The 144,179-nt window shown below is 42.9% G+C and overlaps 1 protein-coding gene across 2 annotated transcripts; it reads left to right on the top strand.

Moving 5' to 3' along the window:
* Positions 1 to 80,001: 80,001 nt before the first annotated feature.
* On the top strand, positions 80,002 to 143,438 carry METTL21C (methyltransferase 21C, AARS1 lysine). 2 transcript variants are annotated; one of them, XM_073614453.1, is made up of 5 exons: positions 80,002 to 80,217; positions 107,979 to 108,157; positions 111,909 to 112,063; positions 138,470 to 138,587; positions 138,738 to 143,438. In XM_073614453.1, the coding sequence occupies exons 2-5, from the start codon at positions 107,989 to 107,991 to the stop codon at positions 139,130 to 139,132; spliced, it is 837 nt and encodes a 278-aa protein (XP_073470554.1). In that variant the 5' UTR covers positions 80,002 to 80,217; positions 107,979 to 107,988; the 3' UTR covers positions 139,133 to 143,438. The 2 variants fall into 2 exon arrangements, with proteins under 2 accessions (XP_073470554.1, XP_073470553.1); XM_073614452.1 differs by lacking the exon at positions 80,002 to 80,217 and having other exon boundaries at positions 107,669 to 108,157; positions 138,738 to 143,437.
* Positions 143,439 to 144,179: the final 741 nt, after the last annotated feature.

Here is a 144,179-nt window from a genome sequence, read left to right as displayed (position 1 = left end):
AACCTTGCTGATCAATATTGTGTGTTTGGCTTCCCTGTGCTCATTGCTGTGTGTCCTACGTCTGATTCTGTTTACCGACCTTGGCTTGTACTTGACTGTGCTCGTCTGCTTCATATCCCAAACTTTGGCGTGTTCTTTGACTATCCCTATCTGCTTGTTGCCCTGACCTTTTGGCTTATCTCCTGACTATCCTTGTTGTCCCTGTCTGCTGCTTTCTTTCTATCCTACAGTTGTCTACAGTGAGCGTGAGCTGGGAGAACCTGGGGCCGTGATCTGGAGCCAGACTGCAGCGAAGTCCATCCCCACCATCAAGGGCCCTGGTAAACACCCGCTATCTCTTAAATTCCGCATCCTGGGAAATCTCATGCTCTAGCTCCCAGTGTGATCCGTGTTGGTGCTCCAGAGTACCTTCTTTCCTGAACCACCCAGAGCTCCATCCACAGCAGTCAGCCGTAGGGTCCACTACCTCAGTGGTGCACTCCTGACCGCAACGGGGTGCATCTGTCACCTGGCCTCAGGTGACCTGACACCAACACGGTGATGTTAGAGATGCCGCTAAGGCCAGTTATAAGTGGGGGCAGTGGCAATTTGTTTGTACTGTTGGAATACCAGTGAGGGGATGCACTGGACATCTTTGCTGCCATTGTGGTATGTGCTGGGTGTCAAGTGTGCCCCTGTGCCTTTAAGGAGGGGTGGGCTCCTTCCAGACTCACCTGCCCTCTGTCTATCCATTATGCATTATGCATGTGCTTCTATTATGGAGGCTCTCAAAGATGTGTTGAGTTAGGACTGGGGATAATAATGGGGTGCCTTGTTGGGGCCTCCACAGCTTACGCACGTATTTGAAAATGTGTGCAAACTAAACCCCTGTTTTTAAAGCAAACTGTTAGGCAGGTTAATCCAATTGGTTGCAGGCTGGCTGACAAATTGAGCTGAGAATTTTCGTTGGTTTTGTTTTACTAATATAAATTGTGACCAGAAGCAAGAAAGGAACCACTAATCACTCGGTCCTTAGAGCTCCGTGAGCAGAGAGCTGGTGACTGACAGTCACCACTGTCTACTCTGTCCCTTCAGCACTCACTAGATCATTGGGCTGTGGAGGGGGTGGGAGCCGCTGGCTCAGACTTTAAGCGGCTTGCTGAGAGTCTGAGCTAGGAGTCTGCCCAGGGTTGTGGGCGGATCCCGACCATATTGTCATGTTTTTGCCCCAGCCTGGACTGGGCCTGTGACATCAGCCAACAGAGGGCTTCAACCCGCTGTCTGCTATAACGGGTCACAGGAGTGTAGAAAGAATTTGATCCACAGGAGAAGTGGAGCCAAATGAGCTTTGGTTGTACTTCTCCTTTAACATTGCAAATACAGTCCCTGGCAGCTATCCATAAACAATCATCTGCAGCAGCAAAGGGGGTAGGGGTTAGTTCATTGCCAAATCAGACAAAATACCTTACATTTGGGAACAAATTGAGCAGACTACTAGTGCACTCTTATTAAAAGTGCACCAAGGATGTTCGTACCTCAAATTGTCAGTGCACAAGGCTCTAAATCTACAAGATGCTCTTCTTTTTGTAATTTAAGAGAGGATCATATGGATCAATATCTTATAGCGGCAAGACTACCTACACTATCACTTGAGGCTCGGAATTCTATGGAAGATCCGATAATGGAGATGGAACGTGAGGGGGTTATCAAAGACATGCCAACAGGAAAAAATCCCCAGGCCAGATGGTCTCACTCTTTACTGGAAAGTTTTATAGTAAAGAGACTGTCAACATAGTTCTTAAAGGCTTACAACTCCATACTGCAAGGTCACCATTTACCTAGAAATATGGTTCGTACACATTTAACTATTATAGCCAAAGAAGACAAGGACCCATCCCTCTGTACCAACTACAGACCAATCTCTCTTTTAAATACTGACTTAAAACTTTTTCGCCAAAATATTACCTACATGCCTTCTTCCTCATTTATCTAGCATGATGCATCATGAGCAAATTGTGTTTTTGCCTGGCAGAGAACCAGGGACACTACCTGCAGGGCATTGAACATAATTAATCTTGCCAATACTAAGTCTCTCCTGCTACTGCTCTTTTCAGTAGACACGGAGAAGGTCTTTGATTGAGTAAACTTTCTGAAAAAGAAAACACTCATTCATATTTGGTTTGCCTAAGAATATGCTCCAATTGATAAGTGAGCAAGAGGAAAACTTAAGTATCTTGGGGTTTATCTTACCTCAAGACTTGAGGATGTCTTCAAGGAAAAAATTCTCCCCGTTAGACACAATTTGTTGTGATCTAAAGAAATGGCGATATCTCGCTCATACATGGTTTGGGGTGAATAGCATTCTGATGATGAATGCATCCACCCAATTACTGTATCTCTCAAATTTCTCTGATCTCAATCCCTTCTAGCTTTTTTAAATCAGTGAAACATGATGTCTCTCAGTTTCTGTGGGCAGACCATAAACCTAAAATTAAAGCAGTTCTTGAGTCTGCCAAAACATAGAGGTGCTATACAAAGACCCACGTTAGTGTTGATGAACAAAGTATGGCAGGAAATGATATAAAAATTATATAAAAATGCAATATATAGACATTTCAGTTTATACCCCTCTATGGCAGAATATAAAGTATAAGGAGATAAATAAACTAGAAGGATTCGGGGTATGGAAAGGATCGTGGATTCAATATATTGACCAATTTTTAGTGTCCCTTTAAAGGATGTGTCAGATTTGCCTTATCAAGTGCTCTGCATCAAATAATTACATATTTATGGAAGCCCCAGTTCACACTATAACCTGCATGTTAATCATACAGGAACCACACTCTATTCCTGTGAAATTCCGTGTGGTGCGATTTGAGCCCATTCATTTTAACCACTTCAGCCCCGGAAGGTTTCACCCCCTTCAAGACCAGGCCATTTTTTTGCGATACGGCACTGCATTGCTTTAACTGACAATTGAGCATTCATGCAACGCTGTACCCAAACAAAATTTATGTCCTTTTTTATCACAAATAGAGATTTCTTTTGGTGGTATTTGATCACCTCTGCGGTTTTTATTTTTTGTGCTATAAACAAAAAAAAGACAGACTTGATGGGCACAAGTGGCTGCATTTGATGGGCAAAAGTGGCTGCATATGATGGGGCACAAGTGGCTGCATATGATGAGCACAAGTGGCTGCATATGATGGGCACAAATGGCTGCATATACTGGGCACAAGTGGCTGCATTTGACGGGCACAAATGGCTGCATATGATGGGCACAAGTGGCTGCATTTGATGGGCACAAGTGGCTGAATATGATGGGGCACAGTGGTTGCATATGATGAGCACAAGTGGCTGCATATGACAGCCACAAGTGGCTGCATATGATGGGCACAAGTAGCTGCATTTAATGGGCACAAGTGGCTGCATATACTGGGCACAAGTGGTTGCATATGATGGGCACAAGTGGCTGCATATGATGGGCACAAGTGGCTGCATTTGATGGGCACAAGTGGCTGCATATAATGGGCACAAGTAACTGCATATGATGGGCATACTTGGCTGCATATGATGGGCACACATGGCTGCATATGATGGGCACAATGGCTGCGTATGATGGGCACAAGTGGCTACATTTGATGGGCACAAGTGGCTGCATATGATGGGCACAAGTGGCTGCATATGATGGGGCACAAGTGGCTGCATTTGATGGGCACAAGTGGCTGCATATACTGGGCACAAGTGGCTGCATATGATGGGCACACATGGCTGCATTTGATGGGCACAAGTGGCTGCATATGATGGGGCACAGTGGCTGCATATGATGGGGCACAAGTGACTGCATTTGCTGGGCACAAGTGGCTGCATATGATGGGGCACAAGTGGCTGCATATGATGGGGCACAAGTGGCTGCATATGATGGGGCACAAGTGGCTGCATTTGATGGGCACAAGTGGCTGCATATACTCTGCACAAGTGGCTGCATATGATGGGAAAACGTGGCTGCATTTGATGGGCACAAGTGGCTGCATATGATGGGGCACAGTGGCTGCATATGATGGGGCACAAGTGACTGCATTTGATGGGCACAAGTGGCTGCATATGATGGGGCACAAGTGGCTGCATATGATGGGGCACAAGTGGCTGCATTTGATGGGCACAAGTGGCTGCATATACTCTGCACAAGTGGCTGCATATGATGGGAAAACGTGGCTGCATTTGATGGGCACAAGTGGCTGCATATGATGGGGCACAGTGGCTGCATATGATGGGGCACAAGTGGCTGCATATGATGGGCACACGTGGCTGCATATGATGGGCACAATGGCTGCATATGATGGACACAGTGGCTATGTTTGATAGGCGCAATAACTGCATTTGTTTGGCACAGTGGCTGCATTTGATGGGCACAATGGCTGCATTTGATGGGCACAGTGAAGCTGCAATTGATGGGGGGGGGGGGATCAGCATTTTTCAGTTTGTTTTTTGCACCCCCCAAAAAATTTTGAGCACCAGCCGCCACTGAGCCGCACGGCAACTGCATTGTCGTTTTGTACCAGGCGATCCGGTGTGGGTAAATCTCACTGCATTTGGGATTCATTTGGGGTGTTGTTAACTTTGTATTGACAGCAGCAGCGGATTGCAAAGACAGTGCGATTGCAATAAGGTACGGGAAATGCATAGGGTTTCCAGCACCGCATATCTGTTAACCTAGGCTAAATGATTATTTTAATGTGTTGCTTTTTAAGACCAAATATTTTAAAAGGAATTCAAATCACAGATTTGAAATAGTCGGTATATGTGGAATGGTACACTGTCAAATATGAGCACATAAACCGTGTCTCAGTAACTCTTGCCAGAATGCTGGATGAATACCAGTGTGTAATTCTGTTCTGGAGCTGGAGGGCTCTAATACCCTGAAAGCAGACGGCTTTAACAGTTTATATACAGCAGTTCCAATTACATCGGCTCAGCAGAAGCTCTCCTGACACATAAAAATCATGATTTATCATTTACAAACACAAAGATCAATGACCCTCACATCGCATTCATGCATTGCTCAAATCCTTCAAACAGCAGATAAGATTATGGGGTGCTAAATAGACATGCATCCTCTATTCTGATTTCTCTGGGAACTGCTGTTGGTCCTGTATCACTGCTCATCATCCTAAAGAAAAAGAAGAAGAAAAAGGCCATTGGGGGTTATTCTGCCATTATTCTGTACCTTTTCTGCAATTTAAAGACTTCTTTTATTCATCATTCACAGAACGTTAAAGAGAACCTCTACTAAGAAAGTATGCATACTGCTATTGCTGACCTCTCTACCGATAATGTTACTTGGCTGTCATGCTGATCCAGTCTACCCAGAATACTTTTTGAGTCACTGACTTGGACAAGTGTGCGTGTCAAGAGTTTTTCTTTAATTCTTTATCTTAGTGTTTGTACAGCATTGCAATGTTGACCTGTTGTACAATAAAACATCCTCTGCTGCTGTCCTACTGTATGTGTTTTTTCTCTGGTATTTCTTGGCAGTAACACCGTGTTTCTGCTCAGCATTCAAGAGAAGAGGTAAGCTGCTCACCATATAAAAACCTCCAATCAGTTTTATTTATACTATCCAAAGTACAGAATAACGCGTAGCTCTAATGCGTTTCACCCATATCATAGGGTCCCTATGAGTAAGCTCTGATAATGTAATGTAATGTTCTACAAGGAGGAAATGTCTGTACTTTGGAGAGTCTAAATAAATTCGATTGGAGGTTTCTATACAGTAAGCCACTCCCCTCTTTTTTAAAAGTTGCAGTTTGAAGTTCTGATGACCCCTGGGAGCCTGCTCCTGGAGTCAAGGTTTCTTACAGAGTATCACCTGCAGTGGAAGGTTGGATTTCAGTTTCAACTGTGTAGCTGTTGCTTCATGAGGCAGGGCTTGTCCCTTGGAGGTTTAATATTTCTAAACAACAATCACTCTTAAACTGTGGACACTATTAGCATAGTTCCCAACTGTCCCTGATTTCGAGGGACTGTCCCTGATTTGGAACAAAGTCCTTCTGTCCCTCTTTCCTTTTCATTTGTCCCTCATTTTGGTCTTTAACTTTTAAAAAGTGTGTTTCCCAATGCTAAACCTTTCATCCAGTTTCTAAATTGTTGCATTTGTACATTTCCAAAGCCAGTATAAAGGAATAGTAGTGGCAAAAAAAGCACTTGTGGGTTTAACTAAGAATTTTTTGGTATCAATTTCCTTTAAGGGGGCGTGGCAGGGGGTATGTCCTATGCCTACATACTTTTGTTAATAAGTGTCCCTCTTTCCCATCTTAAAAAGTTGGGAGGTATGTATTAGGATTCATACACACAAGAAGAAAAACACTGCTCTTATAGGCATTTTTATTAGTTCTATGCTTCTGGATGAAACTTTGTTTTAGCCAATGTGTCCATGCCCATTGTGACATTTAATGCCCATTGTGACATTTATGCCGCGTACACACGACTGGACTTTCCGGCAGAAAAGGTCAGACGGAATCATTCCATCGGATATTCCGATCGTGTATGGGCTTCATCTGACGTATTCTTTCGAAAATTCTGATGGACCTAGAAATAGAACATGTTTTAAATCTTTCCGACGGAATTAATTCCTAGCGGGAAAACCGTTCGTCTGTATGCTATTCCGACGGACCAAAAATTACGCAAGGGCAGCTATTGGCTACTGGCTATTGAACTTCCTTTTTCTAGTCCCATCGTATGTCACCATGGTCTAAACAATCAGACTTTGGTGTGATTGTGTGTAGGCAAGTCCGTTTCAGCGGAACTCCGTCTGAACTGCGTCGGAAAAACCGTCAGAGTTTATTCTGACGGAAAAAAGGGTCATGTGTTTGCGGCATTAGTTTTTTGGAGCAGTGTTCAGAAAGTAAAAAATGATCCAAATCTGTATTTGGAGAGGAGCCTCTTGACATAATAAATGCATATATATATATATATATATATATATATATATATATATATATATATATATATATATATATATATATATTTATTTTTATTTATTTTTTTTTTCTCAAACAAAAGGTTTTTATTGAGCAGAAGAAATAAGAAATACAAAGTGCACAGCAAAATAAGTATATAAGGTGTACAAATAATAACATATATGGATTTAAGTCAATGTTTACTACATGCATTGATCTTCAGCTTACCTATACATTTAAACAATTTCTTAATAAACACAATAAGAGATTGCTGCAAAACCATTACTATGGGACCTCCAAATACATAGTTTGGTAACCTTTCAACTGTTAAAGCATAAGGTCCACAACAAGGCCACTGGGACTAAACCCAGAACATCTAACCAGGAGGACCATAATTTGTCAAATTTGCCCCTTCTATCTCTGCAGTGGCGGCCCGTCCATAGGGGCGCTCGGGCGCCTCCCCCCCATTAAAATAAATAAATGAATAAACGAATAGACAAAAAATTGTCACTTTAAGAGTGACCAGGCGCCGGACATGCGGAGGTCTATGGGAAGCTTCCCAGCCTGCAATCAGCTGATTGCAGGCTGGGAAGCTGGTTTGCCCGTGTTTAGGGTGTGGTCGGGGCACAAGCGATGCTCCCGAACACTCCCCACTCTACTGTCATTTGTCTCTGGCCTCCTTTCCTATCTTTTTATTGGCCGGGACCAGAGGACGGTGGGTGGTGCTTTTTGCAGCACCACTTCCGGTGTCCCGGCTCACTGCTGTGTGCTCTGGGAGTATAGTCAGTACTGGAGACCGGAGTGATGGACGGCCAGGCTCCGGTATAGTGGGTTCCATATTTCCAGTATGAAGGGCACAGGCAGTGGTGCAGAACTGGTGGTATAGTGGAGGACGGTCAGGCTTGGTGCTGTATTGTCGGTGCTCTGCCCCCTTGCCATACTCTGAGGGGTCTGGGGGTGCCATCGGGGGGATGGGTTAGTGGCGGTTCGGGTAGAGAAGATGCTGAGACCCCCCAGCCAGAGCCCCATGTGACCAGGGAGGTGGCTGGCTGGCTGGGGAGGGAGGTGAGGCGGCCTCTGCTGCTCGGATGGCCGCAGTGTGAGCAGAGGATCTGCTGTGAGGCTGCACCAAGGAGGATTGGCGGGGATATGGCTGGGATCCTAAAGGTAAGAGAGCATCGACCATAAAATGCAGCCACTGGCAAGGACTGAGAGCAAGGAACTATGATCCCACCAATGGCATCCCCAAGAGATATAAAAAATTGGGGAGGTCCACCAGAATTGATATATAATCTCATATTGCACAAATGCTAAAATCATTCAAATGCTTCAGTGCTTTCTGGGTGACTGACTGACTCACTGATAAATATGCAGATTTGGAGTCATGTTATTCCTCTGACTTCACTGGCTACATGCTTGTTCTAGGTCAGTGAATCAACCGTATTTAAAAAAGTATTGCCACCAGAGAAGCCTAGGCAGCTAGCATTTGCAGAAGAAGGTCAGCAATATCACTACCATATATTTTATATTTCAATTCTCTACTTAAATGTTCATCGAAATATACATACAGTAGAATAACATTGTGTAGTGAATAAAATAACAATAAAACAATAATAAAATAACCATCAAGTGGTCGACAATCTCCTGGGCAGTGAATGAGTTAGTGGGTGGAGGCAGTGGAGGACGAAGTGGAGAGTTAAAGGTAGAGAAATCTGAACGGGAACTGATGACAGGGTGTTAATGAGAGTGATAAAATAGGTCTGTTGGAAATGTGGAGGCAGGAATTGCATTTTTTGAGGACAGATTTATATATTGGTTGAAGTCTTTCTAAGACTTATGCCGCGTACACACGAGCGGACTTTTCGACCGGACTGGTTTGACGGTCTATCCGACGGACTTTCGACGGACTTCCGACAGACTTTCCAAACAAACAGACTTGCCTACACATGATCACACCAAAGTCCGACGGATTGGTACGTGATGACAATATAAGGAAGTTGATAGCCAGTAGCCAATACCTGCCCTAGCATCGGTTTTTGTCCGTCGGACTAGCATACAGATGAGCGGACTTTTTGACCGAACTCGAGTCCATCAGAAAGATTTGAAACATGTTCCAAATCTAAAGTCCGTCAGATTTTCGACCAAAAAAGTCCGCTGTAGGTCCGATGAAGCCCACACACGGTCGAATTGTCCGCCGGACTTCGTCCGTCGGACCAGTCCGGTGGAAAAGACCGCTCAGGTGTACACGGCATTAGTCTTATGTCACAAAGGCTCAAAAGTGTATGTAAATTTTTGAGACTTCTGGTGTCGTCTCTTTGTCAAAGTTGTAGGAGTTGGGGCCTGATTCTATGTGTAGTGAGTGGGGCAAGTTTTTTCTAGAGAGGATGACAATGAATTGTTGTAGACAGAAGTGGCTAGGTTGGGGCAGGACAGGGGTGAAATTTTGTTATAGAGGTGGTCAATAGCAGAATAGAGAAGAGAACGGTTAAAAAGGGGAAGGCTTATAAGAATAACTGCTAGGGGGCTGGAGGGAGAGGAGGTGGAAGACAGGGAGAGGGAGAAACTAATAGAATAGTGACCAGAGAAAGTAAAGAAATTTTGTAAACGTTGAACGGAGTGCATAGGTAGGAGAAAACAAGGTCAAGGTTGTTGTCATCAGAGTGAGTCAAAGCATGTATCAATTGCTTCAGGTCAAAAGAGGAGGTTAGACTGAGAAGTTTAGAAGTAGCAGGAGTGTTAGTATTAACAGGGATGTCACTGAGAATGATTGTGGGAATTTCAGAAGAGAGAAAGTAGGGTAGCCAGGCAGAGAAGCCATCAAGGAAGCTAAATACCAGTACAGGAGGCCAGTAGATCACAGCAATTCTCAAAGAAACTGGATAAAATAGACAAATACAAAGTGCCTCAAATTGGGAGAAGGGACAGAGAGGGAGGTGAGTAAAGAACTTAACGTGGTTCTTAAGGTAAAAAGTTTTTTACCTTAATGCATGTCAGAAACCATGAACCAGACCGAGACAGATAAAATCACACTTGTTTATTAATAAGAGTCCAGTAACCGGATCGGGTAGTCAGCCAAGCCAGAGTTCAGTAACCAGATCAGGTAATCAGCCAAGCCAGACTTCAGTAACCAGATCGGGTAATCAGCTAGGCCAGAAGTCAGGGATCCATGTAGCGGAACAGCAAGCAGGATAAGGAGCCAGAAGGGATGTCAGCAAAGCCAGTCTTTAAACAGGAACGCAGGAGATGGTTTCTTGTGATGTGACCAAGGCGAAGGCAGGAATGAAGAGAGCTGGAGACCTTTAAGTAGGTGGGACTGACGAGCAGATCCACAACAGCTGGTTAACTGTGGAGAGAGATGAGAGCTGGCAATTAGCCAACAGCTGAGCAGCCAGCTCAGAGAAGGAAGGGCTGAGCCAGCCCTGACAATGTGTTCTCTAAATATTCACCTGAGCATGAACTTGGTCCAGTGATGTACACGTCTGCAACAGCTCTTCTCCCCTCTCCCGTCTCTTACAGGCTTAGCTAAGAGCAGCAGGAGCCGTTGGCTGCTGTCAATCAAAACCTGTGAGCAGAGGGGGGCAGGGCTGAGCCGGACTGTGTGTCTGAATAGACACAATAGAATATAATAGAATAGAAATAACCAGGCTGCTCTGTGTAAAACCATTACAGAGCAGGTAAGTATGACATGTTTGTTGTTTTAAAAAAAAATGTCAAGCTTTACAATCACTTTAAAAGGTGCTTTGTGGGGATAAAGGGATTTCAATTCCATCGCTCTGCTGTCCACTGTGACTGAGAGAGTGAATCCAAAGAAGGACACCATGGGAGAGGGAAGCAGGAAAAGCAGGGTTGGGTTCATGAAGCCAGGTTTCTGTAACAGCAAGTACAGTAGATAAAAGGAGTTAGTGATACAGAGGTCATAAGCAGAGGTGAGTTTGTTACAGACAGAGCAGGTATTCCAAAGGGCAGAAGAGAAAGGAAGGTTGGTTTTGGGAAGAAGAAGAATAGTAACTAAATTGTGCAGATTGCAGCTGCTGCCAGAGAGTGTGGGGCCATGGGTGTATTGGACACAATTAAATGATGGCGGCTCAGGCTTTGATAATACATCTGTAAAAGTCAGGAGAAGCAGAAGAGTGAGGAGGTAATATGGGGGTGTGATTTACATGAAGGGACATGCCCCAGCATTCTGGGTTTTTTTTAGCATATGGGTTTAGAATATGTATCAAGGTGCCCTTAAGGACATTGCATCACTGACATCCATCACTTTGTTGTGGGAAGAGTTTGACGAGGACAGACATTACCTATACCATAGGGGCATGATCTTATAAGTGGTCTCTTGATATTTGCTACAAAGTGGAGGCTAGAGCAAACAACAGATCCTGTCTTTCTGTATGTCTATGAATGTTATCTGTAAGTCTGGTTCCCACTTGAGAAGGCATGTGGGATTATATTGGAGTGTAAGTTAAGAAGAAGCTGATTAGAAAGCGACAAGGTCTGACTGATTGTACCACTACCTTCACACAATTCTTTAAACGGCATTAAGGTCTTTCAAAATAGTGGGTTTGGGCGGTAAATGCATAAATATAGTAGTTACTGCTGTCTCCAAAATAGCCAGCACAGGAATATTGTGGAAAGTGTAACAGGTGAAGGTGACTTTCCAGTTGTTAGAGACCAGGAGTTTTGAGGCTTGCATAAGTTCCTGGTCTAGCCATAGTCAGATGTTTTTTCTGTCAATTCAGGCACAAACTCTGGGTAACTTATGGTAGGTGTTATAGAGATACATATCACTCCCATAATTTAAAAAAAGAAAAGATTTTAAAACAGCTTCTCTGCAGTGAGATATGTGCACACCAGGGAAAGCTACTGATAGTTTCAGGAAGAACTATTATTTCACCACTTAAAGGAGTTGTAAAGGCAGAAAGTTTTTTTTTATCTTAATGCTGTGTCTAGCAGCCCCCCCCAGCACCCCCCCCCCCCAATTACCAACCTGAGTTCCTTCTCTCTCCAGCGATGTCCACGATCCCCTCAGCCATCCAAGAAACTCCTCCTGATTGGATAAGACAGAGCAGCGGCACTATTGGCTCCCACGACTGTTAATCAAAGTCAGTCAACCAATCAGGGGAGAGAGGCGGTGGGGCAAGGTCAGGGCTCTGTGTCTGACTTGGCTTGGGTGATCTCTGTAGCAAACTGCTGGCTGAGGGGCACTCAAAGCAGGGAGGGACTGGGAGCAGCAAAGAGGGACTAGAGAAGAGGAGGATCCAGGCTGCTCTGTGCAAAACCAACTGCACAGAGGCGGAAGGTATAACATGTTTGTTATTAAAAACAAAAACAAAACAAAAACAAGCCTTTACAATCACTTTAAAGTAGAATTACAGCCTGAACCTAGCTAGTCTTAAAAAATGTCCCCTAACCTAAGTTCACTAACCGGTGTAAAAAAGATGTATTCTCAAGTGCGCATGTGCAGAGCTCCATCCCACTCCAGCCTTCCCAGCACCGCCACCACAAGCAGCGCGATCTCCGGATCCTCCCTGGGCTAAACCGATAATGCAGCTGCTGGGGACTGTGTTCAAGTAACCGGGAACGATCAGGAGAGATCCATCCCGCTACAGCCCTCACGGTCCAGCTGCGGCCTACCCACTCCGTCGCAGCACACATCCTGTCCTCTGGTTAACTTTTCTGAGCTCATTCAGCTGCTGTGAAGAAAGGGACTATTCGTGCTTTAATCAATTACATCATCCCTGACATCCCGGATCACCGCCTAGACATAGCTCGCAGAGTGCTTCACTCCCCATGCTCGGATGGCCTACCCAGAGATATAGTGGTTAAACCTAATTTTTTGGGGGTGAAGGAGGAAATTATGCATATCTCTAGAAATACAGACCAGCTCTCCATTCAAGGCCACCCCATCCAAGTCTTTGTGGATCTGTCCCCTTCCACTATTCAATGGAGGAGAGCACTTAAACCTCTTCTGCAAGTTTTATCTCAAAAGTCTGTTAAGTACTGGTGGTCAATTCCTTTTCATCTATCTTTTGCATATAGAAGCAAGACATATGGCTTCTCCACATTACAGGAGGGTTAACGCCTCTTGGTACAGCTAAACCTTATCTCACTGGACCTGTCCTTGACCTCAAGCCACAAGACCACAGGATCCACCAAAAACAGCAATCAAAAAGGTCAAAAGTCTCACATCCGCCATGACCTCTAAGAATCCTTTTTACCTGTTTATCTCATTCATGAGCTTCTTTCTTACAGGATCTCGACATTTAGGGATCCTTAATCCATTTCTGACTGACTGACTGTTCCCCTGGACATCCCCGGCTCCTACCTGGGTCCTGATGCTGTGGGGATGGAGTGTTAAGTTTGTCCTAGGACAAGTTCTGTTTGGTTTCTCATTTCTCCACAGTAAGTTGTTATCATTATTTGTTGCTTGATAACCGGGCTGTCTTCCTCTCCGGGAGAGCTGGGGCTTTGGGCATGGGCAGAAGGCTTTCTTCCCTCCTTTGGAGTCCCCCGGATCCTCCCCAGGACTCTTGGATATCCTTTTGTCTGTGTAAGGAAGTGGCTGGTACCTTAATTTGGGTGCTTCATTCCTTCCAGACACCCCGGGCTAAGGCTACCCTCTGGGAAGGGGAAAGAAAGGGAGAGGGTCTCTAGGGCCCACGTTAACAGCTATTCCATAACACTTGGGGCCTCCCCCTAAAATATGCATTAACAGATGGTTGGTGAGGACGAAGCGGAAGTTATGCTCTTCCCTCTGCCTCTGAGTTCTGACAGTGGGTTCTTTCAGAGGTAGTTGTTGGTCTGATGGAAACTCTTTACCACGTGACCAGCCGTGTCCAATCACGGCTGATCACAGTGTAAACAGGAAGATCCGTTAATCGGCTTTTTCTCACTCGCGTCTGTCAGATGCAAGTAGAGGAGAGCCAATCGGCTGCTCCTCTGACAGGGGGGGTCTGTGCTGATTGATTATCAGCACCGACCCCCCGAGGATGCCCACACTAGACCACCAGGGATGCCACCAGGACCACCAGGGATGACCACCACTAGTCACCACCAGGTGTGCCACCCATGGCCACCAGGGATGCCAATCAGTGCCCACAATGGATGCCAATCAGTGCCAAACAATAATGCCTGCCAATCAGTGATGCCCATCAGTACCATCCATTAGTGTACATCAGTGCCACCTATCAGTGCCCATCCATGCCCATCCATGCCACCTATCAGTGCCCATCCGTGCCCATCTGTGCCACCTATCAGTGCCCATCCGTGCCATCTATCAGTGCCCATCCGTGCCACCTTTCAGTGCCCACCAGTGCCGCATTTCAGTGCCCATCAGTGCTGCCTATCAGTACCGCAAATCATTGCCACCTATCAGTGCCGCCTATCAGTGCCCCATCAGTGCCGCATATTAGTGCTCATCATCAGTGCCCATCAGTGCCACCTCATCAGTGCCACCTCATCAGTGCCCATCAGTGCCACCTTATCAGTGCCCATCAGTGCAGCCCCATAAGTGACCACCAGTTATTTACAAAGTTTTGTAAAAGAAACAAAAAAAAATTTTTTTTCAAAATTTTCGGCCTTTTTTATATTTGTTTAACAGAAAATAAAAATCCCAGAGGTGATCAAATGTAACCAAAAGTAAGCTCTATTTGTGGGAACAAAATAATAAAAACTTAGTTTGGGTACAGTGTAGCATGACCGAGCAATTGTCATTCAAAGTGCGACAGCTCTGAAAGCTGAAAATTGGTCTGGGCAGGAAGGTGTATAAGTGCCTTGTATTGAAGTCGTTAAGAATATCAATTGAAACTCCTGCTAATGGGAGTGTTGTACTTTTTAAATGACACAGAAATGATAAAATTTCCCTGTAGAATCAATAACCAAGTAAATATGACGATTAGACAGAACCTCTGTATTTCGCAAATTCAACCGTTACTATACATCAGGTAAGTAAGTGATTAATAACGTGAAATAAAATTAGACGTTTACTATGTCGATAGGGTGGAAACTATAAAAATTATAATGAAAAATTGAAGCTTAGAGAAAAATCTACAAGGCGGTTATCGACTCGAGAGAAATAGTTATCCAGTTGTATATAATAATAAATCAATAGTTAAGATAACACAAATGAATATAAATTAAAGATCAATACGACATAATTACCCTTTCCAAAATGGCTACTGGTCTGAAATTATGGTTACCAGAGTTTTAAAATGGCTGCCGTGGTTTCCAAGATAGCTTCTGCTTAAAGAGAGATTACGTCTTGGGTTTTCAGGGTTTTAAAGTATAAGGTGTCAAGGAATCTTCATGAATGTGGAGATATGAGTTGATGAATGAAGTGTGTGTGTGTCTGATTGAGTGTCCCTCCATAGAATCTATCTTGATCCTATATACCATTTTGGACAATAGGCTCATAAAAAATATAATAACCTGGCGCACAAGGTCTGACTTAATTTCCATTGCTTGAGGTAGCTATTAATTTACCTTCCAGAAAACCCTTTTGTTTGAATTGTCACTGCTCCTTTTAACCACCAAGGGTCATCATAGAGCAGAAATATTCAACTTTAAATATTTTTATAAGTAATATTTTGTAGAAAGTGTCCATCTTCATAATGTGTATCTAACTATATAGTGTTGTTAATATATATATTTAGGAACCCTGGTAACCAGTACAATGTGAGGGTATAATTTTACTCATCAATATCTTATAAAATTATTAAATATGGATAAATGTGTTACTCTTGTTGATACTATGAGTACTTATTAATTTAGGTAAAAACACATGCTCTATGTATATATTTATGTAGAAATGGTCACCATATATATATATATATATATATATGTCAGTCACAACCATGATTGGTATACTTTAAAATATTTTTGAGTAAGGAAAAATCAGATAGTTTTTTGAGTTGCCTTACATGGACTTTGACCTGTCCGATTGACTAGTTAGCCAGTTTAGCTGGATAAACAACTCTTGGGGTATTCACAATACTGTAGTCTCTGTCCACAGACAGGGGTTTTACCTGGAGAACAATCAGTCAAGTGTTTATCTTGTCGACTCATCTCAGTGGTATCAGGTCTTTTTATCAACCAACCCAAAATGTAAATATCTTTGGTTCTTTGGTTTCTAGCTTTGCAAATAGTTTGCTTATAGTATTTAAGGATAGGTGATTAATTAAAGGTTGGGAAACGGATGAAGTCATTGCGGCCCTTCCTTCACCTTCCTCACCTTCCTATCAAGGGGCTCATGATGTAAAAAAAAAAAAATGAAAAGATATTATTTTTTCTCAAGAGGTCTAACACACTCTAAATTCCCCCATTTCTATTTAGCCATTTAGAGTTGGCTAAGACTAAAGGGGTGGGCATATTTTTCTCCAAAAACACCACCTTCTCTTTCCAGCAGGAAATCAGGGACCCCGACAGCAGATATAGTCTCCTTGTAGGTGCTTTAGATGGGGCAACATTCACATTTATTTCATACTATGCCCCGAACCGCGATCAGGCTTCCTTTTTTCAGTCTATGATGGCCACCCTATTCCCTCATTTTCTGAGCACTTTAATTATTGGGGGGAGACTCCAAAATTGCCCTAGATCACATGCTAGATAAATCAGGGAATGGCCACCCGCGTCAGCTACGTCCCCCCAAGCAAAGTTTAAGGAGCGCCAAGCTTCTCCATTCACATGGGATGGTGGACATCTCCAGGGAATTTAACCCAACGGCAAAGGACTATACACATTACTCTGCCCCCCATTTAACTCTAGCAAGAATAGATCATATCTTTACAGCGGCTTCGATAATTCCTTTTGTCTCCAAGTCATTTATCAGGGACTCCCAATTGTCTGATCACTCGTTGGTTGTTCTGTATATTATGACACCGCACGAATCTGACGGCAAGTTTTGCTGGAGGTTGAACGAATCTCTGCTAAGTAATCCAGTGCACTGCACTATGCTAGATAAAGATATTGGGGACTACATTCAAGTCAATGACAATGTGGAGATCTCTCCTACAATTCTATGAGTGGCCCATAAGGCGGTGATAAGGGGGAAGATTAGCCAACTAATACTACTAAGCTCAAACGAGAACGGCGAGTTGAGGTAGATAATTTAGAAAGTGAATTTCACAAACTCTCAAAAGACCATAAGAGTAACCCAACACCTAAATCGCGAGCCTTGTTGGAATCTAGTAGGGTAGCCCTGAACCTTGCTCTGACCATCCTTGCTGAAAAGCCCCTTAGGTAGACGAACGCCGGTTTCTACCTTCAGAAAGCCGGAATAGGTCCCAAACTGGCTGCCAAGTTGTCCCCTATTAACTATTTAATAGTCCATTTTCCATCACCAAAAACTCTGTGAATCCACCACCAGCTGAAGAAACTGCTTACCAGCTCCTGTAGACCCCTTGTTATAGGGGGTCGGATACCACCTGTGGTTTTATCACCCAGGACAATGTCTTTTGCGATAAATCGCGTAGGGAGGAGCGATGCGCTGAAGTCACCCTGACTCTCGTGTCCCGATGGACAGGTGTTTTGGTTGTGTATGGGCAACACACCAAACAATAGGCGCAATACGATTTTTTTACTTTGTGAGTGCTGTTTTTTAATTTAATAAACCCCAAAAGGATTTTTACACTATGTGGAGCCTTCTTGGTCTTTCTTTGGTGCCAAATTCCATCGCTTGTTTGCCAAGTGATATCGGAAGCGTGGAGAAGCCCCAAGATGAGGAGAAAGGCCCAGGCTGGGTGATAAGCCACAGGCAGTATCTGACCTCCTGTAACAAGGGGTCTACAGGAGCTGGTAAGCAGTTTCTTCAGCTGGTGGTGGATTCACAGCGGTTTTGGTGATGGAAGATGGACTTTCTTATTAAATAAATCGTCCTTATACATCTCCTGTTTATGGACTTCTTGCACATACATCACTATTCATTACTTATTTATGGATTGATTTGGCACTTTATTCAATTATTCATGTATATATGAATTTCTATTTATTAGCGTGATTCTTATTATTATTTATATAATGCAAATTATCCCCCTATGTTCAAAAAAGTGCAGATCTGTCCAGCTGGGGGCAGGGAGACCTCCTTGGCTGGGTAGGATAACTCTTTTAAAATGACCCTCCTCCCAAGAATTATACTTCTTTCGTTCACTCCCTATCCTGGTGCAGAAGTCACACTTTCAGAAGTTTCAGTGGCAGATAATGAAATTTATTTGGGGAAATAAAGGTTTCCGGTTCCCAAAGAGTGTCTTGTATAGCACGCAAAGAGGTTTGGGGTTACCCGATCTCTGGAAGTATTTTCAGGCAGCCCAACTAGCACAGTTCTCTGTCTTCTATGCTCAAGGTAGTAAACCAGATTGGGTTGCACACTTTAGACTATTTAGTATGGGTTCCCCCCAAAAATAGACCTCTAATCCTGGCCCCCATTTTATCTCACTCGATGGCCCTATGTGATTCTCTATATAAATCCCCCTCATTGGTCTCTGGCTTCTGTTCGCTCGCACACTTATTTCATAACCCCCAGTTTCCTCCAGGCCAAGACATTCGGGCCTTCCAGTGGTGGACAGGCAAAGGATTATACAGGATCTGCCACTTCATGTCCTCTATGGGTCCCTTGACAGCGAGTCATTGTATCAGTAAGCTGAAAATGCCCAACTCAGAAAGGTTCCGCCTACATCAGATTCGCCATTTCCTTCTTTCTATTTGGGAAGCGAAACTGGGTCCACCAAGAATCACTGCCTATGAAAAATGGTGTTCAGAGATCCTGGATCAGAGAGGGTGTATATCTTTGATATATGCCTCCCTGACAGAGAAGCCTGACAAACCCACTTATGCAATGAATTGGGAATGGGATATGGAGGTCAGCTGGGAGGCAGAGACCTGGTTCCTTCAATTTAAAAAAATCCTTCAAGGGGATAGTAAATGCGGAGGCTAGTATAAACATTTTCACTTGTTCGTACCTAGTTCCCTCCTGTCTGGCAAACATTTTCCTGATACCTCACCGATGTATTTTAGAGGATGTGGACTTTTGGGTTCTTTCTTTCACACTTGGTGGGAATGCCCCCCGAATTCAGGGATTTTGGAACAGGATTTATTATTTGCTAAAGTGACTGGGCTATCTCTGCAAAAAACACCCTAAATGGCCCTACTGAACAGTCGGATGTTCCAAATCCACCCAGAGACTCATACTTTTCATTCTGTTAGCGGCTAGGATTACGATAGCTTGGGCCTGGAAGCAGCAAAATGTAAGACCTTCTGGATTATGACTCAGGAGAAGTCAGCTAGCATTCTACTAGATACCTCAGATAAATTTGAAGCAGTCTGGGCACCTTGGAAGACCTATATCCAACTACCTCCACTCTGAATAGTCAGGTTTTTTACTCTGGTAGGATCATTGGTGCATTTTCCTTATGCATCTGTATGCTATTTCTGTCTAGCCTTTATCCTCTCTTTCTTATAACTCCCTAATATTGTTTTAGTTTAATCAACATTTTAGGAAGTATTTCTGTATTCAGACATCCCAGCAGTTTGATCCTGGGTCTTATATTTGTTGGGGAGGAAGGGGTTGGACCATTATCCCCTTTGGACAGTAGATCACGATTCAATTAATGTTTTACAGTTCTTTTATTCAACCAAAATTAAATTTTATACCAACTTACCCTCCTTATGTCTATTTTAGTGAATGGTTGACTTAGGGACCCATGGATAGTATCTCCTCTAGCTTAGCCATTTATACTCCCTTGCTTGCATCATCAGGTTTGTTTCTTTTATTTTCATATTTTATCTTTTTTTTTTATACTGTATATATATATTACTTTGGCTCTTATATGGCAAGACTCTTTACTACATCAATTCAATACAAGTACTGGACTAAAAGTATATTACAGGTCGGTTATGTTGCCCTCTTCCCCGTGACGCAGCGTGATCCCATATGGGGTGTTGTGAGGTGGTGGGCGACATCTTAGCCATATCTCTCCCGTTATTACTGTGCCCGGTGTTTAGAAGCATTTTTGATTCATGCTTGGCCTCTGTACGCAAATACGGTCTTTCTTTAGAGGGAATATGTTTTTATGCATTACAGATTGTATCATTGTTTCCTTTTTCTTTCTGAAAAATTCAATAAAAACTATTAAAATAAAAAATTTAAAAAAAGATGTATTCTCAGCCCGCTCTGGTTGAGTTACATGATCCCCTGTGTCAGCCAGAGGCAGCCGCAGGCAGAGGAAAGAGTGCTCGACAATGGCTGGGAATGCCTGGGAGCTGTGACATCACCTATAGGCTCCCTTGTCCCAGCCGTTGTTGGCGCTCCCTCCTCTCCCCTGCAGCTGTCACTGGCTGACACAGGATACTCGAATCATGTGAATGGAACCAAGCAGGCTAAAAATAAGTAAGTATATACATCTTTTTTCACAGGTTAGTCAGCATAAGTGATGGGGGGGATACATTTTTAAGACTAGTTAGGTTTAGGCTGGAATTTTATTTTAAAGCCGAACTTGGAGCACAAATCTCACCAGTATTGTGGCTATTATTCTGTCCTTTTTCAAGCGACAATAATTATATAACTCCCGCTGTTCACTCAAATGTAACTACTGCACCTGAGCACTATGGTTGTGTCTCTGCCCTCCTCTCCTCCATGATTCTTTCTATTATCCTTATTAGCATTATGAATCTTTCTATTTCCCCTGAGTTAACATTACAAATGGCAGATGTGGAGGGAGATTTCTTATTCCTATAAGGAAATAAAGCAGTGTTCCTCCTGACTTGTGGATATATATATATATATTGAAGTACTTTCATATATGAGTTGGTGGACTGTAATTTAACTGCTTGCCGACCAGCCACCCCAGTTTTAGTGCGGCAGAATGGCACGGCTAACGTCCTAACGTTGTTTTGCCTTCTGGCCACTAGGGGCGCGTGCCTACAGCATGTGCCCAGAGCCGATGAGAGTGCCCGGCGGACAGGTCAAGAACCGAATCTGTGTGTGTAAACACACAAATCCCGGTTCTTTCAGAGGAGTAGAGACAGATAGTGTGTTCATACTAAGAACACCGATCTCTCTCTCCTCCTAGATAGTCCCATCCCTCCTACAGTTAGAACACACCTAGGGAACACAGTTAACCCCTTGATTGCCCCCTAGTGTTAACCCCTTTCCCGCCAGTGACATTTATATAGTAATCAGTGCATTTTTATAGCACTGATCGCTGTATAATTGTCAATGGTCCCAATAATGTGTCAAAATTGTCCAATTTGTCTGCCGTAATATCGCAGTCCAGATAAAAATCACAGATCGCCGCCATTTCTAGTAAAAAAAAAATAATGATAATAAAAATGCCATAAATCTATCCCCTATTTTGTAGACACTATAACTTTTGCGCAAACCAATCAATATACACTTATTGCGATTTTTTTTTACCAAAAATATGTAGAAGAATAAATATCGGCCTAAACTTAGGAAAAAAATGTGGGATATTTATTATAGCAAAAAGTAAAAGATATTGTGTTTTTTTTCAAAATTGTCGCTCTTCTTTTGTTTATAGCTCAAAAAATAAAAAATACAGAGGTGATAAAATATCACCAAAAGAAAGCTCTATTTGTGAGAAAAAAAAGGAAGTCAATTTTGTTTGGGTACAGCGTCGCACTACCACACATTTGTCAGTTACAGTGAAGCAGTGCCGTATCATCAAAAATGGCCTGGTCATTGAGCAGCCAAATCTTCGCGGGTGGAAGTGGTTAGGAGTTTTGGACTGATTTCAAGTTTGTTATTACATATATATTCCTTTTGGTTATATTTATGAGATTATATCACTACTGAATTTGTGTGAATTATCTGCACATTATCTTTGATTCACTTATGTATGATATTGTCACACTGATGTATTTATTTTGAAAAAAAATTATTTTTTGTATCAGGTTATAGCGCTGCACTTTTATGGTTTATAAATTTGGATGTTAGTATGAATCAGTTCTGGCTTGCTGATAGTTAGGTAATATATGGTACACAGAAGCTTTATCTATATTCATTTTGTGCTTACACCTTCCCTCCATAAACAAAACAAAGAATGAGGCTGTGTGTTTTGGGAATTGTTAAGAGGAGACAGATGAAGGCATGAATTATTGTTTGGCACAACATCTGTGTATACTTATCAACCCCAGAACTTTCATCAGAAGAAATAGTCCCCTATGTCAGGATATGGTAATTTTACTAAATTCCCTTTTGTCTTGTTGTGTGATCTCTATCTCTAGATAGAAGTGGGCCTCAGTTAGCCTAGCTGTGTTATATGGTGAGTGTCCCTAATCTGTTTTTTTTAAATGCTTATGACCATGCTCCATTAGGCTGTGTTTGAGAAGTAGTAGTTTGGTCCTGATGATGTAGGTTGGGGAGGTGTTAAATATTTGGGACATCACTTCAGAACCCACGCATATCATTTCGCAGTTTTACTAAATTCTGGAAGGGGGGACTTCCGAAGGTACATCTACATTCCTGGGAAAAGTAGAAACATTACCTGGACCAGGCCGTCTCCAATGATGATTTAAGGGAATGTTTTTCCTTAAACTATCCATATCTTCCTATTTTAAGGAAAAGACTTACAATATTTATTCCCTATTGATTTAAGTCATATCTACCCTATGACCCACAGCCAGTGCTGGAGGTGCTTTAACAAACCTTGCACATATCTGTACATTTGGTGGGGTTGTCGACCAGTTTTACACTTTTAAAAAATTGTTTGTTCTGTCTACAAAACAATGTGCATGTCAGAATTGAATGCCTCTTTCAGGTCGCAGTCTTGATGATGATACCAGGGTCTCTCTCAAAAGCTAAGTGCATCCTGAGACACTGATTACTAGCAGCTCTTGGAAATCAGTAATGCCCCCCTATAGTGGAATGTGTACAATTCCAAAATGGTATGAATGTGGAGACAATGGCCAGATCAGCTCCCCCCTATGGACGTTGTACCTGGCCCACTGAGCTCCTTCCCCCCCACAATCATTTGTGCTTGGGGTGAGAGGTTTGTGAAGGAGGGGGATGGGGGGTATTTGTGCTGGGAAGGGTAATGGGGGGGGGTGATTTGTGTTAGGTGGAGGAATGGGTGGGGGACATGTGCCAGGAAGGGTGATTTGAGGGCTTGTGGTAGGAGGAGAGATTGGGGGGAAATTTGTGCTAAGGTGGGGTGCGGGATTTGTCCTGGGGGGGATTTAAGTTGGAAAGGATTTTTACTAGGAGGGGGGATTGGGGAGGGGGTTATAGGAGAAAGTGGAGAATTTTGGGCTAAGAGAGGTAATTCAAGAGGGGATTTGGGAGGGGATTTGTGCTAGCAAAGTTTGGGGGGGATTTGTGGTAGGAGGGGGGATTTGGGAGAGAGGATTTGTGTTGGGAGGGGGATTAGGGGGGATTTGTGCTACAAATGGAAAATATGAGGGGAAAGAATGTGTGCTAGGAAGGTGATTTTGGGAATGGGGAATGGGGGGGGTTTGAACTGGGGTTTTGGACTGGGAGGGGGGGAGTTTTTGCATTTTTGTTTGTGGAGAATTTTGGCTTGCAAGGGATTTCATGCTGATTAGCTCTGTTTTTCTGGGAGAAGGGAGGGCTTTTTGCTGAGAGTGGGGGGGGGCAGTATATTATCTGCACCCTGGGTGCTAGATTGCCCCAGCATTGCCTGCACTGCACACAGGGCATTCAACATATCTCCTCCTCCTCAAACAGTACATAACTGAGTTTGGAATCCTCTACAGACACAGCCTCAAACTGCTTAGTGTGTAGCTGGCTGCTATGCTGCAGTTCTGCCCTGTGAAATTCCCAGATCGGAATGGCAGTACAGCTGCAGTAGCCGGCTACACACTGTGCAGATCAACGCTGTGTCTGTAAGGGAATCCGATCTCATTTATGTGCTGCGTGGGGAGGAGGAGATCTGCTGAGTGCCCAGGCTGAGTTCAGTGCGGAGATGGGAGGAGTAGCTCTGCTGAGTGCCATGCCGGCAGTGACCATTTTCTTCTTTGATGAACACTGTCTTCTGCATTGCTGACTCCTGTATACTGCCCTATTGTTCCCTGTCATCTGTCCTGCTGACCCCCTGTACCCTGCCCTGCTGACCTACTTTCCCCTGCCCTGCTGATCCCTGTCCTCTGCCCTCGTGAACCCTGTTCTCTGCTCTGCTAACCTGTCCTCCACCCTGCTGACCCCTTTCCTCTGCTATGCTGACCCTGTACACTGTGCTGCTGACCCCATGTTCTTTGCCCTATGGACCCCTGTCCTCTGCCATGATAACCTTGTTCTCCACCCTGCTGACCCTTGTTATCTGTCCTACTGATCCCTGTCCTCTGCACTCGTTAACCCTGTTCTCTGCTCTGCTAACCTGTCCTCCACCCTGCTAACCCCTTTCCTCTGCTATTCTGACCCTGTACACTGTGCTGCTGACCCCATGTTCTTTGCCCTATGGACCCCTGTCCTCTGCCATGATAACCTCTGTTCTCCACCCTGATGACCCCTGTTATCTGTCCTACTGCCCCCTGTCCTCTTCATTGCTGATCCCTAGCCTCTGCTCTACTGACCCCCTGTACACTGCCCTACTGACTCTTGTACACTCCCCTGCTGATCCCTATCCTCTGCCCTACTGACCCCCTGTACACTGCTCTTCTGACTCTTGTACACTCCCCTGCTGACCTCCCAATCTATGCCCTACTTACCCCCTGTACACTGCCCTGTTGACCCACTACACACTGCTCTGCTGCTCTTTTGTTTTTGCCCTGCTAACGCTGATAACCCACTGTACACTGCCCTACAAGCTAAAGGCTTCAGTACACTGCTCTACAAACTGCTGACCATGTCCTCTGTCCTGCTGACCCCTATATACTGCCCTACTGACTTCTATACACTGCCCTGCTGACCTTGCATGCTCTGCTACCCTACATAGTTACATAGTAGACGAGGTTGAAAAAAGACAAAAGTCCATGAAGTCTAACCTATGTGTGTGATTATATGTCAGTATTACATTGTATATCCCTGTATGTTGTGGTCATTCAGGTGCTTTTCTAATAGTTTTTTGAAATTATCGATGCTCCCCGCTGAAACCATTGCCTGTGGAAGGGAATTCCACATCCTTACCACTCTTACAGTAAAGAACCCTCTACGCAGTTTAGGGTTAAACCGCTTTTCTTCTAATTTTGGTGAATGGCCACGTGTCTTATTAAATTTCCTTACGCTGAAAGGTTTTATCCCTATTGTGGGGTCACCGGTACGGTATTTGTACATTGAAATCATATCCCCTCTCAAGCGTCTCTTCTCCAGAGGGAACACGTTCAGTGCTCGTAACCTTTCCTCATAACTAATGTCCTCTAGACCCTTTATTAGCTTTGTTGCCCTTCTCTGGACTCTCTCCAGTTCCAGCACATCCTTCCTGAGGACTGGTGCCCAGAACTGGACAGCATACTCCAGGTGCGGCCGGACCAGAGTGTTATAGAGTGGGAGAATTATCGTTTTATCTCTGGAGTTAATCCCCTTTTTAATGCATGCCAATATTCTGTTTGACATGCCATTGCTGAGCCTATCATCTACTAGGACCCCCAGGTCCTTTTCCATCCTTGAATCCCCCTGAGGTTCTACGCCCACTGAGAAGATTGCATTCATATTTTTGCCACCCAAATCCATTATTTTACATTTTTCCACATTAAACCTCATTTGCCATGTAGGTCATTTTGGCTATGGGACAGGAAGAGAGGGGAAATCTTCCCATTGAGACAAAGAGGGGAAGAAAAAAATTATATAAATTTTAACATTCCTATATCTAAAATGAAAAAAAGTTTAGTTCTACTTTAATGGCACGATCACCAGGTATTGTTTTAATGAAGGCTACAGATTTAAAACATATGAAAACAACTTTTAAAACGCTAAAGTTTATTTGAAATTTTGGTGAATGAGATTAGATCTGCTTCAAGTAGACCAATACATACGCAAACCAAGTGCCCATTTATTCTGACTGAGCAATTTACTTAATCCAGCTGATAAAAGATTAATGTTAGTCCAACAGTATCACTTACACAGCAGCTTCACATCATAGTAGCAAGCTTACTGATGATAATCCTTTAATTCTATTCGGTATCATATTATTGTTAAGTATAGAACAAAATGTCAAAACTAAAACAATATCTTTACATCACTAGCACATATATATATTTGGAGAATGGCTTCATAGGGAACAATAAAAGAAGGCAAACCTGATCATATTGTTATAATACAAGATTTCCTTATAAACAGATTGCACCAGAGACTGTCAATATTTTGTGTGGCCAGTGGCCACCATCACTCTTTAGGAAAGTGGGGGAGCAAGTATCTGGTGCAATCTATTGATAAGGAAACCTTGTATTATAACAATTGGATCAGGTTTGCCTTCTTTCATTGTTTCCCTATAATGCCATTTTCCAAATATATATATGTGCAAGTGATGTAAAGATATTGTTTTAGTTTTGACATTTTGTTCTATACTTAACAATAATGTGATACTGACTAGAAATTGAAATAACATAACTCATATTCACCATTAAAATATCATGTGCTTAAAGTTACCAACAGATACAGTACCTGTTCTTAATATGCAATACGCAATTCCTCCCAATATAAACCATACACAATTCACTATAAGTAATCCGATGTTCAGAATTAGTTCCATGTCTTTAAGGACCTTGCTTTGTGCACTGGTGCGCAGTCAAGTTGGAACAGGAAGTGACCATCCCCAAAAAGTAGGGAGCATGAAATTGTCCAAAATGTCTTGGTATGCTGATGCCTTAAGAGTCCCCTTCACTGGAACTAAGGGGCCAGGCCCAACCCCTGACGTGCAACCACACACCATAATCCCTCCTCCACCAAATGATTTTAACCAGTACACAAAGCAAGGTCCATAAAGACATGGATGAGCGAGTTTGGGGTGGAGGAGTTTGACTAGTCCTGACCTCAACCCGATAGAACACCTTTGGGATGAATTAGAGCAGAGACTGTGAGCCAGACCTTCTCGTCCACATCAGTGCCTGACCTCACAAATGCGCTTCTGGAAGAATAGTCAAACATTTCCATAGACCAGTCGTTCTCAACTGCTGTCCTCAGGACCCACCAACAGGCCAAGTTTGCAAGATTACTGAAATACATCACAGGTGATATAATTTGCTGCTCAGTGATTGCAGTATTCTAGTCTGCATCTCCCCAAGATAATACTCAAAAATCTGGCCCATTAGTGGGTCCTGAGGACAGGAGTTGAGAACCACTGCCATAGACATACTCCTAAACATTGTTCACAGCCTTCCCAGAAGAGTTGAAGCTGTTATAGCTGCAAATTTTGGGCCAACTCAATATTGAACCCTACAGACTAGGACTGGGATGCTATTGAAGTTCATGTACGTGTAAAGGCAGGCATCCCAAATATTTTATTATTATTAAAACAGCATGTACAGAAAAAACACCCACATTTTCTTGTGCTGAATCCCAGCATATAGACAACCCACTCTACCGAGCCTGGTATAGTAAGAGACTTTTATGACCTATGGTTCAAGATGTCAACTAATAACTAATTGCCAACAACCATCCGAGGGTGTGTACCAAGTCTGGACAAAAAGGGCCCTGGTATAAAATATTCAGTGAGAATAAGTATGTGTTAATCTAGAGCAGTTCTTTTCAAACCCATTTAACACACAGGAACCAATGAAATAATTTTTCAGGCTCAGGGAACCCTTGCTAAAAATTTACTATATTTACAGCTCATGATACATTAATGTGATGGTCAGTGGGAAGAATTCTTACACTGGTGGACATTGGGAACAATTGCCCCCTTACAGATAGCTAAAAAGATTAAAGATTAAAGTATAACAAAAGGAAAAACTTTTTTTTTAGTTTTGGACAGATTGCAGAGGAATTAGAACCCCTGTCAGTTCTTACTGCTGTCTGTGCCCCCAGTAAGGAGAGTCACCCTCTCTATTTGTGCTGTTTACAATTATCATTGAAAATGGAAGTAAAAGAAAATCACAAATTTTGGGTTGTCCCCAGAAAAGTAATAAAGAGGAAATCTTCCATTAGGTACACTAGTTTTTGTGACTTGAGGGGACCCCAAGGAATTCCCTTAATTTGCAGGGATTTCCTCTTACTTCCTGTTTGGCTATGGGACAGGAAGTGAAGGTATATCTCCCCAATGGGACAAATATAGCGAAAAAAATCTGACAGGGGTTATAACCAATATGAAAAAAAAAGTTTTGCCTATAGTTCTACTTTAATGATGTCAGTGGGAACTTATCTTAGAGGCTCATTGCTCAAGGAACCCCTAGCAATCCTTGGGTCTAGAGAGTCTCCTTTCTTCCCCTGTTCCCATCTCCCTATTACCCTATTTATTTTCCTCATCTCCCTATTTGTAAAAAAATCCAACCCTTGTTTCATGATTTAGTGGTTCTTTATTGGAACTAGGACACCCCAAACAGAGAACATTTTACAGTAGGTGTCATCAAGCAAATAGGACAAACTGAGAGCCAAGTTTATAATAATGTGTAAGTATGCTGTGCATCCCTCCTGACCATCTCCATTTAGTTCTGTTTTAAGGTGCCCCTACATTCAAATGAGCGTCAATCATTTTTTAAGAACACAACGTTGGAACATCACTGATGGAACTAGCAGTGGGCTGGTTAGACCTTCTAAAACAGCCATTTCTTTTCCTTTATAAGCCTACATCAGTAGTGTCTCTTGTCCCTCCTACAGATAATATACTTGAATAGAATGATCAAAAAAGTCCATGTTAAAGAAAGACCATTTAAAAAAGGCCTTCAAATATCATCACATTTTGTAAATTTTTTTTTTTTTTTTTTTTTAACAAGAAAGTTTTGTAAATATTTTATTATATCTTTTCACGTGACAACAGGCTGAAATAAAAGAAAAAAAAAAGTCTAAAAAAACAAAATGAATGCAGCCGTCACATTTAAGGTTTGAAAAGCTGCAATATATTACATCTATGGTTTTGGGGTTAAAAGCACTTTAACCACTTCTCGACCACGCTATAGCTGAATGACGGCTACAGCGCGGTCATCCAGTTCTGTCCTTAGGACACACTGATCACAGATCGGAGTAAAGGGCCAATCACAGCACATGAGCAGCTGTGTCCAGTCACTGACAGCGTGAGGAGAGGAGAGCCGATAACTGGCTTGTGTGTAAGGGACATCTACACTGATAATCAGGGCACTAATTATCAGTGTCCTGATTATCAGTGCAGTCCCAACAGTGCCCACCAGTGCTGCCGATCTATTGAGAAAGCCCAATCATAGAGCGATACGTGTGTAGAGGGGAGTAGCCGAGCCCGTGACGTCACGCGACCACAGTGGTGAGCAAAACAATCTTTTACAATTGTGGTATGCGAATTTCCATTTTTTTTCCTGTGAGTGCAATTTTTATTGGGGATTTGAAATAAATTAGTAAACTGGAGAGCACTATGTTTCCTGTATTTATATTTGCATGATTCCGAATCACATCTTGAGAGGAAATATCTTATCTGGGAAGCTTCCTATGTGAGAAACCTATACTGAGTAACAGGCTGGGGTAGGAGAAGTGATACCAGATTAGAGAGAAAGTAAAGAGATTTCATTTTGAGCATTTAAAGCTCATTGTTGAGGTGAGCAGACATAACTGCTGGTGGAGGCGTGCACAGTTTAACATTATCTACAGAGCACAGTAAAAGCACAGTGGTGGATTATTTATTTATTAGAATTTACAGCAATCGAGAAATCACAGAAGTTGATCAGCATTTAGATGAACTTTATATTTATGAATTGATTTTTGCACTGTGTTGATATTAAATTTACAATTTATTAGTTTCATGCGAGTTGGCAGCGCTGCAGTATTTATACACAATTATAATACTTGATGGTGAGGAGATAAACTATGAGTGATTAGCAGCTGCAGATAATTGATTCATTATTAATTGCATTTTGCACATATTTTTCACAATATTTTATTTATTTAACTATTTATTCATTTAATTTGCACGTAACACTTTGCAGAGTGGCACTGATTGATCTTTATATATAATAAGTGAAGGGGACATCTACACTGATAATCAGGGCACTGATTATCAGTGTCCTGATTATCAGCGCAGTCCCAACCAGTGCTGCCAATCAGTGCTCACCAGTGCTGCCTATCAGTGCCCATCAGTGCCTCCTCATCAGCGTCACCTATTAGTGCTGCCTATCAGTGCCCATCAGTGCCATCCACCAGTGCCCATCAGTGCCACCTATCAGTGCCCATCAGCTATGCCGATCAGTGCCCTTCAGTGCCACCTATCAGTGCCGCCTCATCAGTGCCCATCAGTGTCACCTCATCAGTGCAAGGAGAAAAATTACCTGTTTTCAAAATGTTATAACAAACTATGAAAAAACGTTTTTTGTTTTTGTTTTTTTAACAAGAAATAAAAACAAACAGTGGTGACTAAATACCACCAAAAGAAAGCTCTATTTGTGTGAAAAAAATTATAAAAATGTCATATGCGTATAGTGTAGCATGACCGCGCAATTGTCATTCAAAGTGCGACAGCGAAGAAAGCTGAAGGTTGGCCTGGGCAGCAAGGGGGGTAAAAGTGCCCAGTAGGCAATTTGTTAAGTGTTGCAGTTATGCTTACTTGACCCAGTCTTTTTCCATCTCCAGTTTCTATCTCCATCGCAGCTGCCACCAAAAGACCCAATGTTGACTAAATTGGCCACTAGGCCCAAGTACTGCATCATAGTAGCAGATCTCATGCTTCCCAATACCCAGAAAAAACAGGAATTTTAAATGGCAGCTATGGAAGGAGTAGCAGGGAAGTTCTGGACAGGTGAGTATAAAGTGGCTAATGGGGGTAGGGTTTGTGCAGGTACTGTCACATTGTTGTGAATGGGCAAGATGATATTATCCCTTTAAAGGGTTGTTATCTTTTCAGAAGTAATTAGTTATTTAAATATGAGTATTTGAACCTTAGCTACAGTGCCTTGCAAAAGTATTCAGTATTGACTTTTTACCTATTTTGTTACATTACAGCCTTGAGTTCAATGTTTTTTTAATCTGAATTATATGTGATAGATCAGAACACAATAGTCTAAAATTAGAAAAATATATACATAAAACTATTTTTCAGGAATAAAAAAAACTGATCATTTGCATATGCGTATGTATTCACCCGCTTTGTTATGAAGCCCATAAAAAGCTCTGGTGCAACCAATTACCTTCAGAAGTCACATAATTAGTGAAATGATGTCTACCTGTGTGCAATCTAAGTGTCACATGATCTGTCATTACATATACACACCTTTTTGAAAGGCCCCAGAGGCTGCAACACCTGAGCAAGAGGCACCACTAACCAAACACTGCCATGAAGACCAATGAACTCTCCAAACAAGTAAGGGACAATGTTGTTGAGAAGTACAAGTCAGAGTTAGGTCACAAAAAAAAATCCAAATCTTTGATGATCCCTAGGAGCACCATCAAATCTATCATAACCAAATGGAAAGAACATGGCACAACAGCAAACCTACCAAGATACGGCCGCACACCAAAACTCACAGACCTGGCAAGGAGGGCATTAACCAGAGAGGCAGCACAGAGACCTAAGGTAATCCTGGAGGAGCTGCAGAGTTCCACAGCAGAGACTGGAGTATCTGTACATAGGAAGACAATAAGCCGTACGCTCCATAGAATTGGGCTTTATGGCAGAGTGGCGAGAAGAAAGCCATTACTTTCAGCAAAAAACAAAATGGAACGTTTTGAGTTTGTGAAAAAGCATGTGGGAGACTCCCAAAATGTATGGAGAAAGGTGCTCTGGTCTGATGAGACTAAAATTGAACTTTTTGGCCATGAAAGAAAACGCTATGTCTGGCGCAAACCCAACACATCACATCACCCAAAGAACACCATCCCCACAGTGAAACATGGTGGTGGCAGCATCATGCTGTGGGGATGTTTTTCAGCAGTCGGGACTGGGAAACTGGTCAGAGTTGAGGGAAAGATGGATGGTGCTAAATATAGGGATATTCTTGAGCAAAACCTGTACCACTCTGTGTGTGATTTGAGGCTAAGATGGAGGTTTGCCTTCCAGCAGCACAATGACTCCAAACACACTGCTAAAGCAACACTTGAGTGGTTTAAGGGGAAACATAAATGTGTTGGAATGGTCTAGTCAAAGGCCAGACCTCAATCCAATAGAAAATCTGTGGTCAGACTTAAAGATTGCTGTTCACAAGCGCAAACCAATCAACTTGAAGAAGCTGGAGCAGTTTTGCAAGGAGGAATGGGCAAAAATCCCAGTGGTAAGATGTGGCAAGCTCATAGAGACTTATCCAAAGCGACTTGGAGCTGTGATAGCCGCAAAAGGTGGATCTACAAAGTATTGACTTTAGGGGGGTGAATAGTTATGCACATTGACTTTTTCTGTTATTTTGTCCTATTTGTTGTTTGCTTCACAATAAAAAAAAAAATCTTCAAAGTTGTGGACATGTTCTGTAAATTAAATGATGCAAATCCTCAAACAATCCATGTTACTTCCAGGCAACAAAACATGAAAAATGTCAAGGGGGTGAATACTTTTGCAAGGCACTGTATGTAGAAAACTCAAACTACAATATTTTTCAAAACTATTCCTTTACACTAGAGATGGGCTCGGGCATGTTCGAATTCCCATGTGCCTGATCCTACCAGGAAGCCAACACTGCACAGGGCTAATCACAGGCTGTGAGACATTTCCCAGGACACAGCTGCACAGATCGGGAAATGTCTCACTGCCTGTGATTAGCCCTGTGAAGTGTTGGCTTCCTGGTGGGATCGGGCACATGGAATTTTGCACACGCCCGAGCCCATCTCTACTTTACACGGTGTCTCTTCCAAGACAGTTTTTATTGCCTTCTGAAATATGGATTTTAGATCGCTTGCTAGTCTTCACATTGAGGCAGCCTCAAACTGCATAGCAGATAGACCTCTGAATATCACAGGTAATGTGTAATCTATAGGTTAATAAGAACCTGACTGGTTCCCTATAGACCCTGTTCATGTTTCATATAGCAGTAACATATGCGACCACTTGCGTTTTTTTTTTTTTTTTTCGATTTATAGGCGTTTCTGCTTGTTGGACATAGGGCCACTTTAATGAGCTGCCCTATGGGCGTTTGCTGTGCCAAAGAAGTTCATGTAACACATTTTGACACTGAGCCAGGCATCTTTTTCAATGATAGCTTAAGTTTAGCAAAAATCAGCAGTTTTTGAAATACTCAGACCAGCCCGTCTGGCACCAACAACCATGCCACGTTCAAAGTCACTTAAGCCTGGGTTCAGCTGAACTCGCATGATTTCAAACCGGCATTTCAGTCTGACTTCGGGGGGCGATTTGAGAGACATCTGTGCGGGTTCATGCACAGATGTCTAATGAAATTATCCCCAAAGTCACCAAAAGTAGTGTAGGAACTACATTTGGGAATCGGTGTGGCGCCGCAAAGTCGGCATCGCAGCTATTCAGACAGTGCCGTTGGCAATAGGCTCCAATTTGACATACGATTTGACATGTCAAATCAGCCCAATGTGAACGTAGGCTAAATCCTCTTTCTTCCCCATTCTGATGCTCAGTTTGAACTTCAGCAAGTTGTCTTCACCATGTCTAGATGCCTAAATGAGTTGCTGCCATGTGATTTGGCTTGTGTTACAAGTGGTGTATCTAATAAAGTGGCCGGTGAGTGTATATTGAATGCAATCCACACATTCTATCCAGTACTGGTCATCCACCACTACGCACTGTAGGGAATTACTGCAACTATGTGCTAGAAAATTACTATTTGCAGAACTAAGGTGTCTGTTTATGAAACAGAGAAAAGCCGTGACCTTCAGGACCATGGCTGATCTCTGGTGTATACTGGTTTATGTAGCTGAGATTAGGAGCAGAGAACATGTTCTCAGCTTCTCATCACCAGGGGCGGATCCGGGGGGGGGGCAACATGGCAATTGCTCCCCCGAGAATGCAGGTAAGAGAGAGGGCGGCTTCCCGGGCGGCTCCGCGGATGGCTCCACGGGTGAGAGAGCGGGCGGCTTCCCAGGCGGCTCTGCACGTGAGACAGCGGGCGGCTCCGCAGGCTGTCAGGCGGCTCAGTAGGTGAGAGAGCAGACGAACAGCTGAGCGGCTTGTGGGTGAGCAGACGGCTGGCCAATCAGGGAGCCGGTGGGCGGGGGAGCAGAGAGATGACATCTCTCACTGCCCGGCACCTGCCCTGAATCCCTGCAGTACAGTTCCGCCCTCACTGCACAGGCAGCTGCGGGAAGCAGAGAGATGATATCATCTCTCTGCTGCCTGATAATCTGCTGCCTGACTCTGGGACACAGGAAAGTGACACAGCAAGTGGCAATCTGCAACATGTGTTAGCGGATGTGGCAAGTGACAATTCATAACCGCTGGCAGGTGACATGGCAAGTGACAATCTGCATCTGGTGACAGGCAACTTGGCAAGTGATGATTTGCATCTGGTGACAGGTGACTTGGCAAGTGATGATCTGCATCTGGTGACAGCTGACATGGCAAGTGACAATCCACAAAGTGTTGCAGGTGACGTGGCAAGTGACAATCCGTGATGTGGCAAGTGACAATCCACAACGTGTGGCAGGTGACGTGGCAAGTGACAATCCATGATGTGGCAAGTGACAATCCACAACGTGTGGCAGGTGATGTGGCAAGTGACAATCCATGACGTGGCAAGTGACAATCCACGTGTGGCAGGTGACATGGCAAGTGACAATCCACGTGTAGCAGGTGACGTGGCAAGTGACAATCCGCAACGTGTGGCAGGTAACTTGGCAAGTGACAATCTGCATCTGGTGAGAGGCGACTTGGCAAATGATGATCTGCATCTGGTGACAGGTGATGTGGCAAGTGACAATCCACAACGTGTGGCAGGTGACGTGGCAAGTGACAATCCACAACGTGTGGCAGGTGACGTGGCAAGTGACAATCCATGACGTGGCAAGTGACAATCCACAACGTGTGGCAGGTGACGTGGCAAGTGACAATCCATGACGTGGCAAGTGACAATCCACAATGTGTGGCAGGTGACATGGAAAGTGACAATCCACAACATGTGGCAGGTGACGTGGCAAGTGACAATCCGCAACGTGTGGCAGGTGACCTGGCAAGTCACAATCTGCATCTGGTGACACGCGACGTGGCAAGTGGCAATCCACATCTGGTGACAGGTGACGTGGCAAGTGACAATCTGCATCTGGTGGCAGGCGACGTGGCAAGTGGCAATCCGCATCTGGTGACAGGCAACATGGCAAGTGACAATCCGCATCTGGTGACAGGCAACGTGCCAAGTGACATGGTGACAGGTGACGTGGCAAGTGACAATCTGCATCTGGTGACAGGCGACGTGGCAAGTGACAATCCTCAACGTGTGGCACGTGATTTGGCAAGTGACAATCCGCATCTGGTGACAAGCAACGTGCCAAGTGACATGGTGACAGGTGACGTGGCAAGTGGCAATCCACATCTGGTGACAGGTGACGTGGCAAGTGGCAATCTGCATCTGGTGGCAGGCGACGGTGGCAAGTGACACGCTCAGGGCTCCCACTGATTCTGCATTATGGTGAGCTGAATTATTTTATTTTATTTAACAATGTAATAATAGAAATAATGCTCTTTAATCATCCTGACACCATATCAACCATGGTGCCGGGATGATTGAAGCGCCAACAGCAGCCGTTTCCCCGACAAATTGCCCCCCAAAAAACATATTTTCTGGCAGTGCCCCTCCCAAGACTAGACTCTGGATCCGCCCCTGCTCATCACAGCATACAACAGTTCTGTCCCAAACGGCCAGTGTATAAAAGTGAGATCTGAAGATCTCATTGGCTGCTACTCTGAAATATCTCCTTCACAAATTCACCAGCTCAGAGGTGGAGAATCTGGGAGAGAAGCTGGTGCGATTAGAGGAAGAAGACTTCTTTCTTCCTATCAGCACCTTCCAATAGAAGAAGCCGGCACTCCAAATCCTTGGTAAATGGTTTATTAGGTACACATAAAGGGGAAAAGGGGCTAACGTTTCCGCACAACCGTTCACTAAGGATTTGGAGTGCCGGCTTCTTCTATTGAAAGGTGCTGATTATTTGCTGTCGTGAGGACATCGAAAACTGGGCACCCTCCTGTGGACTGCGACTGATACCTAGGATATTTCCTTGTAGAACACTGCTTTTTTTTATCTATCTATCTATCTATCTATCTATCTATCTATCTATCTATCTATCTATCTATCTATCTATCTATCTATCTATCTATCTATCTATCTATCTATGTACTGTATCTATCTGTCTGTTAGCTACCATATGTCTATACATGAAATTACATGTTATTTTTATCTTTGGTTTCACTTTTTAAACTGGGAGGCTTTTCTCAGTTTAATAAACGTACACCTAAATAAAAATACTTCTTTAGTAATTTAATTCCTTATCTAAACAAACATTTCCACTACAGCTGTATTTCTTGTATTTTCCCAGATGTTTTCACCTAACAGGTATATGTAATACATAGAGCTGTAAACTAGTGGATTAAAATGATCCTGATAACCACATAGCCTTTTGTCTTATTTTTGTTTTTATGTTTTTATGATAGCTAGGGATTAGCCAGTGTCCTGACATTCTACGTTTGAATACCAGGCATCTGGCATTGCATAGTCCATCTAAAGATATATGATATGTTGCACGTGGTGGTCCCACCTTTTTTCTGTTCTGGTTTTCCTCCCTGTTCTCTTATATAGTGATTGGGAGGGGGGGAGACTATGGGCGGGATCCACCACAGCAGCATTCATTTGATCAGCTAGTTTCTTTTTAATTTTATTTGTAAATGTTGCTTTTTAAGGTTCTGCGTAATGGTTTACATTTGGGGTCACTTCTTTGTATTTCTCTTTTTTTTATTTAATGGTGAATAGGAGGTATGTGTATAATTGGCTTTCTTGCTGCAGCTGAGTGCAGCTCAGTGCGCGGATCTAGGCAGCCGCTGTCATAATATATAGGACACAGCAAAAGCAAGCCAGTTGTTAAGACTAAGAGCCTTGTGAGCGCGAAACGTGTTATCCATCTCCTGTCCCCCCACTGCGATGTGTTGTCCATATTGTGGATTTTATCAATAAACCTATAAAGAGTGCTGCCATCCAGATTTGTTTGTGTGTTAGATGCTGGTAAGTTGTATCAGCCACTAGACTCTCATAAGATGACTACAGTAATAAAATCTCCCTGTAGGATCCTTGCTATAATGCTACCTGTTATCATGCTAATGGAAAGCTATCACTGAATATAATTATAGGTTTTAAAATAGTAGCCACCACGTGTGACTGTAAAGTGTCATCTCTTCGCCTCTATTTTGAAAGGTGTTAAATAATGTGACATTTCAATAAAGAACAGAACCTGCATAAAGTAATAATTGTTCATTTCCACAGAAAAACAATACATATTGAATGCAATCCACATATTCTGTCCAGTGCTGGTCATCTACCACTGGGCACTGTGGGGAATTACTGCAACTATGATGTGCAAGCAAATTACTATTTACAATACTACATAAAAATGCTCCTTTAGTAATTTAATTCCCTAACTAACAAAAACATATCCACTACAGTTGTTCTGCATGAATTCACCTTTAACCACTTGCCTACCAGGCACTTACACCCCCTTCCTGCCCAAGCCATTTTTCAACTTTCAGCGCTGTCGCACTTTGAATGACAAATGCGCGGTCGCGCTACACTTTCCCCAGACACATTTTTAATCATTTTCTTCACACAAATAGAGCTTTCTTTTGGTGGTATTTAATCACTGCTGGGTTTTTTATTTTGGTGGGCATTGATGAGGTGGCACTTATGGGCACTGATGAGGCACCACTTATGGGCACTGATGAAGTGGCACTGATGAGGAGGCACTAATATGCTGCACTTATGGGCACTGATAGGTGTCACTGATATGTGGCACTGATGAGCACTGATAGGTGGCACTGATGGGCACTGTTAGGTGGCACTGATGGGCACTAATAGGTGGCACTGATGGGCACTGATAGGCGGCACAGGTGGGCACTGTTGGGCAGCACTGGTGGGCAGGGATAGGTGGCACGGATAGGTGGTACTGATGGGCACTGATGGGCATTGATGGGTGGCACTGATGGGCGACACTGATGGGCATTGATTGACAGCAGTGATGGACATTGATCGACAGCAGTGATAGGCGGCACTGATTGTCAGCACTGACTGGCATCGCTAATGGGCACTGATTGGTGGGCACTGGTGGGCACTGTACGGTGACACTGTTTTACTATACTGTAATTAGGGCACTGATGATCAGTGCCCTGATTACATTCTTACATGCTCCCCTGCATGGAGATGCCGCTAATCGGCTCTCCTCGCCACACACTCTCTCAGTGTGAGGCGAGAAACACAGATTATCTGCACTTCCTTGTTTACATGTGACTGGCTATGATTGGACACAGCCGATCACATGGTTAAAGAGCCGAGGCTCTTTACAGAGATCGGGGTCACGGCGTGTCCTAGCAACACGGCGCACCCACGATCACCGTGCTGCGCGCCCCTGCGGGTATGCGAGACCGGCCGTTTTGGGACACCATCATATGACGTTGTCCCAGAACGAGAGTCGCACCGCCCCGCTGTCATTTGACTTTGGACAGGCGGCAATCAGTTAAATTAATATTGCCAGTTCCCTAGCCCAAACATACCCCGACATAGTTTGTAATTATAGATGAGGTTCTGTAATGAAAATGTTCATTTTACAGTCCTTAACTTTACACAAAGTGCATGTAGAAAATCTATGTAGCACCCTGGTATCTAGGTAGGGTTGCTCCTAAATTTACCTGCCAGGTGTATTGGCCTTGGCGAATTATTAGGGATCAATTGAGTTCACCCTAAGTATGGAGTTGCTGCACTTCTCTCTTCTGTCCCTAGATGGCCGGGTATCTGGTGACATTAGATTAGACAAGGGCATTGCAAGGACAGATTAGGAATAGATAGGGTATTTCAGCCAATGGGCAGAAATCTTCTTGGGTCCCTTGGCCTGCTGGGAGAGCCTATTTATTTGGGTGAGGTCAGGTGATTGGGGTTCTGTGCCACCTGGACGACTGTCTGGGTGGACGTGTGTTGTGCTGCCTGGGCTGCTAGGCCAGAGTATGGGCCTATCCTGGGCACATCTAGCTGCTTGGCTGTCTGAGGGCCTATCCAGAAGCAAGAGAGCAGCGTAGGGTTGGGATTGCGGCTTGCAGTCCAACCAGAAATGACGGTTCTGCTGCCCGGAGAACCTGATGTGATCGGAGGTAGAGGGGAAGTTGTCGCCACTAAGGGACCAACCACCTTGTTATCAGGGACCACAGTGAGTAGCTGAAGCAAGTACCAGAGCAGTATTCTCACCAACCAGGGACAGTGAAGAACCGGGAAACTTCAGGAGGTGCCAGGCCAGGGACCCAGCATGGAAGCGGGGGTGGCGCTTGAAGAAGATACTAAAGTAAGAAGATTAGAAGAGCTCATGGGATTCAGTGGCAGTGAATCAGCAAGTCTAGTGAGAGAGACTGGGAGCTCAGTGGGCTGAGAGTCTACAAGATGTGATATTATAAAACCATATTATTTATTTAGAAAAAATTATTTAAAAAAGCATGATCAATAAAAACATAATGACAATCTGTACATAACCACTGATATATATTTGAAAAATTTTTTATAAATGTGATATTCACATATTTTTCTATACAAATCATTATTATATAAATGCATATTATTTTTTTCTTTGTTGTTGTTGTTTGTTTGTTGTTGTTTAAGTTGTGTAACCAAAGATGTTTCAAGACAAGGAATGGGATAATCTTATGGCAGGGTTCTCCAAAGACTACAGTAAAAAATCATCTTCTCAATCAGAAATTTCCTCTTTGTTCTTTCAATTGGGCAAAATTGTGGAAAAAAAAGTCGCATGCTTCTGGCATGCTGACAGGTTCGATAGATATAGCCAGGAGGATATTAATCCCCTAGGATTATGAATTCAGATTTTTCCTATGCTAGAGGATGTGGATTCCACCTTCAAAACCAAATGGGGGAGGAATCTACAACTCTGAACTAGGACTATGATGACTTTATTAAGTGAAGAATACAGAAAACGCATTGCGGATTTTGACAAGGATATAGATACAATCTATGCTAAGTTACTCCCTTTTAACCACTTAAGGACCGCCTCACGCCGATGTACGTCGGCAAGGCGGCACGGGCAGGCAAAATCACGTACATGTACGTGATTTGCGTCCCGCGGGTGGGCGGTCCAATCGGACCCCCCCCCCGCTGCCCGAGGCGGTCCCGTTTTTATAGTGTCAGGGAACCCGCCGTTTATTACCGAATAAAGGTTTAGCCCCCCGATCGCCCGGCGGTGATATGCGTCGCCCCAGGCAGCGTCAGATTAGCGCCAGTACCGCTAACACCCACGCACGCAGCATGCGCCTCCCTTAGTGGTATAGTATCTGAACGGATCAATATCTGATCCGATCAGATCTATACTAGCGTCCCCAGCAGTTTAGGGTTCCCAAAAACGCAGTGTTAGCGGGATCAGCCCAGATACCTGCTAGCACCTGCGTTTTGCCCCTCCGCCCAGCCCACCCAAGTGCAGTATCGATCGATCACTGTCACTTACAAGGCACTAAACGCATAACTGCAGCGTTCGCAGAGTCAGGCCTGATCCCTGCGATCGCTAACAGTTTTTTTGGTAGCATTTTGGTGAACTGGCAAGCACCAGCCCCAGGCAGCGTCAGGTTAGCGCCAGTACCGCTAACACCCACGCACGCACCGTACACCTCCCTTAGTGGTATAGTATCTGATCGGATCAATATCTGATCCGATCAGATCTATACTAGCGTCCCCAGCAGTTTAGGGTTCCCAAAAACGCAGTGTTAGCGGGATCAGCCCAGATACCTGCTAGCACCTGCATTTTGCCCCTCCGCCCGGCCCAGCCCAGCCCACCCAAGTGCAGTATCGATCGATCACTGTCACTTACAAAACACTAAATGCATAACTGCAGCGTTCGCAGAGTCAGGCCTGATCCCTGCGATCGCTAACAGTTTTTTTGGTAGCGTTTTGGTGAACTAGCAAGCACCAGCCCCAGGCAGCGTCAGGTTAGCGCCAGTACCGCTAACACCCACGCACACACCATACACCTCCCTTAGTGGTATAGTATCTGATCGGATCAATATCTGATCCGATCAGATCTATACTAGCGTCTCCAGCAGTTTAGGGTTCCCAAAAACGCAGTGTTAGCGGGATCAGCCCAGATACCTGCTAGCACCTGCGTTTTGCCCCTCCGCCCAGCCCAGCCCAGCCCACCCAAGTGCAGTATCGATCACTGTCACTTACAAAACACTAAACGCATAACTGCAGCGTTCGCAGAGTCAGGCCTGATCCCTGCGATCGCTAACAGTTTTTTTTGTAGCGTTTTGGTGAACTGGCAAGCACCAGCGGCCTAGTACACCCCGGTCGTAGTCAAACCAGCACTGCAGTAACACTTGGTGACGTGGCGAGTCCCATAAGTGCAGTTCAAGCTGGTGAGGTGGCAAGCACAAGTAGTGTCCCGCTGCCACCAAGAAGACAAACACAGGCCCGTCGTGCCCATAATGCCCTTCCTGCTGCATTCGCCAATCCTAATTGGGAACCCACCGCTTCTGCAGCGCCCGTACTTCCCCCATTCACATCCCCAACCAAATGCAGTCGGCTGCATGAGAGGCATTTTCTTTATGTCCTCCCGAGTACCCCTACCCAACGAACCCCCCCAAAAAAGATGTCGTGTCTGCAGCAAGCGCGGATATAGGCGTGACACCCGCTATCATTGTCCCTCCTGTCCTGACAATCCTGGTCTTTGCATTGGTGAATGTTTTGAACGCTACCATTCACTAGTTGAGTATTAGCGTAGGGTACAGCATTCCACAGACTAGGCACACTTTCACAGGGTCTCCCAAGATGCCATCGCATTTTGAGAGACCCGAACCTGGAACCGGTTACCATTATAAAAGTTAGTTACAAAAAAAGTGTAAAAAAAAATATATATATAAAATAAAAAAAAAATTGTTGTCGTTTTATTGTTCTCTCTCTCTATTCTCTCTCTCTATTGTTCTGCTCTTTTTTACTGTATTCTATTCTGCAATGTTTTATTGTTATTATGTTTTATCATGTTTGTTTTTCAGGTATGTAATTATTTATACTTTACCGTTTACTGTGCTTTATTGTTAACCATTTTTTTGTCTTCAGGTACGCCATTCACGACTTTGAGTGGTTATACCAGAATGATGCCTGCAGGTTTAGGTATCATCTTGGTATCATTCTTTTCAGCCAGCGGTCGGCTTTCATGTAAAAGCAATCCTAGCGGCTAATTAGCCTCTAGACTGCCTTTACAAGCCGTGGGAGGGAATGCCCCCCCCCACCGTCTTCCGTGTTTTTCTCTGGCTCTCCTGTCTCAACAGGGAACCTGAGAATGCAGCCGGTGATTCAGCCAGCTGACCATAGAGCTGATCAGAGACCAGAGTGGCTCCAAACATCTCTATGGCCTAAGAAACCGGAAGCTACGAGCATTTTATGACTTAGATTTCGCCGGATGTAAATAGCGCCATTGGGAAATTGGGGAAGCATTTTATCACACCGATCTTGGTGTGGTCAGATGCTTTGAGGGCAGAGGAGAGATCTAGGGTCTAATAGACCCCAATTTTTTCAAAAAAAGAGTACCTGTCACTACCTATTGCTATCATAGGGGATATTTACATTCCCCGAGATAACAATAAAAATGATAAAAAAAAAAAAAAATAAATAAAAGGAACAGTTTAAAAATAAGATAAAAAAGCAAAAAAATAATAAAGAAAAAAAAAAAAAAAAAAAAGCACCCCTGTCGCCCCCTGCTCTTGCGCTAAGGCGAACGCAAGCGGCGGTCTGTCGTCAAACGTAAACAGCAATTGCACCATGCATGTGAGGTATCACCGCGAAGGTCAGATTGAGGGCAGTAATTTTAGCAGTAGACCTCCTCTGTAAATCTAAAGTGGTAACCTGTAAAGGCTTTTAAAGGCTTTTAAAAATGTATTTATTTTGTTGCCACTGCACGTTTGTGCGCAATTGTAAAGCATGTCATGTTTGGTATCCATGTACTCGGCCTAAGATCATCTTTTTTATTTCATGAAACATTTGGGCAATATAGTGTGTTTTAGTGCATTAAAATTTAAAAAAGTGTGTTTTTTCCCCAAAAAATGCGTTTGAAAAATCGCTGCGCAAATACTGTGCGAAAAAAAAAAATGAAACACCCACCATTTTAATTTGTAGGGCATTTGCTTTAAAAAAATATATAATGTTTGGGGGTTCAAAGTTATTTTCTTGCAAAAAAAAATAACTTTTTCATGTAAACAATAAGTGTCAGAAAGGGCTTTGTCTTCAAGTGGTTAGAAGAGTGGGTGATGTGTGACATACGCTTCTAAATGTTGTGCATAAAATGCCAGGACAGTTCAAAACCCCCCCAAATGACCCCATTTTGGAAAGTAGACACCCCAAGCTATTTGCTGAGAGGCATGTCGAGTCCATGGAATATTTTATATTGCGACACAAGTTGCGGGAAAGAGACAAATTTTTTTTTTTTTTTTTGCACAAAGTTGTCACTAAATGATATATTGCTCAAACATGCCATGGGAATATGTGAAATTACACCCCAAAATACATTCTGCTGCTTCTCCTGAGTACGGGGATACCACATGTGTGAGACTTTTTGGGAGCCTAGCCGCGTACGGGACCCCGAAAACCAAGCACCGCCTTCAGGCTTTCTAAGGGCGTGAATTTTTGATTTCACTCTTCACTGCCTATCACAGTTTCGGAGGCCATGGAAAGCCCAGGTGGCACAAACCCCCCCAAATGACCCCATTTTGGAAAGTAGACACGCAAAGTTATTTGCTGAGAGGTATAGTGAGTATTTTGCAGACCTCACTTTTTGTCACAAAGTTTTGAAATTTGAAAAAAGAAAAAATGTTTTTTCTTGTCTTTCTTCATTTTCAAAAACAAATGAGAGCTGCAAAATACTCACCATGCCTCTCAGCAAATAGCTTGGGGTGTCTACTTTCCAAAATGGGGTCATTTGGGGGGGTTTTGTGCCACCTGGGCATTCCATGGCCTCCGAAACGGTGATAGGCAGTAAGGAGTAAAATCAAAAATTCACACCCTTAGAAATCCTGAAGGCGGTAATTGGTTTTCGGGGCCCCGTACGCGGCTAGGCTCCCAAAAAGTCCCACACATGTGGTATCCCCATACTCAGGAGAAGCAGCTAAATGTATTTTGGGGTGCAATTCCACATATGCCCATGGCCTGTGTGAGCAATATATCATTTAGTGACAACTTTGTGCAAAAAAAAAAAAAAAAGTGTCACATTCCCGCAACTTGTGTCAAAATATAAAATATTCCATGGACTCAATATGCCTCTCAGCAAATAGCTTGGGGTGTCTACTTTCCAAAATGGGGTCATTTGGGGGGGTTTTGTGCCACCTGGGCATTCCATGGCCTCCGAAACGGTGATAGGCAGTAAGGAGTAAAATCAAAAATTCACACCCTTAGAAATCCTGAAGGCGGTGATTGGTTTTCGGGGTCCCGTACGCGCCTAGGCTCCCAAAAAGTCCCACACATGTGGTATCCCCGTACTCAGGAGAAGCAGCTGAATGTATTTTGGGGTGCAATTCCACATAGGCCCATGGCCTGTGTGAGCAATATATCATTTAGTGACAACTTTTTGTAAATATTTTTTTTTTTTTTTGTCATTATTCAATCACTTGGGACAAAAAAAATAAATATTCAATGGGTTCAACATGCCTATCAGCAATTTCCTTGGGGTGTCTACTTTCCAAAATGGGGTCATTTGTGGGGGTTTTGTACTGCCCTGCCATTTTAGCACCTCAAGAAATGACATAGGCAGTCATAAACTAAAAGCTGTGTAAATTCCAGAAAATGTACCCTAGTTTGTAGACGCTATAACTTTTGCGCAAACCAATAAATATACGCTTATTGACATTTTTTTTACCAAAGACATGTGGCCGAATACATTTTGGCCTAAATGTATGACTAAAATTGAGTTTATTGGATTTTTTTTATAACAAAAAGTAGAAAATATCATTTTTTTTCAAAATTTTCGGTCTTTTTCCGTTTGTAGCGCAAAAAATAAAAACTGCAGAGGTGATCAAATACCATCAAAAGAAAGCTCTATTTGTGGGAAGAAAAGGACGCAAATTTCGTTTGGGTACAGCATTGCATGATCGCGCAATTAAAAGTTAAAGCGACGCAGTGCCAAATTGGAAAAAGACCTCTGGTCCTTAGGCAGCATAATGGTCCGGGGCTCAAGTGGTTAAAGACTTGCCCATATTTAAAGAACATGAGGAAAAAAATAAAAAATCAACTTAATCTGAAATCTCAGGAAAAACTAGCAATTAGAGACAATAAATGATAAAAGAGCCTTCCAAGAAGGAAAGGCTTATAAATGGCATCAAACTACTCCAATACAACGTTCCCCAAAAGGTAGGCTAAATAAAAATTCTAGAAATTCTGAATCTAACTCTTCTTTGAATTCTTCTGTCTCATCTTCCTCCCAAAATAGACACAGAAATTGCAAACCACAGAAAAGTAAAAGATTGCCATCGGGTGACGATTCATCATCAAACAAGAAAAGAATCACGGACCCCACTTCTACTCAATCTACACTCACTCTTTCATCTGTGGGTAAAGGTAATTCACGTGGTGGTAATCAACTTTCTTCTACAGGTTTTTCTGGTAGTGGCTCCATTTCACACACTGGTGAATTTTCCCTATCTTCTATTACCACAACCTTGCTATAAACTGACAAGGATTTTTTAGTCCACAGAATGGAGGAGAGTCCTCCAGACATGTAACAACACCACACATTTCTTCACAGAATTCTTAGTTTTCCTCTAATTCTAACATCCAAAACATGGTTAATCTTTCCAATCATTCACTTACTCAAGCTGAAAGGGATTTGTTACACAAAGGTCTCAGTTTCTGTCCAGACGCTGGCATGAATACTTTTGAAGTAATAAAGGATTTACACCTATTTGTGCGTAAACTTTACTACAAAAGCCTCTTTTCCAAGGAGAAAGGAGCAAACACCTCCCAAATGGACACTAGGGGATCAGATGAAGCATTAGATGGTCTCCTGGCACTCCTTGAGGAACAAGATCCAGATAATTTGTTTGATGCAATGGATATTGAAACCCTTTTAGAGGAATATATTACCAAACAACTTTCATCGTTACCAAATGAACAAGGGAAGTTTAAAAAAAAGTCGGATTTCCCTCGTTCGCAAGCAATCCTAATTTAGCAGCTTTCATAGCCTCAACTACATCTGAAATTAACAAAATTAAACCACAGACATCCTGTAGCAACCTTACTAAAGATGAACAACTAGCTCTGGAATCCCTTAAAAAAGAACACTCTTTAACAATTAAGCCTTCTGATAAGGGAGGAAACATCATTATCATGACAAATGAGCAATATAAAGCAATATGCATGAAGGTTGTCACAAACAAATCATGGTACAAACCTATCTCGAAAAGTATTATTGATAAATTTAATGAATCCTTTTATGATTTAGTAGATGAGGCATTTTGCAATGGCGCTATTGATAAGGATGTCTGGGAACACCATACCCACGCATTCCTACCCTATACTGTCTTCCAAAAGTACATAAGAACCAAAAAACACCTCTAGGCCGCCCCATTATTTCTGGAAAAGGATCTATAACTTAGAATCTTGGTAAATTTGTTGACAGTCACCTTAGACCTTTTGTGGCCAAGCTATCCTCTCACACCAAAGACACCATCCATTTATTACAAAATTTAGAAGAACTACATGTCCCACCACTTTCCTTTTTAGTTCCTATTGATGTGGAAGCATTATATAGCTTCATCCCCCACAATTTAGGTCTCTCTGCAATTAAACACACTTTATCACAATCACACAAAGATGATCGCAAATTAAACCTTTTTCTTTTGGATGCGTTGGATTTCATCTTAACGCATAACACCTTTTCTTTTGATGGGTCCCACTACCTCCAGGTGCAGGGGGTTGTGATGAGGACTTGTTGTGCCCCATCGTATGCCAACCTGTACCTGGGGGAGTGGGAGCAATCTTTGTTGTCTGATCTCGGTTTGTCGTCTTATACCACCCATGTGGTGGCATGGTTCAGGTATATAGACAACATACTGATGATATGGGATGTCACGCCAGAAGATCTACAAGCCTTTATGCATGTCATGAATAAAAATGTATTGGGCGGCACAGTGGTGTAGTGGGTAGCACTCTCGCCTAGCAGTAAGAAGGGTCACTGGTTTGAATCCCAACCACGACACTACCTGCTTGGAGTTTGCATGTTCTCCCTGTGCCTGCGTGGGTTTCCTCCGGGTACTCCGGTTTCCTCCCACACTCCAAAGACATGCTGGTAGGTTAATTGGATCCGGTCTAAATTGTTCCTAGTATGTATGAATGTGAGTTAGGGACGTTAGATTGTAAGCTCCTTGAGGGTAGGGACTGATGTGAATGTACAATGTATATGTAAAGTGCTGCGTAAATTGACGGCGCTATATAAGTACCTGAAATAAATAATAAATACCTGAAATAAAATGTATCCAATTTATATTTCACAATGGCGTTTAGTGACACTTCTATCACCTTTCTCGACTTAAACATCATAAAATCTAAAGATGGTTCCTTATCCAGCAGTCTCTATCGCAAAGAGACTGCTGGCAATACCATTTTACATGCATCCAGCTTGTATCCAAGGTCCCTAGTACTATCCATCCCATATGGACAGTATTTAAGACTCAGACGCAATTACTCCACGGATACTGAATTTATTCGTGAAGCCAACTTATTAAGGACAAGATTACTGGACCAAGGTTATTCACCTACATGCCTTAAAAAGGCTTTTAAGCGTGCACGTGGGCATCTGAGACAGAATATATTGTTTTCTTAAAAGACACCTATTGATTCAAAGCCAATTACGAGACTAATAACCACCTACAACAAACAACATAAAAGTATCAGAAACATTCTACAGAAGCACTGGCACTTATTACAAATTGACCCTAATCTAAAATTACATATACCTGCGACACCCACCATTACTTTCAGAGGGGCACGCTCACTAAGAGACCATCTGGTCAAAAGTGAGTACACTGGCATCTTCCGTTCTGATAAATGTAAAAGATTTGGGACCTTCACCTGCGGGGGATGCCACCTTTGCTGATATATGAATACACAGGCAAAATATACATTACCAAATGGTAGAAGATATAGGCCTAGACATTATGCCAACTGTAAAACACCTGGTGTCATCTATCTTTTAACTTGCCAATGCAAATGTTTTTATGTTGGTAAAACAAAATTAGAGTTCCACAAAAGAGCAGCACGACATATTACTAGTATGAGCCAGGCGAACCCGGACCTCCCTCTGGGGCGACATGTGCAAGACCATCATGCAGGCAGTTTTCCCTCTATTTGTTTCACCATCCTCGATTGGGTCTATCCGGACAGCTGAGGGGGTGACTGGAACCAAATTTTGCTCCAGAGGGAGGTCCGTTGGATTGTTGATCTCAAGGCAACTCAATTTCCAGGACTCAATACCCAATTTAGTTTTCGTCCAATCTTGGACTGTTTTGTGTCAGGAGGATGTGAAAAGGAATAAATATTCATTAAAAATTTTACCTATGTTTCACCATATTTCTAATGACACATGCCAATTTTGTTGTTTTAATGTTTTTTTCTGATGTACTTATTTACTTGTAAGGCATTCCTGTCTGCGCATTTCCAAATAATATATAATATACTTGATGCTCTATACCTTGACATAAGTCAAAATTTATTTGTTGATCACTTATCCAGCTCCAATATGGTTATGTCCATACGTCTTTTGACATACACTATTATTGTTATGATATATGTCCAGATTAGTTGTATTTACATCTCTGCTCCCTGTCATCCCGTTCTGTGCCCAGATGATCCCCGCCCAGCACATGGGGGCCCTCTCTCTCCACTTGTATGGGTGGGGGAGCGGGCCTCTTATTTGCTTTGCGTGCTCGGTTGGCCCAGGTTTTCCCTGGGCACCCTGGGCGCTTGCGTTGTTGCTGCGTCGGTGGGCTTCATTTGCATGACGCCCCTCCAGTGTGATTGGCAGTGGATGGGCGCTGTGCAGATCCTGCCCTGGAGGTCTTATTGGGTGTCTGTCCATGGTTCATATTTACAGAGTGTATGCTTACTCTTTTCCTGTTATGAATGGTTACCATGGGGACGTTTGAGGGAGTGTTCTTATTGTATTTGGTCTAGCATACCATTATGTGTGGCCCTTGCTTTCTCCCTCTCCCCCCCTTTTCTTTGCAATGTCACTATCGGCTTCATCATTGCTCCAGTTTCTGGTCGCGGAGTAGTGACGTCATCGCGCTGCGTGCGGTGACGCGACCCATTCGTTTGATACACGCATTGCGGACACTGTGGGATCGTACGTACTGCGCAGGCGCCGAGCGGTCCTTAAAACCCGCTGCGGGCGCTCTGCTAAGTGCAGACCGATGCTTAACTAGAAGAACAATGCCCTGGCCACTCTGATTTATTTCAGTAGTAAGCAATTATACCATTTAGCTGATGTACCTTTTTTTCTTTCCTTTTTTTCTGAACCCTTTGATATTGCATCTAAGGAAAGGGTGAGCAGTTCTCTTTTCATCTCTCCTTGCTTCTGTAAAAACGTTCCCTTCATATTAATCATTATGGGATTGCAAGCTGATATTACTTTTAAAGGTGCCTTATATCTAGAGGAATACAAAATACTGGGACAGGGGAGGTTTGCTCATGTGGGTAATTTCTCCTTCTATATGTAATCCCACTTCGTTCAATCTGTTATAATCCATGATATTTTACTATCTTCCTAGGGTCCCTTGCGGGTACGCCGTGGTGGCCGTCCTTCTGCGTGACCTTTGTGTGGGCTTTTCTGGGCACGAGTGGGGACCATCATCTTTTTGATGGACAGTTGGTAGCAGAGGTCTATTCAAAATCCTTAAGGAAAATATTTTTTGCATATATTTATATACATATCTCTTCACATCAATACTGGTATGTATACTGGACATTCTTGGTAGGCTGTGATGGTCACTTTGAATGAAACGTCTATGTTAAATTTGTTTCTGCCTGTCTTTCAGAATATACCCATTTTTCTCTCCTATAAAAACGTCTCTGAAGAAGGGAAATCTGGATTCAGTTTGGAATTTATAGAAAATTGATTATATGCAAACTGTGATAAATACTATTGTTATGTACTGATTGTCATTATGTTTTTATTGATCATGCTTTTTTTAAATAATTTTTTCTAAATAAATAATATGGTTTTATAATTTCTGACTGTTCGCCTTCAAAGTCCCTGGTACCGGGGGGGTACATGTGTTCCCTCTCTCTCCCCCTTTTTTGAGGGTTCCTTCTATAAATATAATTCGGGATGTTGGCAACAACTTTGAGAATCTAATTTTTTCTCTTTGTGGTTCATCACTTTATTCATACAAGAAGTGATTGTATAAAAGTAAAGGAGTTCGTTACGGTTTGTGTTAGGAACTGTTTTAAAACTGTTGCCATAGGAGACAGCGCTCCTATACATGCAGACGTGGTGTCTTGCTGGATGCCTTTTCCTGCATGAAACAAAAATAGTCTTTGCGCTAAAATTGTCCAGTGCAAAGTGATAACACACTGACAACAGAATCCCTTAATGAGAATGCTTAGTATTAAGCAATCTGGTCAGCACCACACTCCTTGCAGCTCAGTGATCAGCGGGAATTGATAGCTGTGAAAACAAAAGGGAATACAAGCGCACAGGCTCATGGTGCAATAATGTCTTTTTATTGGATATAAATAGATAAAATCGATACACTCACAAGTGAATGTAGCGCTGGTAGATCTATGATCTACCATCTGATAGGTAAATTTAGTGAATTGCTCGTTAGGGGGAGTTAGATTTGCCTCTGTTGCAGCTTGGCTGACTTTGCGTATGGGTGCTCCTCTGTCCTGGAGACAACTCGGTGGAGGTGGTCCTCCGAGTTGCATTCTGGGAGAGGGTATTTATGGGATAGACGCCATGTTTTAGGGTTCGCTTTACAGCCACCTGCTGGCCCTCCTGGCCGACAGGTATGCGCTAGAGTGCTATCTCGTGGTCCTCCGTTCCGGAGGCCCGCGTCGCTGCGGCGCATGGGTGGTCCCAGAAGTCTGTCTGGAGCCTACCACAGCAGCCGAGGAAAGGTCCTGAGCTGTCTAACCAGAGTGAAGAAGCTGGACAACCGAGAAGATCCCTGGGGAGGACCCGTCATGGAAGGATCATGTAGAGTGCTGGTCTGGAGAGGGGCCTGGTGACTCGGTTGGAGGACGTATCCTAAAGTAGATCTACAGCATAGTACGGCCGGGTTGGCTTAGAGGTCCAAGTACTGTGTCTGATGTTCACCGCTAAACCAATACATTCTGTGGCAGAGGATCGTACGGGTTTATTTCAATCAAGTCTGTGGCAGAGACTTTTGTTCGTGCTACGTACTGGCTGCTAGGCAAGTGAGAGAGGCCTATTCAGGCGAGCAAAGATTGTGTCCCTTGTGTCCATTGCATCTGATTACAATATTCAACTTTAAAGGACGTTCTCAAGAATCCTAAAGAAAGGTATTTGAGCTTCCCTGCAGTTTCCCTCCTGCCTCTTTCCTGCTACTTCCTTCGTTACTTGGTTCAATAAAGCATTGAAAACGTACTCAAGTGCTGGTGCTTTTATCGTCCAGAGGTAAACTCAACGGAACCCTAGACCCGGTGCCGGTGAAACAGAGGTGTCGAGAGTGATGGTAACAAGCCCGCTTAAATCAGCAGCTCCACCAAGAGTTAGTGCTACATGAAGTTGAATAAACAGAGTCAAACATATCCTCCAATAGAGAGCCTTGGAAAGGGACACATCTGTGCTTCAGAATAGATGAAAAGACTGCTGGATGGATGGATGGGGTGGCTCCACAGACACAGGCTCATCAAGCAGCTGCTGACAAGCCGCGAGTGAGCCACTCACTGACTGAAGAGATGGCCGGTCAGGAGAGAACTGTGGGATGCCTACAACACTTGTCCCAGGGAGAGCTATGATGGAGCCAACTGACAAAGGACACTGTAGTTGTCAAGACTGATCCTGACAACTACAGTGTGCTCTGTCAGTTGGCTCCATCATAGCTCTCCCTGGGACAATTGTTGGGACAAATGTTGTAGGCACCTCACAGCCCTCTCCTGACCGGCCGTCTCTTCAGTCAGTGAGTGGCTCACTCGTGGCTTGCCAGTAGCTGCTTGATGAGCCTGTGTCTGTGGAGCCACCCCATCCATCCAGCGGTCTTCTCATCTATTCTGAAGCACAGATGTGTCCCTTTCTAAGGCTCTCTATTGGATGAACTATTTGACGCTGTTTATTCAACTTCATTTGTGAGTGTATCAATTTTATCCTTTTATATCCAATAAAAAGACGTTATTGCACCATGAGCCTGTGCGCTCGTATTTCGTTTTGCTTTCCCTGCATGGCTGTCCTCCTGTAGAAGTCTCAGAGTCAGCCAATTAACATTACAACTACCTAAGGGTGTCCTGGCCCTAAACCTCTCTCCCACCGTTCTATTGAAGAGAAAATAAATCTCTTTGCATTCAAGAAATGTATGGTGCCCATGTATCTACTATACATTACACCCACTATGCCTTGCAACCCACTCTATACAGAAGGACGTCAGCTGTCTCTGGCTCTAGAGGTTCTCATTAGACTAAAGGAGGCCTGGGACCTTGCTACATGTTTAAAAAGGCATCTTCCCATTTTGCCGCTCCGTGACACGATCGTGGGCCCCCGGGACCCGCTGCCACGTTCACAGAGTACACGACGGGCACGCACACCCACAGTGCCGCAATTTAAAAGGGACGTACCTGTACGCCCATTTGCCCAGCCATGCCATTGTGCCGACGTATATCGTCATGCGCTGGTCGACATGTGGTTAATGGGGTGGGCAACTACATGGCAAAAGAGATTTAATGTGGAAAAATGTAAAATAATGCATTTGGGTGGCAAAAATATGAATGCAATCTACTCACTGGGGGGAGAACCTCTGGAGGAATCAAGGATGGAAAAGGATCTGGGGGTTCTAGTAGGTGATAGCCTCAGCAATGGCATGCAATGCCAAGCTGCTGCTAACAAAGCAAACAGAATATTGGCATGCATTAAAAAGGGGATTAACTCAAGAGATAAAGCGATAATTCTCCCACTCTACAAGACTCTGGTCCGGCGTCACCTGGAGTATGCTGTCTAGTTCTGGGCACCAGTCCTCAGGAAGGATGTACTGGAAATGGAGCGAGTACAGAGAAGGACAACAAAGCTAATAAAGGATCTGGAGGATATTAGTTATGAAGAAAGGTTACGAGCACTGAACTTATTCTCTCTAGAGAAGAGACGCTTGAGAGGGGATATGATTTTCATTTACAAATACCATACTGGTGACCCCACAATAGGGATAAAACTTTTCCGTGGAAGGGAATTTAATAAGACATGTGGCCACTCATTAAGTTTAGAAGAAAAGAGGTTTAACTGCTTCAGCCCCGGAAGATTTTACCCCCTTCCTGGCCAGAGCACTTTTTGCGATTCGGCACTGCATCGCTTTAACTGACAAATGAGCGGTCGTACAACATTGTACCCAAATAAAATTGACGTCCTTTTTTCCCCACAAATAGAGATTTCTTTTGGTGGTATTTGATCACCTCTGCGGTTTTTATTTTTTGCGCTATAAACAAAAAAGGAGCAACAATTTTGAAAAAGACGCATTATTTTCACATTTTGCTATAATAAATATCCCCCAAAAATATATAGTTTTATGGCATTTTTGTTATAAATTTTTTTTACTAGTAATGGCGGCGATCTGAGATTTTTATTGGGACTGCGACATTATGGCAGGCACATTGGACAATTTTGACACATTTTTGGGACCACTGCCACTGATACAGCGATCATTGCTATAAAAATGGATTGATTGCTGTAAAAATGTCACTGGCAGTGAAGGGGTTAACACTAGGGGGCGAACAAGGGGTTAATGTGTGCCCTAGTGTGTGTTCTAACTGAAGGGGGAGGGGACTGTGCAGGGGAGATGACAGATCGCTGTTCATATTCTGTATGAACAGACGATATGTCTGTTCTCCCCTCAGAGAACCGGAAACTGTGTGTTTACACACACAGATCCCGGTTCTCTGTGTGTCAGCGGCGATCGCAGGAGCCCAGCGGTGATCGTGACCGCCGGGCACTCGCATCAGCTCGGGGGGCAAGCGGGGGGCTCGCGCGCCCCCTAGTGACCACAGGGCGAAGCGACGTTACGTAACGTGGTTTCGCCCAGCTGTGCCATTCTGCCGCAGTGCAACTGCGGTGGCTGGTCAGCAAGTGGTTAACCTTAGACTGCGTAGAGGGTTCTTTACTCTAAGAGTTGCAAGGATGTGGAATTCACTTCCACAGGTGGTGGTTTCAGCGGGGAGCATCGATAGTTTCAAAAAACTATTAGATAAGCACCTGAATGACCACAACATACAGGGATATAGTTACATAGTTACATAGTTAGTCAGGTTGAAAAAAGACACAAGTCCATCCAGTCCAACCATAAAAAAAAAAAAAAAAAAAACGTACAATCCAATATACCCAATACTATACCCACAGTTGATCCAGAGGAAGGCAAAAAACCCCAGCAGAGCATGCTCCAATTTGCTACAGCAGGGGAAAAAATTCCTTCCTGATCCCAGAGAGGCAATCGGATTTTCCCTGGATCAACTTTACCTATAAATGTCAGTACCCAGTTATATTATGTACATTTAGGAAAGTATCCAGGCCTTTCTTAAAGCAATCTACTGAGCTGGCCAGAACCACCTCTGGAGGGAGTCTATTCCACATTTTCACAGCTCTTACTGTGAAGAAACCTTTCCGTATTTGGAGATGAAATCTCTTTTCCTCCAGTCGTAAAGAGTGCCCCCTTGTCCTCTGTGTTGACCGTAAAGTGAATAACTCAACACCAAGTTCACTATATGGACCCCTTATATATTTAAACATGTTGATCATATCCCCCCTTATTCTCCTCTTCTCAAGAGTGAACAAATTCAGTTCCTCTAATCTTTCCTCATAGCTGAGCTCCCCCATGCCTCTTATCAGTTTGGTTGCCCTTCTCTGCACTTTCTCCAGTTCCCCGATATCCTTTTTGAGAACTGGTGTCCAAAACTGAACTGCATATTCCAGATGAGGTCTTACTAATGATTTGAACAGGGGCAAAATGATATCTCTCTCTCTGGAGTCCATACCTCTCTTAATACAAGAAAGAACTTTGCTCGCTTTGGAAACCGCAGCTTGGCATTGCATGCTATTATTGAGCTTATGATCTACCAAAACCCCCAGATCCTTCTCCACTACAGATTCCCCCAGTTGTACTCCCCCTAGCATGTATGATGCATGCATATTCTTAGCCCCCAAGTGCATAACTTTACATTTCTCAACATTAAACCTCATCTGCCACATAGTCGCCCAATTAGACAGAGCATTGAGGTCAGCTTGTAAATTGGAGACATCCTGTAAGGACGTTATTCCACTGCATAGCTTGGTGTCATCTGCAAAGACAGAAATGTTACTTTTGATCCCAGATCCAATATCATTTATAAAGATATTAAAGAGTAAGGGTCCCAGCACTGAACCTTGGGGTACACCACTGATAACCTTAGACCATTCAGAGTAAGAATCATTAACCACTACTCTCTGAATTCTGTCTTTTAGCCAGTTTTCTATCCATTTACAAACTAATATTTCCAAGCCTGTAGACTTTAACTTACACATGAGCCGTGTGTGCGGAACTGTATCAAACGCTTTTGCAAAATCCAAATAAACCACGTCCACAGCCACCCCTCTGTCCAAGGTTTTACTTACCTCTTCATAAAAAGAAATCAGGTTTGTCTGACAACTTCTGTCTTTCATGAACCCATGCTGTCTGTTGCTTAAAATGTTTTTTTCCAGCAAGAACTCGTCTATGTGGTCTTTTATTAAACGCTCCAGTATCTTCCCGACTATAGAAGTTAAACTAACAGGTCTATAGTTACTTGGTAAAGACTTTGATCCCTTTTTAAATATAGGCACCACGTTCGCCCTGCGCCAATCCAGCGGTACTATTCCCGTCATTAATGAGTCCCTAAAAATTAGATACAATGGCTTTGAAATTACAGAGCTCAATTCTTTTAGGATCCGTGGGTGGATGCCATCAGGTCCAGGTGCTTTATCCACCTTTATTCTGTCTAAATATTTCTGGACCATATCCCTTTTGAGCCATTGTGGATCATTGGGGGCTGTGTCAATACCACCCCCCTTATGGACATGAGCTTCCCCATGCTCTTTTGTATATACAGAGCTGAAGAAAGTATTTAATAAATTAGCCTTCTCCTTGTCCCCAGTCACCCACTCTAGATTATTTTGTAAAGGGCCTACATGCTCAGACCTGACCTTTTTACTATTAATATATTTGAAGAATTTTTTGGGGTTTGTCCTACTATTTTTTGCGATCTCTCGTTCATTTTGAATTTTTGCACCCTTGATTTCCTTTTTACATATTCTGTTAAATTCTTTGTAGCATTTAAATGACACTAGTGTTCCTTCATTTTTATATTTTTTAAAAGCTCTTTTCTTATTGTTTATAGCTTTTCTAACTTTGACCGTGAGCCACATAGGTTTTCTTTTTAGCCTTTTAAACTTATTGCCCATGGGAATATACTTTGCAGTGAGGTCCCAAACAGTCTTTTTGAAGAATTCCCATTTCTGTTCTATGTTTATCGCTGCCAATATTCCCTCCCAGTCTAAGTCCTCGAGAGCAGCCCTCATCCTTGGAAAATTTGCTCTCTTGAAGTTAAGTGTTTTTATCTTTCCCTTATGTATTTCTTGTTTACAGCTAACATCAAATGAAATCATGTTATGGTCACTGCTACCCAGGTGTTCCTTTATCTGCACATTAGTAATAAGCTCTGCATGGTTTGAGATTACCAGGTCCAACAGAGCTTCATTCCTAGTTGGGGCCTCAATAAACTGGACCATAAAATTGTCCTGTACTAGGTTTATAAATTTTTGCCCTTTAACTGTCCCAGCAGTGCCATTACTCCAGTCAATTTCTGGGTAGTTAAAATCTCCCATTATTATCACTGTCCCAGCCCTTGCAGCCCTTTCCATCTGTGCAAGGAGCTGAGTCTCCACCTCCTCGTTAACATTGGGTGGTCTATAACAAACTCCAATGATTAACTTTGAACTACGCCCATCTATATGTAGTTCCACCCATAATGCTTCAGACTCATCACACTCTCCATCAATCAGGTCCTCTGACCTCTGACCAGTATTACAATGTAATACTGACATATAATCGCACACATAGATTGAACTTGATGGACTTGTGTCTTTTTTCAACCTCACCAACTATGTAACTATGTGTGCCTGGTTGTGGGTTGAAGAGAGAGATGGTGCAGTTTGGAAGCAAGATAGCGCATTGGAGAAAGTATGCTCTGGGCGTTGGTTTTGGCTGAGTGGAGGGAGTCCAAACCTGTACTGACTGACACTGGAGTGGGAGTGATTTCAAGAGTCCCCCTGCCATCCCCCGAGTCGTATAGGAAGCTGTTTTTCCCTGTCTCTACGAATGCCCCAGGACCCAGCACGACGGTCGCTCCACGAAGCTGAGGTGGGGCCCAGCTGCTCGCTCTAATGTCAGAGCCACTGGGGAAAAGAGTACCAGTGTTGGGTAAGCCTGCAAGGAGTGAGAGCAGTGTGCCTGTAGGGGAGGTGATGTCTGTGGCCATTAAGGGGGACAACACAGTTGTGCCAGTTAAAGCAAGCGCAAAGCCCAACTATATCCGGCTGAAGAGTGCTCCACCATAACAAATTTGGGCGTCCCGTCTGATGGATTATCTGAACTGTTTTCGGACACCTTATCCTATACTGGGAGGTGGAGTGACAGTGACGAGGAGCAAATGTGTTATATAGGAGAGGATGAAGCTCCCTCTACTACTGTCACTAGTGTGAAAATTGAGGTGTTTGCTAATGCAGCTCCACTGATAAATATTACTAGATCTTTTGAGGAGGATCGTTGGGCTTGATGGTTCCCCAAAATTCGCCCTACCAAGTCAATGCCTGTAACAAAGCCTGATTATACAACAGATGTTGTTGCTGGGTGCTCGGTTCAGCGTGCTCCAGACGCATGGGTCCTGCCCGGGTATGGAGACCCTGAGGCTACTTTCACACTGAGGTGCTTTTCAGGCGCTTTAGCGCTAAAAATAGCAGTTGTAAAGCGCCTGAAGAGCACTTCCCATGCATCTCAATGGATGCTTTCACACTGGGGCGTTGCACTGGTGAGGTGTTGAGAAAAGTCCTTCAAGCAGCATTTTTGGAGCATGTTTGGGACGCTGAAAAAAGCGCCAATGCCCCAGTCCATTGAAACTAATGGGAAGCACTTGAAAAGCGCCTTAAAAGTGCCTGAGAACTGCCCTGAAGCTGTGGGAAGTTCACATTACCGCGGTGCAGTGTAGGATGCTGGGATACAGGAAATCCTGTTGAGAGGTGTAGAGGAGAGAGACAAGAGAGCATGGATACTGCAGATAACCAGATGCAAGCCAGTGGAGAACATGTGGCAAGACCATCCAGATCCAATGCAGCAGGAATAGAACCAAAGGAGTTCATTCAATCCATGCGGGACCACCCAGAACTTTGGGACTTAAAAAATCCCTGGTATGCCAACCACAGCAAAAAGTCATTAGGATGGCATGCCGTTGCTCAACATCATATTGAGGACTGGAATGACCTCCCAAGAACACAAAAAGACGCCAAAAATGAGTACTAATCCTGGTCTGATAAGTCACAAACCCCTAACCCTAATCCCACTCCCACTAATCCCAAACCCCATAACTAACCCTAATCCCAGTCAGACTAGTCCCAAAATGCATAATTCTAACCCTAATCCCTGTCAGACTGGTCCCAAAACCCATAATTCTAACCCTAATCCCAGTCAGACTAGTCCCAAAACCCATAACTCTAACCCTAATCCCAGTCAGACTAGTCCCAAAACACATAATTCTAACCCTAATCCCAGTCAGACTAGCCCCAAAACCGCTAATACTAACCCTAATCCCGCTCCTTCTAGTCCCATATCCCTAACCCTAATCCCGCCACCACTAGTCCCAAATTCCTAACCCTAATCCCACTCTTACTAGTCCCAAATCCCTAACTCTAACCCTAATCCCACTCCCATTATTCCCAAATCTCTAGCCCTAACCCTAATCCTACCCCCACTAGTCCCAAATTCCTAACCCTAACCCTAATCCTACCTCCACTAGTCCCAAATTCCTAACACTATTCCCGCTCCCACTAGTCCCAAATCCCAAACTCAAACCCTAATTCCGTTCCCACTAGTCCCATATCCCTAACCCTAATCCCTGTCCTACTACTCCCAAATCCCTGACCCTAACCCTAATCCCACTCCCACTAGTCCCAAATCCCTAACCCTAACCCTGCTCCCACTAGTCCCAAATCCCTAACCCTAATCCCGTTCCCACTTGTCCCAAATCTCTAACTCTAACCCTTATCCCTGTCCTACTAGTCCCAAATCCCTAACCCTAATCCTGCTCTCACCAGTCCCAAATCCCTAACCCTAACCCTAATCCCACTCCCACTAGTCTCAAATCCCTAACCCTAATTCCTGTCCTACTAGTCCCAAATCCCTAACCTTAACCATAATCCCTGTTCCACTAGTCCCAATCCCCTAAACCAAAGTCATTGTAAGTTTATGTATATTATTGTTATTATTGTACTCCTAAAAAAAGAATAAACAACATTAAAGTAAACAGTTTATTATTGTCTTTAATCAATACAGCAACAAACAAATATACAGAATCGATAACAATAGGCAATTATTTTTCAAAGCATATACCTGCAAGCAAGAGAAAATACTCAATGAAACATAGTAATAATAATTTTTATTTGATACGTAGAAGTTTTAAATCATATCTCCTTGCCAATTTACTGCTCCAGCAGCATTCATAAAATAATCTGCCAATTCATCCCTAATTCTGAAATCAACTCTTGGACCACGGACATGAGGGAAATCAGCAGGTTCCAAATTGTGAGCCAATGTGTCCTCAAAACTGACGCCATCTCTATCCCTTACCACATTGTGCAACACACATGCTGCTTTTATTAATATGCATGCATTTTCAACCTTGAGGTTGATAGGTTCAAGGAATATTTGCCATTTGTTGACAAGAATGCCAAAGGAACATTCAATCAGCCTATGTGCCCGACAGAGACGATAATTAAAGATTCTCTTCCGGGTGTCAAGATTCCTCTGTGAGTAGGGCTTCATTAAATGTTCATTGATAGTGAAAGCCTCATCAGCCACGAAAACAAATGGCATATCTGGACTTTCTGTACCAGGTAATGGTCGGGTTTCAGGCAAATTGAGTTGATTAGATTGAAGACGCCTCCCAAATTTCGAATTCTGGAAAACAGTAGAGTCTGCAGAACTCCCAAATGCCCCTACATCAATAAATAGGAATTTATAGTCTGCATCAACCACAGCCATTAGCACAATAGAAAAATACTTTTTGTAATTATAATATCGGTTTTATTAGCCGAATGTGTTTTCCATTAATTGCTTCCAGGCAATTCGGAAAGTTGGTTTTGCTCCAGAACTGCTGAGCAACATCATTCCATTTATTTGGAATAGGCATGAGTGTATTTTTTAAATTCCAGATAGCATCACATTTTCGCTTCACAATTTCTCCAACTGTCGATATTCCTTTTCTGAATTCATAGTCTAGTGATGCATAGGTATTTCCTGTGGCAAAATATCTGTAATAAAAAAAGAACATATTTTTTTCAGTACGACTACTAAAGAAAATGTGGAAGACTATGCGGGATAACCATAAAAGAGAATTAAGATGCAAAGTGGTTCTGGTGGGAAGAGAAAAGGTAGAGTGTATTGTCACTACGAGCAGCTCATGTTCCTGAAGCCCATCATAGAGATGAGAATGTCAGTATAACAACATGTATGAACATTTTCTTATTTTATATATAATTGTCTAATATTACATTTTTATTTTTAGGAGTGCACGATATAACAACACTTTTACCAATTTTTACAAATTGTCTATTTTTCTATTTTCAGTACAGAAAGCAATATGGAGTCTGAAAGTGAAGAGGACCCTGAGGATGCAGAGGTGATCGACGAATTAGATGCTGCAGACAATTCGCAAAATAAAGGAAAATGAAGCTGAAACATTAGAAGCAACATTGCCCACCAACAGAGAAAAACGAAGGAAACAAACAAAACAGCAACTGTCAGAGGACTTCCTAGATGTTGTTTGTCACAGACCTAGCCAGAACAGAGGCTGTTGGAGAGGACTGTATGCAAGCCTGTTGCCTTTTGATTATGGGCCCTGGATTTTCAATGGATTCATTCTGTTGGGACACATCCTGTGAGGAGATGCTGGTGTCATCAACCTGTGTTTATGTTAATTGAATGAGCTAATGACATTGTCCTCTATACAATGAAGGAGACGGGACGACTGCTATAACTGTGTGAAGCTCGGTGACCACAAGTCTGGGCGAAAGGTCAGGTCTCAGTCACCTAGGCTGTATAAAGGATTAGATAATTAGCTCATGTTAATTAGGTTACGTTTGTATTGTTAGAGTAATCTTCTCCTGTGTATATAAGACTGTATTCTGGTTCTGAATAAAGTCAGTTCTTGGTAGCAACAAGCAAGTGTCGCCTTGTTTGTGCTCAGAGAGGTTGGGATATCTGTATACAGACTGGGAGGAAGTGGTATATGACGGAAGCACTCAAGCGGAGTGTGGGACGTTCCGTGACATTGGTGGCAAGCAGCGGGAAAGCTTCCTGCAGTCTGGGACATCCAAACTTCCATCTGGATCCAAGGTCCAGATAGCAGGAGAGGAGAGGTACAGATACCAGCCGCCATGGATGAGGAATTCAGAAGGAGGTTGCGAGAGATGCAGATACAGCACAGAGGACCAGTATCGGAGCAGGTCCTGCTGGGATGGTGTGATTCTATTCACTGCAAACTCTGGAAGGAAGCGCTAGCCCGTGAGCAGCGACACCAGGGAAAAGTTCTCCCCTCCATCGAGGAAAGGTACTGGTCGCAGTACGGACTGCGGGTGCGGTTTTTGGGAGAAAAACCACACAAGAAGCAGACAGCTGAATTAAGCAGGCTGGTCTGGGCAGAGATAAAGCTGAATGAGAGCTACAGAGCCCTCCGGTGGCATGTATCCCAAGCATGTCCCTGGATAGCGGATGACAGCCCAACGGAAGGCTTAAGCTACGGCGGCTTGGGACTGTTGTTTGTGAAGCTGACAGGGGACCCTAACTTTGGGAGTGATTTGGAGCGGCGGGTGGACGAAATCATGGATTTCAGAGAAGGGCTACTGAACATTTCGGAAGTGCACCGGGCACAGGAAGATTTGGAGTTTCTGTCCGTTCAGGAATGGGAGCTAGAGATCGCCTACAGACGGCTGCTAGACATTGCTCAGTGCCAGGGCTGGGCTCCCTTTGCCTGGGACTATCAGGAAATACCAGCTGACAACCCTGAAATCCTGGCTGAAGAGTTGGCAATGTGGCAGAGCAATAGTGTGCTTTGCCAACCTGCCCCCACAGCTATGGAGGCGGAGGTCTTATGGCGGATGCAGCAAGTGCTGACTGACCTTGATGATCCTGTTTCTGCATGGGATGATCTTGGATGGAGGAATGTGCCTGTCCAGCAGCATGCCAGAGAATCTGCAGTGGAAAATCTGGAGATTGCCATCCCCAAAGCTGAAGTGCTGACAACAGGGCAGAGCTCTGCTAACCTCTGCCCAGCACTGATAACATCTTCTAGGTTCCATGGACAGGAGATGGTGAACCTCCATCCCCAGACACCAGTTGCAGAGATGGGGGATTTGATAGACTTTTCTGCTGAGGAAGAACCATCGGGTGAGCCCCCAGCAGAAGAGTTGGGATTAGGGCCAAACTTCATTGCGCTCTGCTCAGCACTGATGGCATCTTCTGAGTTCCACGGACAGGAGATGGTGAACCTCTATCCACAGACACCAGTTATAGAGGTAGGGGATTTAATAGACTTTTCTGCTGAGGAAGAACAACCTGATGAGCCTCCAGCAGAAGAGCTGCTATTGGGGCCAAACTTCACTGTGCTCTGCCTAGCACCAACAGCAGTATCTGTGGAGTTACAGGGAACTTCCCCAGTTGAAGCACCGGCAACCGGGCAGAGTGCTACCAACCTCTGGCCATCACCTGCAACAACTACAGAGTTCCAGGGAGGTGGGGCAGTCGGCCTCCCTCCCCAACAGGTAGCCAGAGCAGATGGTGTGGGGTTTCCAGCAGAAGGGCTGGCAACAGGGCCGAGGACTGCTGGACTCTGCCCTCAACTAACAGAGGATGGATTTCCTGTGAAGGTGGATGGGACTTCAGTCTCCACCTGTATACCCCAGGGATGCTGGGCAGTGGGCCCCGATCCCCAACAGCATGACAGAGTGAGCCCAGACACCCTGTCTTCTCTCCAGCGGCAGAAAGGATTCCAGGGAGAAGAGCCAGTCCAGGCCTCTCCCCAGCGGCAGATATGTTCTCTGAGAGAGGCAGAGGTTGGCTGGGTGAGTAATACTCTGTTTGGAACAATTTGTTTGGGGTACTGTGTGGGTTTATGTTAATTGAATGAGCTAATGACATTGTCCTCTATACAATGTAGGAGACGGGACGACTGCTATAACTGTGTGAAGCTCGGTGACCACAAGTCTGGGCGAAAGGTCAGGTCTCAGTCACCTAGGCTGTATAAAGGATTAGATAATTAGCTCATGTTAATTAGGTTACGTTTGTATTGTTAGAGTAATCTTCTCCTGTGTATATAAGACTGTATTCTGGTTCTGAATAAAGTCAGTTCTTGGTAGCAACAAGCAAGTGTCGCCTTGTTTGTACTCAGAGAGGTTGGGATATCTGTATACAGACTGGGAGGAAGTGGTATATGACAGAAGCACTCAAGCGGAGTGTGGGACGTTCTGTGACATTGTTAAACAATTGTTTAACAAACAACAAGAAGGAAAAGAATCGAAATCCTTTGCCAGAAGCATGGTTCCTCAAATGGCCAAAGTATCTGCTGATTATCAATGTGAGATGCGCTCTGAAGTAATGTGTTTCATTAATTACTACCAGCAACAATCTGCACAAAATAGAGATGCACCATATGAGGTTAACATTACTAATCAGTTTTCTGGGAGGTACGATGGTCCAGTTATACCAGGTACCTCATGCTCACACACATACCCAATCTGCTTCTGGGTCAAGATTTTAAATCATGTCCCAAAGGTTAACCAACCACGTTTTCAGGGAGGAGCTTACGAAATGCAGCAATATTTTCAACATGCCCAACCTCCCCCTCCCACCCCTCTAGAGGAGACACACCATCCTCCTCCCACCTATCATGATCTGTGACAGTTTGTGTAAGATACATTTTTTGAAAAGTTTTACATTGGTTAATAAAATGTTTTCCTAAAAATGCACATGTTGATGTCATATCATAAGACGTTTTGTATTATGCACATGTGCAGTTTTGTTAACCACTTAAGAACCGAGCCTCTTTCTGAGATTTGGTGTTTACAAGTTAAAAACAGTTTTTTTGGCTAGAAAATTACTTATAACCCCCAAACGTTATATATATATTTTTATAAAGACCTTCGTTTCCCCTTCCAATAACAAACAGTTCCTGATTAAACAGTTTATGACATGCAATATGACACATGTAGTGTATGCCCTAACTTGCCCTTGTGGCTTATTATATATTGGAAGAACCAAACGCCTTTTGACAATACGTGTAGCAGAGCACATTCACAATATACGCATTGGTTTTAAAGATCATAATTTATCTTTACATTTTAAAATCTACCATAATCAGAACCCTGCTGGTCTTAAATTTTGGGGTATAGACCATATTAAACCCTCTTGGAGGTGTACCAATTTGGTGAAAGAATTATCCAAAAAAGAAGCGGAGTGGATCTATTTAACAGATAGCCTTGCTCCTAGAGGGTTAAATGTGGATCTCGATTTGAACTGTTTTATCAGCGATTATTAATTTTTTAGATTTTAATTTTTTATTTATTCCTTTTTTCTTGCCACGGGGCTGATTTTGTTTAATGCTTTGGACACTGTAATTTTTATTCCAAGTAAATCCTCTGTTTCAGTTATTCAGAAATAACAAGAGAGGTTTTTATTTTCTATTTTTGATATAAGTTGTACTGTGAATTATCCTAGTGAATATATACTATATTTTAGTCTAGGAATATTAAGAGTAAAGCGTACCACCTATTTTAATGCATTTTAATGAATTTGTTTTATGTGTGTAGAGTGTTGTGTGAGAGAGGTGTTATTAATAATGATGTACATGATTTTTGTAGATTCTGTGATCCTCTGACTTAATGCTGGTTCAAATTAGTAATCTATTTGACCTCCTTGTTTCCTTTGGAACTCTCAGGTTGTAGAGTGCACCTGTTTAACATGGCAACTGAGAGGGATACAAGGAGTTAACACTAATTGCCTTCATACAACACTATTTATTCTGACACGCCATGCCATGAGGTCAAACCCCTTTGATAAAGTTGGAAAGACGAAATCGATCAGGGAACGATCTCATGGCGTATTGAATAGATCTACATATACTGCGCTCTAATGTCCAGCATAGTCTTTGGGAAGGATTTGCACTGAGCGGCTCACTGGCTTACAGTGTCTCCCGCATGGCTTTTTGGCATTTCCGATCCATTTTCGTTCCTTTGGCTGAACACTGTCAGCTTGGAAACCTGACACTAAGTCACTGGATGAGGGGATATTGACGGAAGTTATATGAAACAGCAAGGTTTTTTTTATATACAACTTGGACAACACACATTTTTAATAAATCCTTTGGAAAATAGTACTACTCTATGTGGAGCCTGTCTTTTTTTCCTTATATACGTTGATGATGTGGATTTCCAAGCCGGCCCAGCAGTAAATCAGTGGGAGATCGTGAATGCTTATTATCTGCAACTTTGTGGTGAGTTTGAACCCCAGAGGGGCGTGTGGAGCACAGGTTTGAATACGGTGACTGGTGCACCATCTGACCATCACCACTTCTTTATTCACTTATGAAGCTAGCCACGAACTTTACCTTCACGTTTATCTACTTGTCAGATCTGCGATTTAATGTTTAGCGACTTTATGTGCATTTACCTTATATGCAATTGTGTCAATTTTCAGCGCTTTTCAGATCTGTGATTTAATGTTCAGCGACTTTATGTGCATTTACCCTATATGCAATTGTGTCAATTCTCAGCAATTTGACAGCAGCGCCGCTTTGATATTATGTGTCTTTTCACATTTGTTTGTTTAATGTGACAGACTGTTGTATCTCATATTCATATATATTTTTCTAATACCCTAGAGAATAAAATGGCAGCCGTTACTTTTGTCACACCGTATTTGCGCAGTGGTCTTACAAGCACACTTTTTTTGGAAAAAAATCATTTTTTGAATAAAAAAAATAAGACAACAGTAAAGTTGGCCCAATTTTTTTTATTGTGAAAGATTGATAAGTAAATTTATATCCAACATGTCATGCTTCAAAGTTGTGCCCGCTCGTGGAATGGCGACAAACTTTTAAAAATCTCCATAGTCGACGTTTAAAAAATTCTACAGGTTGCATGTTTTGAGTTACAGAGGAGGTCTAGGGCTAGAATTATTGCTCTCGTAACGATCGCGGCAATACCTTACATGTGTGGTTTGAACACCGTTTTCATATGGGGGCGCTACTCACGTATGCACACGAGCTTGGCGGGATGGGGCACCTTTACAACATTTTTTTTTTCTTATTTATTTTACCTTTTATTTTTGATTTTTACACTGTTCTTTTAAAAAAATGGTGTCACTTTTATTCCTATTACAAGGAATATAAACATCCATTGTAATAGAAAAAAAGCATGACAGGACCTCTTAAATATGAGATCTGGAATCAAAAAGACCTCAGATCTCATATTTACACTAAAAATGCAATTAAAAAAAATGTATGTAATTTAAAAAAAAATGTCCCTTTAAGAGCATTGGGCGGAAGTGACGTTTTGACGTCGCTTCCGCCCTGCAATTATATGGAGACGGGTGGGGGTCATCTTCCCCTCACTCATCTCCATGTCAGGCTAGGGAGAGGGACCGATCGCCTCCGCCTCTACCGACGGCTCTGGTAAGCGGCGGAGGGCACAGGAGAGTGGCAGGAGAGAGCGGCAGGAGGCGGGGGCCCCTCTCCCACCGCCAATAAAAGTGATCTCACCGCAGAGACCACTTTTATCTTGAAGCGGACTGCCCGTTGAAGAAGAGGATACTAGGGTTATGGTAGTTGGCTGCTACCATAACAACAGTATTCCTCTTCAAAGTAGCGACGTAAAACGACGACGGGGAGGGTCCGTAAGTGGTTAATATATATGCAATAATAAATGTATACATTTTGCAAAAAAATGTTATGGCCATTTTATTACATGTTTAAATGTGCACTTATTAATTATTCATATATACTTACCTTAGCGTTATAAGTAAACGTTCACATGGTGGTATTGCCACCCTGCAATTGGTATCTTGTCTTAACAAGTGTCGGGTCTGGGCTCAGCCCTTCCTTCTCTGAGCTGGCCGCTCAGCTGTCAGCTAATTGCCAGCTCCTTTGTCTCTACAGTGACTCAGCTGTTGATGATCTGCTCGTCAGTCCTGCCTACTTAAAGCCGCCCAGCTCACTTCATCTCTGCCTTCGTCTTTGGTCACATCTCAGAGTCTTTCTCCTGCGTTCCTGTTGAAGACTTGCTCGGCTGAGGTCCCTTCTGGCTCCTGATCCTGCTTGCTGTACTACTACGTTGATCTCAGGCTCTCTGACTTTGGCATTGGCTGACTATCCGATCTGGTTACTGAACTCTGGCTATGTCAAATGTGATCAGCTATTATATAGGATTCGGTTGCATAATATTATTTGCATCATTAGTATTCATTTTTATCTTTATCCTTATTTTTATCTTTATTTTGTTTAGTTCTTATTATTGCCAGATTAGTCAATGTGTACTCCTGCTGGGCGTCGTACATTTAAGGGCTGTTGTTTATTTGCCTATTAGCGGTTTCCCCTATTTCGTTTACATAGGTCTATCTGACCTTCTTAATGCTGCCTCCAGCAACATGTCGCTGTCCCGTTTTCTGCCGGTGACGTCAGTCATGAGCGACGTACGTCGCAGAGGAGGTCTTGCCAAGCCCGCCCCTTCCCTTGCTTGGAGCGCAGATACGCCTGGCGTGCGCTCCATGCTTGTACATCGCTTTGACAATTCGTTTGCATTATGGAGAACGGGGCACATGTGGCGGCGCGGCTCCCTGTAATTGACAGATGCTATCAGCAGCCACTGTTGAGAGCAGCATTCATCCCGAATGAATGGAGATCACCTTCACCTACTATATGTACGGTATGTACTGTAGCTGGCAAAGGTCTGGCTATGCCCCCCTAGTGGGCGTTTTTATTATTACCATTATTTATTTCTATTAACATTATCATCATTTTTATTCTGGTTGTTTCTCAGAGTTAATATTACTATTAATACTACTATGTAGCACATATTACTTATCTGTTCATTTATTTGTTTATTTACTTAGTTGCTGGTCCGCCCACCTGGGTGGGGGCGTAGAAAGGGGGGCTCTTAGGATTGAGCCTGATTGATTGAAGGTGCATGTGGATTCAGTTATAATAAAAGAGGGGATTGCTGAAGAAGGATTCACTGCCATGCTCTGAGGAAGAGGGGATGATCCCCTCAAAATGCGTCAGCCAGCAGTGGCTCTTGTGAGCTCCTCCGGCACCCCCGGTGGGCTCCGCTGCTCCTTCACTACATGCTGTGATTGAAGATTGTTTTATACCTTTGGGATCTTTTACTACTGGTTGTAAGTAGTTCCTTTTAATCATTATTATAATAAATTTTACCTTAAGGATAATGCACAAGGCTGGTGCGCCCTTTCTTTCTTTTATCTCATTATGGTTAGGGATCTGGGACTAGTGTGAACGGGATTAGGGTTAGGGATTTGGGACTAGTAGGAGCGGGATTAGGGTTAGGGATTTGGGACTATTAGGAAAGGGATTAGGGTTAGGGTTAGAAATTTGGGACTAGTGGGAATGGAATTAGGGTTAGGGATTTGGGACTAGTAGGAACGGGATTAGGGTTAGGGTTGGTTTGGGATTTGGGAATAGTCTCAAAGGGATGGGAATGCGATATTATCACTTACGTTAGCGATGCTAACCAAAACACAAAACACAATGGGACTAGTAGAAGCGTGGGGTTAGGGATTTGGGACTAGTAGGACAGGGATTAGGGTTAGGGATTTGGGATTAGTGAGGGCAGGATTAGGTTTAGGGTTAGGGATTTGGGACTAGTGGGAGTGGGATTAGGATTACGGTTAGGGATTTGGGACTAGTGGGAATGGGATTAGGGTTAGGGATTTGAAACTAGTGGGAGCGGGATTAGGGTTAGGGATTTGGGACTAGTAGGACAGGGATTAGGGTTAGGGATTTGGGACTAGTGTGAACGGTATTAGGGTTAGGGATTTGGGACTAGTGGGAATGGGATTAGGGATTTGGGACTAGTAGGAGTGGGATTAGGGATTTGGGACTAGTAGGACAGGGATTAGGGTTAGGGATTTGGGACTAGTAGGGCAGGGATTAGGGTTAGGGATTTTGGACTAGTGGGAATGGGATTAGGGTTAGGGATTTGGGACTAGTAGGAGCGGGATTAGGGTTAGGGATTTGGAACTAGTGGAGGCGGAATTAGGGTTAAGGATTTGGGATTAGTAGGACAGGGATTAGGGTTAGGGTTAGGAATTTGGGACTAGTGGGGACAGGATTAGGGTTAGGGATTTCGGAGTAGTAGGAGTGGGATTAGGGTTAGGGATTTGGGACTAGTAGGACAGGGATTCGGGTTAGGAATTTGGGACTAGTGGGAGTAGATTAGGGCTGGGGATTTGGGACTAGTAGGACAGGGATTAGGGTTAGGGATTTGGGACTAGTGGGAATGGGATTAGGGTTAGGGATTTGGTACTAGTAGGACAGGGATTAGGATTAGGAATTTGGGACTAGTGTGAATGGGATTAGGGTTAGGGTTAGGGATTTGGGACTAGTAGGACAGGGATTAGGGTTAGGGATTTGGGACTAGTGTGAATGGGATTAGGGTTAGGGATTTGGGACTAGTAGGAGCAGGATTAGAGTTAGGGATTTGGGACTATTAGGACAGGGATTAGGGTTAGGGTTAGAAATTTGGGACTAGTGGGAATGGGATTAGGGTTAGGGATTTGGGACTAGTAGGAACTGGATTAGGGTTAGGGTTGGTTTGGGAATAGTCTCAATGGGATGGGAATGCGATATTATCACTTACGTTGCCATGCTTATCCGTGGGTAATTTCTAAACTTTACTGGGTGCTCTCTCAAGTCCTGATAGAGCAACACAAATTGTCTTCTTGAGGAGTGCGTTTGTAGGATGGGATGGACCCAATAGCGATGTTCCTGCCTCTATTTCAGGATATGTTCCCAAATCATTAGCACAAAAAGTAACCGCAGCTCAGTAAACTCCATCTTCTCTTTATTCAGTCTCTTCACCCACGAAATACCAGGAAGTGTACAGGATGTGATGTAATCAGGTGGGATTGTAAGCTAATTCTAACGCTTCAAAAGCGCATCAAAAACGCTAGCATTGTGCGCTAATTTTAGCGCTAACGCGATAAAGGCGCATCTAAATGGCAATAGCGACAGGCATTTTATAGGCATTTTTTAAAGTGCCCTAAAACTCTGCCTCGGCTGTCTAAAGTGCAACGGATCATTATAAAGAAACGGGCGGAAGAATATGGGTATCTATATCCCTATATACCGGCTCACTTGGAAGAGGAAGTTTTTGATAAAGAGACCCAATGGGTGGATGAAGCTGCGCGCAGTTTCCTCCGGATCCCTCTCCAGTTAGACTTTCCAAAACTGTCACACAAGGTGGCCGAAAGATACCTCTCTGTGCTACACACCTGGGGCTACCGCCATAAAATTAACCTGGACAGTGTAATCATCCTCTGGCCAGACAAGAAGGACATTAAATGCTTTGTCACTACGGTGAATGCTAAAGGAGAGTTCTTGATCTTGCCCGATCCCGGATACTACTGGTGAAATGTGGAATTGCGCTTTTCATGATACTTTGGATTACAAATGTGTGCACCTTGTGGAGTCATGGACGCTATGCTGTAAGCCATCTTTGCACAAAAATCGTTGCTAGAGGAGAACATTCCTGAGGACTGTACTGCTGAGTTTTTGCTGGACTGAATGCTGCCGACAGCTACAGGGAGTGTCTGCATGAGTCACGTTGGCTAATACTTGAAGTTGTCGGGGTGATTTACGCTGAAAAGTGACCTGTGATATTCAGCAGGTTGTTGTTTTCTCAATTGATGAGGGAAATCTTCTCAGTCCCCTGCTGTCATGTGGACAGATTGAAAAATCATTGCAAGAGGACCTATGTCCCAAAGTGCGGTTATTGCACCATGGCCTGGCTGCTTGTTATCTGATTGCAGCTGTGCCTCCTTGTCCCCGGAGTTATCCCTAAAGAAGAAGGGAAACTGCTGGGAAGTGTTGTTCACCCCAAGTGAAAATTTGATGGACTATGACATGTCAAGGACACTGGGGGGTGTGTAGTTAGTCAGGTAGGATGAGCTGTGGCAAAGGGGCAAATTCTTACTGTCTGTGTGAATAATGGACTAATCCATGCATCAAGACTGTTTACTTGATATAAAACACAAAGGAAAGTTTTGATTAGAGAAAAAAAAGGGGGTGGCATTCTCGGCTGAGAATGGGGCCCACTTTCATTATGTATAGGATGTAATTGTATTATAGGGTGTACTTACACCACTATGCTGTCCTTGGCTAAGAACTTATAATAATTACTTAAACGCTTATGTACATATTGCACTATGTTTAGGATGCATTTGCATTGTTCTTTGTTTCTCTTTCAGCTGTTGCTGCACCAGAGCGTCTCCCTTGAACAAGGAGGGACAGGGGTTTCATATGAGGATCACGTTAACCATTTATGCCCTTTCATTACTGTATAAATACATATTAGATAGGTAGTTAGGATGTTAAGTTTTTTTTATATTTCCTTTAATTATCAAAATGGTATGCTGCATTTGAAATTGAATATAATGTTTGATGTCTAATTACCCTGTGTGGATTACCATTCCTTCATGTATCTTATATCCATGTTTATTTTCATGTGGTATGCCACATGTACTGTTGTCATTGTTATTCTTTCCTTGTTTCCCTGCCCATCCCAGTTTTTGCCAGAACATTTGCTCTCAGGCTTGAGAGCTCAAATTATTATTTTTTCTGCAAACTCTGAGACGTAGTTTTGTAGGCGGGGAGGATGTAGCTCCCTGCTGCACTTCTCTCTTCTGTCACTAGATGGCTGGGTATCTGGTGACATTAGATAAGACAAGGGCATTGCAAGGACAGATTAGGAATATATAGGGTATCTTACCCAATGGGCAGGGATCTTCTTGGGTCTCTTGGCCTGCTGGGAGAGCCTATTTATTTGGGTGAGGTCAGGTGATCGGGGTTCTGTGCCACCTGGACGGCTTTCTGAGTGGACGTGTGTTGTGCTGCCCAGGCTGCTAGGCTGGAGTTTGGGCCTTTGCCGGGCACATCTGGCTGCTAGGCTGTATGAAGGCTTATCCAGAAGCAAAAGAGCAGCGTAGAGTTGGGATTGCGGCTTGCAGTCAAACCAGAAGTGATGGTTCTGCCGGTTGTAGTTGGAGGTAGAGTGGAAGCTGTCACCACCTCATTACCAGGGACCACAGTGAGTAGCTGAAGTAAGTACCGGAGCAGTATTCTCACCAACTGGGGACAGTAAAGAATTCAGGAAACTTCAGCAAGTGCCAAGCCAGGGACCCAGCAGGGAAGCAGGGGTGACTGTTGAGGAAGATACTAAAGTAAGAAGATTAGAAGAGTTCACGAGATTCAGTGGCAGTGAATCAGGAAGTCTTTTGAGAGAGACTAGGAGCTTAGTGGGCTGAGAGTCTACAAGAAGTGATTGTATAAAAGTAAAGGAGTTTGTTACAGTTTGTGTTAGGAACTGTTCTAAGGCTGTTGCCATAGGAGACAGCGCTCCTACACATGCAGATGTGGTATCTTGCTGGATGCCTTTCCCTGCATGGCTGTCCTCCTGTAGAAGTCTCAGAGTCTGCCAATTAACATTAGAACTACCTAAGGGTGTCCTGGCCCTAACCCTCTCTCCCACCGTTCTGTTGAAGAGAAAATAAATCTCTTTGCATTCAAGAAGTGTCTGGCGCCCATGAATCTATTTTACATTACACCCACTGTGCCTTGCAACTCACTCTATACAGAAGGATGTCAGATGTCCCTGGCTCTAGAGGTTCTCATTAGACTAAAGGAGGTCTGGGACCTTGCTACATCTATATAATATCTATTTCTAGCTTCTATAAAAAAATATAATTCAGCCCATGGTCCATGCAATGGATGAGCAGCTCCAAAGCAGACAGGAATTATACAGCACAGTAAGTAGAATGACCTAGAATGAGTACATAGTAACAGGTATAAATATATTTTGCATACATTCAGTTCAAATCACATGACAATGATAATGTTATTATGATAGAAGACCTTTTAGGCCTGGTTCACACCTATGCATTTTTTGTGCTTTTTGCATTTTGCAGATTTGCAATACAGAATGTGTTCCATAGGAATCCATGTCAAATGGACCGCAGTGCAAATCTGCAAAATGCAAAAAGCACTAAAAATGCATAGGCCTTAAGCAGTATTTCTAGGAACTGGTTACTTTTGGATCTTTTTGGTTACCTGGAATTGCTTGCTTCTGGTGTAGAGTCCAGGTGATTCTGGCACTCCAGTGCAGGATGGCCTTATACCCAGGGCCGGACTTTCCATTGGGCTTGACGGGGCTCAAGCCCATGGGCCCCAGCCAATAGGGGGCCCTGCCGACCCCGCCGGCCCCGCCCGTTCCGAAAGCCGCCAAAAGCTGCCGAGAGCGGCCGAGAGTGGCCGAGAGTGGCCGAAAGCCGCCGAGAGCCGCTGAAAGCCGGCTCTGTATCACGACAACGCCATTTTTAAACTGAAAGGCTGCAATGACAAGGTAGCAATGACACTGGAGCAAGGCTAGACTGACAAGTCTGCAAATGACACTGGAGCAAGGCTACACTGACAAGGCTGCAATGACACTGACAAGTCTGCAGATGGACACTGATAAGGCTGCATTGATGGGCATTTAAATGTAAGTTTTTTTCCTTAAACTTCCCTCCTAAAAGTTTTTTTCCTTAAAATTCCCTCCTAAACTTGGGGTGCGTGTTATACGCCGGCCCGTGTTATACGCCAATAAGTACGGTAATTATCATTTTATCCATTTTTATTGCTTTTATTAATTGTGGACCCAGGACGAATACCAGTATAGTACACCCCACTTATATGCTTATATATTATCTACTTTTGTGAGTAGCCATTTGGCTGTTTTGTCTTGTCCAATTAAACAGAAGTTCTTTAATACTGCACTGAGTCTGGCGCACCCTGTCCTTTTCTGTTTTATAGAGCTGTGCATATGTATAGAAGGGTAGGGGGTGAGAGTGACTCAAGCCCAGGGGCCCCCATCACCCTAAATCCTGCCTTGCTTATACCTTTGGTTAGAAGAAAGGACCTTCAACTTTGAATGGGTAAATATAAGGTTAGGAGTTAAGATTATGAACTGGCTGCTTTAAAAAAAAAACACCTGTAAGGCAATTGCATAATGGGCTAGTATGCATCGCATACTAACCCATTATGAATTATTTACCTTGGAACGAAGCCCTCCACTTTCACGCTGTCACTGCTGAGAGGGCTGACAACTTCCCCCGGTCTTTCTTTCGGTTTTGCGCACTCCGGCTATGTGATTGTCTGGAGATGCAATGACATCACTCCCACGTACGCTTGCAGGAGCCTTCAATTCCGGCACGAGGCTCTGAAGGTCTGGCAAAATATGCCAAACCTTAAGAGCACATGCACCAATGACGTAACTAGCTGCATCCAGGGTGAATATCTCCTAAACGGTGCACATTTAGGAGATATTCATTTTACCTACAGGTAAGTCTCATTATAGGCTTATAAGTACCTAAAAAAAGAAAGAACACCACCAAAGTTCACATGCCACAAGTAAGGGTAAGTCTTCTACAGTATCAGAAATCCTCCATCATAGACTGCCACCAAAGAGTAACACCCATGTGGCCAATCAGGTGTCTCCTCACGTGATGCGGTGGACCCCTTAAAATAATCAAGTTGGTCAAAATCGATTTAATCACATAGTCAACAGATCAGAAGCACCCATGTCACATCTACATGTTCCTTGGGTCTTACATAAAAAAGCTCAAAGAGATATTTGCAAAGAAGTTCCAATAGTGTAATATTGCCAGTGACCTTTTAATAAAAGAATGAAAAGTAGTAACACACACAATGCGCAGAGACACATACAACTGTCTATTCACAGCATGCATATACGCAGTGTAGATCTGGCAGCTCAACAAGATGGCACCTGGCCTCTTCCAGTGTGATGTCATCACAAAGGCCCCACCTACTTCACGCGTATTGCCCTTTATCGACTTTGAGAAAAGGATTTTTGTAAAAGGATAAAATATAATAATATGGTCAAATGGTACTTGGCATATCTTGCAATTTTAGAAAATAGGCATAAAAAGGTTTGCTTTACATGTATCTATCCTACACAATACTGTTCATAGATTAGATGCTAATCCTTTATCCAGTCTTAAAATTTCAGAAATCCAGACGAAACTATGATTTCGGCCGCAAAGGTTGATGCAAATCATAATTGTAGGCTGGATGCTACAAAGTACTTAGTACTGTAAGGAGGGGGGATTTGGGTTTTTAGAGCACTGGGCTGGCTTTTCATTGTGGTGCAACCTATATGCTAAAGATGGTTTGCACCTAAATGGAAGGGGGTCTACTGCGCTGGGGTTTATGGGAAGGCTGGAGGAGTATTCAAACTAGGATCGTGGGGGGAGGGTAAATTCGATTTTATTGGGGCAGACAGGTCAGACAGTTTAGACAAGGGCCAGCTCTTATTGGTGGGTGGAATGGGGAAAGATGTGGGGCAGGCTATGGCAGATGATATGAAGGTTCCTATGTTACAATCAACCATTGGAAATGGTACTATTTGTACTAAAATTAAAAATATGCAACATACATTTACAAAATATGACAATGAATCTGTTGTCACAGATTCATTGTTATTTCTGTGTGTCTGGTGTTTGTTCACCAATGCCAGAAGTCTGCCAAGCAAAATAAGTGACTTGGAAGTTCTGGTGCACGAGGGGAACTAAAGGCTAATTGGTATTGCTGAATTTTGGCTTCATTCTTCTCATGAATGGACTATTAATATTCCTGACTATGCTCTCTTTTTCGGAAAGACAGGGTAAAACGGAGGGGTGGTGGTGTCTTTCTCTATGTGAGAAGTGATCTGAAAGCGAGTGTGAAAGAGGACCTAGTTGTCTGAAGCATTATGGGTGGAACTGTGCATGGGTGTGCGTACTACAAAGGTTATCATTGGAGTTTGTTGTAGACCTCCCAGAGTTAGTGAGGAGGTGGACACTCAGCACCTTGCACAGATGGAAAGGGCTGCAAGGGCTGGGACAGTGATAATAATGGGGGATTTTAAATTGACTGGAGTATGGGCATTGCTAGGACAGTTAAAGGGCAAATATTTTTAAAAATATTGTAAGACAATTTTATGATCCAGTTTATTGAGGTCCTGACTAGGAATGACACTCTGCTGGACCTGGTAATCTCAAACCATGCAGAGCTTTATTACCAATATTCATATAAAAGAACATGTGGGTAGCAGTGACCATAACATGATTTAATTTAATGTTAGCTGTAAGCAACAAACGCATACAGGTAAGATAAAAACACATAACTTTAAGAGAGCAAATTTTCCAAGGATGAGGGCCGCTCTCCAGGTCTTAAACTGTGAGGGAATATTAGCATCAATGGACACAGAATAGAAATGGGAATTCTTCAAAGTGACTGTATGTAAATTCACTGCAAAGTATATTCCCATAGGCACTAAGTTTAAAAGGCTAAAAATAAAACCTTTGTGGCTCACGACCAAAGTTAAAATGGCTATAAATAACAAAAAAAGAGCTTTCAAAAAATATAAAAATGAAGGAACGTTATCATCGTTTTAATGTTACAAAGAATATAACATAATATGTAAAAAGGTAATCAAGGATACAAAAATTCAAAACGAACGACAGATTTCAAAAGATAGTAGGACAAACCCCAAAAAATTCTTCAAATATATTAACAGTAAAAAGGTCAGGTCTGAGCATGTGGGCCCTTTACAAAATAATCTAGAGTGGGTGACTGGGGACAAAGAGAAGGCAAATGTATTAAATATTTTATTTAGCTCTGTGTATGCAAAGAAGAATGGGGGAGCTCATGTCCATAATGGGGGTGGTAGTGACACAGCCCAAATGATTGACAATGGCTCAAAAGTGATATGGTCCAGAAATATTTAGACAGAATAAAGGTTATTAGTGGTGTATCCCATTCTGTCTTTGCAGATGACACCAAGCTATGCTGTCCTTACAGGATGTCTCCAACTTACAAGCTGACCTCAATGCATTGTCTAATTGGGCAACTAGGTGGCAAATGAGGTTTAATGTTGATAAATGTAAAGTTAAGCACATGGGATCTAAGCATATGCATGCATCATACATAATAGGGGGAGTACAACTGGGGGAATCAATAATACAGAGGGATCTGGGGGTTTTGGTAGATCATAAGCTTAATAATAGCATGCAATGCCAAGCTGCGGTTTCCAAAGTGAGCAGAGTCCTAAGAGTATTAAGTCCTAACAGTGTTAAGAGAGGTATGGAATCCAGAGAGAGAGAGATATCACTATCCCCCTGTACAAATCATTAGCAAGACCTCATCTGGAATATGCAGTTCAGTTTTGGACACAGGTTCTCAAAAAGGATATCGAGGAACTGGAGAAACTGCAGAGAAGGGCAACCAAACTAATAAGAAGCATGGGGGAGCTCAGCTATGAGGAAAGATTAGAGAAACTGAATCTATTCCCTATTGAGAAGAGGAGATTAAGGGGGGATATGATCAACATGTATAAATACAAAAGTGGTCCATATAATGAACTTGGTGTTGAGTTATTCACTTTAAGGTCATCACAGAGGACAAGGGGGCACTCTTTATGTCTAGAGGAAAAAAGATTTAATCTTCAAATACTGAAAGGATTCTTCACAGTAAGAGATGTGAAAATGTGTAATAGACTCCCTTCAGAGGTGGTTCTGTCCAGCTCAGTAGATTGCTTTAAAAAAGGCCTGGATTCTTTCCTAAATGTACAGAATATAACTGGATACTAACATTTATAGGTAAAGTTGATCCAGGGAAAATCGGATTGCCTCTCAGGGGATCAGGAAGGATTTTTTTCCCCTGCTTTAGCAAATTGGATCATGCTTTGCTGGGGTTTTTTGCCTTCCTCTGGATCAACTGTGGGTATAGGTTAGTGTATATGGGATTGTATTATTATTATTTTTTTTTGGTTGAACTAGATGGATTTGTTCTCTTTTTTCAACCTGACTAACTATGTAACTATAACTATGTAAATTATAATCCTCCACACCACATCAATTTAATTGCACTGAGGTTTTTGTATTGTATTATTTTAAATCAACTTTTCAAATACAAAAAAAAGGTTGTGATGTTTCATTCATATATGACAGCATTTTACTAATCTTATAAGAAAGAAGAAGAAGAAGTAAGAGTTAAAAAAAGGAAGACAAATTTGGTGTAGCAAAAGAGCCTCACATTCTCTAGCAAATTGTATGTAAAGTTATAGAAGCCCTAACTGAAGAAAAAAATATCTAAAGCAAAAAGAGTCAGATTACTAATTTTCTTTCTCCTTCACCTGGAAGTTTTATTTGGCAATGTCCTCAGAGGTATCTGCCAAATATGGAACCGACTGCTGGGAACTGACCCTCTTCACTGATCCTAATCCTACTTACAGCACCGACTGGTGTAGCATAATCATGCACTGAATTAGAAAGTACCTTGTAATTTCATTATCTGTATGACATATTTTTCAATACTTATTTTATCAGGATTTAGCTGTACAAGCTCATAGAGTACAACAAATTAGGGGAATAATACTCCTGCCAAAATCTAGGATTTAAAGTGGTATTAAACCAAAAAATAAAAATGTATTATATTGCAGGTATCCAACTCGCAGATGTGATGGCTGCGTTAGATTTCTTTTTTAAAGCTTTTTTCCGCCCATTTATTTTCACCTGTTGATCCTGTCACTTTGTTTACCGGACCAAGCTGTCCAGCAAAAGTTGAGTGTTGAGACAAACTATATAACCTTGACAGGGGTGCTTACAATGGTTCAGTTTTAATGTACGTCCATCTAAATCTTCTTGCTTGCTTTACTAAAGGTAAATAGACTGTTCACTTTGAAAGGTAATTTTCACTTTGCAAAAGAATTTCGCTCAATAAATGAGGTGAAGCTCATCTGAGTTCCATCATCCAAATATGTGCAAGGAAAAACTACAGTTCTTTTTATTTTTCTTGTATATGACTGGGTGAAATTTCACCGCATTCTCTAAGTAAAAAGTTTCTTGCAACGTGTCAAACAACTGCAAGTGACTGAGATTGCTATTCCAAACTTGTTTTCACAAAATCTAACAAAAAAAAAAAAAAAATCATATTATCAGTACTACTCTTTGTATCTGGCTACGTTTTGTCTTTCCTGACAATGGTGCATTACATCATGAAACATTTTTATCTGAATTATTTTTGAATCATTAGATATGAAATGACTAGTGCTGCCAAATGGCCGAATGTCAGGTAAAAGCAGACAATACTTCTTGGTGTTGGAATGCACATTTCAACAACTCTGATTGAAGCAGATTGTGGTGGTCTCAGTCCAGCCCCATTCATTTTAATGTGTCCTAGGAAAAGAACTGTCACAGCTGTGAGATAGAAGAATTAGAGAGTGTCAGCCTCTAGAGCCAGTGCCATTCCCCAGGATCTCTGTATTGGAACCACTTAGGTATGTAAAATAGTCGTATGATGAATAACTGGCTGATTTCTTCTCAATTAGGAATTTTGACTGCATATAATCAAAACTTAAAAATATAATATATGAAATATTAATTTTGTGCTTATAGACTGCTGCTCTGCACAAAGTTTTTTTCAGACACTGAAACAATTTATTTATTTTTTATTTTTATTTTTTTGTGTGTTAATTCATCTGAATAGCTTTACCAGCATGTTGGGAATATTATTGACAACTTAAACTCCAAGACAGCAAAAAATATATGTGCATTTTTTTTAAACAGTAGACAGCAAGGTTGCTAAAAAATATTTTTTTTTCTGTAAGTTCAACCTGTTGGGGTCCACTAATAATAAATCCACATTCTGTAGCCTCAATGAATTGGTTAATAGATCTACTCTAGATCATCTTTGCTATTTATTGCACATGTGGAAATAAGCGTGAGATTTGTACGTTAATATATGCGCGTAAATAAGTACACCCATGTTCTCTGCATATTGCTGTTGTTTATAAACATAACACCAAAGAGGCTCAGAGCCCAATGGATCACTTCCAGCTGCTTTTTCAAAATATCGGCCTCCCTTTGATACATACTGTCAAGGAGAGATGTTTCGTAGCATTGTAAATTTGTGGCCACGTAATAAAGTAACATAATTGCAGCAAAAATGGAAATCATTAAAATTTTCAGAGTTTTCTGAAAATCTCAAAACTCACAAAAAGCAATAAACTTACCAACCATAGGGGAGTTAAGGCAGTATTAAACCCAAAAGCAAACATTTATTATATTGCAACTTACCAATTCTTGGATGTGTAGGGCTGAATTTGTTTTCTTTTTTAGACTTTCTTTCTTCTATTTTGATCTGGTGATCCTGCCAATAAGTCTGTTGTCTTGCCAAAGCACTCCTGCAGAATGTATCAGTTTCTGTGGATGAGACAAACCATTTATGACAGGGGTGATTAAAATGATCAGCTTTTAGTTATTCGTGTAAACCCTTTATCCTTAAAAGGAAGAAAATGTTTTCTGTGAGTGACTATAAAGCATGGGCTGCAGTTTGGCTTCAATTTGTTAGTGTATTTCAATTTACTAGTACATCTGACACTATACCATCCCCCCCCACAAAAAAAATGACAATGTTGCTGTCCAAAGGTGTCCCCTGTAAAAACACCAAGTAAAAACAGAGGGAAAAACTCCTAAAAACAGAAAACTAATGCAACCACCACATCTAATGATTGGTAAGCTGCAATGTATTACATTTTTGGTTTTGGGTTTACTACTGCTTTAAGATTAAAACTGTTAATAACATCTGAAATGTGTCTGTATGGAATACTTGTAACAATAACTGTTCAAGGTCAGATATCATTACTCCCAGTACTCTAAGTTACTCCCAGTACTCCAAGTTACTCCTGGTACTCCAAGTTACTCCCAGTACTCCAAGTTACTCCCAATACTCCAAGTTACTCCTAGTACTCCAAGTTACTCCCAGTACTCCAAGTTACTCCTGGTACTCCAAGTTACTCCCAGTACTCCAAGTTACTCCCAATACTCCAAGTTACTCCTAGTACTCCAAGTTAGTTCCAGTGCTCCAAGTTACTCCAAATTACTCCTGGTACTCCAAGTTACTCACAGTGCTTCAATAATACTCACTATATTCAATATACACAGTGCCTCAATTTTTCCCCTGATTTAGAACTCACAGCCCTCACAGTACCCCAGCTCTCCCGCTGTCAGTCCTATCAGTGTGTCCAGTACCCTCTAGGCATGCCTGCAGCTCCTCATGCCAACGCGCCCCACAGATCCTCCTGACAGTGTGCCTCACACAAGGACATAGATAAAGGGGGGTCAGAGGGGTTCAACCCCCCCCCCCCAGCATCCTGCCAAAAAAATCTACTGCAACTGTCCTGAGGCAGTACAGCAGTCAGTGGTGGAGTGTAATAATTATATAGCAGCCAGCAGCAGCTGCGTGTGTAATTAAAAGACATTAGGCATATGCCGCACTCACTGCCGAGCTGTCTGAGGTTGACAGGTGATCTACCAGTAAGCAGGCAGCTGAATGCACTAAGCACAGCCAGAGTGGGCGGTGCCTGTTGTCCAGCCCCTCCCCGTTCTCTACAGCCTTTATTCCCATTGGCTTGCAGTGCCACTTCCCACTGCTGGCTTAGGGAGGAGCTTTGCCTAGGACCCGGAGTGAAGAACGCTGAAGACTGCAGTGTAGCTGCCGGCATGCCCACCATGCTGGATGAACTGCTGTCAACAGTTTTCTGGTCATTTCACTGTCAGTGTGCCCGCAGCTCCTCCTCTCAGTGTGTCCCAACTCCCACGCCCTAACTCACAGCTTTTGAGGGCTCAAGGGGCAGCTGCTTTGGGCCCCACAACGATTACTGGGCCTGGGGAACCTTCCCCTGTTGCCCCGCATTAAAGAGGGCCCTGAATATTTCTTGTAAAAAAAAAAAAAAAAAAAACGGTCCATATGTCCTAGTCCATCTTGGGAGCAAGCGGGGGGGGGCAATGTTCTTACACACAATGGAACTAGGGAGAATCAACGTAGCTACCCACCAACAGGAAGTCGAATCACAGCACCAGCAAAAAAAGGAATTTGGAGGTTAGGAAGAGGCTGGGAGCAATAGAAGGTACTTTTTAAAGTTATGAATACATACTTAAATATATATTTTTGTAAAACCAGAGTTTAGTTTAGTCTCTTTAACTAGTGACTGCACAGAAGGTGTTGAGCTGTTAACAGCCTCCACTTTAGAAAGGAATAGAAGGTCAAAGGTCAATTGACCTATCCATCCTAATATCAGCTAGTATTAGAAAAACATTTATTTTTAGCTTTGAAAACAACCAATCTGTTAGCACCAGAACCTGTGCAGCCTGCTTATCAAAAATCTATTTATACGGTGCATTGTTTAGACTGGAGAACAAATCAAAGACAAAAACAAAAGTCCAATTAGTCATGACAAATTCCAGCCCTAACGTCTATAGTTGGATAACGTTTTTCCTTGGCAGGAGTGCCAAGTATTTTTTCTAGCATGCTGGTATCTGTAATGTGTCTACAAATAGAACCCCGTACAGTGGCTCAACTCAGACAGAGATTACCCCAGGTATATAAATCAAGGAACCGGAGGTTAGAATTATGGCATTGTCAGAGTGGTCCTTATACTATCTGGCCAAATAAGAACATGTGTATCCTATAAAGTAAAATACAGTATATACCACTGGCTGCTGTTTTTTTTTTGGGGGGGGGGGGAGTGGCAAACAACCACTGCGCCCCAAGCCCACCTTTTTTTAATCCAATTAGAACCTCAGGCTCTAATCACGTGCTTAAAAAAAATAAACCCATTGAAATCCATGCGTCCAGTACCCTGCATGTACATTAGGGGGCCAGACGCATGGATTGGGGCACCCGTGCACCCCTAATGGATGGGCCGCCACTGCTACTATATCTGAAAAACATTGTAGTTAAGAAATGCATGGTAGGTATGTTGAATTGGCAAGTAATAGGTGCCCATCATATGGAATCCAATTCAAGAACAGGTATCCAGCCATGTCTATATTATTTTCATGACCTCATCACCATTTGCCAGCAGGAAGGAATTGACTACTACATGTTTAATTGGCAGTAAATTTGTCAAAACTGGATTTCTGTCACCATAAGAAAATTACATTGTATTAACAGGCAGAAGCCTAATAAGAGGACCATAATGTCAGCCATACACTTAACAATATGACAATATAATGACAGCTCAGATGAACGATTATGATCTTTCGACAATTAAATGCAATAAAAAGGTGGATTGTTCAATAAACTATCATTTCCACTGCAACAAATCTACATACTGCTATTGCAGCTCATAAGAACTATATATTTAATAGGGAGAAGCTTAGCCAAAGCCTCCTTAAAGCGATTGTATACCCGCACATTTTTTTTTTTTTTTTAAACCTGTAAGGCAAAAGCATAATGAGCTAGTATGCACCGCATACTAGTTCATTATGAAATACTTACCTTAGAACGAGGTGTCGGCATCTGATCCCAGTCACTGCTGAGGGAGCTGACATTTCCCCCTCGGCGTATCTTCCAGGTTCACGGCTCCTGCGCTGTGAGTGGCCGGAGCTGAGATGATGTCACTCTTACGCATGCGCGTGGGAGACTTTTTTCCGGCAAGGTCTGGCAGCGTTCGCCAGACCTTAAAAGCGCATGCGCCACTGATGTCAGCGGCTGCATGCAAAGTGAATATCTCCTAAAACTGTTATTCATTTTACCTAAAAGTAAGACTTATAGGCTTACCTGTAGGTAAAAATTAAAAAAAAGGTATACAACCACTTTAAGCACATAATTAAATCTTCTGATGACACTAGGGAACATTTAGGCTGATATTAAAGCTAAACCCCAGGAAACCAGTCAAATACTCATCTGAACTACACTCACTGACCACTTTATTAGTTACACCTTGCTAGTACAGGGTTGGACTCCCTTTTGCCTACAGAACTGCCTTAAATCTTTGTGGCATATATTCAACAAGGTGTTGGAAACGTTCCTCAGAGATTTTGGTCTATATTGACATGATAGCATCACGCATTTGCTGCAGTTTGTAGGCTGCACAACCATAATGCGAATCTCCCGTCCCACCACATCCCAAAGGTGCTCTATTGGATTGAGATTTGGGGACTGTGGAGACCAATTGGAGTACAGTCAAACCAGTTTGAGATGATTTGAGCTTTGTGACGTGCTGCATTATCATGCTGGAAGTTGCCATCAGAAAATAGGTACACAGAGATGGACATGGTCAGCAACAATACTCAGGTAGGCCGTGGAATTTAAACGATGCTCAATTGGTACTAAGAGGCCCAAAGTGTGCCAAGAAAATGTCCCCCCACACTATTACACCACCACCAGTCTGAACCATTGATACAAGGCTGGATGGATCCATGTTTTCATATTGTTTACGCCAAATTCTGACCCTACCATCTGAATGTCACAGCTGAAATAGAGACTCGTCAGACCAGGCAACGTTTTTCCAATCTTCTATTGTCCAATTTTGGTGAGCCTGTGCGAATTGTAGCCTCAGTTTCCTGTTCTTAGCTGACAGGAGTGGCACCCGGAGTGGTCTTCTGCTGCTTTAGTCCATCTGGTTGAAGGTTCGATGTGTTGTGTGTTCAGAGAAGGTATTCTGCATACCTTGGTTGTAATGAGTGGTTATTTGAGTTACTGTTGCCTTTCTATAATCTCAAACCGGTCTGCCCATTCTCCTCTGAAATCAACAAGGCATTTTCGTGAACTTCCGCTCACTGGATATTTCAGTCCATTTTCTGTAAACCCTAGAGACTGTTGTGTGTGAAAATCCCAGTTTTTGAAATTTTTGAAGTACCCAGACCAGCCTGTCTGGCATCAACAACCATGCCACGTTCAAAGTCACTTAAATGCCATTACTTCCCCATTTCAGTGCTCGGTTTAAACTTTAGGATGCCTAAATGCTGTTGCTGCCATGTGATTATCTGAGTAGCAATTTGTGTTACCAAGCTATTGAAAAGGTAAACCTAATAAAGTGGCCGGTGAGTGTCTACACAAATGATTTTTTACTATTTACTATTTTTACTATTTTGATCCAGGAACTCCTGACAGGTAGTACAGCCAGACTGTCCACTTCCACCCTAGCAGTGCAGCTTGGTCAAAACATAGCCCCAGCTTGCTAACTGATTAACCACTTGACCTCTGGAAGGTTTTATGACCAGGGCATTTTTTGCTATTCAGCACTGCACTATTTTAACTGGCAATTGGGCAGTCATGCGACACTGTATGCAAATTAAATTTATATCATTTTTATCACACAAATAGAGCTTTCTTTTGGTGGTATTTGATCACCACTGGGTTTTTTTATTTTTTATTATATAAACTAAAAACGATTGAAAATCTTGAAAAAAACAAACAATATTTTCAAATTTATGATATAGAACGTATCCAATAAAAAAATCGAATTTCTTCATAATTTTAGGCCAAAATGTATTCTGCTACATATCTTTGGTAACAAAAAATCCCAATAGGGCTTTGCATGAAAGTTATAGCGTCTACATACTATGGTACAATTGTGCTCATAAGTTTACATACCCAGGCAGAATTTATGATTTCTTGGCCATTTTTCAGAGAATATGAATGATAACACAAAAACTTTTCTTTCACTCATGGTTAGTGTTTGGCTGAAGCCATTTATTATCAGTCAACTGTGTTTACTCTTTTTAAATCATAATCACAACAGAAATTATCCAAATGACCATGATCAAAAGTTTACATACCCTGGTGATTTTGGCCTGATAACATGCACACAAGTTGACACAAAGGAGTTTGAATGGCTATAAAGGTAACCATCCTCACCTGTGATCTGTTTGCTTGTAATTAGTGTTTGTGTATAAAAGGTCAATGAGTTTCTGGACTCCTAACAGACCCTTGCATGTTTCATCCAGTGCTGCAGTGACGTTTCTGGATTCTGAGTCATGGGGAAAGCAAACGAATTGTCAAAGGATCTGCGGGAAAAGGTAGCTGAACTGTATAAAACAGGAAAGGGATATAAAAAGATATCCAAGGAACTGAGAATGCCAATCAGCAGTGTTTAAATTCTAATCAAGAAGTGGAAAATGAGGGGTTCTGTTAAAACCAAACCACAGTCAGGTAGACCAACTAAAATTTCAGCCACAACTGCCAGGAAAATTGTTGCACAAGATACACAATAAGGAGGCACTTGAAGAAAGAATGGGCTGCATGGTCGAGTTGCCAGAAGAAAGCCATTACTACGCAAATGCCACAAAGTATCCTGTTTACAATACGCCAAATAGCACAGAGACAAGCCTCTAACCTTCTGGCACAAAGTCTTTTGGAGTGATGAGACCAAAATTGAGTTCTTTGGCCACAACCAAAAATGCTTCATTTGGAGAGAGTCAACAAGGCCTATGATGAAAAGTACACCATTCCTACTGTGAAACACGGAGGTGGATCGCTGATGTTTAGTGGATGTGTGAGCTACAAAGGCACAGGAAATTTTTTCAAAATTGATGGCAAGATGAATGCAGTATGTTATCAAAAAATACTGGAGGAACATTTGCATTTATCAGCCAGGAAGCTGCGCATGGGACGTACATGGACATTCCAACATGACAATGATCCAAAACACAAGGCCAAGTTGACCTGTCATTGGCTACAGCAGAATAAAGTGAAGGTTTTGGAGTGGCCATCTCAGTCTCCTGACCTCAGTATCATTGAGCCACTCTGGGGGGATCTCAAACGTGCAGTTCATGCAAGACAGCCCAAGAATTTACAGGAACTGGAGGCTTTTGCCAACAGGAATGGGCAGCTTTACCATCTGAGAAGATAAAGAGCCTCATCCACAAATACCACAAAAGACTTTGAGCTGTCATTGATGTTAAAGGGGGCAACATACAGTATTAGGAACTGGGGTATGTAAATTTTTGATCAGAGTCATTTCGGTAGTTTCTGTTGCCATTATGATTTAAAAAGAGTAAACACAGTTGATTAATAATAAATGGCTTCAGCCAAACACTAACCATGAGTGAAAGAAACGTTTTTGTGTTATCATTCATATTATCTGCATAAATTCTGCCAGGGTATGTAAACTTATGAGCACAACTGTATATACACTGGAATATACACAGCTATAGGCACTATACTGTAATGGCGGTGATTAGCGACTCATAGTGGGACTGTGATAGGGTGCAACAGACAATATCTGGGAGGCTCACTAACAAACACGAATGTTGCTAGTGACACTAATACAGTGATCAGTGATAATACTGTACACTGACCTATTGACACTGACTAGGAAGGGGTTAACATCTAGGGACAATCACGGGGTAACTGTGTGCCTAATAATGTGTAATGTGTGCTGCTTTTACTTTACTATCTGGCTGTTTTTTTAGAAACAGCCCGATCACTGTTCTCTGTACCCTGTTATTGTAAATACGGAACCCTTTGTGTGCCTGGACACAGCCAATCAGCTGACTTCAGCAAAATCATTTGTTGAAATCAGCTGCCAGACTTGTGCTGTGTCTAATCAATTATACAGTGTATAAAAAATTTTACATATACCTTGACACATACATATATATACTGTGGCAGGGCGAGCCTGTGCCACTGTGTGATGAAGCATGTTAAGCCAGATTTTGCATGAAGCAAACACACTAATGGCACAGGTCTGTGCTGGCTTCATATGAGAGCCAGAGTTAGAGCTCAGAGACCCTCTCTCCCGAGGGTGTCAGTGTGTGAAGGGAGCCCTGAGAGGTGCTGGTGTACACCACGGTGACCAGGTTGGGACAGAGCAAGGTCCGAGTCTGAGAGAGAGTTCATGAGGGACAGAGCAGCTAGGAAGCTGTAGAGAGAGTTCATGAGGGACAGAGCAACTAGGAAGCTGTAGAGAGAGTTCATGAGGGACAGAGCAACTAGGAAGCTGTAGAGAGAGTTCATGAGGGACAGAGCAGCTAGGAAGCTGTAGAGAGGGTCCAGGAGGGACAGAGCAGCTAGGAAGCTGTAGAGAGAGTCTACGAGGGACAAAGCAACTAGGAAGCTGTAGAGAGAGTCCATGGGGGACAAAGCACCTAGGAAGCTGTAGAGAGAGTCCACGGGGGACAAAGCAGCTAGGAAGCTGTAGAGAGAGTCCATGAGGGACAGAGCAGCTAGGAAGCTGTAGAGAGAGTCTACGAGGGACAAAGCACCTAGGCAGCTGTAGAGAGAGTCCACGGGGGACAAAGCACCTAGGAAGCTGTAGAGAGAGTCTACGAGGGACAAAGCACCTAGGAAGCTGTAGAGAGAGTCCACGGGGGACAAAGCACCTAGGAAGCTGTAGAGAGAGTCCAGGAGGGACAAAGCAGCTAGGAAGCTGTAGAGAGAGTCCATGAGGGAAAGAGCAGCTAGGAAGCTGTAAGGAAGACGCAGAGCTGAGGTGCAGCGTCTGTACATAAACATCTGGACGTGTTTCATGGTCTGGAGCAGGGATGAGCCTAACACCCCCCTGTTCGGTTCGCACCAGAACATGCAAACAGGCAAAAAATTTGTTCGAATGTGCGAACGCCGTTAAAGTCTATGGGACTCGAACATGAATAACCAAAAGTGCTAATTTTAAAGGCTTATATGCAAGTTATTGTCATAAAAAGTGTTTGGGGACCTGGGTCCTGCCCCAGGGGACATGTATCAATGCAAAAAAAAGTTTTAAAAACGGGTATTTTTTCGGGAGCAGTGATTTTAATAATGCTTAAAGTGAAACAATAAAAGTGTAATATTCCTTCTAAATTTCATACCGGGGGGTGTCTATAGTATGCCTGTAAAGGGGCGCATTTTTCCCGTGTTTAGAACAGTCTGACAGCAAAATTACATTTCAAAGGAAAAAAAAGTCATTGAATTGTCGGTCCGACGATACACATAAAAGTTCATTCATAAAAACGCCATGGGATTCCCCCACAGTGGAACCCTGAACCAAAATTAAAAAAAAATATGGCGTGGGGGTCCCCCTAAATTCCATACCAGGCCCTTCAGGTCTGGTATGGATATTAAGGGGAACCCTGCCCCAAAATTAAAAAAAAAAAATGGCGTGGGGGTCCCCCTCAAAATCTATACCAGACCCTTATCCGAGAATGCAACCTGGCAGGCTGCAGGAAAAGAGGGGGGGATGAGAGAGCACCCCCCCTCCTGAACCGTACCAGGCCACATGCCCTCAACATTGGGAGGGTGCTTTGGGGTAGCAGCCCCCCAAAGCACCTTGTCCCCATGTTAATGAGGACAAGGGCCTCATCCCCACAACCCTTGGCTGGTGGTTGTGGGGGTCTGCGGGTGGGGGGCTTATCGGAATCTGGAAGCCCCCTTTAACAAGGGGAACCCCAGATCCCACCCCCCCTGTGTGAAATGGTAATGGGGTAAAAAAGTACCCCTACCATTTCACCAAAAAAGTGTCAAAAAGGTAAAAATGACAAGAGACAGTTTTTGACAATTCCTTTATTTAAAGTCTTTTTCTTTCCATCTTCTTCGGGTCTTCTTCCTTCCTTCGGTTTCTTCCTCCATCTTCTTCTTCCTCTGATCCTCTGCTTCTTGCTCCGGTGTTCTCGTCTGGCATCTTCCTCCGTGGTGTCTTCTTCCCCGCTTTGTTCTTGGGATGCTCCGCATCCATGGGAGGCTCCCGCTGTGTGACGCTTCTCTTCTTCTGACACTTCTTAAATAACGGAGGGCATGGCCACCCAGTGACCCCGCCCCCCTCTGACGCACGGGGACCTGACAGGGACTTCCCTGTGGCTTTGCCCGTGACGTCAGAGGGGTCGGGGTCACCCGGTTACATAACGGGTGGCCCCGCCCCCTCTGACGTCACGGGGAATGCCACAGGAAAGTCTCCATCAAGTCCCTGTGCGTCAGAGGGGGCGGGGTCACCGGGTGGCCTCGCCCCCCTCCGTTATTTAAGAAGTGTCAGAAGAAGAGAAGCGTCACACAGCGGGAGCCTCCCATGGATGCGGAGCGGCCCAAGAACAAAGCGTGGAAGAAGACTCCGCAGAGGAAGATGCCGGACGAGAACACCGGAACAAGAAGGAGAGGATCTGTGTACAGAACACCTCCAGGCAACCATATTGCATTGTGTTTTCAGAACATTACAGCAGCTGAAGATTGAAAAGGAAAGGTCATTTTTAATAACATTCAGGCTGGGTTCACATCTAAGCCACATGCAGCTTACAGCAGGGGTCCTGTGTGTCCCCGTTCACCGTTTAAGGTCCGATTTCAGCCCAATTGTTTTTGGCTGAATTTGGACCTGAAACAGACCAAAAGACGCACAGTGACCAGTGCAAATTTGCACCAGAGCCACAGCGGAGATATGTGAACCGGCTCCATAGAGAGCCGGTCACAATCTCCTGCTATTGGGAATTGGATCCAGGGAAACCGCATCCAATTCACACTAGTGTGAACCCAGCCTCAATTACAATATGATTTGTGTCGCAATTGTATACGCTATATTATTTTTTCGTTAGTTGCTATTTTTTTCCCTGTAAAAGTGGAGTTACCCTTTCAGCTTCTTCAATTAAACTTTGGCAAAAAAACTGGAAGCTGATTGGTTTCTATGTAGAGCTGCACCAGATATTTCACTCTCCAATATTAGTAAATGAACCCGGCAGGGGTATATTTACTAACACAAGTGCACTGAAAATCTGGTGCAGCTGTGCATGGTAGCCAATCAGCTTCAGGTTTCTATGCAGAGCCACATCAGATAAACCACACAATGGCTTAGATGGCATATATTGGGAGGCTGGAGAGTATTTTCACTATAAATCTATGCACTTAGTTCTAAGCCAAATAAAATGAGCTGGGAACTACAACAACAATTTTTTTTTTAAATCCATCTAATACATCTTTAATTTAAATCTCACCCTTTGTAATCACTACTGTATTTCCCTAAAAATAAGACCTAACCTGAAAAAAAGCCCTAGCGTGATTTTTCAGGATGCTTGTAATATAAGCCCTACCCCAAAAATAAGCCCCTGTTAAGATTGTCAGCCAGACTAACTCTAGACTTATTGCCAAATGACCAATCGGAGTATAGACACAATGCACTTGACGCGTATAGTAATATTTTGATCCCAGTCAAGATGAGTGCAAAAAGAAAGAGCTATTTGGTGGAGTACAAGAAAGAAATCATGGAGGACTCCTGAGGCAAGAATTTTACAGTTTTCTGCAAAGAGATGAAGTTAGATCTCCGAATGGTCCGAAAATGGCGAGCAGAGTACAATAACCTCAGTCAACAGGTGGACGAGGGAAATGCTAAGAAGCGCAAGTGTGGATCAGGTCGGCAGGCATTATTTTCTGAGCTGGAAGACATCATCTGTGAATGGTTTGCTGACAGGAGACTATGTTAAGACAACGTTCCAGAAGAAGATGACATGACTGTATTTGAATAAATGTAGATTATTGTACATGACTAAATAAGACATCCCCTGAAAATAAGCCCTAACGCGTCTTTTGGAGCCAAAATTAAGACCCAATCTTATTTTTGGGGAAACGCGGTAGTATTTTATTTTATTTACTGTTATGTAAGTTATGTAAATGACTTTTAACATATTGTTTAATTCAAATTTAAACAATTATAATAATTATCATTAAGTAATTCTCAAAGTGTGTCAGATCTTTAATGCTCCAAAGCCCTTTCCTGGGAACACAACAGAAAATATAGCAGACTCTAGAAAAAAGCCATGTGCTGGTTCCCTAGCATAAGGCTTCGTCTTCTATTTATTCAGGACACTGGTTTAAGAGCATATTGCTGTCACTAGATTTGCAAACTGAATAGTTTGTGTTTGTGTTGACCTAGAAAATAAATGGTCTGCACTATTACTATGTTCTCAGAAAAATGACGACCTGTGCTAAGTAGCTGAAAAAATGCCTATGTGAGTTATTTCAAAATGTTTTTTTGTTTTGTTTTATGTTGGAAAAAATAAAACAGCTTTATTAATTTACTATACTGACTACTGCACCAATGAAGGCGGAAAATAACACAAAATACTGAAGAGTAGACAATGTTATAAAACCAGTACATGTGCTTTGGTGAAGTAGAACTCTCTGCAAGTTCTCTTTTGGAGAGAGCTAAAAAGAACTCTCCATTTCATACAGATATTTGGGATTGATTTGGGGAAATTTCTCCTCACTTCCTGTTCTAGTGACCAATGTCACCAAGAAAGGAAAAACATAAATATTTTCAGCCGGGGCAAAATTAGGCAGAGGTTATAACCCTTTCCTTAACCTCTTGACCTCCAGAAGGTTTTAACTCCTTCATGACCAGGCCTTTTTTTTTTGCTATTCAGCACTGTGCTCCTTTAACTGGCAATTGCGTGGTCATGCAACACTGTACACAAATTAAATTTATATCATTTTTTCACACAAATAGAGCTTTCTTTTGGTGGCATTTGATCACAGGTTTTTTTTAATTTTTTTGCTATATAAGTAAAAAAGACTGAAAATTTTGAGAAAAACAATATATTTCACTTTTTGTTATAAAATATATCCAATAAAATCAAATTTCTTCATAATTTGGGCCAAGATGTATTCTGCTACATGTATTTGGTAAAAAAATCACAATAAGTGTATATTACCGTATTTATCGGCGTATAACACGCGCCGGCGTATAACACGCACCCCAAGTTTAGGAGGGAATTTTAAGGAAAAAAACTTTTAGGAGGGAAGTTTAAGGAAAAAAAACTTACATTTAAATGCCCATCAATGCAGCCTCATCAGTGTTCATCTGCAGCCTTTCCCCAGTGTCCAGTGCAGCCTTGTCAGTGCAGCTTTGCCCCAGTGCAGCCTTGTCCCCAGTGCAGCTTTGCCCCAGTGCAGCCTTGTCCCCAGTGCAGCTTTGCCCCAGTGCAGCCTTGTCCCCAGTGCAGCTTTGCCCCAGTGCAGCCTTGTCCCCAGTGCAGCTTTGCCCCAGTGCAGCCTTGTCCCCAGTGCAGCTTTGCCCCAGTGCAGCCTTGTCCCCAGTGCAGCTTTGCCCCAGTTCAGCCTTGTCCCCAGTGCAGCTTTGCCCCAGTTCAGCTTTGCCCCAGTGCAGCCTTGTCCCCAGTGGTCCGTGCAGCCTTGTCGCCACCGACATACAAACGTTTAGTTTGTATTTTTAAACATGGCGCCGCGGAGTTCGGAGGGACTCGGGGGCGCTCGTTCAGCTGAACGAGCGCCGCCGAGGACACAGTGACTGGGCGGAGCCGAGATACACATATCCGAGGGTTCTCGGCTATTCTCGGCGCCGTTCACAGTCACGCCCAGTCCCTATGATGGACATAACAGAGGTCCAATGGCGGGACTGTGAACGGCGCCGAGAAAAGCCGAGAACCCTCGGCTATGTGTATCTCGGCTCCGCCCAGTCACTGTGTCCTCGGCGGCGCTCGTTCAGCTGAACGAGTGCCCCCGAGTCCCTCCGAACTCCGCGGCGCCATGTTTAAAAATACAAGCTATGTGAATGTCTGCGGCGATCGCGGCGATCACTCCGACAGATCACAAAATAGCGGGGATCGGCGTATAACACGCACCCACGATTTTCCCCTTATTTTAAGGGGAAAAAAGTGCGTGTTATACGCCGATAAATACGGTAATTGGTTTGTGTGAAAGTTATAGGGTTTACAAACTATGGTGTATATATATTTGAACATCGATCAATCCTAATATACTGATGGACTTTTTCATTTCGTGGGGCTCTTAAAATGTCAGGACAGTACAAATAACCACCACATGACCCCTTTTTGGAAAGTAGACAGTCTGAGATACTTAGTAAGAGGCATGGCAAGTTTTTTTAAGTTGTAGTTTTTTTTCGTCACAATTTTTTGGAATATGAAGAAATGTAATACATTTTTCCACAACTTATTTTTACATACTGTCACCAGTGCAGTACAGCATCATCATATGACTGGTGTGGCGGTGATCAGGGATACTGACTAGTGACAATATGTAAAAAAATAAAAAATTAAAAAATGAAATCAAAAAATTTTTATTACACTTTCAAACTTTTTTTTAATCTTTTTTCTTTTTTAACATACTTTCATCAGAGTAGTTCAGTGTCACCATAGTGACATTAACAGTATTGGCATGGTGGCATTGAAAAGCTTTCTGTCATTCTTTTGTAGCCCTCTTTTGGGGGGTTATGAAAAGAATGACCCTCCCCAAACAGGATATTGCACTAAACTTGTAGGTAAATGAAAGTGGAAGAGTGGGTTTGATAATAAAGTTGGCAGTGCCTCCACCCGGGACAGGGCCCCTGTGAACAGAGGTGATTCCCTTCCTGGGAAATTAACCAGTAATATAATCAGAGTAATTGGGAGCAGAGGAACTACTGCAATCTGCATATAACATTAACCACAAGTATATAGATGCACACAATAACAGTACATATATCCAATGTACTAGAAAAAACACAAAGTTTCCGCGCTCAAGGGCAGAACCGGTATGCAGCCTCCCCTGGATCACACCTCCTAAAAGGAGGGTGAAGTATGATAACCGTGAAAAGAGGGGTAGGGGTATATGGCTCTCCCTATGACGGGGTATCCTGTAGGGTGTGTGTGCTAAACACCTAAAAAAATATTACTAAAACCATGTGAAACCTACACCTCATAATGAAATATAATGAAGCATAATAAAGCAAACCTAGTGAGCATATATGTGTCTCAATGCCTGTTCAAAAGAGCATAGTATCGCTACCATATAAAGTGACATAAATGTCTAATTGCAGTGAGAGAAAATGTGACCATCAAAAACTTCCCCTGCTAACCCACAATAGATAAACAGGAAAAATATTAGACAATATTAATATCTGAGTGTGTAATAATAAGTGTCCACTCCAGTGAATATAAAACGCAAATAGGAAGTGAAAACATATAAAATGTGAGCAACAGTCCCATAAACAAGTAAAAAATGAATGTAAAAAATGAAAAAAATGTGAAGCTCCAGAATGGCAAAATGTTCATAAAAATTTTGACTCTTGTGCTGAAATTAATATCCGGTGACTTCCGTGATCCCCCTCAAGGGTCCCCACTCACCAGATCCTCATACCCCTGCAGGGGTAATAGGCATGTAGCGGCAAAGAATGAAGGGCTTCCCAGATCCAATGCAAGCGTCCACACGTGTCTCCTATGCGACCCAGCTCCAAGCAGTGGATGGTACACCAACTTCTTGCATCACAGCCTCAGATTAGCAGGTCACCTAGATTTGGAGCCATGGCCTATGTTGGGTAGTACTGTGGTCCTTCTTCAAGCTGGCTGGGAAATGTGCATGTGCAACCATATCTTCATAGGATTTATGGAGAAACCATTTACTTGGGAGCCTGCAGTGCAATTTATTTACCATTAGGGCCTGATGCCGAGTAGGTGTCTTAGGTTAGCCTGGATCCGACCACTTTAAGATGCTCACTGCCCAGACTCTGTGTCCATCTGTTTCTTTCTTTTTACGATATATCCAATGTACAAACAGGTATTATATTATCAGCAAAGGGGCCAATAAGAGCCCATGTGAAATTATGCACATATACCCAGGTATATACTGTACAGTAGAATTATTATTAATGATAGGGGCTGCATATAAATTATATTGCAATTATAATTAAATAATTATAATATTGCAATAAACAGGTTCACCTACTAAGATAACAGAAAGATAACAGAAAGAGACCACTATACATACAGTAACACAGACCTAGCTAACTTGCACTGTGCATGTGAGATAATGTCACAAGGATTTAGATACACACTCAAGAAGCTATAGACAGCTGCAGCTAAATTGATACTAAAGTCTCATTTTTTTTTGCCTAAAAATAACAAACATGTTATACTTACCTGCTCTGTGCAGTGGTTTTGCAAAGAGCAGCCCCAATCCTCCTCTTCTCGAGTCCCTCTTCGGCTCTCCTGGCCCCTCCCCCCTGATGAGTGCCCCCACAGCAAGCAGCTTGCTATGGGGGCACTTGACCCGAGCCGCAGCTCCGTGTGTCCATTCAGCCACGGAGCTCCAAGTAGGTCCCACCCTCTCTCTCTCCTCATTGGCTCACTGACTTTGATTGAAAGCAGCGGGAGCCAATGAGGAAGAGAGTCCTGGGCAGTATTAGGGGGCTGAGAGGAGCTGCTGCACACAGAAGGCTTTTTATCTTAATGCATAGAATGCATTAAGATAAAAAAAACTTCTGCCTTTACAATCGCTTTAAACTATTAGAACATAGGACAAATACTTGCCTAATAGTCTCTGCTTCTGGTCTTGTCAGCAGCACCTTTGTGTATAAGGTCATGTGGCTCATTTCTTTGTGTCTACTTCCTGGAAACTCTCTTTTATATAACATCACAGTCCTCCATTTAGGCTTTCTGACCCAGGAAGTACCTGTCTGCAGGCCTGGATCTAGCCGGTCTGATGTGGGGTGCAGTAAAGAATGTTAGAGGGGCAGAGGATGGGCGGGCAGCAGGGCAGTGTACATGGGGGCAGCCAGGCAGTGGATGGGTAGGCAGCAGAGGAGTGTACATGAGTCAGTAGGGCAGAGGATAGGGGTCAGCAGAGAGATGACAGGGATCATCAGGATGGAGGACAGGGGTCAGTAGGGCAGAGGACAGGCAGTCAGCAGGGGAGTGTACAGGGGTCAGTTTGGCAGTGTACAGGGGGTTATCAGGACAGAGGAAGTATAATAGGTTCCTAAAGGCAAACTTTGCTTTCAAACCGTATAAGCAATATATAAACATTAACAATACTCATTACAAGTGATCTGCTTGAGTTTGCAATTAAAAAGTCAAGACAGCATGACAAAATGTGAGCAAGACTAGGATTATGAAAGACATGGAGCACCCTGGGACAGAACAGAAAAGTTCTGCGGCTGGCCAGTGGGGAGTCGTAGCCTCCCTGACGGTATTCCCGAGTGTGGCTCGGGGTTAAATTTCAGCACCATTAGCGGTAACCCCGAGCTTACATCTCAGGATCCTGGTGCAGGTTACTTACCCTGTCCCCAGGATCCTGCGATGTCCCCCCATGGTGACTGCGGGCTCCGTCCTCCGCCCGCAGTCTCTCTGTGCCATACTCCATTCCCTGCGAGCATTGCAACGCACGGGGCGGAGCCTGGCGGCAAATTCAAAAATTGTAAAAATCATAACACATACAGTACTGTAATCTTACAGATTACAGTACTGTATGAAATCATTTCACTTCCCTTTTGTCCCCAGTGCTTTGGCCCATGCCCTGCAAGCAGTTTTATATTATATATACTGTTCTTTCTGCCTGGAAACTTGAGATTGTCCATAGCAACCAAAAAGTGTCCCTTTACGTCAAAAGTGGATTTAGACCAGCTAGAAAACAGCGATAGTAAATTAGAACACTTGCAGAATTGAGCGATAGTGATTTATGGAGAAATTAATTTTATTATTATTATATTATTATTTTTTTTAATTATTTATATTTATTTATTATATTATAATTTATGTTTTTGTGTTTCAAACTTCATAATACCCGGGATATCTACTAGACTCTTGGTGGACAGATTTAAGTGTGTTATTGCTAAGAATTACAGACCTACAATATAAAACGCCAAATTTCTATGCAAAATAATTGTATCGCTTTGAGACGCAAAAATCTGAAATAATCATACCGCCAGGGAGGTTAAGGGGCAATGAACAGAATATGCTCCTGCTGTATACAATGAACACATATACCACAGTCATTGTACCCACAAAATACTAATTACTTTGCCACACAGCGGCGGCCCGTCCACACAGGGTGCAGGGGCACTGCCCCCCTAATCCATGCAGGGCGCCGGACACATGGATTCTAATGGGAGTTTTTTTTTTTAAGCACATGATTAGAGCCGAAGCCTGTCGCCCGGAAGAAGCCCGTGACCTAGATGGGGTAAGTGCGGGGACCGATCGACCGACCGGGGGGGTGCCACTGGTACCACAGCTGCCAGTCTTACAGACACAATTAAGCCTTAGGACAAATCATTTTTTTTTTAAATTAAATGTTTCCATTGCATATGTTTTTATCCACACAAAACTGATATTTTTGTCTTAGGCGGCCATACATGGATCAAAATTCATGCAGTTCAGCAGGGGCCGGATGTGTTTCGATCCATGTACTGAGTGGGCAGGCTGGTTGTACAGAAGTTGATCTACCAATCGACTTCTGTACAACCAGCCTCCAAGAAAATGTCTGCTCAATTGGTGTCACTGCTGTGGAGCTAATCGATATCTCTCTCCTTTCTTGTCCCATCTATAAGGGGGGGCTGGCTGGGGCCCAGGAGAATGTTAAAGCCTTCACAGGTGCAGCAAGCCCATCTGGATATCTTCTTATAGTTGATGGTTGGCAACCTGGCCAGGTACAATATCCATGGGGGTGGATGTTGCCTGAGGGGAGGTAAACTTGAAATCTGGGGGGTGCGGCCCACCCCAGCACCCTCCTTGATCCAGCCATGCCTGTCTGTAACCAGCTAACTCTGTGCTAATTAATAAGCAAAAGCTATTTACAAATACAGACAGTAGAGGGGAGCAGATCCCTAGTATTTCCTGCCGACACCTGTATTTTTGTTGTTTTTTTTTTAAACTGCTGAACAGCAATTTTACATGGTGGAACCGTGCTGCAACTGCGAGCCAAGTGTGGTACAACCCTTTAGATCTCAATCAGCAGGTTTGACAGGCAGTGTGGCCTGTCAAACTCTGTAGCCCAAGTTAAAAATGCTCTGGCTGCGATAAAATGCACCACGGCCATGGCACGTGTACAGCCCTGTCAGGCTGTAATGTTAGTATTGGGGGGTGCAACTGGGAAATGGGGGGGTAAACCTTCCCTCAGCCGCGCAAAACGCTTTTCTGCAACTTCTCCACTGAAATTTATTAAACCAAAAAAAAAAGCACCGTTTTGCATTTTAAAAAGCCCCTGACCCTTTCCATAAATGCAGAGACACAAAAATGCATTGATGTGAACGTGTTGCATATGAACCCATGCTACCAAAATGTCCTGAATTTCTGCAAAAAGCTTGGAAAAATGCATGTTTGTGAATGGAGCCTTAAGGAGATTTCCCCTCACTGTCATTATAACATCGATTTTACCAGACAGGAAAATCTGCTACGGGGCACAGACAGCAATAAAAAGCTCACAGGGGTTCTACCCTTCCCCTTTTTTACTTGTCTGTCTGTGTTGCTCTTGGAGATTTTCCCTCACTTCTTCTCTGATGAATCTGTTGTCCCTGTGACTGTAAGTCTAGGTTCACACTTCAGCTTCATCAAGCTTTTTTGGGCATTTTTTTAACACGTTTGTGGGTCATTTTGAGGCTTAAGTGCCTTTGTTTTAGCCAATGTAACACAACTTACTAGGTGGAGAGGCAATAAATTGCACAAAAAATTTACATTACACACATTTTCGGGCGTTTTTCAATGCTCCAGTTGAAATCTATAAGGATCAAAAACACATGACTCTGGACTCATGCCATGGGCTTATGAAAATAAGCATTTTTTTAATACCATTGTTCAGCAGATTCCCTGCTCAGTAGTACCCCTCGCTCTGCTGATGCCCCACTCAGTAGTAAACCTGTAGCTCTGCTAATCCCCTGCTCAGTAGTAACCCCTAGCTCTGCTGATCCCCCACTTAGTAGTAACCCCCAGCTCTGTCGAGTCTCTGGTTTGCTGATCCTCCTCTCTCTCTCTGGTCCCCGCTCACCTCCCGCTATATTGCTCCCACACTGCACACCACAGGTGACCAGTGGCGGCTGGTGCTCAAAATTTTTTTGGGTGGAGCACAAACAAACTAAAAAATTCTGAAAAAAAACATCAATTGCAGCCACTGTGCCCATAAAATGCAGCCACTATGCCCCATAAAATGCAGCCACTGTGCCCATCAAATGCAGCCACTGTGCTCATCATATGCAGCCACTGTGCTCATAAAATGCCACCATTGTGCCCATAAAATGCAGCCACTGTGCCCATAAAATTCAGCCTCTGTGCCTATCATATGCAGCCTCTGTGCCCATAATATGCAGCCTCTGTGCCCATCATATGCAGCCTCTTTGCCCAGTTACTGGCACTTACCCCATCCTGGTTGGGGGTCAGGTAGCTGCTGAAAGCAGCAAGCTGTGGGACATGCAGCGGGTCAGGTGACGTTTCCTGCATCCTCCATGCTTCTCTGTCCTCCTGTGCATCTCTTCTTCCGTTCGGTGTCCAATTGGAGCGCCTGTGCCATCAGCCAATCAGGTGATGTGTATTAGACCCGCGCCTCCTAATTGGCTGAGAGGTGGTTCAGTGTTATTAAAGCAAATCTTTTTTTGCTTTTCTAACACACCTGGGTGGGCTCCGAGCGCAATGCTCTGTGTTCCAAGTCCACCTTTTTTGAAGCCTATTGGAGCCTATGGCTTTAATCAGTGCTTCAAAAAAACACCCCCGCCGCTGTAAGGGGGTGGCTACAGCGGCCATGGATAGATTCATGCTATGCATGAATCTATCCATTTTACATAGAGGGGGGTGGCGTGACAGAGGGGGCGGCGCCTGTGCGCCCTTATTGAACGCACCGCCACTGCATGTGACATTGTTAGTTTCTCTTGCTCCGGCCCGTCAGCTCTGCTGATCCTCTGACACTCAGTCCTCTCTGCTCACCTTCTGCTATAGCGGTCCCATGTTGCACACTACATGTACTGTCTGCTAGTTGCTATGCTTCGGTCCAGAACCCGTTCACATTCCTGCTGCTCCGCGCTGCACACCAGACACTTTCAGAATATATACTCAGGAACCAGAAGTGACTGGTGATGATGTCTCTAAAGTTTGCTTGTTGGTTTACCAGTGCATCCTGGGATATTTCATACCTGCAATACCTCCAAAACAAAGCTAAAAAGCCTCTCAAAAGCTGCAAGTGCTGTAAGCGAGCGTTGTCATAGACCTGGAGGCTATGGAGGCTTTGAAGATGTTTTGAAGATGCTTTGAAGCACCAAGAAAGCGACATGGGGTATCATTTTTGAAGTAAAGCAAAGCAAAGCAAACACAATGCGGGTTATTTACTAAAGGCAAATCCACTTTTCACTGCAAGTGCACTTGGAAGTGCAGTCACTGTAGATCCGAAGGGGACATGCAAGGCAAATAAAAAACAGCATTTTAGCTTGCATATGATTGGATGATAAAATCAGCAGAGCTTCTCCTCATTTCTGATCTACCCCTCACATCTACAGCGACTGCACTTATAAGTGCACTTTCAAGTGCACTTGTAGTGCAAAGTGAATTTGCCTTTCTTAAATAACCCCCAATGTGTAAACAGGACTGTAAGCTTGTTATTTTATTTAATGAGAGGTGCTTTGATTGGCATTCAGAATGCTTTAAAAAGTTTGTCCAGTGCCACATTTTGAAGCAAGTGTCAACAAGCCCTCTATGGTCACAGCATACACTCTCACTTTATAAATTTATCAGCATTGTAATACCAATACAAACCACAGTTATTTTTGACAATCCAATATAAGCTTACTTTCCTTTTTTTTCCAAAATTTCCTCTTGTGTTGCAAGTTCTGCATCTCTGTTGCCATCTTGTCAAAGTACTACATATCCCATGGTACCTTGCTGTCAGCAAGCTGTAATTTCTGTACAGACTCCGCCTCCATCCAGAAACTCCTCCTCTCAGCAGCTCTGTAGTTTAGATTGAAGGCAGGCTCTATGAAATGTGTGACACAGCAAGGCCAAGTGAATACCTGTCAATAATGGATATTAGAAATAATGTGGAAATTAAAGTGGTTATAAAAAAATAAACATGGTATACTTACCTGCTCTGAGCAATGGAATTGCACAGATTGGCCCCGAACCTCCTCTTCTGGGGTCACCTCCTGGCGCTCTCGGCTCCTCCTCTTTTGTGCATGCCACCATAGCAAGCCACTTGCTATTGGGGCAGATGTGCGGGCTCGCTCCCAAGCTGGGCTGTGTGTGTCCATAGACATGGCCCTGCCCCCCACTCTCTGCTCAGCTTATAAGATTTTATTGATATTGTCATTTGCTCCTGCTGCTGCCTCTGTGTCCTGTAAATTGGAGGCCAAGAGGAGAGAGTCGCTACAGATGGGCACAGCGCTGGTATTTGGGGGGTCGAAGGGGGCTATACAAATACTGGGACTTTTTTTACCTTAACCACTGCCGCCACCCACAATATACTGCGGACAGGTAGCTGGTGTAGGCAAAGCAACGTACCCTGCATCGCTGCCTACCTCCGGGTTTAGGGCACCGGCACCTGCTGTGATTGTCCAAATCCGGAGCCTGTCAGCAAGCTCTGGCCAATGATTTATGGACTGGATCTGCTAATTGGTAGTGTACAATCACAGCCCAGAGTTCTGTGTTGACAATCAACACAGGGCTCTGTACAGAGGGAAAGATCTCTCTGTTTCTTATCTCTGCAAAGCAGGGATGAGAAACTTAGAGATCTATCAGTAAGAGCAGCACACTTTACATACATTACACATAGTCAAGCACATATTTAACCCCTTGATATTAATGTCACTGGTGAGGTCAGTGGCAGTTAGTCAGTTCCCCCCACCATCAGTTAGTGTCAGATTTTCCGCCGCACTATCACAGTCCCATTATAAGTTGCTAATCACCACCATTAGTAGTATATAAAAAAAATTTCCAGTATATATACTATAGTTTGTAGACGCTATAACTTTCACACAAACCAATCAATATACACTTATTGAGATTTTTTTTATCAAAGACATGTAGCAGAATACATCTTAGCCACAGTTTATGAAGAAATTTGACTTTTTTTAATTGGATATGTTTTATAGCAGAAAGTAAAAAATATTGTTTTGTTTTGTTTTTTTTTTCAAAATGTTTGGCCTTTTCGTTTACATAATAAAAGATTTTTAAAAAACTGGTGATCAAATACCCCCAAAAGAAATCTCTAATTGAGTGAAAAAAATGACATAAATTTTGTGTTACATGACCCCCACAAACACCAGTTAAAATAGTGCAGTGCTGAATAGCAAAAAATGACCTGGTCATAAAGAGGGTAAAATCATCCAGGGCTGAGGTGGTTAAAGCAGTATTCATCCCAAATTGCAGCTTACCAATTCTTAAATGTGAGGGGGGGCTCCACTGGGGACTCCTGATGTGAGGGGGGCTCCGTTGGGGACATCTGATGTAAGGGGGGGCTCCGCTGGGGACATCTGATGCAAGGACGGACTCTGCTGGGGGCGCCTGATGCAAGGACGGACTCTACTGGGACATCTGACTCAAGGACGGGCAGCTGGTGGCAGGCGACGTGGCAGGTGACACACTCAGGGATCTCACTGATTCAGCATTATGGTGAGTTGAATGATTTAATTTTATATTACAATGTAATAATAGAAATAATGCACTTCAATCATCCTGACACCATAACAACCATGGTGCCGGGATGATTGAAATGCTAACACCAGGTGTTTGGAGTATCTTTATCTGCTGATTGTTAAACTTTCTAGAATACACATATTTCCATTGTTGTGTAGGATCTAGGGCTGCTGTCCCTCCATCCCCCCCCCCCCCCCTTTCCCTCTCCATCCCTCATTCATCTCAGACTCTAACCACACCCCCTTTGAGCCACGCCCATTTAAGACACGCCCACTATTTTGCGTAAACCACGCCCATTTTTGCACACCACATTTTTGCTTTTCCCCTTTGTCACGCCTACAAATGCATGCCCCGCCCCCTAATTAAAACAAGATTCCGCCTACAGCCAAAAAAGTGTCCCTAAAATTTTTTTTCAATGTTGGCAACTATGCATTACATTTTTGGTTTTGGGCTTAATACCGGGAATGCATTGAAGTATAACTAAAGACAAAACTTTTTTTTTTCGTTTTGGATAGACTGAAGAGGGATTAGAACAGCTATTAGGTTTTCATTGCTGTCTGTGCCACCGTTAAGGAGATTCACTTTCTCTATTTGTCCTGTGTACCATTATCATTGAAAGTAAAAGGAAAAGAAAATCACAAATTTTGGGTTGCCCCCAGAAAATTAATAGAGAGGAAATAAAAAAAAAAAGTTTTGCCTATAGTTCTACATTAAGGGCTCATTTACACTTGCTTCAAAATTGGACCCACTTTTTTAAAATGCTCTAAAAAGCATTTTAAAACCCCAGTCACTAAATAAAATGGTAAGCTTACAGTCCTGTCCACACGTTGTGTTTGGTTTGCTTCAAAAATTATACCCCATGTCGATTTCATGGTGCTTCAAAGTATCTTCAAAGCCTCCATAGAAGTCTATGACAATGCTCGCTTACAGCACCTGCAGCTTTTGAGAGGCTTTTATTCAGTGTTGGCTTTGCTTTGTTTTGGAGGTATTACAGGTATGAGATATCCCAGGATGCACTGGGAGACCAATTAGCGAAACAGGAAGATGTCATCAGCAGTCACTTCTGGTTCATGTGTATATATTCTGGGAGTATCTGGCGCAGACTTCACATCTGGTGTGCAGTGTGAAGCAGCAGGAAGGAGAGCGGGGTCTGGACTGGAGCAGGGCAACTAGCAGATGGCACACATGGTGTGCAACATGGGAACACTACAGTGGAAGGTAAGCAGGGACCAGGGAGAGAGAGGAGGATCAGCAGAGCTGGAGGTTACTACTGATTGGGGAATCAGCAGAGCTGGGGGTTACTATTGAGTGGGGGATCAGCAGAGCTGGAAGTTATTATCGAGTGGGGGAACAGCAGAGCTGGGGGTTTCTACTGAGTGGGGGATCAGTAGAGCTGGATGTTACTACTGAGTGGGGGATCAACAGAGCTGGAGGTTACTGTTGAGCAGGGGATCAGTAAAGCTGGGAGTTACTACTGAGTGGAGGAACAGTAGAGCTGGAAGTTACTACTGAGTGGGGGAACAGCAGAGCTGGAAGTTACTACTGAGTGGGGGACCAGCAGAGCTGGGGGTTACTACTGAGTGGGGGATCAGAAAAGCTGGAAGTTACTTTCGAGTGGGGGATCAGCAGTACCAGAAGTTACTACTTAGTGGGGGATCAGCAGAGCTGGAAGTTACTACTGAGTATGCGATCAGCAGAGCTGGAAGTTACTACTGAGTGGGGGATCAGCAGAGCTGGAAGTTACTACTGAATAGGGGGTCAGCAGAGCTGGCGTTTACTATTGAGTGGGGGATTGGCAGAGCTGGATGTTACTACTAAGTGGGGGATCAGCAGAGCTAGGGGTTATTACTGAGTGGGGGATCAGCAGTGCTGGAAGTTACTACTCAGTTGGGGGATCAGCAGAGCTGGAAGTGACTGCTGAGTGGGGGACCAGCAGAGCAGGGAGGTTACTACTGAGTGGGGGTCTAGCAGAGCTGGGGGTTACTGCTGAGTGGGGGATCAGCAGAGCTGGAAGTTACTACTGAATGGGAGACCAGCAGAGCTGGGGGTTATTACTGAGTATGGGGTTCAGCAGAGCTGGAAGTTACTACTGAGTGGGGGATCAGCAGTGCTGGAAGTTACTACTCAGTTGGGGGATCAGCAGAGCTGGAAGTGACTGCTGAGTGGGGGACCAGCAGAGCAGGGGGGTTACTACTGAGTGGGGGACCAGCAGAGCTGGGGGTTATTACTGAGTAAGAGTTCAGCAGAGCTGGAAGTTACTACTGAGTGGGGGATCAGCAGTGCTGGAAGTTACTACTCAGTTGGGGGATCAGCAGAGCTGGAAGTGACTGCTGAGTGGGGGACCAGCAGAGCAGGGGGGTTACTACTGAGTGGGGGACTAGCAGAGCTGGGGGTTACTGCTGAGTGGGGGATCAGAAAAGCTGGAAGTTACTTTCGAGTGGGGGATCAGCAGTACCGGAAGTTACTACTTAGTGGGGGATCAGCAGAGCTGGAAGTTACTACTGAGTATGCGATCAGCAGAGCTGGAAGTTACTACTGAGTGGGGGATCAGCAGAGCTGGAAGTTACTACTGAATAGGGGGTCAGCAGAGCTGGCGTTTACTATTGAGTGGGGGATTGGCAGAGCTGGATGTTACTACTAAGTGGGGGATCAGCAGAGCTAGGGGTTATTACTGAGTGGGGGATCAGCAGTGCTGGAAGTTACTACTCAGTTGGGGGATCAGCAGAGCTGGAAGTGACTGCTGAGTGGGGGACCAGCAGAGCAGGGAGGTTACTACTGAGTGGGGGTCTAGCAGAGCTGGGGGTTACTGCTGAGTGGGGGATCAGCAGAGCTGGAAGTTACTACTGAATGGGAGACCAGCAGAGCTGGGGGTTATTACTGAGTAAGGGTTCAGCAGAGCTGGAAGTTACTACTGAGTGGGGGATCAGCAGTGCTGGAAGTTACTACTCAGTTGGGGGATCAGCAGAGCTGGAAGTGACTGCTGAGTGGGGGACCAGCAGAGCAGGGGGGTTACTACTGAGTGGGGGACCAGCAGAGCTGGGGGTTATTACTGAGTAAGAGTTCAGCAGAGCTTGCACTGAGCAGGAGATCTGCTTAAAGAGGGTACTAATAAGCTGTGAATGTGTTGAACGAGTGTACCAATGAGCTGGGGGTCCGCTGAACAGGGGTACTAATGAGCTGGGATCTTCTAAGTTGGGGGTACTACTGAGCTGGGGTTCTACTAGACCCCTTTAAAACTAATTGAAAATCAACACACACAGGGCATTTTCCAAGTGTCAATAACGCTTCAAAAAAGCATCACTGAAGCACCAAAAACACATCAATAAAGCATGTTGAAGCGGTAGGGGTTTTAATGCGTGTTAAAGTCGAAGCAAGTGTAAATGAACCCTAAAGGTAAAATATGTCTTGACTTTAGAACCAATTTAATAACGAATTGTACATGTTGGCCATAGATAGTGATATTAGGGACTTCTACTTCTTTTAGTGGCAGCATCATAGGAAACATAGTGAAATCAGACAATATTGGAGCTGTAGCCTATCTTCTACCTGTTTAGGTATTGTGGGAATGGTGGTCAGTTTGTTATTTGCCATCACTCCTTAGAACATGGAAAGGTTGAAGCTGTCACAAAGTGGTATATAAGTTGCATCATTCCCCAGTGATCAGATCCTACTGGTTGTAGGGTTATGCCTGCAGCCTAGGTGGACTATTAGGTTACTCACAGCACTACACATGCCAGGAGAAGGCTTTGTGTCTCCTTCCTAGAGGTGGATCAGATACATAATCAGAGCGCAGACTGCAATCCCAGGCACAGCACCATCCTTCTGCAATCTTCTCCAGATCCCAGCCAGCCCCTAGGCTCTCAGGAGACCCCCTCCTTACATACACACCATAAGAGGAGAGCTAGAGGATGAGCTCCACTGACTGATCACTGCTACTCTGTGTCTTCTCCCCTGTGCTCAGGGCACCTGCTATGGATGCTGAGCGTTTGGAGTGTATGTCCTGTGTGCAGCCTGTGCTCTCCCCTGCAGAGGAGGAAGACAGCTGGGAGGGATCTGATGAAACTGTGGATGATCAGGAGGGAAGAGAGCAGCAGGAAGTGTCAGATCCCCAATTTCTACAGACCCCTCAACTGGGGAAAGGTAGGTACACCATGTGTGTGTGTGATCAGACATTGCATGCTAAGCTGGATCCAGTCTCCCTGATCATGTCATCCTGTTATTCAATACTGATGACTTGGAGATCAGGCTACAGAAGTGCATGCATACCAGCTCTTTAGTATGCCTTTGTTTACATACATGTTGAAATCTCCCAAGCATTTTGAAATAAACAGGATGATGTGAAGCTTTTCAAACATTGCTTTATATATTATTAGTGGGCAGAAAGATTTCTGTGTGACTACCTGTAGATGCAATCCTTAGGACAGCACACCATCCTATAATGTGCCTGGGTGGTGATCAACAGCATGAAGACTGCTCTAGGGTTCTAATGAGGCAAGGAGACTGAAGATTGCAGGGTTTTATCTCTGTATTCAGATAAATACACTATTGACAATATTTAGTGTTATTTCTTTCTCCAGAGACATATACAAAAGCCTTGTTTATGTCAATAATATACATAGATTTACTATTATAGCCAAATCTTTTATCTCAACACATAGATGGCCATATTTACTAAATGCTGCTATTAATGTAGTGTATGGCAAGTCAGTTTATAGGTTTATTGTACAGGGATAGCTACTGTGATATGATTAGTGAAATATATACACTAGGAAAAGACTTTTTTATTTATTATTTTTATTGCAGGTTTTGAAGTTAACAGTACCCAGGCTCAATCACAAAGCAAAAATAAACAAACAGAAACAAATGCACAATAAAAAAAAAGACAATAAAAACCACCTAGCTAAAATCAAGGCACTCTAAAGTATCGAAAAGTTGGTATGCTCTAACTGTTCACGCAGGCTAAAATATTAGGATTCTTATTGGCCACTCTCCCTCTCAAACATCCTACTCGGAAATGTATGAAAATACGCACTCTCCCATATCTTATGTGTCAGGAAAGACTCCCTCTAGTGAAGCATAATTGTAGAATTGTACAACAATATTTACCGATAATTACCTACCCAAGTGTTAACTAATCATCCACAGAATCCGCATTAGAAGAAAAGGCTTTTAAAGTGTATATGTGGAGCGATCACGGGTGGCCAGCAGACATCAGGTCCGCCGGACCCACGGATTGGCTCTCGCGCACCCGCCCACAGTATCTCGCGCAATAGAGCCGTATATATGCGGTGGCCAGTCTTTAAGTGGATAAATGATCTATTTCTGTTGAGAGGGGAGGCCACACACTGAAATGTAAATGGTCTCTGCTGGATCAGTGTATGGTCAGCTTAACATGTTACTGGCCAGATCCAGAGTTCCAGTCGTTTTTGTGTTTATTAAAAGTCAGCAGCTACAAAAAGTGTAGCTGCTGACTTTTAATAAACACACACTCACCTGCCCCACGATTCAGCAATGCAGCCACCCAAACGCTCGCTTCTCTCCCTTGCTTCTCCCCGGCGCTTGCATTACAAGTGTGGGCACCCGGCTGTGGCACCCCGCAGCTTCACAGCCGGGTGTGCACTGCGCATGCATGAGTCGCACTCAATGGCCAGGCAATCTTCTGGGACCTGTGACGTGTCCCAGAAGATTGCAGGGAGGGGGAGAGGAGAACTTCTGCACAAGTCGCCTAGGCGACGAGAGTGAAAGTGGGAGCAGGTACCTGTCAAGACTAGGTACCCACTAGCCCCCCCCCCCCCAAAAAAAAATGACATGCCAAATGTGGCATGTAAGGGGGCGAGGGGTCCCTAAAGCGGAACTTCTACTTTTGAGTGGAACTCCGCTTTAAAGTTTTTGCTGCATTAAATATCCAAAAGGCGAAGGACTTATTGCTGTGATAGATAGAGATAAGAGAGCAACCACTTCATTTGTGGTTGTTTTTAGACAAACAAACAAAACATGACAACACATCATACACATTGAATCTGAAATATTTTAGTAGAATAACACGATCCCATCACATTGCATAGCAAAAAAGGAAAAAAAGAAACAAAGATTATAGTAATTACCAAAGAAAATATTTTATATTTTTTTTAGGCCATCCCATGTATCCATTCAAATGTCAAGCCTCACCCCATATACTATGGGAACAGGAGGAAGAAAACCTTGGTCCCCTCTATCACCAATAGCCCCAGGTATCCCCTATAGCAGTGATGGCGAACCTTGGCACCCCAGATGTTTTGGAACTACGTTTCCCATAATGCTCATGCACTCTGTAATGTAGTTGAGCATCATGGGAAATTTAGTTCCAAAACATCTGGGGTGCCAAGGTTCACCATCACTGCCATATAGGGAACACCCATACTATGAATCATTACCCCCATCTATATTAGATGCTGTGTACGATTTGTCCAACCACTCTGCCCAGACTTTATCATACTTATTAGGGCAACCCCTATTCCTATAGGTGTCTCTATACAATTGAAGATGATTATTTATCAATTGTTTCCAATATAAAAGCATAGGAAGACAGGGTTTGTTCCAGTATAATGCAATGGCTTTTCTTGCATAGAATAATGTTGTATTAATAAATATTCGCTCAGTCATTACAGGGGTAATAGCTTCTACCAAACCCAGCAAACAGACATTGAAACCGGTAAAGGAACAGAGGTGATAGAGTTTAATAAATTCACCACCTCCACCCAAAAATTAGCTATACATGGGCAAGTCCAAAAGATGTGTGTGAAATCCCCCCGAGATGCTCCACACCTCCAGCACTTAGAAGAGCAACCAGGATTTACATTTTGAAGTCTATACGGTGTGATATATGCTCTGTGTACTTAGATGACTATTTTTACATCTTTACATGAATGAAGAATCAGGACTCTTCTGCTGTGCGCTCCGCGGCTGTCCCGGAGATGTGTGAACCGTGTACATTGAGAGCTGGTCACACTCTCCCGTAATGCAAATTGGATGCGGGGAAACACACATCCAATTCTCAATAGTGTGAACCCAGCCAAGGCTTCAGTGAGATAGAAAGTACCATATGTTCAAGTTCTTAACAAATCATTAAAGGGTAACGTCACTTTTGTGGGAAAAAATATTGCAAATAAAATAATATAGCGTATGCAATTTGCGACACAAGCCGATATTGTAATATAAAGTTATTAAAAAATTATTTTCCTTTTCAATGTGCAGTGCTGTCATTTTCTGTAAAGTGCAAAGTGGCAACTTAGAGGCATTCTATACACAGATGATGTACAGAACGCCCCCCAGAAATGTCATGGCTTCAGTTTTTCAATCATGGCGTCTGTTGAGTGCGCTTGTCCTCCAGTCAGTGTCAGTTCAAAGTGCACTACACAGGTGCCAGTAATATCTGTAGCATAGCATGGAAGACATACGAAGGTCCACCAACACAGTTTAAAATCCACATTTTCTTTATTAGTATTCCATCAAGACATAAAAGGGGTTTCAGTATACAAACAGGTTGACGCGTTTCAGTCCTCACAGGGGCCTCAGTTGTAACCAAGGACCCTGTGAGGACTGAAACATGTCAACTCGTTTGTATATTGAACCCCCTTTATGTCTTGATGGAATACTAATAAAGAAGATTGGATTTTATACTATGTTGCTAGACTTTCAAATGTCTTCTCTGCTATGCTACAGATTGTGCAGCTGTCATCCGGGGATCGGTAATTATTTTTCTAGCAATCTCATTATTTTATTCTGATAGCGGCACCAGACTTGTTTATTATATTTGCCAGTAAAATGTGCCTGCAGTGGACTGCACAGAAGTCCGATTTTGGCCAAGCAATAGGATTTCCTTAATGTAGCTTTTTGTGTGTTCTTGTTTTAGATGTCACCTGTGACCTCAAACCATGTATCCAGCCCTTCAAGGCATGGGCTCCTACTGTCTACTCCTGCTTTGGGAAAGAGAACCTCTGGTTTGCAGGGTACGAAATTATTATCCAGGAGTCCTTTGAAGGTTACGCAGGAGTGATCTGGCCTGCAGTGAGTAGCGCTTTCTATTACGTGATTACCACCAGTGTGCACTTTACCCCATGTATGTTCATGTATTTATTTGGTACAAGTCCCAACTTGTCTAAAAACCAGATAGAGAGCTAAGACAAGATTTCCAACACAACCCTTGTAAAAGTTAGAAGATAGAACTTCAGATGACAGCTATATCGTACATGATATGTGGTTGGAAAATGGAGCTCTTACCTATAACAGCCATTAAAGTGGAAGAAAACGCTAACTATGTCTAATCTTAACCACCGAATGATGGCCACAGCGCGGACCTGAATTCCCGGGAGGCCATCATATGACGGCCTCCGCAGTGCACGCGGGGCGCGTGCCGAGCGAGCTGTGATCGCCGAGTCACTGAGACTCAGGTGCTCACCGATCCAAGTAAGGGGCCGGTCCCAGCCCCTTACCATGTGATCAGCTGTCAGCCAATGACAGCTGATCACATGATGTAAACAAAAGATCGGTAATCGGCTTTTTTTTCTACTCACGCCGGCTCGGATGCGAGGGACATCGGTCCCGAAGTGGAAGAGGCACATCTGCCTCATCTGTGCCCATATAACAGCGCCCACAGTGCCACCTAACAATGCCCACAGTGCCACCCATCAGTGCTCACAGTGCCACCTATCAGTGCCCACAAGTGCCACTTATCAGTGCCCACAAGTGCCAGCTATCAATGCCCACCAGTAGTGCCAATCAGTGCCACCTAGCAGTGCTGCCTATCAGTTTAACTGATAGTGCCCATTATTGCCACCCATCATTGCCCATCACTGCCACCCATCAGTGCCTATCACGGCCGCCTATCGGTGCCCATCAGTGCCGCCTCATCAGCGTACATCAATGAAGGAGAAAAATTACCTGTTTTAATTTTTTTATAACAAAATATAAAAAAATAATTTTTTTTTTTAATTCAGGCTTTTTACATTTTTTTAACAAAAATACAAACCGCAGAGGTGATCAAATACCACCAAAAGAGAGCTCTATTTGTGGGGAAAAAATGATAAAAATTTCATTTGGGTACAGTGTAGCATGACCGCGCAATTGTCATTCAAAGTGCGTCAGCACTGAAAGCTGAAAATTGGTCTGGATAGGAGGGGGGTTTAAGTGCCCAGTAAGCAAGTGGTTAAAAATGTTCCCTTCCCCTCCTCCTACCTATCTCGCCTAACCTGTATAAAAAAAAATGTGTATACTTACCTAGTTTTAATCTGCTTCAGTCAGGTCACATGATCCTGCAGCTCTGTGTTAGGGAGTGCTTATCAACAGCTCTGAATTGTGGGAGTCGTGACGTCACCCTGATGCTCCCGTGGCCCAGCCGTTGTCAATGCTCCCTCTTTTCCCCTGCAGTAGTTGCTCACTGCCACAGGGGAGCCAGGACTGTGGGATCACCTGACCAAACCATCTAAAAATTGGTAAGCTGCAATATAACAAATGTTTGCTTATGGGTTTGACCACTTCGAAGATTTATCTTCCTTCATGACTAGGCCATTTTTTGTGATACGGTACTGCGTTACTTTAACTGACACTTACATGGTCATGCAACACTATACACAAGCATCTACAAACTATGGGATATATACCAGAATTTTTATTTATTTATTTTTTTTACTAGCAATGGCGGGAATCAAAGACTTATAGCTGGACTGCGATATTGCGGCGGCCAATCAGGCATTAACTGACACTTTTGACATTTTGTGGGAATCAGTGCTAAAAATATGCACTGTTACTGTACTGATGACACTGGCTGGGATGGGGTTAAACATCTGGGGCGATCAAAGGGTTAAATATGTGCCTAACCAGTATTTGTGTACAGTATGTTTGCTGTTTTTACTAAGGGATCTGATGGATAATATTCCATCAGATCCCTGCCGACAGGACAGAGCTCTGCCTTGTTTACATAGGCAGAGCTCTGTTCTGTGTCTCTCCTTGCTGATCGGCAGGTGCCAGCAGACATCCATTGGCCGGCACCCACTGATCGGCTTATACTGTGTCTAATCATAGTACAGCCTCGGCGCACTTGCGTGCCCCCTACCCAGAAGTGCACGTGATCCAGCACAAGAGTACCACCTTGCCACTGTAAATCTAAGTAATGGGGTTGGCAAGCAGTTAATACTGCTTTAAAAATTGACATAGGATTTTCTTTTGCTTTAAAGATGATCTTCAGCTGACTTTTAATAAAAGGACGCCCACCTGTCCAAAGCCAAGAACCCCCCCCCCAAAAAAAAAGTTCAAAAGTGTTGAAAGGAGGGGAGGAGGGGGACATAATGCCAAACTTCCCTTTTTAGGATGAATTTCTGCTTTAAGGTGTCTTTACTTGTTACCTTGGAAAGATGGCAGTCTAATGCCCCGTACACACGGTCGGATTTTCCGACGGAAAATGTGTGAAAGGACCTTGTTGTCGTAAATTACGACCGTGTGTAGGCTCCATCACACATTTTCCATCGGATTTTCCGACACACAAAGTTTGAGAGCAGGATGTAAAATTTTGTCGGAAATTCCGATCGTGTGTACACAAATCCGACGCACAAAGTGCCACGCATGCTCAGAATAAATTAAGAGATGAAAGCTATTGGCCACTGCCCCATTTATAGTCCCAACGTACGTGTTTTACGTCACCGTGTTCAGAATGATCGGATTTTCCGACAACTTTGTGTGACCGTGTGTATGCAAGACAAGTTTGAGCCAACATCCGTCGGAAAAAATCCTAGGATTTTGTTGTCGGAATGTCCGAACAAAGTCCGACCGTGTGTACGGGGCATTACAGTGGTTCTGAACTCTACAGGTTTTTACCTCAATGCATTCTCTGCATTAAATAATATGTAAACCCAAAATTTCAATGATATCTGCCTGCTGTACCATATACTTGTAGGAAAATGTATCCTATTTTTCCTTTGTATAAAATTTCTGGTGTTCCTGCCAGTCCCTCTGCTTTTCTATTAAAAACTTACTACACTATGCATGAGAGCACAGTGTGGTCAGTTTTCTAGTTGTCTGCACTCCTCTAATGATCACACTTGAGCTGACACGCTCCCCTCTCCCCTTTGTACAGCCACTCACTGGAAGACCAGTGTACTGCTGTTTCTTCTCCTTCAGCTCTCCATGCAGCTGGGAACAGAGGGAATGCGATCAGTTATAAAAATGGGAAAAAAGGGAATTTATGTTTTTTTATATCTATACACAAATGTTTGCCTTTCAATTCTATTTTAAACTAAATGGGGTGTTTTACAAGGTGAGAATTTACATATACTTTAACCCCTTGCCGACCAGCGCACAGCGATATACGTCGGCACAATGGCATGGCTGGGCAAATGGGCATACAGGTACGCAAACCAATCAATATACGCTTATTGCGATTTTTTTTTTAACAAAAATTTGTAGAAGAATACATATCGGCCTAAACTGAGAAAGAAATGTGTTTTTCTATATATTTTTTGGGAATATTTATTATAGTAAAAAGTAAAAAATATTGCTTTTTTTCAAAATTGTCGCTCTTTTTTGTTTATAGCGCAAAAAATAAAAACCGCAGAGATGATCAAATACCACCAAAAGAAAGCTCTATTTGTGGGAAAAAAAGGAGGTCAATTTTGTTTGGGTGCAACGTCGCATGACCGCGCAATTGTCTACTGCTCCCTGTCATCGGGAGCAGTGATCTCTGTCATGTTCTAATGAGACAATCCGCCCACAGTTAGAACACCTCCCTGGGACACACTTAACCCCTTGATTGCCCCCTAGTGTTTAACCCCTTCCCTGCCAGTGTCATTTACACAGTAATCAGTGCATTTTTATAGCACTGATCGCTGTATAAATGACAATGGTCTCAAAATAGTGTCAAAAGTGTCCGATGTGTCCGCCATAATTTCCCAGTCACAATAAAAATCACAGATCGCCGCCATTACTAAAAAAAAAAAAATAATAATAATAAAAATGCCATAAAACTATCCCTTATTTTGTAGCCGCTATAACTTTTGCGCAAACCAATCAATATACGCTTATTGCGATTTTTTTTTTTTTTACCAAAAATATGTAGAAGAATACATATCGGCCTTAACTGAGAAAGAAATTTGTTTTTTTATATATTTTTTTGGGAATATTTATTATAGCAAAAAGCAAAAAATATTTTTTTCAAAATTGTCGCTCTTTTTTTGTTTATAGCACAAAAAATAAAAACCGCAGAGGTGATCAAATACCACCAAAAGAAAGCTCTATTTGTGGGGAAAAAAAGGAGATCAATTTTGTTTGGGTGCAACGTCGCACAACCGTGCAATTGTCAGTTAAAACGACGCAGTGCCGTATCGCAAAAAGTGCTCTGGTCAGGAAGGGGGTAAATCCTTCTGGGGCTGAAGTGGTTAAGGCAGTGGTCTCCAAACTGCAGCCCTTTGCTTGCCTTTATCCAACCCTTGGGGCACTATTCCACTCACTATTATGAGAGACTATTCCCCTGACACCCAACAACGGGACATAATTTCTCCCACCTACACCAATAATAGGGCAGTATTCCTCCCAATGATACCAACAATGGGGCACTATTCCTTCCTCTTATACCAAATATGGTGATGTATATGCCCACTGATGCCTGGAAAATTTCCACTCCTGTTGGCCACAGTCCAGCCCCCCTAAATCTTGAATGACAAAAAACTGGCCCTTTGTTTAGAAAGTTTGGAGACCCCTGCTTTAAGGTAATAAAACGTCCATGTCCTTTGTAAATCCAGCCTTGCACCTGACTGCAGCTCTTTTCTCCTGGTGCTCTCACAGGCTCTGTTGAGAGCAGTGGGAGCCATTGGCTCCTGCTGCTGTCAGTCAACTCCAAAGAGTTGAAGAGGGATCGGGGGCTTGGCCAAGCTGTGTGTCTATGGACACACACAGCCTGGCTCAGGAGAGCGCCTGCACGGGGGTCCCCTCAGCATACAGCTCCAGAAGAGGAGGATAGGGTCTGCTCTGTGCAATACTATTGCACACAGCAAGTAAGTATAACTTCTTTTTTATTTTAAAAAAAATAGCCTTTACAACCACCTTAAAGCAAATATAAACACACAATCTAATTCAGATACACCATGTATGCATGGTTCCGTTTTGTAAAAATGTGACCATAAACAGCTCGATATTTGACTTATTCTTGCTGTATAGGCTAAAATTTGAGCTGTGGGTGGCCTTGATGGCACCTCCCAGCTCAGCAAAGTTGATTGAAAAATGAAGGGTCTATTCACACCAGGTGTGTTAGAACAGAGTTGGGTGGCTATTCTACCATAGTCCCACTGCAAGATAAGGCAAAGTTCATTGAGTCCTACCTGGCCAATTCACATCACCACATTACTGAGGTGTGCACTGCAAGAAATTACAGCAGGCCTTACTTTATTTTTCCAATACAGTATGAAAGTCCACCACCTCACACCGAGCGACATTTCCGTTAGGCTGGGTTCACACGTATGTGAATTGGATGTGGGTTTCCTCGAGTCCAATTTGCATGACAGGAGATTGTGACCGGCTCTTAATGGAGCAGTGTGTCTTTGGCTCTGTTTCAGGTCCGAATTCAGGCAAAAAAAAACAGAGAACAGGGATGCAGCATACCCCTGCTGTGAACCCAGCCTAAAGTTTGATTAGAAAAAAAAAAACACTGAGATGTGCCGCAATCGGCGAATCGGCACCGCAGTCATCCCACCGCATCGCACCACACCGACTGTGAGAAGATTCTGAAGGAGCCAGATGACAAATTGTCAGCTGAACAGCAACTGCATCCAAACAGATACAGTTAAGCAGGCCATAGATGCATTGAAATGTGTCTGGTTCAGCAGGGACCGGACAAATTTTGATTCATGTGAGGCCACTGGCGCTCAACAGAAGTTGCTCTATCAATTGATTTCTGTTGGACAGGCATGTTGGAAAAAAAGGCTTTCGATCAGCGGCTGCAGCACTAATCTGTGTATTCTGACAGCAGTTTCCTCGATGTCAGAATACAATCGAGCAGAAGTGAGGATCGCTCCATCCACCTAGAATTTGTTAGAATACAATAGCTCATAGGGTGAGATCCTTACATCAAACATCATTTGTCATAAAGTCAGGGTTGGCGCTACCAACAGGTGGCTTAAGCAGCCACCTAAGGGCACCAGGACAGGGGCGGTAAAATCTGCAGACATGTTTTTTTTTTTACATGCTCCCAGCCGCTGTAGAGTGTGTGTACTTTAGTAAAGCCGACTGTTGGCTTTCATGGGAAGTGATACAAGAGGCTGTGAAGCCGCCTATCACTTCCACCACTGTGCCGCCTCTCCCCACCTGGCGCAATTCTCCCCGTCATGTTCACCGGGCTCCGCTATCCCACCTGTGGGCCCGGTGCTGTCATGACGGGTGTCGCTGGGGCGGTGGGAGCTCAGCGGACCTCCATCCGCTCAGCCTCTCTTCTATACACAGACCTGGAATTGACGTGTGTGACGTCACTTCCTGGACCGACGCTATCATTTTCTGGGAGGAAAAGCAGCTGATGGAGCACTGTCTGGGTCCCATCAGCTCCAGTCGATTAGAGTGGAGACATGCAGGGTCTAATAGACCCCAGGTGTCTTCATAAAGAGAATCTGTCATCTATAAGCTATCACATAGGGGGCTATTGGTCCTCTATGTGATAGCAATAAAAGTTATGTAAAAATAAATAAAAATTAAACCAAAAAATGTTTTAAGCATATAAGAGACATAAAAAAAAAAATGAAACATTTTTTAGACCTCCCCCCAACCTACAATAATGCATGCATTGGGGCAGCTACATATAAAAAAATGCCAATTGTCCTACACCATTTATATATCAGCGCAAACACCAGAGTGAGAGCAATAATATTAGCACCCGTGTTCCTGCCTAACTCTAAACTGATCACCTGTAGGGGCTTTTAAAGCGTTGCGGGTGCACGCAATTTTAAGGTTTGACATGGGTATCTATTTACTCGGCACAACCACATCTTTTATATTTTACCCCAAAAAATTAGGTAATAAATTGCATTTATGTGCCCAGAAATACACTTTAATGTATTTTTTTTACTGAGATGTTGCACTAATGTTGTGTAACATAAAAAAATTAGAACTACCAACATTTTATTCTCTAGGGTGTCTGCTTTCAAAAAAATAAAAACAATATTTTGGAGGTTTTTAGGTAATCTTTAGGCCTAAAATGATTTTTAAATACATGTAAATATTTAAAAATTTCAAAAATGGCTCCAGGACTGCCATTGTGGAGGGGGTGGTGGGAGGATGATGGGGAGGAGGGTGGCAGCCAAATGCACCTTCGCCTAAGTAGACAAAAATCCTTGCACCAGCCCTGGATGAAGTGGGGATCTGTCAGTGCTTTAGCCCTGGTTCACATTGCAGCGATTTGGCATGTCAAATTGCAATATCAGCGTCCGAATCAGCGCTGTACCGATTGCCAAAAGTAGTTTCTGTACTACTTTTGGCAACTTCGGGTGGCGATTTCAATAGACATCTTTGCAGAAACCCGCACAGATGTCTCTGAAATTGCCCCCGAAGTTGCCACTGACATGCGGGAATTAAATCATGCGAGTTCAGCTGAACTCGCATGATTTCATTCCTGCTGTCAGTGTGAACCTGGGCTAATTCTGAGAGTTTACTGACAGAACAGAGCAGAGTGATGTCCTCACAGTGCGGTGATGCTCCTTCATTGTTCATTGCGCTGGCAGGGAGCAGGTAAGTGGCCAAGCTCTAATAAAACTGCAGTGGAGAAAAATGAGTTCACTGACCTGTCTATGCAGTGCTGTCTGGATCACAAGACTGGCTGAAAATGTTTTGTTAGGCAATGCACTTCACATATATGTTTTTTTACTAGTTGCTTGAGTTGTAGCTGTAAATTTGGAGCAATAAAAAGAGTGCAAAAAGAGAGGAAAAGTAGAAATCAAATTAGATTTTACCTTTCACATTAAACACTGATTCTATTTATTAGATACAGTAAGAGCCACTGCTCAGCTTTTGTGAATACAATTTTTATAATTTTTTCTGAATGAAATCAGCTCCTATATTAAAGTGGAACTACATTGTATCTGAGCACCACAAACCAAAAATGCTATTTAATTCCTTTTATATATTCAAAGCAAACTCCCCCATCCAGCCATCCATCCATCCATCCATGTCTCAATGCTTTTCTTTTGCTGAGAAATCAATCTGAAAAACACTCCCAGCATTTCTGGCCGTGACCATCATGAGTAAGGGCAGGCAGATGATTCATGTAGCACTTACTTCCTGGAATCCACCTGCCTTTAGCTCAGGCATGCAGGCAGGCAGGAGGATGTATTTAGCTGGAAAAACCCCTCCTGAAGACTTTTCTGGGATGTGTGACATCATTTGCCTAAGCCTGGAAGCCAGAAAGTGACTGAAGAAATGTAAAATAAAAATTTAAATCAAGTAAATATGATATACTTTCCTATCTATTTACTAATGCTAGCAGCAAAAAGGATTAAAAATAGACAATGCTAATTGAGAGAGTAAAGTTCCGCTTTAAAATGCATACAGTACACATACAGCCTCACACTGTGCAGAGATTTTCCTGCTTTGGGACAACAATCTATGTGCCAGCAGACAGAGTGATCATCACTAAGGCAGGTTGACTGGCAGTTAAATGCACACATGGAAGCTGCCAACTGGCTTTATTGGAAACATACAGAGCACCAGTCACAATATCTGATGTTTCAATTCTGACCTGTAAGGCCTCATGCACACTGGACATATTTGGACATTTTTACAGCAGCTGTTTTTGGCTTCAGACGTTTTTTTTTCTGCAGTCAATAAACTCTCCATCATGTTATCCTATGTGTCCATGCACACATAGGCTGTTATCAGCAGTTTTTGGCTGGGGCGTTTTTTGGCTTTAACCGGTTCAATACCGGGCATTTTCACCCCCTTCCTTACCAGACCAATTTTTAGTTTTCAGCGCTGTCGCAATGTAAATGACAACTGCGCGGTCCTGCGACGTTGTACCCAAACAAAATTGACGTCCCTTTTTCCCCACAAATAGAGCTTTCTTTTGGTGGTATTTGATCACCTCTGCGGTTTTTATTTTTTGCGCTATAAACAAAAGAAGAGCGACAATTTTGAAAAAAAAACACAATATTTTTTGTTGCTATAATAAATATCCCAATTTTAAAAAAAAACCCAAATTTTTTCCTCAGTTTCGGCCGATACGTATTCTTCTACATATTTTTGGTAAAAAAACCCGCAATAAGCGTATATTGATTGGTTTGCGCAAAAGTTATAACGTCTACAAAATACGGGATAGATTTATGGCATTTTTTAAAAAAAATTATTATTTTTTTTTTTTTTTTTTACTAGTAATAGCGGTGATTGCAATTTTTTTTCGTGACTGTGACATTATGGCGGACACCTCGGACACTTTTGACACATTTTTGGGACCATTCACATTTATACAGCGATCAATGCTATAAAATTGCATTGATTACTGTATAAATGTGACAGGCAGTGAAGGGGTTAACCACTAGGGGGACACAAGGGGTTAAATATGTTTCCTAGGGAATGATTCTAACTGTAGGGGGCGGGGACGTACAAGGGGAGGAGATCGATCAGTGTTCAGCTGTAAAGGGAACACAGATCGGTCTCCTCTCAACTGACAGGACGTGGATCTGTGTGTTTACAAACACACAGATCCACGGTCCGACCTGGTTAACGGGCAATCGCGGGTGCCCGGCGGACATTGCGGCCACCGGGCACACACACCGGGTCCTGAGCAACGCGGCGGGCGCGTGCGCCCCTTAGATGGCCGGGAAGCCCAGGCCGTCATATGACGTCCACCCAGGATGGGAGATCCCATCTGTGGACGTCATATTACTATGGCCGGGTAGGGAAGTGGTTAAAAAAAAACCAAAACAAGAGGGTTCTGAGAGGAGTTTTTCAGCTGTAAAAACGCTCTAACCTCAAAAAACGCAGATAAACACTCACCAGCGTTTTTTAAAATTTTTGATCCATTGAAAAAAAAAAGACTCTAACGCGGAAAAATGCCAAAAACAGCTAACACCGCTATTGCAAAAATGTTAAAAAAAACTTTGAAAAGCGCATTGCAAAGCTACTGGTGTTTTTATAACGTTATTTTAACATCCAGTGTGCATGAGGCCTAAAGGGTATTTTTACTTTTGCAGCCAAAACATATGTGATGGGATAACATCAGCATTTATATTTGTTACATGTTCTCATTCACATAGCATAACTTGAAACAATGTTTAAAAAATGCAGCTTACCTTTGATTTTATGCGTGTTTTAGACGTGATTGTAGGTGCTCCCCCATTGACTTCTAATAGACTGTGCATTTTCATCAAAGCGCATCAAAGTCCTGCATGCTGCACCTTTGATACTCTTTCAGAAAATGCACCAAACTGCAGTGCATCAGGGGGACTGGGAACCAATAATTAATGTCTAGAGGCAGATATCTGTTGCATTAGATTTGAACGCTGTCTGTCTTAACAAAAGCCTAAAGCGGTATTAAATCCAATTCTGAGATGTGATGGCTGCATTAGTTTTATTTTTTAGGCTTTCTTACCTTGATTTTAATTTGGTAATCCTGCCAGTAAGTCGGTTTTTCAACAGAACATACTGTCCTGCAGATGTAGCAGTTAGGTGGTTGAGACAAACCATTTAACACTGACAGGAGTGCTTTTAATAAGAAAAGAAAATAATATCTCCTTTGTGTTTTCAATGATCAGCTTTTATTCATTTATAAAACCTTTATCCCAATAAAGTAGTTATTGCTGTAACTACTTAAATACTGTTAGCTGGATTTTGGCTTCAGTTTGTTAGTGCATCCAAATCTGTTAGTAACTCTCCCCTCCCCCAGACTGACAATGTTGCTGTCCAAAGGTGTCTCTGTTGCTCCTTCATCCATAGTGGGGGGCACCCTAATACAGGAGGTGTGTTACTAGCCAGATCACCAGGTTAAAAACAAAGGGTAATAGGTCTAAAAAAGGAAAACTAATGTCACCACATCAAATGATAGGTAAGCTGCAATATGTTACATTTTTGGTTTTGGTTTAATACTGTTTAAAAGGTTTAGGTGCTGGGCTTCTCCATTGTATGACAATGGACTAAGCCAGTCTCCAGCCCAACTATTGGGGCAGATCACATTGAGCTAGCTGAGAAATTCTTGCAGTCAGCCATGACACCTCCCAAATCTGATAAATTTAAAATGATCCTTTGCAGTGGGGCTGCTCCTGAACTGCAAGGAATAATTGCTCCTTTTGACTAGACAAGAGGAGAAACACTTTTACTTACCTAATCCTCCACTCCCTTGGCAGATGGCACTGCCCCACATGCCAGCGGTGGACTGTTCCCTGACATCAACACATCCAATGCAGGGCTATAGATCCTTTTTTGGTCTTAATAATGTCAGGATCCTTGTCCACTAGAGCGCAGGGGAGAAGAGCCCGCGGGGACTTGTCTAGCAGTGGGGAGGAGTGGAGGATCAGGTAAAAAAAAATCATTATTGGTTCCCCTAGACCTAAACAAGCAATTAACGCAAGCAATTAACGCTTGCAGTGTGGGGGCACAGCCCCACTGAAATGGATCATTTTTTAATTGTCCAGAGTTGGGAAGCACTTTGTATTATGTACGGTCTTCACAAAATACAACGCCTTCTGTGAATGGACAGCAAAGGGAAGAGGCAGGCAGAGTGAGTGGCTGCTGTGTGAGAAAGGAGCATCTCTCTTGTCAGAGCGCTGGGAGTATAGCGATAGCTGTACCTCCAGGCACTCAGTAAAACTGTCAGTTGTAAATAAAAATGATACGTCTGTGAGGTGGCATGCATCTTGTTGGACTTAACTTATAATAAGCCAGCACATTTTAGAAAGCAGCTGGAGTTCAGCTTTAATGCCCAGTATTTTACATACATACATATTTCCATGTGGCAATGTTTCTCAATCCAGCAACTAGCATGTTATTTAGCAGAATGAAATTATGATTTGTTAGACACCAAATATGATATTTGTACTTTTGTAATTCTTTTAGGAGGTCTAATGTATGCTTTTAGCCTTGTGGACCTTGTAATATACAGTGGATATAAAAAGTCTACACACTCCAGTTAAAATGTCAGGTTTCTATGATGTAAAAAAATGAGACAAAGATAAATAATTTCAGAAAATTTTCAACCTTTAATGTGACCTACAACTCAATTGAAAAACAAACTGAAGTATTTTATGTGGTTACACACCCCCTTTAATAACTGGGGATTTAGCTGTGTTCAGAATTAAACAATCACATTCAAACTCATGTTAAATAGGAGTCAGTACACGCCTGCCATCATTTAAATTGCCTCTGATTAAACCCAAATAAAGTTCAGCTGTTCTAGTAGGTCTTTCCTGACATTTTCTTAGTCGCATCCTAAAGCAAAAGCCATGGTCCACAAAGAGCTTCCAAATCATCAGAAGGATCTCATTGTTAAAAGGTATCAGTCCACCTGTCCCCTGGATCCTGTTTCCTCATATCTACTAAAGTCACCCTCTTCTTCTATCTTATGCTCTCTCACTCACATCTTCAATCTCTCCCTCTCTACTGGCACCTTCCACTCCCGTCTAAAACATGCCCTGATCACCCCCATACTTAAAAAGCCCTCACTGGATCCCACTAGCCCGAACAACTTAAGACCCATCTCCTTGCTCCCGTTTGCGTCAAAACTTTTAGAGCTCTTATGCCCTGTACACACGATCGGACATTGATCAGACATTCCGACAACAAAATCCATGGATTTTGGCTCAAACTTGTTTTGCATACACACGGTCACACAAAGTTGTCGGAAAATCCGATCGTTCTGAATGCGGTGACATAAAACACGTACGTCAGGACTATAAACGGGGGCAGTAGCCAATAGCTTTCGTCTCTTAATTTATTCTGAGCATGCATGGCACTTTGTGCGTCGGAATTGTCCACACACGGTCGGAATTTACGCAAACGGATTTTGTTGTCGGAAAATTTTATAGCCTGCTCTCAAACTTTGTGTGTCAGAAATTCCGATGGAAAAAGTCCGATGGAGCCCACACACGGTCGGAATTTCCGACAACAAGCTCTGATCGCACATATTCCGTCGGAAAGTCCGACCGTGTATACAGGACATTAGTCTACAACTGTCTTAGCTCCTACCTCACTGACAACAACCTTCTTGATCCCTTACAGTCTGGCTACCGCTTGCTACACTCCACTGAAATTGCCCTACTGAAACTCACGAATTACCTACTAACTGCTAAAGCCAATGGCCACTACTCCATACTCATACTACTCGACCTCTCTGCAGTCTTTGATATTATTGACCATCCCCTCCTCTTTTAAAAAACTCCACTCTCTTGGCCTTCAGGACTCTACTCTCTCCTGGCTCTCCACCTACCTATCACAGCGCTCCTTCAGTGTGACCTATAACTCTGTTTACTCCTCTCCACTGCCTCTTTTTGTAGGGGTACCTCAAGGTTCTGTCCTTCTCTTCTCCATTTACACCTCTTACCTTGGTCTGTTAATAAACTCCCATGGCTTCCAGTACCACCTCTATGATAACGACACACAAATCTATCTCTCTACTCCTCACCTCACACCTTCAGTCTCCTCTCACATTACTAACTTACTAACTGACATATCAGCATGGATGTCTCATCACTTCCTCAAAGTCAGTTTTTATAAAACTGAGCTCATAATTTTTCCTCCAGCCCGTGCCCCTCCCCCTGACTTCTCCATCAAGATCAATAATACAACCATCAGTCCCTCCCCTCATGCCAAGGTACTAGTAGTACGTGTAATCCTAGACTCTGACCTCTCCTTTCAGCCCCAAACCCAATCACTGTCCAAATCGATCAGACTTCACCTCTGAAACATCTCCAAAATACGCCCCTTTCTAACCGTTGAGACCACTAAGCAACTTATTCACTCCCTCGTTATCTCTTGCCTTGACTATTGTAACACTCTCCTCATTGGCCTACCTCTCTGCAAACTATCCCCTTTTCAGTCTATCATGAATGCTGCTGCCAGACTCATCCACCTTACCAACCATTCAGTGTCCAACACTCCTCTCTGCCAATCCCTCCACTGGCTTCCCATTTCCCAAATGTATAAAATTCAAAACACCAACAATAACATACAAAGCCATTCACAATTCTGCCCCGAGCTACATCACCAATCTTATCTCCAAATATCACCAAACTGTCCTCTCCGCTCCTCCCAAGACCTTATGCTCTCTAGCTCCCTTGTCGCCTCTTCCCATGCTCGTCTCCAGGACTTCTCCAGAACCTCTCCCATCCTCTGGAACTCGCTACCCCACTTTGTCCAGCTATCTCCTACTCTGTCAACTTTTAGGCGATCCCTGAAAACTCATCTCTTCAGGGTGGCCTATCCTGCCTCCAGCTAACAACCAAATCTTCTACTCTCATTAGTTCATCCCTCACAGTCCCTACCTTTTGTGTCACCAGCCCCTCCCTCTTAGCTTGTAAGCTAGCAGGAGCAGGGCTCCTCTAACCATATTGTTTTGAACTGTACTATTGTGTCGTGTCTCCCTACATTCTAAAGCGCTGCACAAACTGTTGGCGCTATATAATTCCTGTATAATAAGCAGTCAGGAGAGGGGTACAAAAGAATTTCCAAGGCATTAGATATACCATGGAACACAGTGAAGATTATCAAGTGGAGAAAATATGCCACATAATTTAATGTATATATTTTTCTAATTTTACTTCACCAACGTAGACTATTGTGTTCTGATCCATCACATATAATTCAGATTAAAAAAAAACTAAAGGCTGTAATGTAAATACTTTTGCAAGGCACTGTATTTCTCTGCTATAAAAAGGAAACCCCAGGCCCTTTGACATAGACTGTTCCCATCTTTTTGCTCCTTGAATCAAACTGCCAAAATCCTGGTGAGTGGTACAGAAATCTTGCATTATCAGCAAACCTTTTTTTCCTTGTTTTGCTTTATTTACTACATCATTTTGAAGACTGTAATGAGTCCTTATTAGGAGACACTTTGCTAACATATGGTCTTTATGTGCTTTAATGTAATTTTCTTATCTGCTGTTGTGGAACGGTACAAGTCATAAGGCACAGAAATCACATGCACAATTCAAATGAACATCTGGACCTTGTGCACTGATGCATTGTTAGTCTAGCTGCCTTTCTTAATGAGAACTATAGGCAAAATTCAGCTTTTAGTAATATCCAACTCACAAGAGTAGCTGCTTACCCATGTCTTTAGTGGAGGACATTTATCAATTCTGTTGCACAACAAGGCAATACTAAACAGGAGCAGCAAGACAGATCAGGCAACAGATTTATTACAAGGTGACATCCACGGTCATAAATTCCTTACTCCTGCTGTAAAGTAGCACTGTCACAGAATGAAACCTGACCATGTGAGTCTGTTTAGAGGGAAAATCTGTTCTATCTTCAGTAATAAATCTGTCACAAACCTGTGCAAATCTGTCACTGTTGGCTGCCTAAGAACAGTCACAGACGGATTTGCTTCTGTGTCACTCATTTGTCTGATAGATGTCCCCCCTTTAACGTTTAGAGGTTCTATTTGGCTTGTTTATCTAAAACCAAAACTTTTTTTTTGTTTTGTTTTTTGGATGAAGAGGTGTCAGGTTTTTATTGCTGTTTGTGTTTACCTCTGGTGAAACTCATCCTCTCTATTTTTTCAGGTGACAAATCCAAAACTTTGAATTATTACTGGAATAGGAAAGAGGGGGGGCACTTGTTCCAGAAAAAAAACTGTCTAAAGCCGCGTACACACGAGCGGAATGTCCGACAGAAAAAGTCTGGCTGAATCTTTTCATCGTCTATTCCAATCGTGTGTAGGCCTCATTGGACTTTTTTTTCTTACGGACCTAGAAATGAAACATGTTCTAAATATTTCTGAAGGAACCAGTTCCTACCGGGAAAACAGCTCGTCTGTATGCTGTTCCGACAGAACAAAAAAGATGCATGCTCTGAAGCAAATATGAGACGGAAGCTATTGGCTACTGGCTATTAAACTTCCTTTTTCTAGTCCCGTCGTACGTGTTGTACTTCACCGTGTTCTGGACGGTCGGACTTTGGGTTGACCGTGTGTAGGCAAAACCGCTTGAATGTAATTCCGTCGGAGAAACCTTCGGAGTTTATTCCGATGGCAAAACCGGTTGTGTGTACGCGGCATTAGAGAAGTACTCCGCTACTGGGAGAGATTTCTTCTTACTTCCTATTAGGTCTACACTGCAAAAAATGATGTGAAATCTCCCAATGGGGAAGAACTGATGGGGTTATCTATTACCCACTCTGTTCATATTAGAAAAAAAGATTTTACCTGGACTTAAAAGCTAACAATTTTTATTTCAATTTCTAGTTATTAGAAGTAGCCTCAAAGGTCTGTTGGCTTAGCTTCGGTGTATATACTTAACCCTTGTGGTTAATTAGTGATCTTGCTTAGAGTTCACCTACTCATATGCAATAATGGCAATTGATATTCGTGTCTGCAAAAATGCTGAAAAATTAACTTGTAAATAAATTAATTAGGAAGGTCTGTGCTTAGGACGTGTGTGAAGGTTGCAGCCTCCCCAAAAAAACTCCCGTAAGAGGGCTCTAAAATATAAAAAGAAAAAAGATGTGAAGGGGTGAGTGGCGCTACCTATATGTCAAATAGTGCTCTACCAAATCACTCTATAGTGGCTAAGTATTAAAAGACACAATGTTATTGTGGAATAAATGATAACAAAACAGTTTCCATAAAGGCGATAGTGTATCTATCACACCTCACCTACCCCAGTAGGTGAGTACTAAAAGTTATCACCAAAAATGTAATGGCTTACAAATTAGTGTATAAAACATCCAGACATGAATATCATGATAGTATAGTGATCCTCTGATTGTAACAGAATATGAGTGAACCAAATCCAAATAAAAATGCAAAGAATCGCACCAAAAAACAAAAAAGTTATGAAAAAAAAACCGCACCAAAATTGCGCCAAAATGAAATTATCGCACCATATACAAAAACATATAAGTGTATACATATAGTGTCCCAATCGTAAAATCAAGGTGTATATAAACCCAAGATACAAAAGAAAAACAAAAAAAATGCAAAAAATTAAAATTAAAAAAATCGCACCAAAAAACAGAAAAAATGCAAAAATTGCACCAAAATTAAAAATTACACCAAGATGCAGTTTATCTTTACAAAAGACACATAGGTGCATTCATCCCAATGAAGGTGACTGTTCGTGTTTAGAGGAATTGTAGCAGGTGACTTTAGTGATCACAGAATCCCCCTCAAGGGTCCCCACTCACCAGATCCTACTACCCCTACAGGGGTAATGCGCATGCAGCTCCTTAGGTTGGCAGGTAACCACTGGTGTCAGCCTTTGCAGTTCCTTGAGCAGCCTTGGGATATCCGTGTTGTGATAGATGTAGTTTTCATAATCCTCATAAAAAAGAGAAATTGGCTCCCATAGTGCAATATAACCAAAACTTCTGTTTATTTAAAGGTTATTTAAAAAATGTATAAAAACAAACAGACAAAAAAATGCAGTTCATGCAGCGTAATGCCTAGTCCCATAGGGGCTGCACTTGCCGGTATAAAGCATAGGCAACCGAGCTGTAGGTGGACAGTATGCACTCTGGTTGCGTTCCACCCACTCGCTCAGCTTCCTGGAAGTCACGTGCCGCTGAAGACGACTGTGACGAAAATGCGTACGGTGTCACTACGCACAGCATGTGACTTCCAGGAAGCTGAGCGAGTGGGTGGAACGCAACCAGAGTGCATACTGTCCACCTACAGCACGGTCGCCTATGCTTTATACCGGCAAGTGCAGCCCCTATGGGACTAGGCATTACGCTGCATGAACTGCATTTTTTTGTCTGTTTTTATACATTTTTTAAATAACCTTTTAATAAACAGAAGTTTGGGTTATACTGCACTATGGGAGCCAATTTCTCTTTTTTATGAGGATTATGAAAACTACATCTATCATAACCCGGATATCCCAAGGCTGCTCAAGGAACTGCAAAGGCTGACACCAATGGTTACCTGCCAACTTAAGGAGCTACATGCGCATTACCCCTGCAGGGGTAGTAGGATCTGGTGAGTGGGGACCCTTGAGGGGGAGCGCGCAAGTCACCTGTCAAGATTCTGTGATCACTAAAGTCACCTGCTACAATTCCTCTAAACACGAACAGTTACCTTCATTGGGATGAATGCACCTATGTGTCTTTTGTACACAGTGCGATAAACTGCATCTTGGTGTAATTTTTAATTTTGGTGCGATTTTTGCATTTTTTCAGTTTTTTGGTGCGATTTTATGTTATTTTTTTTGTTTGCATTTTTTTGGTTTTTCTTTTGTATCTTGGGTTTATATACACCTTGATTTTATGATTGGGACACTATATGTATACACTTAGATGTTTTTGTATATGGTGCGATAATTTCATTTTGGTGCAATTTTTTTTTTATAACTTTTTTGTTTTTTGGTGCAATTCTTTGCATTTTTATTTGGATTTGGTTCACTCATATTCTGTATTTTGGGCTTGGACACTATACGCACTGTTACAAGCAGAGGATCACTATACTATCATGATATTCATGTCTGGATGTTTTATACATTAATTTGTAAGCCATTACATTTTTGGTGATATCTTTTAGTACTCACCTACTAGAAGGTAGGTGAGGTGTGATAGATATTACACTATCACCTATATGGAAACTGTTTTGTTATAATTTATTCCACAATAACATTGTGTCTTTTAATACTTAGCCACTATAGAGTGATTTGGTAGAGCACTATTTGACATATAGGTAGCGCCACTCACCCCTTCACATCTTCTTTCTTTTTAAAAATGAACTTGTTCTCTATTTTAAACTTTTGAAAGTCTTGCCTAGGAGTAGACAAAAGAAGATCCCAGCTATTACCGTTATTAGCCACAAAAGCCTTTCCTATGCGGCTTTCTGATTTATTTTCAGTTTTTCATTGGGGCCTAACTAAACTACCTGCCATCTGCCGTTTTTATTCTTGCACCAAGGTACACTTGTCCTTTAAAGTGGTTCTAAAGGTTAATTTTTTTTTTCCCTTTCAAAATAATAAGCATGTTATACTTACCCACTCTGTGCAGTGGCTTTGCACAGATCAATCTCAGATATTGCTCTTCTTGACTCCCCCGCCTGCGCTCCTGGCCCCTCCCCCTTGGCAAGTGCCCCCACAGCAAGCTGCCTGCTCTTGGGGACACTTGCTCTAGCGTGGCTCAGTCCTGCCCCTGCTCCCTCCTCACTAGCTGTTATTGACAGCAGCGGGAGCCAATGGCTTCCACTGCTGTAACTGAGCCAATCAGGAGAGAGAAACCAGGGAGAGCTGCTACTCTCATGCACATCGCTGGATCGAGATGGGGATTGGGGAAGCATGCATAGAATGCATGAAGGTAAAAAAACCTTCACCCTTTACAACCACTTTAAAGCCTAACTTCAGTTAAAGTATACCTAAAAGCAAAATTAATTTTTTTCGTTTTGGAGAGTGCAGAGGAATTAGAATGCTCATCAGTCATTATTGTTGTCTGTGCCCCCGTTAGGGAGATTCACCCTCTCTATTTGTCCTGTTTACCCAGGGGTGGATCCAGGCGGGCGGCTGGGTGGGTAAGAGAGCGGTCTGGTCTGCTGGCGGGCCAGGCGGCTCGGTGTGTGAGCGGGCGGGTGAGAGAGCGGGCGGGCAGAGCTGCTGGATGGAAGGAAGCCTGAGATTTTTATAGGTATGCTGTGGCCTTTATAACTGAACAGTTTTTTTTTCTTATTGAAATTGCTATTTTATGAATATGACATCGTTGGAAAAAAATCCATGCTTAATTACAGAATTTTCAGATTTAAAGCAGGTTAATTGAAAGTTGACCTAAAAGCACAGTTTGGATATAACATTATTGCCTTCTATTTTTAATTAAAATATTCAATATAGGACAGTGATAATGAGAACATAATTCCAAAGTCCTCATTACAGATTTCAAAAACGTTTTAAGTTTTAATGTTCTGCAGAGGTTAGAGTTAGCTGAAACTTCATACACATCAGTTAGTGGCATATTTTACAACTTTTTTTGTATGAAAATGTTCTACTTTGTTTTTAATCCCATTCAGATGCAGAGGCCAGCAGTATTAAAGCACCCAGATAGAAAAGAATGTGTCATAATGAAAAGGACAAACTTACCATAATATAAAGTGTTGTCACATCCTTTTTCGTTGTACTTTTAAGGCAGGTCATACAGGATTAATTTTTTTTCATTCAACTACCAGGTCAAAAAAAAAAAAAAAATCAACCAATTCTCCCATTCACATATTCAATGTGAATGGGGGAATTACTCTTGCTAAGCTATTGTATTCTGCCGGTGAGGAGACTTCTCTTCCGGCACAATACAATGAGCAGTGTTGCCGGCTATAGCCAGCAGCACTGATCGTTTGCGAAAAACCTGGCAGACTGGTTATACACATGTCTATCTATTGACTTGCACAACCAGCCTGCCCATACATAGTTAAAATTAATTTGGTCCCTGCTGAACCAACTGAATTTTGATCCGTGTTTGACCGGCTTAAGCTAGCTGCAGTCTATAAGTGGCATCTGCAAGTCTGGTGAGACCCAAAACAGTGGTGTACATTGCACACTTTTCAGTGCCAACACTAAACCTGTTCTGGAAGGTAAAGTTTTGCGGAATCATCATGTGATCTCTTGCTGGCATTTTCATTCTCTCGCTGGTCTTCTGCCCAGCTGCTTACCCATATCCCTATCCATGTGACAACCAGGTCCCAAGGGCTCATGTAAACTCACGTTATTCTCAAATGCAGCCTTTCCCATTCAAGCACATTGCTGCTCAAACGCATACGTTTGAATGCAAAAATGTAGTGTTTGACAAGAAGCAGTTGCGTTTTATCTGCTTGGCCTGCAATTCAAATGCACCTCAGTGGGACATGCTGCATCCAAAGAAACGCAACACCAAGCAGATCAAATGCATCCTCTGAACTGTCATCTACTCTTCCCTAAAAAAAAGTCAATCGATATCTGATGCTCTGTGTTTGATGTGCGTTTCAAACAATCTCCAAATGCAAGGGAACAATGGGGGTTATTTACCAAAGGCAAATCCACTTTGCACTACAAGTGCACTTGGAAGTGCAGTCGCTGTAGATCTGAGGGGGACATGCAAGGAAAATAAAAAACAGCATTTCTGCTTGCACATGATTGGATGATAAAATCAGCAGAGTTTCCCCTCATTTAAGAGCTTCGCCTCAGATCTAGAGCGATCTACAGCCACTGCACTTCCAAGTGCACTTGTAGTGCAAACTGGATTTGCCTTTCGTAAATAACCCCCAATGTGTACATGAGACCTAATTGTATTGGGAACTGTATGTTCTGTAAGCCCGTGAGGCTTACATCTGCTCTTACCACATTCAGTCTTATGAGAAAGACTTCCTTAACACCAGGACAAGATTGAACATCCACCACGTCAGGGAGATCTTCACCTGACTGGACAATAACATTGGATGGTTCAGGTATTGGATTTGATTGTTCCACAGCTTAAGGACATTAGATCAAAGGGGTCTGGAGTGCAACAGGGAACTGGCTTGAGGCAGACAACCTCAGGCTCACAATTCTCATGTAGAAACAAATTAAGGGGTGTTGTAACCTGAGGGTCCCAGAGCTGAACCTTAGGGGGGCAGTCTTCTCCTGGGGGAGTAAGATTCTGGCCTGGGATATGTTCAAGTTTAAACCCAGGTTCCCTAGACAATGAGAAGGCTGGAGGGCAGACTTTGAAAAGTTATTATCCAGGCAAAGGTTTGAAAGAACTGAATGGTTCTTTGGATGTTGGCAGACAAAGTTCTGGCTGGGTCATCCAGGTAACCTATGACATAAATTCCTTGGGTTCGTAGAAGAGCCAGAAGGGCAAACATTTTTGTGAACACTCGGGGTGCAGAGCAGAGTCAGAATGGCAGTGCCATGAACTGGAGTTGGTGGTCTCCTACAGAAAAATGCAGAAAGTGTTGATTAGATGAAAAAATGTGAAAATTGTATAAAAATCAGGCAGGACAGTCATAAACCATACAGTAAATAATAATAAATATTCTAATATTGATTAACCCTCCACACAGTAAAAGAAATTTCTATAGTATAAAATGATATCTGTAAAAAGCCTCTTAAAATAGACAGCGTCCATAAATCATCCTCCTATATTCTTTAGCCTCTTGAAAAGGTGAAGGGAAGTAGAATGTACACCGCCCAAGGCTGTCTGCAAATTAAAGATCTCTCAATATTGTTGTGGCAACAAGACTGGGTGCCTGCCAAGGTCCACAACCTGGGAAATCCATGCAACAAAGAGAAAAAGAGCGGCAAATCCAGAGATGAAGAAAAATGTGTTGGTTTATTGTAGAATCAAAGGTTAAAAAACATCACACACGAGGGATCCACACTGTTCAGCAAACGCATTTCACACAAAGTGCTTAATCATTGCTGATTAATGAGCTGAGCAATGAAAAAAAAAAAAAAGGTCCCAAACTTCAGCACTTAGGTGGTGGACATACACAGCGTTGAAATTTGGCATATTTTCAAGAGGTTGAAGAATATATAAAGATGATTTATGGGGACTGTTTAGTTTAAGACTTTTCATAGATATAACTTTTCACTGTAGGAGTTTCTTTAAAGGCCTATTCACACTAGAAACTGCATGTAAATCACACAGCAACATGCAATTTTGTGCAGTGCATATTCATTCATTCACTCATTTTCATCTTTTGTGCCATGCAAAAACTGTGTGCAAGTGTACCTAGGAAAAATTATGCTGTTTTGGTTTGCTGGTTTGAAGCCAAAGGGTAGTCACACCAAATATTGATCTGATTCAGAGTCTTCTTCTGTTCACTCACTTTGCATTTTGTAAATTGATAAAAATAAACAATTAAAATATACATATATTTTTGAAAGCATTCTTACAATACAGAATTTTTTTACACCTGCCTAAAACTTTTGCACAATAATATATATACTCACCTCCATATTAAAGGTCTACTGGCGCTTTATTCGTTTTAATTCCCTAGCTGATGCCATACACCTTAAGCAATATCCAAGCAATCAAAATGATCCAAATTCCAGTTCTGTGGCTGCTTCTACAACTCCCCCCTTAGCAAAAGCAAACTGAATCTAGTGTTCTCCGTTTACCAATATTTCATATATATCAGAAAAAGACAGTAGATATACTCAAAGTAGACGCAAAACCCCATAGAGCCTCTCAGTTGCATGTGAATACAGTACCTCACTCTGTGATAACAAGGCAGCAGCTCAATAGCAATGTAATGACATCACGGGGATGTGGCTCTCCCCTACATGTTACGTCCCAAAGGTGGGACTTTTTTACTTGTTACTGCATGGTGACAGCTTGGGAGGTTTTTTTTTTAAATTATTTTGTTTTAATGGTAAGGTGTTTAATTGAGAACTGAAATGGCAGGGTTCACTACCAGAATAGATCATTACATTTTTAACATTTTTACCATACGATAAATATGAGCAAAAAGTTTTGGAGGAGTATAGAGCTTTTCAACACGTAGCCAATTCTCATAAAGATCACTATCAATCTGTGCATGTGTGGGAAAAGTCTTTTTAGACTTAGCCACTGTCTTATGCCGCGTACACACGAGCGGACTTTCCGGCATACTTGGTCTGGCGGACCAGAGTCCGCCGGACAACCCGACCGTGTGTAGGCTTCGGCGGACTTTTTTTCCCCAAAAGTCTGCCGGACCTAGATTTGAAACATATTTTAAATCTTTCCGTCTGACTCAGTTCCTGACGGAAAGTCAGTTCGTCTGTATGCTGGTCCGACGGAAAGCCCGCTCGTCTGTATGCTGGTCCGACGGACCAGATACAACGCAAGGGCAGGGTATTGCATCTCGCGCTCGCTGCAATAGGAAAAACAAATTTTCCTATTGCGCCGAGCGCGGGGCATACCAGGCCCTTAGGTCTGGTATGGATTATAAAGGGAACCCTCTACACCAAAAAAACAGCGTGGGGTCCCCCCTAAAATCCATACCAGACCCCGATCCGAGCACGCAGCCCGGCCGGTCAGGAAAGGGGGTGGGGACGAGCGAGCTCCCCCCCCTGAACCGTACCAGGCCGCATGCCCTCAACATGGGGGGTGGGTGCTTTGGGGGAGGGGGCGCCCTGCGGGGCCCCCCCACCCCAAAGCACCTTGTCCCCATGTTGATGAGGACAAGGGCCTCTTCCCGACAACCCTGGCCGTTGGTTGTCGGGGTCTGCGGGCGGGGGGCTTATCGGAATCCGGGAGCCCCCTATATTAAGAGGGCCCCCAGATCCCGGCTCCCCACCCTATGTGAATGAGTATGGGGTACCCATTGACCTAGGGAAAAAGTGTCAATAATAAAACACACTACACAGGTTTTTAAAATAATTTATTAAATAGCTCCGGGGGGGTCTTCCTCTGGCTTCGGGGGTCTTCTTCCGGCTTCGGGGGTCCCTCCGGTTCCTCTTCTCCCGGCGTCCGGTTGGTTCTTCTCCGCTCTCTCTGGCCTCTTCTCCCGGTGTTCCAGTTCTTCTGCCGGATCCTCCGCTGTCTTCATGCCGCTCTTTTGCCAGCGGAGGTCCGGACTTCTGGGCTTCTTGTCTTCTTCCCTCTTCTCTTCTCCAGATGTTGACACGACGCTCTCTCCGGCTGGACTGCTCTCTGAGCGCTCCGCTGTGACTTATATAGGCGGAGACCCCGCCCCCTTATGCCATCACAGTCCCTGGGCATGCTGGGACTGTGACGTTTTAGGGGGCGTGGTCACCGGGTGATGTTGACCATGCTCCCTAAAACGAATCCTTCCTATTAAAGGAAGATATAAAGTGACAGGTGCTAAAATGACATAAGTGCAGGAGATTACATGAGTGCAAGGAAATGTATATGTATGTGTACATCAATATGCAAACAGAAATAAAATCACAAAAACTAATCCTTCCTATTATAGGAAGATATAAAGTGAGAGGTGCTTAAATAAGATGTGTGCAAAGAAATATATGTATCTATATACCTAAATATGCAAACAAAAATACAATCATAAGTGTACTACAAAGTTGCTAGCAAACTGTGCAAAATGTGCATAACCGTATTGAAGTTATCTATTAAAAGTCAAAAGTAAATGTCCATATAAAGTGACACAGTGCTCCATCCAATTGGTGAAGATCCTCTATAAAATAAAACATGAACAAAACGTGCTGGTTTTGTTGATAGGGTTCCCCTTTGTGTTTTCACTCACCAGAGCGCCCCCCCCCTGCAGGGGTACAAGCGTGAAGTGTTGATCCCAATTCCGGGGTTACAAAATCCCTCCAGTTCCCAATTTCAGAGTACGGGACCGTCCACGGGCGCAGAAAAGGGAAGGAGACTCCACTGTCCCCTCTCTCAACGCAGTTCCCGGCCAGGCATCCATGTATATATGTTTTAAAAAAGAAGAAAAAACGATCCGCATAGCGTAACTCCGTCTAACTTCTTTTATTAAAAATTAATTAAAAATGAATCCAAGGAATGAAAGTTAAAAAGGAGAGGGGAGAGGGAGCTCGCAGACTCGCATACTCTCCAAACATCGCAGGGAAGCAACTCTTTCCTGAATCGGAGCTTGCGTTCCACCGATCGTGAAAATGATATATATTGCTCTCACATGTACTTTACGCATTTTTACATGCTACTGGTTCATCTAATGTTTCTTCCTGGTGTGCTCCCTGGTATACTTCCTGGAGTCTGGTATCTGACATCCAGGGCCGGGACAAGGTCATCCAGCATCCAGGGCAAAGACGCCAAGCCACGTCCCCGGGTTCATGATGTGCAAGCTTAGGGGCTCTTACACCCAGCAGTCGCTTGTTAAATCATTGCTGCTCTCGCTACTCCTGTTAGCCTTGCAACAGAAGCAAGGTGCCCCAATCTCTACAGCAAACTATTGCACCCTGGGCAACTGTCCCTTCCGCCCACCCCTTGTCCTGGCCCTGCTGACATCACACCCACCTAGAGGGGTCTGCTGTAACACGACTGACAACCTGGTATACTGACACCTCCTGGATACTTGACAAATGTTCTCATATATTCATTTTACATGTGACTGCAATATATCATTTTCATTTGTATTCAGTTTTAATAAATACTACACTAATAATGGCGCTCTCTCTCCCTCTTTCTTTTTTTTTTTTTTGGTGTTTAAATGTTCTACTTTTATGGACTAATTTTTCCTTGTTTGTGTTATATGATTTAAATTTGTGCGCTACAACCATTTTGCATCTGGGTGTGTATTTTACATAGCTGACAATATTCAGGTAATGAGTGCAATTTTTTTATTTTAACAAAAGCACTTCCTGGTGAACTAAAGTGTATTCAGACTTCCTGTGTATGTCACTTGTTACTGTTACTCTCTTGCAGGCCAAGGCATTATGTTATTTCTTGGAAGAAAACCAAGATGAATTTGACTTGAGAAACAAGAAGGTTCTTGAAATCGGCTCTGGAACAGGACTGGTATCGATTGTTGCATGCATCTTAGGTCTGTGACTGGTCTACTGTTTGGTGTGCTTAAACTAACTACAGATGAAATTATATATAAACTTTAAGCAATTTTTATTAGAGATTTCTTGCTTCAACATGCGTTACTAACACTTGTACAGTACAGTATGATACCAATTTCCTCTTCCAGGAGCTCACGTCCTAGCAACTGACTTACCCAATGTACTTGGCAATCTGAGATTTAATGTGGCAAGAAACACAAGAGGGCGCTCTTTGCATATGCCTGAAGTGAAAGAACTGGTATGGGGTCAAGACCTTGAATCCAACTACCCCAAAATCACTTGTGCATATGATTATATTCTTGCGGCAGATGTAGTCTACCACCATACCTGTCTGGACCTTCTTCTGGAAACTATGAAACACCTGTGCCAGCCTGGAACACAGTTAATTTGGGCTAATAAATTCAGATTTAATACTGATTTCGATTTTTTAGCAAAGTTTAACAAGTCTTTTCAGACAGAAGTGCTGGCAGAGTTCCCAGATTTAGAGGTTAAAATCTTCAAAGCGAGACATAAAATAGATTAGATATACATGGCAGATCATTTATTCATTAAGATTGTGCATATTTTTAAATGACTTGTGTTTGTTGCAGAGTTTGCAGTAATAACTGCCGGAAACACCAGTAGCTGAATTTCTTATAAGTACCTAACTTAAAGTAGAAAGAATCAGACCATTATTGCATCATGAATTAAGAGTTACAATTCACTAAATTAATACTTCATTTTAAATCACTTTCATTGCAAGTTTTTCTAGATTTTTAAAGTTGAATTTATGGGCACTGGCAAAATTTGACATAAATGATGCAATCTATCACAGCAGTTTTTGCTTTTTCATTTTATTACCATAACTGTATTCCCTGTTTATTATCTTGTCCTTCCTGTAACAGGGTGACAAAGGTGTTCATTTGACAGTAAAATTACTACCGTATTGTTATCCTGTTGACAGGGCAGTTTTAGATGGACATGTAGTCTCAAATAGACTCTAAAAATATAACAAACTTATTAAAGACCAAATCTAGTCAACAGTTTTGGAAGTGTGTCTATACCTAAAAAAATGTTTTAATGTATTGCAGTTTATTGGCCTTAGATGTGATGGCTGCGTTCAGGCAGAGTTCATTTTCAGCAAGTACAGAAAATACCTGTTGATCTTGCCAGAAATGCAGTGTCCTTGTCAATTCCTTTGAGCTGAAAAAAGGCACAAACATCCTTATTCTTATTGTGTAAACTAGCAGTCCCCTCAGTCCTCCATGTAATGGAACTAGACAAAGATTGATATGTTTAACCACTTGCCTACTGGGTACTTTCACCCCCTTTCTGCCCAGTCCAATTTCCAGCTTTCACCGTTGTTACACTTTGAACGACAATTGCTTGGTCATGCAACACTGTACCCATATGAAATTTTTATCACTTTTTTTGAGATGGAGCCTTCTGGTGGCATTTAATCATTTGCTTAAAAAATTTCTGTTAAATTTTTTTACAAATAAGTAATTTTTCTTCTTCACTGATGTGCGCTGATGAGGCGGCACTGATGGACACTGATTGGCACTGATGGGGCTGCACTGATGAGCAGTGTAAATGCTGTCACAGGATAGCTGGTTATCAGCTTTCTTTTCCTCGCACCCATGACAGTTCTAATAACCGGCATTTGTTTACACGGGATAAACTATGATTGGACACAGCTAATCACATGGTAAAGGGCTGCTGTGATTGGCCCTTTACCTTGATCTGTGATCAGCTGTCACAGAGCATGCCCTGGGGGTGCACGGGGGGGCAGGGTTCTGGGAGAATGTCATTAGATGCCCTCCCAGAACTGGATGACCTCGCTGCAGCCTTCTTTCAGCTATGGAGCGGTTGGCAAGTGGTTAAAGTCCAGCCTGTCTCACACTTTTGCTATCTCCACCAATTGAGAAATGAGTGTAGACATGGTGAGGGTTATTTACTAAAACTGCAGAGTGCAAAATCTGGTGCAGCTCTGCATAGAAACCAACCAGTTTCTAGATTTTATTGTCAAAGCTTAATCGAACAAACTGAATTTAGAAGCTGATTGGCTACCATGCACAGCTGCACCAGATTCTGAGTTCACCAGTTTTAGTAAATCTACCCCGCTGGGACAGGAAATTTGTTATTTGCAGAATCACCAGCAATAATATGAAAATAAAGGAAAAAGCATAAAAAAACCAAACAAATGCAGCAACCTCGTCTGGACTAATAACCTGCAATATTACATTTTTTTCCTTTTGGTTTTATCTATGCTTTAAGCAGTTACAGCAATAGGTTTTCTTTTGGATAAGGTTTAAGGTATATGAAAAAGCTGACCATTGTAAGCACCCCTGTGAATTTGTCCAAACCTGTGTAACTGTCATTTTTGCCGGCTCAGCTTGGTCTGCATGTAAATGTGGAGGAAAATATAAATAAAAGCATGTGAATTAACAAAAGATACACAGTACATACACTAAATAGCATCATTATCAGTTATTTCCATACAGATTCCAGAATACAATATTTTTTTTACCATCGTGAGCCTTTAAATTAAAGGCTCAGTCTAATTCCACTTTGAACAAGATTCATTTTAAAGTGAAATTTTACAAATGAAATTAAAGTCCTGTCCATTGCATTGCAAGGATTTAGGTAAACTTCACTGCATACCTGTTCCTGCTGTGAGCTCTGCCTGCTATAATCACTCAATTAGTATGTGTCACAATAACATGTACAGGAAATTTCTGTGTATAAAGAACACCTTATGTTGCCATTTTTGTCATCTTATACATTGATAAAAGTTTCAAACTAAAATGAAAAGGAAAAAATGTAAATATCAATAAATTATAAAATTGCTCATATTTAAGTTGTATATAGGTTGTATCAGCGCATTAGGGCTCATTCACACCAACGCTGTTTCTTAACACGTATTATGTCACACATTAATTATGTCACATTATGTCACACATGTGTAATTTCAGTGGATCACCAACACACCACAACAGACCTAAAATGGACATGAACCATTTGTTCTGACATGGCACATGGTAGCGCACTACCGCTTGCTCTGGTACGCTGCAACACGTCTGTAAAATTTCATTTGAAAATTGCTGTCTCTGTAATCGTAAAACTGTTGCTTCCTTGCAGGGTGTACAGTATGCATGCAGAGTCCACAGCATATATGTTGCCGTGAACCTAGAAAGCAAGAGTAACCATTATTTATGTACATGAAAGGGTTAGAAAAAGGGAGATCTTAAAAGTGTTGAAGACTAAGGTTACTGGTGTTCTTCTGACTTCCAGTATTCAGTAAAAATGTAAATGCATTGGTGGATTTGTATAGCATCCATCCTGAATATGTACATAGATATGTGTACATGCAGTCATTGTTGCTTGCTTTCAAATTCTCCATGTGCTTATAATTCATTATGGAGACTCAGCTTGCTAAAGATAGGGTCTCCAGTATCTAGAGATTGGAGCTCTGGCTGAGATCCGACAATGCCTGACCTAGTCAAATTTGATGTTTTTTATGAAGCCGAGAACATGGAGAGAATTGCAACTTTGGAGGAACCAACAATTTGTGGCTGCATCTTGCAGTAGGCTGTAAATACTTTAATCCAAAAAGGCTGTAACTATTCACATCTCCATCATATATGGAGGTGTGTTCCTTATGATTGTAGGAATCTGTAGCAGGCATCAGAGGAGGGGAACAAACACCAAAGAGTAATAGGACACCTGTACCATTGGCAGAGTATTTTATAATTTATCTCCTGGAAATTATGTGATTTGAAGAAAGTGTGAGTCAGTACGTGCACCTTGGATCGCTCCTCCTCTCATCGGCCATTGCCAGTTTCCTCCTCCCATTCTGCCTTTTTAGGCCATCTTCCTTATAAGTGAATATACTGAGGTCAGTGTCCTGGTAACTCCTCCCTCAGCAAAGTGGAGTTACTCCACCTGTGAGAGGGTGATGGATTGGATTACAAACGATCTGATGAAATCTGATGGTTGGCTGGCTTGGTATCAAGCTTTCATATTAGTTTGGAAGTCAGGTCTTTAATGGTCTCAGAGGGTACGTTGTGCTGGAGTCAAAATGTGATGTATCTGGGTGATTGGAGAATGTTTCAAGTTCAGGATGGTGGTAGAGGCCATGGTGGGAGAAAACCAGGTATTAGTAAAGATGGGGATGAGAGGTCCAGGGCGTGTGGGGAGATCAAGGGTGAATAGAAGGCGATCCCAACATTTTAGTAGAGAGGCTAGGAAGAAGACAGCATTGGTTGGGGCCTTATACTTGGTTCAAACTATGGCAATACTTTCAGAGGTCAGGAGATATTTTTCTTGCCAAGACAGAGAATCTTGTGATCTTCTGCATGGAAGCAATTGTCAAAGTCTGGCAGACCTGCTCTACCCATTTGTTTAGTTCTGGACAATGTGTTGATATTTATTCAGAGAGGTTTATATCCCCAAATACATTTTATGGCTGCAGATCTGTTTAACGTAAGAGGGTGTGGTCATGTGATAGGGACTGCCTAAAACATACACTAAAGTCATAGAAAGACGTTCACCTTGAGGGCTTTAACTGAGGGTGAAATTAGAAAGGAAAGTGTCAGAGGGTTCCAAAACAAGACCTACTACATGGAAAGTAGGTCTTGTGACATTAAAACTTTTGTACCATTGACCTAGAAAAATGCAAGCAGGTAAAGATTTTATTTTTTCCTCAAGCTTCCTAGTATGCATATGAGATTTAATTCAGCATAATAGCCAGTCAGCTAGCCTTTTCAGAAGGTCAACAATGGCTGTCAACGTAGTTCTCTCTTGAGTAATATATTTGTAGGTAATTATGTAGCTCATTATGCCTTTTTTCATACAAGTTTTTTCTTGGGGGCGGGGGGGGGGGGGGGGTTCTACCTCTTTAAAGGAGTTGTAAAGTCTCGTGGTTTTACACCTTAATGCACTCTATGCATTGAGGTAAAAAACCTTCTGTGCTGCAGCCGGAACCTGATCATTGCAGCGACGAGCACAAACCCAGCAGCTCCAGCTGCTGTCTCGGGTCCTCAATGGAATGATTGATAGCAGCAGCAGCCATTGGCTACCGCTGCTGTCAATTAAATCCAGTGACACAGGAGCCGGGGGCGGGGCCGAGTCCTGCTGTGTGTGTCAATTGATGCAGCAGTAGATATCGGGAGCGTGCCCGCACAAGTGTCCCCATGGAAAGCGGCTCTTCGTGGGAGCACTCGATGAAGAGAAAGAGCCAGAAAAGGAAGTTCAGGGCCGCTTTGTGCAAAACCCTTGCACAGAGCAGGTAAGTATAACATGTTTGTTATTTTTTTAAAAAGAAACGCAGTTACACTTACCGGTAACGTCTTTTCCAAGAGTCTTTCAGGACAGCCACCTTTGAGAGACCTCGGCTCTTCCCTTATTAGGAAACACCGCCTCCAATAGAGATTAAAGCCATGCGCCCCACCGACCCTTCAGTTCTCCACGAGTACCTCCGGCCAGCTAGGGAGATACAAGAACATGTCATACCAACCTTCAATTTCCTGATGACCTTATTATATATATATAAATAGTGCAGCGCTGTGTGATTAAATACTCAATATCAC

The sequence above is a fragment of the Aquarana catesbeiana genome, linkage group LG02 (genome assembly GCF_042186555.1).
Source record: "Aquarana catesbeiana isolate 2022-GZ linkage group LG02, ASM4218655v1, whole genome shotgun sequence".
Classification (NCBI taxonomy): domain Eukaryota; kingdom Metazoa; phylum Chordata; class Amphibia; order Anura; family Ranidae; genus Aquarana; species Aquarana catesbeiana.
The sequence above is the reverse complement of the archived record's forward strand: the minus strand, read 5'-3'. Positions and strand labels throughout refer to the sequence as shown.

Excerpts from the sequence above, each read along its gene's own strand:
- METTL21C (XM_073614453.1), top strand. The coding sequence starts at position 107,989 with ATGGATGCTGAGCGTTTGGAGTGTATGTCCTGTGTGCAGCCTGTGCTC. Across the intron at positions 108,158-111,908 it reads GACCCCTCAACTGGGGAAAG|ATGTCACCTGTGACCTCAAA; the intron begins GTAGGTACACCA and ends TTCTTGTTTTAG. Across the intron at positions 112,064-138,469 it reads CAGGAGTGATCTGGCCTGCA|GCCAAGGCATTATGTTATTT; the intron begins GTGAGTAGCGCT and ends ACTCTCTTGCAG.